The sequence below is a fragment of the Mytilus galloprovincialis genome, chromosome 5 (genome assembly GCF_965363235.1).
Source record: "Mytilus galloprovincialis chromosome 5, xbMytGall1.hap1.1, whole genome shotgun sequence".
NCBI classification, from domain to species: domain Eukaryota; kingdom Metazoa; phylum Mollusca; class Bivalvia; order Mytilida; family Mytilidae; genus Mytilus; species Mytilus galloprovincialis.
This window is the reverse complement of record NC_134842.1, coordinates 9,064,893-9,209,071: the sequence shown is the minus strand read 5'-3', so window position 1 is coordinate 9,209,071 and position 144,179 is coordinate 9,064,893. Positions and strand designations below refer to the sequence as shown.

Here is a 144,179-nt window from a genome sequence, read left to right as displayed (position 1 = left end):
AACAAATATAACATCAAAACCAAATACATGAATTTGGGATAGACAAGTACCGTGACACGTCTTATCGCAATGTGAATTTACACTCAAAAATAAGAGAAAACAAACGACACAACGTTATAATGTAATACACACAGAAACGAACTATAATATAACAATGACCATATTCCTGACTTGGTACAGGGCATTTTTTAAGGAAAAAATGGTGGGTTGAACCTGGTTTTGTGGCATGCCAAACCTCGCACTTTTATGGCCATGTGAAATATAACATCAAAATGACAACACAGGACTACAATATAAATAAATTGGAGAACACAATTGACAAAGAATCACACGAACAACAGCCAACAAAAGGCAACAAGTTCAAAATTTTAATACGCCAGAAGTGTATTTTGTCCACACAAGACCTATGTGTGACGCACAGATACAAAAGTTTGAAAGCCGAAACGAGTACAAAGTTGAACAGCATCGAGGACCAAACGATCAAAAAGGTTGTGCCAAAAACGGCAAGGGTTTTCTGTTAAGTTACCCGAAAATCCCTATAATTTAGAGTAATTTATACTTTTGCAAACAGTAAATTTAATAAAATGAATATTCAAAAGATGTACATGATAAAGCTGAAGTATTAACTAATTACAGGAAACAACTGAAATACATTTACATAACCAGACATTTGAAACACAAAAGTAGACACATCCGAATACGTTTAAACCTCTACGCCAGCTTAAGTGACGTCCTATTTGAAACTGAAAAATGACGAAAAAATGACGTCATTTGAATTAGTAAAACAGAGCATCAAAAAATGAAAAATGACGTCACATAAGAATGAATAAGATAGAATTAGGATTAATTTAAGATTATGTATTTGAACTAAATACTGATATTGCATTTAATAACAAAGCACATTTTAATTCTTATTAATATAAAACTGAGGTAGCAATTAACTATATTATAAAACTATGTCAGGTTTGTTATGAATCTAACTTCAAACGTAAAATATCGTACTGATTACTTTGAACGAAATCAAATCTGATAAATGAAGGCGGTGATTAATTTTCTTTACCATAACACATAAATATAATAGAAAAGACGTCAACACATTTGACAAAATCCGATGAGAATTACAAATATAACATTAAACATTTAAACTAAATACATGAATTTGGGATGTATAAGTACCGTACCACGTCTTATAGTAATGCGAGTTCACACTCGGCAAAACAGTCACAATCGGGAATAAGTCACGTTTGGTAATTAAAAGATTAGACGACATTATGACAAAACACAATCTACCATGTGGTAAAAATGTCCTTAGCTAGTTTGGTCAACGAAACATCGTATGGATCCACCAAATCGTGATGGTGTCCATAAAATTTACGGAGTGTCAATTTTAATCTGTCCTCCTCATAACTTTGTTGGAGCAGTTTCTGCGTAAGGAGCACACTCCTGTATATGAAGTCCGTATAGTGTGAACAAGCACGTGAATAACGTATCAATTGTGATATGTAAACACCATACGAAGGGGCAGAGGGTATGTTACTGCTGAGAAATGGGAAATTGATAATTGGGAAGTTGAAATCGTCCCGTTTATCATAGATTTTCGTGTGAAGTCGTCCATCTACGTCAATATTGAGGAAAAGATCAAGGTATGAAGCAGTCCTTCTAGTATCAGTGGTATCCTTAATTTCAAGTTCACTTGGATATATGAGATGTAAGTATTGGCTGAAATATGGGTAGTAAAAGCTGATTTTGTCTTTTCAGAAACCTAAAACAGGGGTTATGCCCCTTATTAAAAGGTCAAATCTCTTTGGTCAAAATGTAACAAAGTTGCGCCGTAATGACCCAAACATTTTCCACTATTTAAAACTTCTGTAAGTATAATGGTTTCTGAGATTATCCCATAACAAGGTGTTAGGTCAAAGGTCAAGGTCAACATACAAATTTGACCTTGAGGTATTTTTCAAAGATACATGAATTGATGATGATTGGTGAAGATCCTAGGTGTCTACGACTTACGGTTTCTGAGTTTTGGTGGCCAACCGACACCGGTTAATTTTCATAGGGGCATAACCCTACCAATGAGTCGTTGAATCTTTTCGATCCAAATGTAATGAAGAACCGGGGTCTGGTCCTGAACAAATTTCACCCTTTGTTTTTTGTCTACCTATTACGGTTACGGTGTTGGAACGATAACAAGGTTTTTGGGTTTCGGAGGGATTACTCCGAACCGACAAAATATTTCGACTCACAGGGTGAGTTCCAGAAAGGTATTCATGACACCTATACAAAGTGTGAATATGAAAGCGACACGTCTTACGGTTAACGCGGCTAAATTTGTCAAAGTTTAACGGAAGAATAATAATAATAATAATAAACAAAAGAAATACAGTAAGGTCTTTCCCTTTAGTAAAAGGAAAGACCTTAATTAAAAACCAATTGTTCAGAGAACCATTGATGGTCTTTCCACTAGTAATGATTTTTTTTATATGAAAATATTAAAATTTGGTTTTAGATGTCAATTTCAGCGTCAAATGACAACTTATTGTACGCTGATTCCAAAAATATAAGGTTTATATACAAAAAGATATAAATAAGGGAGATAATTTTCTACTTCCGGTTCAAAATATGTTACTTCCGGTACTGTCTTATAGATTACTTGACGCTGATTCCAAAAATATATGGTTTTACATACTTTTACAATACTTTATTACAAAAATTAGCTACTTCCGGTTTGCAAAAGGTCACTTCCGGTTAGCTTTTCAACGTCATATTGCTTGCAACCTAATGCAAAAAGTCTAATAGCTTTAACATGAATACATATGAGATAAAAGCCAAGGTCAAAATCTTGAATGTTAAATTAACATATGACCTTGACCTCAATTTCAAAGTCATAAACCAAGGACCTCAAATCAAAAGACTCTAGGTCTTTACTTTATATTGTTAATGAGTTATATCACCATACGACTGATATTAGATATAAAAGGGGGAAAACTAACATCAAATGTTTACGTACCCTTTTGACTAAAATGTATGTGTAACTACATGTCGCGACTAACAATTGTGTAAAAATATTTTGTCGATATCTTGTAAGATTTCTGAAAATGAGCGATAACAAGCCAAAGTCAAAATTTTGAACATGACCTTGACCTTTGACCTTGACCTCATTTTCATTTTTTTGAACCAAGGACCTCAAATCAAAAGACCCTAGGCCTATGTCATTTACCGTTTACCAGTTAGAAATGCAAATCAGTTATATCATATACAAAAGGTGGGATAACTCTCATATGGAGTCTCCGGATAGCTTCGACTAAAATTAATCATTTCATCCTGAGGATATAACGAGCAATTTGGTAAAATAAATTTGTCGGTTTCTTATACGGTTGCGACATATAAGTGATAACAAGAAAAACAGTGTTCGGGGAGATAACTCTTACATGGAAAAGATTTTTGTTACGCGGTGTCAGTTTCAAAAGCGTATTAACTCTTCGATATCATATACAAAATATCTAAGTGACATCTTGTGAAACAAAAAGTCAGCAAAGGAAAGAAAATTAGGCGGAAGAAAAAAAATAATAATTAAACTGTCAATTGTTCTTGAACAATTGAGAGGTCTTTCCTTTTGTAATGTAAAATACATGTTCCAACAGACGTAGAATGTATTGAAAAGGTCAAGGTCAACCATAAAAAGCTCGAAAACACACTAAAAATCCTTTATATAAGGTTAAAAACACTAAATTCGCACTCTGGGACATGACCTTGACCTTTGACCTTTTGACCTTTGGCAAGGTCATTAATCCCCAATGCCATTACTGAAGACCCCAAGGGTCTAGGACCTTTGGTTATATAATAAAAGATGATTTTGTGTTTTCAGAAACCTAAAACAGGCTTTATGCCCCTTAAAAAAAGGTCAAATCTCTTCGGTCAAAATGTAACAAAAATGCACGGTAATGACCCAAACATTTTCCACTATTTAAAACTTCTGTAAGTATAATGGTTGCTGAGATTATTCCATAACAAGGTGTAAGGTCAAAGGTCAAGGTCAACATACAAATTTGACCTTGAGATATTTTTCGAAGATACATGAATTGATGATGAATGGTGAAGATCCTAGGTCTCTACGACTTACGGTTTCTGAGTTTTGGTGGTCCACCGACACCGGTTAATTTTCATAGGGGCATAACCCTACCAATGAGTCGTTGAATCTTTTCGATCCAAATGTAACGAAGAACCGGGGTCTGGTCCTGAACAAATTTCACCCTTTGTTTTTTTTCTACCTATTACGGTTACGGTGTTGGAACGATAACAAGGTTTTTTGGTTTCGGAGGGATTACTCCGAACCGACAAAATATTTCGACTAACAGGGTGAGTTCCAGATAGGTATTCATGACACCGATACAAAGTGTGAACATGAAAGCGACACGTCTTACGGTTAACGCGGCTAAATTTGTCAAAGTTTAACGGAAGAATAATAATAATAATAATAATAATAATAATAATAATAAACAAAAGAAATACAGTAAGGTCTTTCCCTTTTGTAAAAGGAAAGACCTTAATTAAACTGTCAATTGTTCTTGAACAATTGAGAGGTCTTTCCTTTTATAATATAAAATACATGTTTCTATAGACGTAAAATGTATTGAAAAGCTTTAAAACACACTGAAAATCCTTTAAATAAGGTCAAAAACACATAATTTGCTATATGGGACATGACCTTGACCTTTGACCTTTTGACCTTTGTCAAGGTCATTATTCCCCAATGTCATTGCTGAAGACCCCATGGGTCTAGGACCTTTGGTTATATAGTAAAAGATGATTTTGTCTTTCCAGAAACCTAAAACAGAGGTTATGCCCCTTAAAAAAAGGTCAAATCTTTTTGGTCAAAATGTAATAAAGTTGCGCCATACTGACCCAAACATTTTCCACTATTCAAAACTTCTGTAAGTATAATGGTTTCTGAGATTATCCCATAACAAGGTGTTAGGTCAAAGGTCAAGGTCAACATACAAATTTGACCTTGAGGTATTTTACAAAGATACATGAATTGATGATGAATAGTGAAGATCCTAGGTGTCTACGACTTACGGTTTCTGAGTTTTGGTGGTCAACCGACACCGGTTAATTTTCATAGGGGCATAACCCTACCAATGAGTCGTTGAATCTTTTCGATCCAAATGTAACGAAGAACCGGGTTCTGGTCCTGAACAAATTTCACCCTTTGTTTTTTTTCTACCTATTACGGTTACGGTATTGGAACGATAACAAGGTTTTTGGGTTTCGGAGGGATAACTCCGAACCGACAAAATATTTCGACTAACAGGGTGAGTTCCAGATAGGTATTCATGACACCGATACAAAGTGTGAACATGAAAGCGACACATCTTACGGTTAACGCGGCTAAATTTGTCAAAGTTTGGCGGAAAAAGAATAATAATAATAATAATAATAATTAAACTGTCAATTGTTCTTGAACAATTGAGAGGTCTTTCCTTTCGTAATGTAAAATACATGATCCAACAGACGTAGAATGTATTGAAAAGGTCAAGGTCAACCTTAAAAACCTCAAAAACACACTGAAAATCCTTTATATAAGGTTAAAAACACTAATTTCGCTATCTGGGACATGACCTTGACCTTTGACCTTTTGACCGTTGTCAAGGTCATTAGTCTCCAATGCCATTACTGAAGACCCCAAGGGTCTAGGACCTTTGGTTATATAGTAAAAGCTGATTTTGTCTTTTCAGAAACCTAAAACATGGGTTATGCCCCTTATAGAAAGGTCAAATCTCTTTGGTCAAAATGTAACAAAGTTGCGCCATAATGACCCAAACATTTTCCACTATTTAAAACTACTGTAAGTATAATGGTTTCTGAGATTATCCCATAACAAGGTGTTAGGTCAAAGGTCAAGGTCAACATACAAATTTGACCTTGAGGTATTTTACAAAGATACATGAATTGATGATGAATGGTGAAGATCCTAGGTGTCTACGACTTACGGTTTCTGAGTTTTGGTGGTCAACCGACACCGGTTAATTTTCATAGGGGCATAACCCTACCAATGAGTCGTTGAATCTTTTCGATCCAAATGTAACGAAGAACCGGGGTCTGGTCCTGAACAAATTTTACCCTTTGTTTTTTTTCTACCTATTACGGTTACGGTGTTGGAACGATAACAAGGTTTTTGGGTTACGGAGGGATTACTCCGAACCGACAAAATATTTCGACTAACAGGGTAAGCTCCAGATAGGTATTCATGACACCGATACAAAGTGTGAACATGAAAGCGACACGTCTTACGGTTAACGCGGCTAAATTTGTCAAAGTTTGGCGGAAAAAGAATAATAATAATAATAATAATAATAATAATAATAATAAACAGAAGAAATACAGTAAGGTCTTTCCCTTTTGTAAAAGGAAAGACCTTAATAATAATAATAATAAACAGAAGAAATACAGTAAGGTCTTTCCCTTTTGTAAAAGGAAAGACCTTAATAATAATAATAATAATAAACAGAAGAAATACAGTAAGGTCTTTCCCTTTTGTAAAAGGAAAGACCTTAATTAAAATGTCAATTGTTCTTGAACAATTGAGAGGTCTTTCCTTTTATAATGTAAAATATATGTTCAAATAGACGTAGAATGTATCGAAAAGCTTTAAAACACACTGAAAATCCTTTAAATAAGGTCAAAAACACATAATTCGCTATATGGGACATGACCTTGACCTTTGACCTTTTGACCTTTGTCAAGGTCATTAGTCCCCAATGTCATTGCTGAAGACCCCATGGGTCTAGGACCTTTGGTTATATAGTAAAAGCTGATTTTGTCTTTTCAGAAACCTAAATCAGGGGTTATGCCCCTTACAGAAAGGTCAAACCTCTTTGGTCAAAATGTAACAAAGTTGCGCCTAAATAACCCAAACATTTTCCACTATTCAAAACTTCTGTAAGTATAATGGTTTCTGAGATTATCCCATAACAAGGTGTTAGGTCAAAGGTCAAGGTCAACATACACATTTGACCTTGAGGTGTTTTTCAAAGATACATGAATTCATGATGAATGGTGAAGATCCTAGGTGTCTACGACTTGCGGTTTCTGAGTTTTGGTGGTCAACCGACACGGGTTAATTTTCATAGGGGCATAACCCTACCAATGAGTCGTTGAATCTTTTCGATCCAAATGTAACGAAGAACCGGGGTCTGGTCCTGAACAAATTTCACCCTTTGTTTTTTTTCTACCTATTACGGTTATGATGTTGGAACGATAACAAGGTTTTTGGGTTTCGGAGGGATTACTCCGAACCGACAAAATATTTCGACTCACAGGGTGAGTTCCAGATAGGTATTCATGACATCTATACAAAGTGTGAATATGAAAGCGACACGTCTTACGGTTAACGCGGCTAAATTTGTCAAATTAACGGAAGAATAATAATAATAATAATAATAAACAAAAGAAATACAGTAAGGTCTTTCCCTTTTGTAAAAGGAAAGACCTTAATAATAAACAGAAGAAATACAGTAAGGTCTTTCCCTTTTGTAAAAGGAAAGACCTTAATAATAATAATAATAATAATAATAATAATAATAATAATAATAATCAGAAGAAATACAGTAAGGTCTTTCCTTATAGAAAAAGGAAAGACCTTAATAATAATTAAAAACCAATTCTTCAGAGAACAATTGAAGGTCTTTCCACCTCGATAATAAGAATGAATTCAAAAAACGATGTTAGAAAATGTCACTCCTTGTTGATGTTATTTGGTTCTTCAAATTGATATAAAAATAAGACTAATAGGTATATGCAGAAGACTTGAAATTATTTTTAGCAAAGGTCAAAATCTAGAATGTCAAATTGACCTTTGACCTTGACCTCAATTTCAAGGTCATAGGTCAGGGATCTCAAATCAAAAGACCCCAGGTCAATCATTTGTATGGTTGTGGAGAAATACTGATTTCAAATACATAAGGGGAGAAAACTCCTATAAGGGTTAACCAAAACACTTCGACTGAAATAGATTGAAGTTGCGCCTTTTTGTAAACAGCAATTTGGCAAACAAATCATATCATTTACTGTAACAGTTTCTTTTGAATAACGATAACAAGCAAAATTCAAAATTTATAACATGACCTTGACCTTTGACCTTGATCTCAATTTCAAGGTCATAGGTCAGTGAACACAAAACGGAAGACCGGAGGTCAATCACTTGTATGGTTGTGGAGAAAAACTGATTTGAAATACATAAGGGGAGAAAACTCCTATAAGGGTTAACCAAAACACTTTGACTGAAATAGGTTGAAGTTGCGCCTTATTGTAAACAGTTATTTAGCAAACACATCATATCATTTACTGTCACAGTTTCTGTGGTATAACGATAACAAGCAAAATTCAAAATTTAGAACATGACCTTGACCTTTGACCTTGACCTCGTTTTCCTTCAAATGGACCAAGGACTTCATATCAAAAGACTGTAGGCCTCTACGACTTATAACGTATGAATTGATCCAACAAATCGCCTATCTTAAATTTCAAAGGGAAATAACTCCCTTAAGATGTCTTCCGATCACTAAAGTCAAAATAATTCAAATCATTCTCAAGAGTAGACGACCAATTTGTTGAAAACAGTTTGCTAAAATCTTTTACGGTTTTAGAGATATAGCGATAACAAGAAAAAGGGGACGCAGGGAGATAACTCCTATAAGAATAAGTGTTCGGTCACACAGGGTGAGTTTCGAAACCCCCATTACTGTACAACATCATTGGCCAAAAAATCCATTCTATATGTTGTAAGACAAAAAAAGCATCTCAGACGGCAGTAGAAAAACAAAAATAATCAGAAGAAAAACAAAAGGTCTTTCCACGAAAAGTGGAAAGACCTAATTATAATAATCAGAAGAAATACAGTAAGGTCTTTCCTTATAGAAAAAGGAAAGACCTTAATTAAATAATGAGCAACACGAACCCATAGATCATAAGTGCTCCGAAAACAGACCCTGCTGGACATGTGGCACACGTCGTGCATGTTACTCATGTAGGTATAAAATCGGGACCTACCGAATAGACTTAGCAACGCGTTTGTACCTACAAGAGCAACACGTATTCATTTTTGACTTTTCTGTTGTGGTTTCAGTTGTGTTATGTGTTATGTGTTATATTTTAAAGTCCGATTAATTCTAAAATTGCCTGTCAATGCCATCATTGTCATAAAAATTGTTTGGACTGGTATTGTGAAAATTTATGTAAAAATTTCGAGATTGCATGTTCGTTACGTAAGTGCGTCACTGTTTGTGATGTCCTGTGGTGTCTATCGTTGATGAGAGATGTTCTTTGTTGTTCTGTGGTTTGCATGTTGTGTCGACTATTATGTATACTTTTTGTGTGTGCGTGTATCTGTGATTAGCATTCTTGCGTGTGTTTGTGCTGTTAAGAAGTGTTGTTATTTTAGAGATGTTTTTAAACATTGTCATATAAGTAGCAGGTTAGGTGAGCCTTAAAACCAGATAAAAAGCAATATTTCTTCTTTAAATGTCCCGTACCATGTCAGACATACTAGTATGGCAGTTGTAATGAAATATATCGTTCGGAACTCAGATTTGTTTTTGTCTCAATCGGTTTATGACTTTTGAACAACGATATACTACTGTTGCTTTTACCCGTACAATGCTAAGGTATCCATTAAAAGTACAACAACAAGTATCAAATAATAAAAGTATAGTTAAAATTATATCTCTGGTAGCCTTCTTTTTTGATGTAAGATATTAATAGTAATTCAATGTAATAAAAGTACAAGGAAACGAGTTTTGAAACAATACGAGCAAACTTGATGCATAGAAAAAAAAATCTAAGTTATATTCTAACATATTAAAGATTCATATCATTGATTAATGATTTACAGTTAATAAACTTTTGCTTTTATTTCGCACACAAAGCTAAAATGAGAAGCACAGTCATTGTCATTCCAACCTCCACCACTCAGATCCATACAGTCCTCGGTATGGCTACCGTGATGTCCGTTATTTGGACCTGGTCCTCTCCAGTTGGTAAACACACCGACTGGTTTACCTGTTACCCACAACCAATTACCTTCTTCTGCCAAATCGGAGGCTCCTGCCCACGTATAGGAACTTGACCAGTCGTTTGCATAAGTTTTCGATACATTCAGAAAACTCTGGATAAAACTGTCTTCATCGTTGTCCTCAATAATTACGAGGTGACCACCAAACTGTCCACATGTATTTTCTGCGGTCGTCCATGTTTTCCTGGATACACTATAATAATAACAATGAAGTGAATATTTTGCCCATCCAAAAGGACATCCATTCTGTTGAAAAACTGTTCCTGGAGCAGTTCCATTTTGAAGCAAAAAGCCTTCGGCGAAAACTAATAAAACCATCAGGTTTAGAGTAATACACAGATGCATTTCACAAGTTATCCTGTACTTTGAAATGCAAATTTACTTACGGAGATAGCAGTATAATATGTATGTTAGTTCTCTACTATAGGGACACTCATAAACTAGTTTACCTTATCTACAAATGAATACCAATGTGCATGTTAACATCGGAATCTGGCTAGGTAAACGAGTCTCTTCGACTATATATTGTTTATTTACAGTTCATTAACTTATAACACAGTTTTTGGAGGGGTTAGTGTTATTTAGTCTATTTTTCTATGTTGTGTCTTGTGTATTATTATTTGTCTGTGCATTTTTTTTTCTTTTTTAGCCATGGCATTGTCAGTTTATTTCAATCAATGAGTTTGAATGTCCCTCTGTTATCTTTCGTCCCTCTTTTTGAGCGTGTAACCGAAACCTTCCCGCTTGTTTTATACATATGCAGTTGTGATTTGCAACAACATATAACAATACAATTTACTTTTTCCATCTCATACCAAAGAGTGAATTAAGTACAAAGTTTGACTCAGCCACTTGTTTGGAGCATTTTTAATGTCAAAATACTAAAAGTACTGTAACACTATTATCCCTTTTGGTCAAATAGCTCTACAATTGTTTCTGTTCTTATATGTCGTTGGCTCTTAAATATAAGTTTTTGAGTGTTCCAACTTCCAATTGAAGGTTAACTCTAGAAAAGTGAATCGAACGCATACAATTCATAACGTGTTGTTTTTGTTGTTATAAGCCTCATATGCTCACGAGAAAGATTATACAGCTTTAGGTAAACATACAATAGAATTGTGCTTTACTAATTTGCCGAGAGCCATTCTCAGCAAGTAATTATGTAGTAAATTGTTTCAGATAACGGTCCATTTACACTACCAATGAATGGTTCTTTATAGAAATGTTTATATGAATTTCATAATTTCACACTTTGAAATGAATTTGTGTCTTTCATGATAATTCGTAATACCAAGTTAACATATAGTTTTTCCGGACCAGGTATGGACATGCTTAAAAATGTGGATTACTTTGTGAGGAAACAAATATGATAGTGAGGCCACACATTCATACTACTCATGAATAGTTTTAGATTCAACAGTCATTATATAGAACCAGGCATTGTAAACTATACAATACGTTATAATAAATCTGAAAAATAGTCTATATTGCATGTATTGATAAAAAAAACAATCAGCCGAAAATAAGTCAATACCATGGCTAAAAGATGGTCACTAACACACACCACGAATCACTACACAAAGAAACGATTGAGCAACACTAACATAACCTTCAACCGTGCTGAAATAATATGGCAACTTAGTGTATGCATTTTCATTGGTTAGTGTTATTGCAAATAAAAAAGGATGTATGTACGCAAACAAACTAGTTTAAAGAACATGAATATCCTTGATATATATAAACAATTAAACTTATCATCAATAAGGAAAGACTTGGTGAAATTCGGATGCTGTTGAATTAAAACGTTAACTTGGTGTATGCATTTTTATTGCTTAAGTGTTATTGTAAAATAAAAAAAAGTACGTATGTACACAAACAAAATAGTTTAAAGAACATGAATATCCTTGATATATATAGAACCAATTAAACTTATCATCAATAAAGAAAAACTGTATACGTTGAATACTTTATACATACATTTGTAATCATCTGAATTGACATCTCATAGAATAAATATCTACACGGTCACCGATAGGTGCGAAAACATTAAATAAAACATGTATTATATATGAATAACAAGGGTTTATAAAACATATAAGAAATGTCAATGTAATGTCCAAACCTGATTGAAGTGAAGTTTAAGAATCGGCTATGATATTTTACGATTGGCCAATAGTATGATATACCTATTGATATCGCATGGGTGGTATTCATTATTAATGATTTTGTGATCCTCTCTACAGAAGTTCATTTTAAGACTTAGGAATCAACAATGCTATCATTGCAACAACAGATTTATACATTTTTTTTTATCTAGAATTAAACAGTAATAAATTCTTCCAGTAGAAATTATATTCCACTTGGAATTGACATAATAAAGACAGTTATATTCCTTAAAAACATGACACTTTCCCTGAACTATCTGATCAACAAGTTTCTATTTCTGTCATAATTCGTTTAAGGACTATGTATTTGTGTTATTGTACTATTATTTGTTTTGAATTCGTGTCTTTCTAGTTTGCTAATTTGCCTTGTTGCATTTCTGTAAATATCTACAATGCAATTTCCCTTAGAAACTCGTTTTACAGCTAAAATTGTACCACATTAACTATAAAGCTTTGGGAAAAAAAAATTTCTAGAATGGAAAGTTCATAAACTTCTATTTTTTTCAAAGGTCAAAAATAGGGCTGTGTGGCCTATTTTCAACGTTTATATGCCCCGAACTTCTAAGAGTGTAAACTTACACTAAAATTCTCTATCGCACGCAGGTAAATTATCACGTTGTAATTGGTTTAACACTGTCACGTGGTGACTCCCTATGGATCCGTAGGGGGTTAGTAAATTTCATACGGGGTTCATGACGTCATGTCTACTGTTAATGGTGACGTCGTCCATGAATGTGATTGTGTTTTATTGTTTATTTCTCTACAAAACGCAGCAGAAAAGTTCAGCGTGCGATATATTCGATATACGGTTCACTACTGAGCCCCGAAAGACCATAGAGGGTGAATAAAATCCATGTCACATCAGGTTGCATACAAAAATAGGTCGAAAAAAGTATTCCCTTGAAAAGGCAGTTGTAGGTAATAAATCTTTTCATTGCATTAAAACGTTTCTGGGTCATTATTTCTTTTTTATTTATGTTTCTATAGAATATTTTCTAAACTTGAGATCCCTTGGTAACTAAACCTTGTACATAGATGAAAAAGAGGTAAATATTTGATTGGTCAACTTCCAATTCATTTTTATCTTATATGCAATGAAATGTTATGTGAACTTTTGTCTATGGTACTGGACAGGATAAACTTTACTCAAATCAAGTGATTCTTTTTTTGAAATAAAGACAAATTCTGCATAATTGTTTTAAAAAATACAAATTTAACAAAGACTTTAAATTGTTGAAAATCAATGTAGGTATTACACCTAATATGGGAAGCTGTACATGCACCTTTGACCTTTTAAGTACTCTCATGTGTTAAAAGTTTTTGGTATTTAAGGAAAATATTAAAAAAAAATGATATATTTTGAGTGGATTGAGTCTTCAAAACGAATTTTATAAGAACATGTCTTTGAAATAGGGATATACCATGCATATTAATAAACAGAACAAGCCAAACTAAGCGTTTTGGTGAGCTTTTTCTTCTGCTATAATAGAAACTTTTTCCTGAGGAATATTTTAGTAAATATATTGTTATAAATAAATGATTTGTTTTTTAAGCAGTAACAACAAATGTTTCATTACAATCGATGCTTTTTATGTTCACCTCTAAAACGCGGCATAAATTAAGAAATAAGTCATGAAAACCATATATTTGTTGTAAATTTACAATCGACCTTGGCCGTGGTTATCGAAATTTATCCTGAGCGTTTGGATATTTCAAAGAAATTTTGCTCAAATCGCTGTCGATTTCGTGTAACATTATACTAGATTTTTCTCAAACTATTGAATTGATTATGAAAAAAGCTGACAGGAATGCTCGAAATAACCAGTTTTACAAAGAAAAAATTTCACTTTCAGTTTATACCACCAAATCATAGTACGTCACATCCGGTTGCATACGAGAATAAATCGAAAAAGTATTTCTTGAATTTGACTAAATCCTGTTTCCATCAGATCCGTAACATAGGACGGATTCGATCATATATAACGGAGGACGCTCGCAAAACTCATGTGTGCTCTTCTGTTACGTCGCGACTTGATTATGGTAATGCTTTAATGTATAGTGTGAATGTTTCGAGTCTATCCAAACTTCAGCGTGTTCAGAACACAGCTGCCAGGCTAGTAAACCACAAAAAGGAGTCTGAACATATAACTCCAACACTTATGACTCTTCATTGGCTATCATTTTAATTCCGATGCCAATACAAACTGTTGCTTTACGCAATAAAATATTCATATTCTTGCTGACAAATTCAGTATAAATAAGTGAAATGCCTTACTGACAACTAAACCACATCTAACTTGTTAATTCTAAGTGATCCTAAAGTCGTGTAATGTATTGTGAATATGAAATACATGGCGTTATTAAATACGGCGGGTCTGAGTATGTTTTTACATTAATGTACGTGTTAACAAGCAAAAAGCAAGTAGTATGGTGAATTGAACTAGAGGCTCTAAAGAGTGTCGCTTACCTTGGTCTATGTGCATATTTAACAAAAGACACACATGAATTCATGACAAATTGTGTTTTGGTGATGGTGATGTGTTTGTATATTTATATTTACTGAACATTCTGGCTGCTTACAATTATCTCAATCTATTATGAACTTAGCCCACTAGTTTCAGAGGAAAATATTTTGTAAACATTTACAAAAATTTAGAAAATTGTTAAAAATTGACTATAAAGGACAATAACTGCTTAAGGGGTCAATTGGCCATTTTGCTTATGTTCGACTTATTTGCATTGTAGATCTTACTTGGCTGTTGATTATTGCTGTTTACAGTTAACCTCTTTCTATAACATAATAATATTGAAGAAAATAACCAAAAACTGCAAAATTTTCATAAAATTACCACTTCAGGAGTAGCAACTAAACAACAGGTTGCCTGATTTCTCTTAAAATTTCAGTGCAGATACTTGACTTAATGAACAATTGTACCTCATGTCTGATTTGTTTTAAATACTTTGGTTTCAGAGTTATGAGCCAAAAACTGCATTTAACCCTTATGTACTATTTTTATACATGTCAACCATATTGGTTAGTAGGTGGGGTCAGCAGACCCATTTTTAAACAAGATATATTAAGGATGATTGTGGTCAAGTTTGGTTTAATTTGTCTCGATGTTTCAGAGAAGATTTTTGTAAAAGATTATAAAAATTAACGAAAATTTGTTGAAATATTGACTATAAAGGGCAATTACTCTCGAAGGAGTCAACTGACAATTTTGGTCATGGTGACTTGTTTGTAGATCCGACTCTGCAGGGCTGAAATATCTTAACCTAATGAACATATTTACCCCTTGTCAGATTAACGCTTTGGTTTCAGAGATATAAGCCAAAAACTGAATTTTACCCCTATGTTCTATTTCCAGCCATGTCGGCCATCTTGTTTTGCAAGTAGGGTCATCGGACACAGTTTTTAAATAAGTTACACTAAGGATGATTCAGGCCAAGTTTGGTTAAATTCGGCATAGTAGTTTCGGAGGAGAAGATTTTTGTAAAAGTGAACGACAACTTACAATGACTGACGACGACGACGGACGCCAATTTTGATGAGAAAAGCTCACTTGAGTCAGGTGAGCTAGCAATAAAGGTATAAAAGCGAAACTACGTACCTCGTGAAATTTATTATATCTTTACTAAAAAGTGATAAATCCAATATTTCTTAATTTCTAAATGAAATAAATTTATATGTTCATTTACAGGTAAATCGTCATTTCAAATACTTTCATCATATTTGTTATCTTTAATCAAAATAAAGCCTATATTTGGTTAAATTTACTGCTTTAATTGGGTCAATGTCTACCATTGCTCTCTTTTTCGCAAACAAAATTCAAGCGAGAAGCACAGTTGAAGTCGTTCCAACCTCCAAAACTCCAGTCCATACAATCCTCCTCAAAATATCCATCTCCATTATTAGGATAAGGTGCTCTCCAGTTGGTGTACAACCCGAGTGTTTTGCCCGTTATCCACAACCAATTACCCTCTTTTGCCAAATCGGAGGCACCGATCCAGGTATAATTAAATGTCCAGTCATGTGCATAATTTCTTGACAATGTAAGAAAACTTTTGATAAATCTTTCGATAAAACTGTCTTCATCGTTGTCTTCTATAACCACGAGGTGACCACCGAACTGTTTGCATGTAGCTTCTGCAGTTGTCCACGTTTGTCTGGATAAACTATAATGATAACAGTGTAAATCATATCTTGTCCAACCATCAGGACATCCGTTTTGCTTAACAATAGTTCCTAAACCAGTTTCATTTTTAAGCAGGAATCCATTGACAAAGGTGAACAAAATCGACAGATGTAAAGCCATATAAAGATGCATTTTGCTATTTGTCATAAACGTCAATCTTCTCACTGAAAAAAGGTTGATGTAACTCTCTGCTATAGGGACAATGATAAACTATATATTAACCTTACTACAAATAAATAACAGATTATATGTGAACATAGGAATCTGTATAGGGAAAACGGGTCATTTAAACCAAGTACTGTGTATTGACAGTGTCCTACCTTATTTACCATATTGAGCATATAACCACATTTAAGATGCTCAGAAGACAGATTTTCCAGGTTTAAGTAAACATTTAATTGAATTGTGGTTCACATAATTGCTCAGTGCCTTTCTCAGCAAGTTATTTACAGAACATTGTCTTAGACGACGGTACATTCACTCTCCATATGAACAGTTGATTGTTTGAAAACTATTGTATATCTCCACATGCTCCAGGTGTTATAAATTATTGCATACGTTATAATAAATCGTCAACACAGTCTATATTACATGTAATGTTTTTATTCCAATGGGTGTTATAAAAAAAAACAGTCTAATAGTATATAATAAGATTTACACTAGTTATGTACCAGAAAAAATCATTCCAATGTTCAGAAGCCAGTAAACTGTACATGTTTTCATATTTTGTCCAGCAAAAGCCATAAGACTTAACACTTCGTTCATTTAGAAATAAAATAATCCAAAGTAGACCCGGACTGTTATTTATGTTTAGACAAGAACAACTAAACCGTATCCAGCACACTATTTTCAACAAGATGTACTAAATGAAAGTATCAAGGAATACACAATATTTAGTAGGGTAAGACATTGGCTCTTATCTTTTGGGCTAATGCCTTGACTGCTATTTTATGTACATCAGGAGGGATCAGGGAACTACACATTACAATAATATTTGTATGTGAACAAGAAGTACCATGTGTTGCGTTTTCATCGTTCATCAACTTTCCTTTAACCGAACTTTTAAAGTGGGGAGTTTTACTTGTTGCAACTTCCTACAGAAAAGCCTATCTTAGACCGATTTTAGCCGTTATTTTGATAGATTTATTATCATTTCTATTTCTTGCAAGTTTCAAACTTTTCAATTTTTTCCTAATGATCAGGAGATTGCCTAAAGAAAATTATAGCAGGAATATACATTGTGCTCATGAAAGCAAAATCACAATTTATAAGATGTAACCTTGTTGTATTCAATAAAGCTTTTAATTCATTCACTTTATGAATCGAAATAAATATAATCCTTTTAACATTTTGGAAAAATTACTTTAAAGTTAAAGAACGAGAGTCAAATCTACCAAAGGACATTCAGACTCGTAAGTCAAAAATTAACTTAACATCGCCATGGCAACAAAAAAACACACCAAAAAACCGACATTATACAAAACACAACATACAAAAGTAAAGATTGAGCAACAAGAACCCCACCAAAAGTCGGGGAATAGAAAATAATAATAAGAAGTCGTTGATAATTTAACAATTTTTCTTGCAGTACAAATTTGTATATACGCCAGACGCTCGTTTCGTCTACAAAAGACTCATCATTGACGCTCGAATCCAAAAATGTTAAAAAGGCCAAATAAAGTACGAAGTTGAAGAGCATTGAGGACCAAAATTCCTAAAAGTTTTGCCAAATACAGCTACGGTAATAAGCATCGCAAAATATCCGGATTAGTTTTCTCTCATTGATTTATGACATTTGAACAGCGGTATACTACTGTTGCAATTATGTGTTAAGAAGATGAATTACTTTTATATACCGGACCCAATTAAACGTGAAATTAAGAAAGAAAAACTATATACGTTGAATACATTATACATACATTGGTTATAAGCTAAACTGACAACTAATGCTAAAAATATTTACACGGTCACCGATAGGCGAACATTAAATAAAACAGTTTTTATAACAAAGATAACAAGGGTTTATAACATATATAAGAAATGTCAATTTAATGTTCAAACCTGATTGATATGGAGTACGAGAATCGGCTATAACATTTGACGATAGGTCAATAATATCCTTTACCTATTGATATTACATGGGTGGTATTTATAATCGTAGATGTGTCCCCTCTAACAGAAGTTCCTGTGGAAACGTATTAATTAAAAATGCTATCATTGTCATAAAAGATTTACACCATTTATTCCATTTAGAACTAATACATATACAATACCTGATTGTGGAGAAAGTGTTCCGTGGTGAAATTAACATTGCACAAAATATAGCTGTGTTACTATATTTAGGAAATAAAAACAACAAGTTGCAGTATAATGTAATATTTCTTTCAGTAGAAGGCAATTATAGAAATATCTTTCAAACATTGGAACTGATATAATAAAGATAGTTATATTCCACAAAAGTATGACACATGCCCTGACATATCCGATCAACAAGGTTTTATTTCCATCAAAATTCGTTTAAATATTTGGTTAATGATGTAACAAACATCTCCAATATCATGATCATCATGAAAACGAATGTATCAAAATTATTGTCGAAATTGTGCTAATAAAATATCATTACGTAACATGCTCTGATTTGTTAGTTATGCAATGTGTTGTTATGTAATACAAAGTATCAAACATGTTAATAATTGTATTAAAAAGATTGTACAATGATTTGCCTTTAAATATAAAAAAAAAGATGTGGTATCATTGCCAATGAGACAACTCTCCACAAGAGACCAAAATAATAACTATAGGTCACCGTACGGCCTTCAAAATTGAGCAAAGCCCATACCGCATAGTCAGCTATAAAAGACTCCGAAATGACAATGTAAAACAATTCAAACGAGAAAACTAACGGCCTAACTTATGTACAGAAAACTAACAAAAAACTAATATGTAACACATAATCAACCACTGAATTACAGGCTCTTGACTTGGGACAGGCACAAAAATAAAGAATGTGGCGGGGGTAAACATGTTAACGGGATCCCAACTCTCCCCTAACCTGGGACCGTGGTATAACAGTACAAGATAAGAACGATTTATAAAAGTCAGTTGAAAAAGGCTTAACACTCACCAGATGGATGAAAATAAGCTTGTTTAATTCCCATTTACATTACCAAAGTGCATGAGATGAGTCATATGTCAAATGCCTTAAAAGGGTTACTGCAAATACTGAATAATGATAATGAAAATTTATAGAGCGCCCTATATTAAAAAAAATAAAAATTACTCCAAGGTGCTGTACATTCAACATGGTAATTAAAACAAACCAAAGACAAAAACATAAAACATACACTGTGTTAGATTCAAGTATTAACATAAAATATAAAACAAAAATGCCTACCATAATATAAACACTCTAAGCATTGTTGTAAACTGTTCGGGAGATTATTCCAAAGAGATGCCGCTGCCCAATCGAATTTTCTTTTACCGTACATCTTCGTCCGCACTTTTGGAATGGTAAGTAGTTTAGTTGAGCATGAACGCAGAGATCGGTTTGTTGCATGCAAATTGACCAGTTCCCGAATGTAAGCAGGACCAATGCCATTCAAAGCGCAGTACACATAAATAAGTATTTTGAACTGTGGTCTGTATTGGACGGGTAGCTGATGTAAATCGGCAAGTATCGGCGTAATATGTCCATGCTTTCATGTCCTGGTGATAAGACGAGCTGCTGTATTTTGTACTTTTTGTAATCTTTTCATCGAAGTCTTATTAATACCGTTCAGCAGAATATTCCCATAATAAAGTCTAGAATAATACTAGAATGTTCACTAGCGTCTTGCAAGCGGATATTGTTATAAAGCTGCGAATACACATAGGTTTTTCACGCAGGATACACTACTTATCTCTCTATTGCCGACTTTGAGTTGGAGATTTGGTACATTTGCCTACAGATGTTTCGGTGTGAATGTGATAAGTTCGGGTTTATCTTGTTTAAGTTTTAGCATATGTGTTGACATCCATGAACTAATGTCGGAAAGACACAATTCAAGTTTTGAAAAAAAATTCTCCAAGTTGTCTAGCGGCTTGATAACCATGTACACTTGTGTATCGTCCGCATAACAGTGATATATCATGCCATGACTACCACGGCATATTTCACCTACTGTCTTCGAGAAAAGACAGTACAATTTCGGGCTTAGCACGCACACTTGTGGAACACCGAATGTAAGATGACATTTCTTCGATGTAGTTGTTCCAATCACAACACGCTGATGTCTATCTGTCAAATACGACTTAATCCAACCAGAGAGGGCAACCAGTTATTCCATACGCAAACGACAGACATTCCAGGAGAATTCTGTGATCTGTAACATCGAATGCAGCGGATAGATACGAAAGCACATTTACCACTGATGAATGTGTGTCTAAAGCTGCATTTATATCCTGATGTAATCTAGCTAATGCTGTTTCGTTTGAATGGCATGGTCTATAAGCTGACTGAAGTGGATCACACAATGAGTAACAGTCCAAATGAACATGTAGTCTCTTATCAACTAACTTTTCTAGAGTTTTTGAAGTAAAAGGTAAATTGGACACCGGTCTGTAGTTTTTGTAAATTTCCGAATCAAGTCCCCGTTTTTTCAGTAGAGGTATCACAAGATAAAATTGAGAAAGGAAATGGGGAATGGGTCAAAGCGACAACAACTCGACCACAGAGCAGACAACAGCCGAAGCCTACCAATGGGTCTTCAATGTAGCAAGAAACATCCGCACCCGTAGGCGACCTTCAGCTGGCCCCTTAAAAATATGTATACTTGTACAGTGATAATGGACGTCATACTAAACTCCGAATTATACACAAACAAATTAAAATAAAAAATCATACAAGACTAACAAAGGCCAGAGGCTCCTGACTTGAGACAGGCGCAAAATTGCGGCGGGGTTAAACATGTAAATGAGATCTCAACCCTCCCCCTATACCTCTAGCCAATGTAGAAAAGTAAACGCATAACAATACGCACATTAAAATTCAATCCAAGAGAATCCGAGTCCGATGTCAGAAAAATGGGAGGAAATATACCAAAGGGACAGTCAAACTCATAAATCTAAAACAAACTGACAACGCCATGGCTAAAAATGAAAAAGACAAACAAACAACAGCACACATGACACAACATAGAAAACTAAAGAATAAACAACACGAACCCCACCAAAAACTAGGGGTGATCTCAGGTGCTCCGGAAGGGTAAGCAGATCCTGCTCCACATGTGGCACCCGTCGTGTTGCTTATGTGATGACAAATCCGGTAAATAGTCTAATTCGGTAAGTCACATTCATGAAAGGGAAGGGGATTGTAGTTACGACGAAAGAAACATATCCGATATCATTTGTGAAACGGTTATTCCATAACGGTCAACCAACTCGTGATCAAGAAAATCATGATAGGAAATGCAAGCACGGGAATATCGTATCAATTGGGAGATATATACCCCGTATGCAGGTGCTGCTGGAATGTTGCTACTTAGAAAAGGAAAGTTCACAATTGGAAAACTGAAATCATCAGAAGATGTAACTAAAGAAAATAAATGAAATGACAATTATACATAAATAACAACAGACTACTAGCAGTTAACTGACATGCCAGCTCCAGACCTCAATTAAACTGATTGAAAGATCATGTCTTCATCATATGAATATCAGACACAATCCCTCCCGTAAGGGTTTTAGTATCAAACTATGATAAAATATATGAGAAGAACATAACCCGTCTTATGCCAAGAACTGTTTTTGAAATAAATGTGTTTTGTTCAGATGCAAAGACCCTATAAGTGAATCAATATTTAAGCCAAAATATGCAATCTTTAATGACCTGACCACAGTATCGTAGCTATATCCCTTCTTAATATGTCACAAGAGCCTGTTTGAAGTCTGACGGCACGATTTTCCGTCAAATGCTGCATTCACGATATCTGAAATTAGTGGCACGACAACTTTGGAACACTGTTTCAAGAGATTCGAAGAAATAGGATCAAGCTCGCTGGACTTGTAAGGTGACTTTTGTATGATAATTCAAATCTCATCATTGGTTGTGTGTTTAAATGACAACAAAGGTGTACCAGTGAATTCAACATCAGCCTGTAGAAATGCAATGCTATCACCCTTCACTACGTTTTGGTTCCTTATTCCATCTGTTATTGTGACGACCTTATTGACGAAAAAATCAGCAAATGAGTTTGACAGTTCTAAATCCGAAGACGAACTTGGCAACGGGGTTTGTTGTTGTTTACCCATTATATGTTTTGTTAGTTTAAATAACTGTTTGAGGTCATTTCCACAATTCTCAATTTTAGAAGAGTAATATGTTACTCTTAACAGACGTATAACCAACCTGATTAACAGAGCAACCGCCCAAATAGCCGCATACTCAATGAAGATTATCCGACCAATCTCTCGATTAGCCGAGTGTCGGCCGTGTACAAGTAATGCAGAAATAAGATCATCGACTCAGGTTTAAACTTATGTTACGAGACATTATGTAAATATTCAGCAGTATCCTAAACAGGAGTGTCTGTTTTCAACATAATGCGATAATAAACTTCAAAAGAGCTCCATCGATGAACATTTATAGCACCTCCGTCTTGTAACAACTGACCAACTTGCGATGATTATAGTATACTCATACATGAAGTACTCGTTTGTTAACTTTATTACTCTATCCTTGTCGTCAGTGTGTTGTTACTGTTTAGTTTATATCCATTTGATTTAGTTCTGATACCCAAGTGTTTGGTCTTGATCGAACCTGGTGAAAGTTATTTTTAAAACATGTGTACTGTTAACACTTCCGTATCGTATGCTGATTTGGTCACATTGACTAGACCAATCATTATACTCATAGGACATATCAACAAGTAATTATTCGTCTCAATAATACAGCAATAAAGTAAGTTGTTTTGTTCTTATGAGCAAGTGAAGTGGTAAGAATTGTTATTTTATCTATAGTTGTAATAATCATTAAGGAAATTTTTTATTGTTTCTTTTTTTTTTAATTTTTTTTAGAAATATCAAATTTCAGTTTTTTTTACCAGACTTATATAGAAATATGTTACTGTATCCTTATAGCATGTAATACTTAGTATATTGAAAATCCACAAATATCATAATTGATAAGATAACGTTTTGTATACTTATTTCTGCATTACTTGTAGCATTTATTGTAATAATTCATCTATTGTATATCATTATTTAATATTCATAATATAATATGATTAGTCAATAAATGTAAACAACTGGTTTTAATCATTCAGCGAGAAAAAAAGGAAAAGCATGCAATGTCACACAACTATGGTGTCTCTTTGGGAGGTTTAGCTTAAATGAAAAAAAGTGTGTGCTCTTTGACACTTTTGTGTGTGTTTTTCTGTCCTATATGTTCTCCCTTTTATTGTATTGTAGTCCTGTCATGTAATGTGGACAATTTAATGTTATATTTAACCTTGCCATAAACGCCGGAGGTTTGACATGCCACAAAACCAGGTTTAACCCACCATTTTTTTCTTTAAATGACATGTAGGAAAATGGCCATTGTTATATTAAAGTTGTGTGTTACATTTAAATATTGTGTTTCTGTTGTGTCGTAGTTCTCCTCATATATTATATTTGATGTTTTTCCCTCAGTTTTAGTGTTTAACCCGAATTTGTTATTTTATCGATTTATGAATTTCGAACAGCGGTATACTACTGTTGCCTTTATTTGGCAAAATTTAGTGTTTGAAGACCGTTTTTTTTCTGTGATTGTTTTACCAAATGCTTTTCTATGGTTTTCAACTTTTGAATATTGATAGTCCTTTTCAAATTTACCGCCTCTTTCCTGCAAGAATAAACAAGAAAGGAAAAATCAAATGATCACCTTGATATGGATACATTTTGATTTTGACACAGCATTTTGAGGCGTTAATGACTCTAAATTTTAAATATACGAGCCGGTTCCTTGTACATGACTTATGTTATTACATTATAAATTAATAATTATCACCGACAGAATAACCGAATCATATGATTTTGCTGGAATGAATGGTAGCAGAGGATGTTTTATGGCAGAAGTAAGACGGTCAATAGCTTTAATAATATCGTGTTAATAACCTCCATATTTTAACAAATTTAAATTATCTTTCATAAAATATTAATATTCTCACATAAATATTCGCCAGTGTCAATGAACGTTCATTTTTAGAGTTCTAGACTTCTGCCTAAAGTCAGTGACATGATATACAATGAATTATGCAATACATAACAACAAGATTTGAACCTGTACTTTATGATGGGTATAAAATAAAACAATGCACCGGCAATGATATCAACTAAGACGTAATATGAAATTTTAAAGAAATTTGTTCTTTTAAATAGTGCTGGAATTAAATTGTTTTCCACATATAGATTCCATCACTACTAAAAGTGTGTTAAGATATGTTTCCACTCGAGACAGTTAAATTTTGGTATTTAAAGTGGGAGGCTTGCTGAGTTTTTTAATAATTAGAATTTGACTGTTGAAAGTGGAGAAACATCGTAATACAAGAGTTTTAGTGGTGGAATCTGTATCTCTTATGATTTTTATCTATCCTTTTCAAAGATTTGTAGGAAGATGTGTTCTTTATAGGTGACGTCACAATAAGAAATTCAAAAAAAATCAAGAAAATTTAACGTCGCAATTGAATTTCGAACAATCATTTGCTGAGAAAAGATATTTAACTAGTGATAAGAAATATGAGAAATCTGAAATCAGCACAAAAATTGGAGAAATTAAAATATAAAACTAGAAGTTCAATAAAACCAAATATAACATCAAAATGTAGCTAAATTATAAATAAGACACATAACACTTGCAAATTGTGTTTCTGGAAGAGATATCCCTGGTTACTTACAATAAAATAAAGCACACAGGACATGAGTCTGGATAAGTGTTCTTAGACATTTCTAATGTGTTAACATTGTTAACCATACAATCCGTTCAACCTCCTTAAAAGGAAGTCCGCAACTACTTTACCAATGCACTACAATAAAACACTCGACACTCGATAAAACTGAGACGACACACTTTTTTCTACATCATTGTTCTATATGACTGATTGAAGAGTTTAGTTTTCTTTCAAATCTTATATTCTAAAACAAAAAATGTGTTATGTTATCGTTTTTGAAATAAAAAAAAATCATATTTTTCCAGGAATAATATTAAGCGGTCATTAATTACAACATGCAACGCATTAAAAAAAGAATACATAACTCAGTTTTTCGTGACGAGGATATTACAGTGAACAACTAATTAATGTTTGTTATGACAATAATAATCAATGTAATGCTGTTATTAAACATGTTTTTATTTTGACAATTATACACTGGTTATAAACCGTGAAACATGAACTTTGCCAAAAACTTGTATAAATAACTTAGATATTAAAATAGTCCAATGCCCTTTCAAGACGTCATAATTATATGGACTTAGACAATGCGTTATATGATGAAAGTGATATATAGATATTTTGATAAATTTTGAATGAAAAACTACAACTGATATTAACAGTGCTTATCTCAACCAAAGTATTACTGTCAGTGAATTAAAAAGAACTTCATTTGTCATTTTGGGGCCTTGTATATCTGACTATGCGATATGGGCTTTGCTCATTGTTGAAGGATGTACTGTGACATATAGTTGTTAATTTCTGTCTCCTTTGGTCTCTTGTAGAGAGTTGTCTCATTGCCAATCATACCACATCTTCTTTTTTATATTCAAAGTAACACAAATAACATCTGCTTCGATCATCTGGTAGCTCCTAATAAAAAGGTGATGATGGAAAGAAATCGTACATAAGATTTATATACAGTTAGAATATTACCTTTGGTTATCTTTTTATGTATGCAGTATCATAAAATATTCATGGAAAAAAAATCTTCATAGATACCAGGATTAAATTTTGTATTTACGCCAGACGCGCGTTTTACAAAAAAACTAATCAGTGCCGCTTGAATCCAAAAAGTCTAAAAAGGTCAAATAAAGTGCGAAGTTGTTCAAACTAACTTCAGTTAAAAAAAATATCGCCACTTAAAATAATATCTTATAAATTTCGTTCGTCCGAAGGAACACAAAAAGAAAAACAAATCATAAAAAGAAATCTTTGCCTGAGAATTTCTTATTCCATAGCCGGAGTTATTTTGAAATTTTCTAAAGAACTGACACAGGGTGAATGATACCTTTATTGTTGTATATATTTCGTATGTAAGCATTTGCTTCAAAGGAGTATTTTAACCATCCTAACTAAAATTCCGTTTTATACCATATCTAAATAACCATTTTGCAGTTTGATTATGAACAGTCTCCATATTAACTAGAATTAAGGGCGTACGATACAGTTACAGGGTAGGTAATGACGTTGCTAACGTAAATTGTTTTTTTTTTTCGCGACGTCAAACTACGACTTATCGGGAAAACATTTAGTTTTCGACTGATTTTTATCATTCAAACTCATTTAACATAAAAACGAGTTCATGGACCTCTCTTTTTTAAAATGCTATTTGGTTTGATTACGCGAGAAGATTATGTGTGCCAATTTTCATGAAAACAAAATAGTGCAAGTTTTATTAATCCGATAAATGTATAGCAAAAATGATGTTTTTTTCTATATTCATGAACATTTGATAAAAATAACTTATTTCTGAATTTAAAATGTATAAATTTTTAAGATACGTATAAAAAACAGAAGTTACAAATTATTGAACAAAAAACAATTTGTGTTTATCTTTAAAAACAAAAAAGTTATGTTTTTTTTTCGAAAGCGAAAATACGGCCACAAATCCGAATTTTGAGCAAATATACAAAATTTTGACATCATTTTACTCAAAAAGTAGAACATGAAGGTATATTTTTTATTGCATATTTGATTTAATCAGGTAAAAAATAGTCTGTATGGAAATTTGTATCAAACTGTAAATACGGGATCAAAACTGTATCGTATTCCCTTAAATAAGGCATATTTACACTGATAACATATCGAAAGCATTCATAGGGGCTGTACATGATATTTGATATATACCATGTATTGTGTTCAGTGACTATCTTGCTAATGTCGTTCGATCTATTACATATATTGTGCCAACAGACAATTTCACTAATGTCAATCTATAACATATATTGTGCAATTGAACGATTTTGCTAATGTTATTGTATCATTTACATATATTGTGCCCATAGATTCTCCTTTGATTTTTCTATAAAAATGTAATTTTCTTTTCAGGTGTAAACTATGTTTCTTGTGATAATTTTCCTGGTGAACTGCTTATTATCTCTAAAGGATGTAGCAGCAATGGATTGTCAGTGCACGTGCACCTCTCCTGAACACCCAAACGAAAAGTTTACTGCCACTATAAGAAAGGATATTTTTACTTTCAATGCTATGAAAATAGATAAAGAGATCGCGCCACGTCGAAGTGAAATGGTTAATACTAAACCTGACATAAAGAGTCGAAGTGAGGCCATACAAAAGAACAAAGCAAAGCAACCAATAAGAATCAAAGAAAAGAACAGACTTAACAACGTATGGGATACATTAGGTATAAAACACAAACAGAAGACCAACACAAAGAAATTGGATAATTCTGTAACTAATAAACAGGACAATTACAATGTTTGGCAAGGTTTTAAGAGACCAACGAAGAACAGTAAAGCTTCAAACACTAACGTATGGGGACTTATCAAAGGGGTAGGGAAAAGGCACAATAATGCAAACAATTCCCCACAAATTATGAATCAATTGGATCATACAATTATAAGCAACGAATTTAACAGCATCACTCAACCAACCGGAAATACTAATCATAGAAATAGTAATAATTGGATGCAGCAGAAATACAGAAATAACCATCAGTACCACATAGTTCAAAATTTCAGAGATCATAGAAACAATAATCATTTGAATACCATGAACAGTAATCATGGTAGCAACATGCGTCATGGTTCAAACATAAATCACGGAACAAACGTTAATTACGGAACACATACTGGGCATGGAACAAACATGAATCACGGAACACATACTGGGCATGGAACAAACATGAATCATGGAACAAACGTAAATTACGGAACAAATACTCGGCATGGAACAAACATAAATCACGGAACAAACATTGGTCACGGAACAAACATTGATCACGGAACAAATACTGGGCATGGAACAAACATAAATCACGAAACACATATTGGTCACGGAACAAACATTGGTCACGAAACAAACATTGGTCATGTTTCCAACAAATATCATGGCACCAAAATAAATCATGGAAACAACAATTATCATGGCACTAACAATAATCATGACGGCAATCACATTAACCATGGGAATTCATTGACCAGTCAGAATAATAATGACTACGGGCACAATAATAAACATCGGGTTCAAGAAAATGACATTAACACTGCAAGATATGATCACCATCAAAAACAACAAAGCAGAAACCGCACAACCAAAAGTAATTGGAGTGACCAGGCTCATAATAATTATCCAAGAGTGCATCAAACCAATCAGGGTCATGCTAACAGCCATAACTTCTATGATCACAAAAACCATCAATGGCGTACGGAACAAGGCATCAACAAGGAATTGGTTTTGATAAATTCATTGGGAAAGCCAGAAAAAAGTAGCAAAACGCATCCTATGCTAGGACCAAAACCTCAAAGCGTCACCAATTTTGCGGCTTGGATACCATGGCAACCAGTTCAAACAAACAATAAAAATCGCCATAGCCAAACAGCACATGTAAATGGTTACGATCCAGGACACACACAGTGGACCACAACAATGGATCCACTTAATAGCAATAATACTGACATTGAGCCAATAGAACGTGAATTAGTGCACTAATTGGATTTCAGATTATAAATATATTTGTCATTCAGTTGCAGAATTCTATGACAGAATTTTATATTTTAAACATTGCAACTTTATATGCTGCAAATTGTTTTAAATAATGTATGTACAATTTATATGTTTGCGATAATATTTTATAAATACTGATCTGTAGTTAACTGTTATAGCAATTGGTAAAGCCGTTTTGATTAATTCTTGATGAGATCATCAATTGAAATATACAACACTTCCAGAAAGTACCCAATTTAAATATCTACACAAATCCCCCGTGTAGACTGCATTTGAACAACAAATCAATTCCTAAAAAATATATGGTTTATAATTATAATCTATCTTAAATAGTCAATTTTTCGGGATTAATCTTCTTCTCAAGAAACGATCAAAACCAAAGGTATCAAACTATAAATAAGTGTATACAACGAAATATGAAAACCACCATTTTTAATTTCAAAATGTATCATAAATGATTTTGTTACAGTTTTACTAAGGATTTTCATATACCAGGAATAGATTAACTTAGCTGTATTTGGCACAACCTTTTTGGAATTTTGGGTCCTCAATGCTCTTCAACTTTGTACTTGTTTGGCTTTATAACTATTATGATCTGAGCGTCACTAATGAGTCTTATGTAGACGAAACGCGCGCCTGGCGTATTAAATTATAATCCTGGAACCTTTGATAACTATTCAAAGATTACCTTTAAAAGCTGCACCTTAGCTGCTAGGTATACTTATAAAGCGAACCAAACATTTTTTTAAACCGTCACATTATTGTGATATATTTGACCAAAGACAGGACCCTATTATCAAGTGTTTAAAATTTAATACTGTTTGACACGATTCTTTTTCTTTGAATGTTATTAACTTAAATCGTCGTACTCTGTCACTTCTTTTACTGTATGCTATTAATTTTCTTGCTGCACGGTATTGAAGTTTGCTCATTACTGAAGCACATTTTGTGAACTTTTGTTCATACCCTTGTCTCTGATATATAGCTATCTCATTGACATTCATTCTTATACCCACTTATTATAAGATTTATAGTTCCTTAAGTCTACGTCATTTGGTCTCTGGTATATAAGAGTCTCACTGGCAATCATAGCATATATAAATTTATGTTGCTACATATTTATCCCTACTGCTCAACACAGAAAAAAAATGAAAAACGCATGCCCATATAGAATTACTCAATTAATATACTCCAGTTGATTAAAGCCCCCATCAAAGTATCAATTAAGTTTTGCATCCCAAAAGGAATTTCTTAGATATAAATATTCATCTAGAACATATTGGAAAGCTCTTAACAGATCTTTAAGGAAATATTAAATGCTAAACGTTATGCTTTTATCGCGTTCATTTGATTTTCTGGGTTAAACCTTCGTCAAGAATCAAGAACAATTAGAACAAAATATTCAAAACCTGTATTTTAAAAGAGAGGTGAATGATACCAAAAAGATTCAAAAGAAAACAAATTGAAAGTTCCAAGGCAAAATACGAAAAACTACGAAAAGATAACATCAGTACACAAAACGCAAAATAGAAAACTAAACGCTAAGCAACACGAACCCCACCAATCGGGAGTCATTCCATGGGCTACATAATGGTTTAAGTGAATCCTCCAAAAATTTTGGCATCCATTCTGTTGCTTGTGTAAGTGCAAACGCGGTTATTTGTAGGTCACACTCTACTCGTGATGGTGTCCAGGAATATTTCAAAGGGATAATTTCTACTACACCAACTGTAAACATTGGGTAAATAGCTCACTTGTAAGCATTAACCAACACTCTATCAAGGAAAATCATCATAGGAAATGCAAACTCAGTTGGAAGATGTACAGTCCTTATGCATGCGCTTTTGAAATGTTGCTTCATAGAAATGGAAAGTTCACAATGGTGAAGCTGAAATCTTCCTTTTTGTCGTAAAGATTTGTTTTTGTTTCGTATGATTTAAAAAGGTCCCCAATTTAAATATCTACACAAATCCCCCGTGTAGACTGCATTTGAACAACAAATCAATTCCTAAAAAATATATGGTTTATAATTATAGTCTATCTTAAATAGTCGATTTTTCGGGATTAATCTTCTTCTCAAGAAACGATCAAAACCAAAGGTATCAAACTATAAATAAGTGTAAACAACGAAATATGTTGCTTCATAGAAATGGAAAGTTCACAATGGTGAAGCTGAAATCTTCCTTTTTGTCGTAAAGATTTGTTTTTGTTTCGTATGATTTAAAAAGGTCCTGAAGTATGATATCGCATGTCAGCATAGAAGTTCTGATTCTTGAGTTAGTGGTATCATCAGAGAGTAAACATCAACTAGCATTTGACAATATGCCGTGCTTAAATATTTGGTACACCAGACGCTCTTTTGTCATTACAAGACTTACCAGGATTATAAAACTGCTTCTTGGACAAGTTACAAAAAACAATGGAACTTTACGAAAATATTTCAAAAAACCTATTGCAACAGTATATTTTAGTTTATTAGCTGACAATCAAAATTTAAAATTAAGCATGATAATCAATCTTACGTGACCACTGTTTTCGTGTATATATTTGAATTATAATTATTATGATAACAAAAATACGAGTAAAATCTTTTGGCGCAAAGTTTTTATTTTTATTTGACAGATGCAGGATCCGATAGTTTAACACGAATGTCAAGTTGGATAAATTTTCAACATACAACATTCATCATTCGATTTTCAACATTCAACATCCGATTTTCAACATTCGTTCTCAACATTCAAAATATGATTTTAGCATTCAACATCATAGTTAAGCTTGAAATAAAAAAAAGGTCCAAAATAAATAAAAATAAAGCAAGAAAATCAGTTTGACATTGCCTTTTTTTTCCAATTAAAACGGTGTTGATTCCTATGGTGATAAAAAGAAATTATTAAAATTAATTATAATCTCCTTTTTTCCCCTTTTTATTATATCAATAAATATCAAGGTTGTTTGTCTTAATTCTAACTGTAAATAAGTGTTACACAATACTTACATTGATTTTTTTCGTGTTTATATGAAGTATAATTTTCACCTAATGGTGGCACCCGTATGTAATAGGATTCGGAACTGAAGAGATTTCAGAATGATACACGATGACAAATCCGAAGGCTGAGTTTATTTCTGTGGTAAGATTTTGTTTTTACTATAGATACCATTTTGAATAATAATAAAGCTGAATTCATATTAAGATTTCGTGATATTTTTATTGAAAACTTATGAAGCTTTATTTTGAAAATAAGAAATAGACATTACAAACGTGTGACAACATGCATGATCATTGTTATGCTCAAGAAAACGCACATTTTATAAGTTGAGGATTCAAAGTTTAAGTTCAGATATTTTTTTTGTTTTTAATTTTAGCTTCGATCCAGAATGTCCGATGTACTAAAACCAGAATTTGATGATTTTGAACTTCAAAAATGGCTACAGGGTGAGGCCTTTATATCTTTTGTAGGAAAAATATCTTGTTTGCACGACTATAAGGCTATACAATAGAGAAATTCCATTGCAAAGAAAAAAGTTGTAATTGTTTAAACATTGCTCTAATTACTGAACTAGGTTTAGGTGTTAATGTTCGTGACTTTTATTATAAAAGTCTGAAATACTTTTTTTAGCTTCGGTTATACAAGGACATATTTTTTTGTATCGAACTTCAATGAACGTGTAATATTTCTCGCAATAACTGCAACATATTGGTATTGTTCGATGTAGGTTTGTCAATGTAGCAAGGCATTTACAGAAAAGTGATAGTTGAATATCTTATAAGCTTTTAATATAAAATTTCCTTTAACTTTCTAAGTCAGCAACTACTCTATATAGTGATTGTCTGTCATATTTCAATTGTATGCGTTTTTTCTCGCTCGTTATTGTTATTATTGTTTTAACTTTCGTGTTGACGAACAACTTTTGAAAGTTTCTATTTTCTATTCAATAAAAACGACATATTATATTGACATATGTCTATAGATAATAACTGTATATCAACCTGTACGTGTCTGTCTTTTCTGTTTAGTTGTTGGGTTGCTGTCCCATGAAATTAACCTATATTTCATGGTATTTCTATGTTCCTTACAAGAAAATGGCTATATGTTAAGCCATATATTGTGTTTTACTAAGAAGAAATGGCTTTGAATATTTTTGAAAGGTGGTGTCGGTAATTTAGACGAAAAAAAAGATAGTTTGCGAACAACCTAACAAAATCATAACAAGTCTCTTTATGTCGATCTTTAACAACAGACATCTTATGTCAACCTATACTGTCTTTATTATTTCCACTGAAATCTAAGACGTCTCATTAAATATGCGTATATCGAACTAGCTGAAATTAACAATCCATAACAAGGAGACAACAATGTCCTTAAAGAATAAGTTATACTGGCAATAGGAAAGGAAACATCTCACTTCTGTCGTAAATTTTGGTATAAAGATTAACATAAACAATTTTACTATCAATTCATAAGTTAAAAATTAGGTCTGTTCTTGGTTTTCTATGTTGCGATACTTATCTGGTCAAATGTTATTATCCGAAACAATGTACACATGAAATTCCAGTGGCTTTGTTTTTTATTTTTGTTTTTTTGCTTTCCTGTTATAGTGAGTATGCAAACAAAACTCAAATAGCACAAGTTGCATCAGATTAGAGGTCCAGTCGTCCATTTCTCGAGTAGGTCTAATTAATGACTTGATATTTGACCTTAAATGAGTTCATCGAACCTGGGACTATTATAATAGTCCCAGATCAAACATATCCGATAAAAGACGAGATGTTTTACACTGGGATGTCGTAAGTTTCACGGTCTTGTACTTTGTGACGTATTAAATTCAGAATTTTTTCTTTTGTTTGTATCAATTAAACAACAAACACATGGCTGAAAAGAACGCACTAAAATTTAAACAGCTAAAAGTGAGCCCTTTGTGTACTTAGAATTGCTTTTTTTCATATAATTACTCAGAATACAATACCTGTAAGGTGTGTCTTTTATCTCTAGCGTGATTGTAGATATGTAATTATCAAGATGAAAGATACTGACAATAATGTGTCAAGGAAAAAATTAATAGTAATTGATTAAGTGTCTGATTTATTGATGATAATCATACTACTACAACGTCTACAAGTAGTGTGATTTTCCTGCAATTTACCTGATAGTTTTCATTCATCATCAAAGCCATGCTATACTTCTTTATAATTCAGTAACAAGATTTATGGAGTATACCTCTTCCATTCTAAACGACATTAAAGGGCTTGTGTTGCATCCGTCTATTTTCTCTACACATATTTGTACGAAAGCTGTGGAACCAATTGTTTTTATTGTTACATTGCAAGTAGATAAACTCATCACAGATACCAGGACTAAATTTAATATATACGCCAGACGCGCGTTTCGTCTACAAAAGACTCATCAGTGACGCTCGAATAAAAAAAAGTTAAAAAAAAAAGTAAAATAAAGTACGAAGGTGAAGAGCATTGAGTAGAAGTCACCTCTTTGAAAGTTTAACGGGTTAGCCCATAATTTGTTTAACCATTAATTTGGAATTTCTTTGAAATAGACGGCAATTTTCTTCTTTTCTTCGTCACAGAATACAAATCGTCACCGGATATTTACTTTGCAAGAACAACAGGACGAGCACCATTCTTCCGGGACGTACACATCACTTCATCACATGGTTTTGGTGTAAAGTTAGGGACGAAACTATATTTCATTTAATTTTCTGAGTAGTGTTATTTTAAAACTATGTTTGTCTTTCCATTTATTTTTTTATTTTTTTTGCTTTTAATATAGTTTCTTTTTTTTTTGCTAGTGTTTTCGTTGCTCTTTTTTTGGTATCTTTTCACCATTATCATAACTGATCAAAAATCATTTCAATATTTCATCACACCAATATGCAGTTTCGAGGCCTGTATGCAATACTTAATGCGAAAAGAACAATTGTTTTGCTTTTATTTGTTTTATTTAGCTAGGTGTTATAACATAGACGAGGCTGAGAAAATGCTTCGAAATGTAAGTTAACATTACGTTTTTTTTTCTGGAATCCTATCAAAAAGGAGACAAAGATACAGTTTTATGTGTTTTCTTACCATGCCTCATTTATATTCTCAAAATACATTATATTCATAAAAATAACAGGCTATTTATGTTATTGAAATATAAAACTTTCACCAATTCTGACTTATATCATCTAATAAATGTCGCAAAAGGCATGACTACTTCATGATAAGAACAAGTCTTTACTTTCACAGAGTTTGACCGTTAACCATAACTGCGGAGAGATTTCAGGTCATCCTTTATTGAACCCTGTATATACGAGGGTATGTGTGGGGTTTACAATATGGGGATTAATGGCAAACAAAATAATAAATAGAGAAAAATAAGCAAACAAATTAATACCGAACAATGAGGTACAAAAGTATCAAGAATAGCTATGGAAAAGAAAAAAAGTATCATTGACCAAATAAAGGACTAACGTAATAAAGAAATCATATAATGATAGTTAAATTTAAAAGTGTTCAGAAGTAATTTGTTTGGGAATTTAACAAAATGCATAATTTATAAATTAAAAAAAAAAAATACACCCAAAAATTTAAATATTATGAAACGAAGGACCAACTCTCATCCAGAACCTCTGATCACACTATCTATGTCAGATACCAAAACTTGGAATATTATATATTGTTGATATTGTTGAAGTCAAGTTTTGCTTTGTTCCTTTGAGATTTTATTGTAACATGTTGATTTTTGTTTTCGAATGGAAAATTATATTAGATGTATAATTGTATCATATATGTTTATTTGATATTTTGGCCACATGTTCACCCTACTATTGTTTTTGGATATCAAAATACAGAAAATTTAATATTTGTCACTACGATATTTGTCACTTTGTACCTTTATTTTACAGTGACTGAAAGTCTAAACGATGTATATGATTATATAAGAAATGATTTGTTTCACTTAATGCTTCTAAATCAACTGGTTTCCAAGGTGATAATTTCATAATTTCCTTAAAAGATCAATATTTCCATTTCTACAGAGCATGGCGTACAAGGAAAATAATCATGTTAAGGATCTTATTAGAGACTACAAGCCACCTGAGGTAAATAGACATATTTTATGATATTTTTAAGTGTACCCAGATTACAATATATATTTTTTGGTGTTTGGTATACGTATTATCTAGACCATTTACATGTAGTTGGTGCATTGTACAAAAAATCAGTGTATGATCTAGAAGTATTTGATTCGTGTGGCGACCGATACGTAAACTCGAAACTAATCCTCTATAAACACATTTATATACATAGACAATGAACGAGGTTGGGGAGAGAAGCTAAATAACACATGCATCTTTCACTAAAGGGTTAAAAAACAAAACCATAAAAAAAATTTGAAAATTCGCACGGGTAAAATTCAAACTGGATTTTATGACATACATGTGTAATTGTTTAAAATAAAGTGTCAAAACACATTTTCTAACATATTTTATTCTGATACATAAATAACTATCAATAAAAATATTGGGGATAATGATTTTAACCTCAATCATTGGATATTTATTTTGTTTTTGTGAATCTGTCAAATGATTTATTAAGTTGTCATCATTGTATTATTGTATTGTCACCCGCCTGTCCAGAAGACCTATGATTATGTTATAGATAGTGCATTTTGTAAAGGTTTTCTTATTCGACAAGACAAACATTAAAATAAGTCTGACTTATGTACCATTAAAATATAATTGTCTGCACAGATTTCAAGGAAACTGCACTTATTTTACAGATACAGCCCTACAGATATCGCTATGCTGTATCTGTATACTATACATGCCGGACTGAGTAAAAAATGAACCTGCGTGACCTCAGAATGTGTATAGCAGTCGCATTCCAATGACGTATTAATTGCGAATTAACGATTACTTTCTGTTTGTTTTCAAACATTTCGTTAGAGAAATTAGAATCACATCAATTTTCTGATAACATACACACATGAATAGCAGTCTTTTCTTCGATGATAAATATCGATTTCAAAACTTACAGTGTGTATGATGGTGTAACAAAACAACCATGTCAATTTCAGCATGCATGTTTAGTGAATGTCAAGTCTGAAGCGTAGGACAACTCGTACACTCCTGTTTCAAATTGGACAATGTTTGTTATTTGTTTTTACTGTTGAAATTATTTGTTATTTTAAAATAGATAATTATTCACCTACAGCGATGTATTATTGTTGACCATTCTTTTTTTGCGAACCCGTCTTCAGCTGAATGTGTGATAACTGTATCGTATTACTACACGGGCCTCGCTAAAAGCTCGCATGCACCTTGTTTCCTAGCCTCGTACAAATACAGATGATATTTAAAGACATTAAAAGTTATTGTCTGTATAACCAAACACATCGGCTCAATGTTTAGGTGAAATAAATCTCACTCATCATCAAGTTAAAAATAATATACAATGATAGATATTTTTTTATTTATTCAAGAAAGTTTTTCTATTTCCATAATATAGATATAAAATTAAGTGCTATTATGTAAATTTATTTTTCATAAGGTCCTTGATAAATATTTGGCTGGTGGACTCGTTGGTCAAGCTAAAGATGGATCTACACTACGAGTAGAACTATATGGAAGACTTGACATGAGAGGCATAATGAACTCTGTAAAGAAATCTGACCTTGAAAAAACAAAAATTCTTCATTGTGAGGCTAATATAGAAGACTGGAAGAAACGGACAGAGCAGGTATATATTCGTTATTTATAAGGACGTACACATCTCAATAAATGGTCATTCATAAACAATTATTATTATCAATAAGGTAATGAGGTGTGATTGAAAACTAAAATGACACAACTTTTCAAAAATTAGTTCAAATGACACAACTATCCACTATAGAGTGCAAACGACGACCGGAAGGAAAATAATGATGACAAAAAACTAAGATCGTAAAGTCATTCATAGAAGACATGATATGAGAAATGTGACACAATTGAAATGAGAAAAAGAACTGCACAATTTATACAATGCAATTGCTTAAAACAAATATTACAAATAATCCAACGGCAACCACTAAATTACATAATCCTGCCTTTGGATAGGCATATAAAAAATGTGGCGGACTCAAACATGTATGTGAGCGCTTACTCCCCATATAAACCTATGACTGGTGTTCATCACAACATGCGAACAGTGGCCGTGTATATAGCTCCGGTACCATGGGATATAAGCCAATCCAGTTAAACGGTTAGAACTGTAGTATACGCAACCAATTCTGAAATTTATAGCCTTAAATCACAATTGAAATCTCATTAGTTAAATTTTCTTCTTGAAAGTTCCTGTCAAACAAACACGAGATGTTGAACAAGCAGTAATGAGGATACACAACCTTTTATGCATTGTTTATGCTATCTTTTATATCGTACATGTACAAGATGTACACATGATAGGATGACATTGTGGTTACGTGTAATATTCGTTGTTATAGTCAGCACTTCTGTGTTGACTTGAGTTATCATTGATATGTTCATAATTATAAATTATCTGTTAATAAAACTTTGAATTTTTGAAAAACTAAGGCTTTTTCTAACTCAGGAATAGATTACATTTTTGATTCGAGCGTCATTGATGAGTCTTTTGTAGACGAAGCGCGTGCGCGTCTGGTGTAAATATAGAATTTAATCCTGGTATCTATGATGAGTTTATTTGTTGTTGTTTTTTCAGACTGGTACCAGAATTGATGGACTTACTGTTATATTTGATATGGAGGGAGTTGGAAGGCACATGCTATGGACTCCAGGTATACAATTGATTGCTAACAATGCATAAAATCATTTAACAAAATTTGTCTTATGCGCAGAAAGATCATACAAAATTCTTTAAAATGAGCATGCATTGCTTTTCTGTGATTTATGAAGTATTTAGCAGTTTCAGTGAAGAAGGAAAGAATTAGAAAAATATGTGTCACAGGTGACAAGTTTATCTGTACTATATTTTTTGTATGTCTATCATGTTACAATCGCCGCTATCAATTACTTCGTGAGCTTGTGAAGTGTAAAGCTGTTAACCGTGAATTAACAAATCTGGATTTTGATAACGCCAATCATCTTTGATTCAAATCATGCTATTACCAAACTTCCTAAAAAACTTCTTTATGACGAAGGGTTTATTTCAACCTACAGGCGTTCTAAGTTAACAAAAGCAATGTCGTTCGTCAATGAAATTTTTGGCCTTTCCAAAACGAGATTTCAAAGGTAGTATTACCTAAAGCCCTTCTAATTCTATAAAACATCAAAAACAAAAAAGGACATTTGTCAACGATCCCTTTAAAGTAGATAATCTCACCATAGACATTTGGTGGTTTTAATATAAGACAGTAGTAAAGTCTTTTCACATTTTCACGTTACAATATTTTACCTTGTCTCGAACGTTACAATTTTTACTGAGTCTCGATTCGCATGGCGGGTATAAATATGCATGCATAGGAGATGTCAATCATCCGTCGACACACCCGGATTTTACTTCTGTGCGTTGCTCGTTTGTTATGATTCCCAAAACGATGAACGATTTTGAACCTCGGTTAACTAATATAGCCTAATATTATAAAAAAGATATTCATTTCAGATTGTACTTGTTATTATATTTGTAAATGATTCGCCTGCTTTGTTAGACGAGTACGATATGAGGTAGATAAAAGAAAGCTTGATGGGTACGAGGAGATGCTATTAACATGCACATTATGAGCCGTTCGGGCTTTATTATTGTAAATTATTATTGTTATTTATGTATGTGCGAATTTCATTGTGTTCTTCCTACGCGAGGAATTGGACGGATTGCGTATTTCATACCCTACACTGCTAAACGGATAATCCTTCACTGTGGAGATAAGCACCATCTTCCGGATGATATCAGGTAAGAATTTTTCTCAGGTAACCTTTTGAGTTTTTTAGTTGAAATGATCAAGAGTTGAGCAGTCTAATGAAATCAGAATGTTCTTGTATTGTAGGTATACAGATGTACCTACACATGGTGAAGATTTTAGAAGACAATTATCCGGAAATGCTCAAACGACTGCTTGTCATCAATGGTAAATGTGCACGATTAAATAGATCAAAATAAATATATCAGGATATTAAAATCCAAACATCATTTACAGATACAAATGTAGCATGCTTAAGACTAATGAATAGATAAACTCTCAAAGTTACCAGGATTGACATTTTGTATTTGAACCAGACGCGCGTTTCGTATACAAAAGACTCGTCAGTGACGCTCGAATAAAAAAAATTAACAACGCCAGACAAATTACAAAGTTGTAGAGCATCGAGGACCAAAAATTCCTAATACAGCTAAGGTAATCTATTCCTGAGGTAGTAAAATCTTAGTATTTCATTTTTTTAAACAGTTATAATTGATAATTATCATAATACCAATGACAATTCATTTCAACACAGAAGTGCTGATTACTGGGATGGTGATATCCTCGCATAAAAAAATTCACCAGCAGTTGTATCAACCCAGTGGTTGTAAATAAACTCATCATAGATACCAGGATTGAAATTTTCTAAAAAAGCTGTATGAGTGGCTCAATTCAAAAAAGCATTGCCTTTTCCGGAACGATTTCGGCAAATACTGTCTCCCTCAACAAGATGCAATCTGGACTCAATCTATAAATAAAATGGCAATGAAAATTTGCTTCAACAGGATATCGTCTAGAAAACACAGACATTGTAACAATATTGATTCGACGCAGCAGAAACTGTCACAACATATTCATGATTGTAATCTGACCAGACAACATCGATTGAGTTTCCCCTAATATTAAGGAACGCACCTTCTCGGGACCATTCTATATATACAGGGATCTGTTGCAAACTATTCTACTGCGTTCAGACAATGATAGGACATTGCAGACACTAAGGATAGTCATCCGACTTTATTACTTTTCGTGTCTTAGCGCTGTCTGATCTCAAACAGTAGCCATGATTGGTATTGTGTAAATGCCACATTATTTAACGAACGAACCTATTCATATTCATAACTGAAATATATTTTCAAAAATTCTTTTAAAAATCTAGCTTATTGGTTAAATATTATATTAACTTCTGTCCGATTTAAAGACAATCGTTGTCAACCTCACAGACAGAAAAGCTTGTATAAAAGTCATTGTCATGTGTGAAAGGTGTCATGTCTTACATGTTAATGATTCGTGTAATGGAATAGATTAATAAATCATCATACAAAACTTGTCTATAAGTTATCAATAGGAACATTAATTTATCTTAAATACACTAAATGCGATACTTTAAATAAGTACATTAAAATAAAACTACAAATACACTCCACTTGTATACAAGACTTACTATTTTGTACGTAAAATACACAAGTCGTCTACAAAAGAATAATCAATGACGTTCGTTAGAAAATAAAAATTCAAAAAAGCAAAATAAAGTATAAAATTGAAGGACCCAAAATTCAGAAAATTTTGTCAAATACAGTTAAAATACATGTTGTTTATTCCTGTTGTAGAAAATCCTTAATATTTTGAAAAATTCAAAGTTTTTGAACAGATTAAAAGTCATAAATAGAACCATATTGAGGATAACACATAACAACACTGACAACTGGGCCCCTTATAATGTGCTTGAATTCTGAAAGGAAGTTTTATTTTGCAATGTAAATATTTAGAAATAGAAATAGGGGTGCATGTGATTGACGTCACTATTAATATGTCGACGTCAGTTGTATTTACGACAACGCTGGAGATCATTTGTGGCAAATAAAGTCCTTCTCAAAATAAGTCAACTGGATGTAGATATTTCAGCTCCAATGATATTTTCTATCCTATTTCTGAGCCATTAACAAATTTAAAACATTTGTTATACCTTAAAATTTCGGATCCGGATTCTTCCCTATCCTATCACTGATCCATTCACCGTATCACACATTAATTTAACTTAATACTTAAGCTCCACCAGGGGTCCTTTACATCTTATTATTGAGTCTATCACAGTACCAATCATAAGTTGTTGGTGAATATTTCATCACCAGGATTATTGCCTTATCCTATTATATAATGTGTTTGTAGATAGATGTTTTTGTGTTCTGTTAAATTGTTCCTTTTAAAATTGTTATACGATGATGACAAATGTATCCATATTTTGACTATTTCATTTATTGTGTCTGTTTAGTTAACGCATCAATGTAAATATAACGGAATTTGATGAGACTGTCATCAAAGTGAGACGGTTAGCGCTAAAAAACCAGGTTTAATCCACCATTTTCTACATTTGAAAATGCCTGTACCAAGTCAGGAATATGACAGTTCTTGTCCATTCGTTTTTGATACGTTTTGTTATTTGATTTTGCCATGTTATTATGGACTTTCCGAATTGATTTTCTTCTAAGTTCAGTATTTTTGTGATTTTATTTTTTATTGTACTGAGCCAGTCACAGTATCAGAAAAGTGATATTTCCTATCATATAACTAAGCCAGTCACTGTTTCAACATTAATTGTATGTTTGTATTTCAGCTCCAGGGATCTTTCCTATCTTATACAAGCTATGTAAGCCGTTGATTAGCAAAGATACTAAAAACAAAATTGAAATTATTGGTGGTAAGTACAAAAATGTATACATTAAATATGGTTTTTGATTTAAATTTTATTAAAAGAAATATGAAATTGCTATATTCAGAAGAAAACACAATTTAATATATGCCATGCATATTTCAAGGTTGTTAAGGTGTATGAGCAAGTTGACTTATTATGTTGATGGTGTGTCTCTGAATTCAATAATCTAGGTTTAGTCTTTATCAAGATTACATCTCAGTACAAACAGATCTATCATATCATAATTGAACAAAAGTTAAAAAAAAAAGAGATAGCAGTGTCAGTTTTCGAGTGCTTTTCAGTACACACACCGGAGATTATGTTTGAATTATTACGATCGTGCTCTATTTAATGTACATGCGGAAACACGTCGCGTTGAAAACTGTATTTGGGATATCACTTTTCCAGGAAACTACCAGGAAACACTGAAGAAGTACATTGACGACGAGTACCTTCCGATGTGTTATGGTGGAACCTTAACAGATCCTGATGGTAACCCGAGGTGTGCATCAAAGGTTAGTACCTTTTTACATGTTACGATTGAACATTAACAAAGCCTGGTGATAATTGATGGAGATGTGCATGAAATGTAATTACATTCCACCATTTTCTACATTTGAAAATGCCTGTACCAAGTCAGGAATATGACAGTTCTTGTTCAGTTGTTTTTGGTGCGTTTTGTTATTTGATTTTGTCATGTGATTATGGACTTTCCGATTAGATTTTCCTCTAAGTTCAGTATTTTTGTGATTCTACTTTGTCCTATGTGTTACGTGTAACATTATGTGATTTTTCTTGCCAAATCCGAAATGTTATTAAAATAGTTATCAAAAGTACCAGGATTATAATTTTATACGCCAGACGCGCGTTTCGTATACATAAGACTCATCAGTGACGCTCAGATCAAAATAGTTAAAAAGCCAAATCAATACAAAGTTGAAGAGCATTGAGGATCCAAAATTCCAAAAAGTTGTGCCAAATACGGCTAAGGTAATCTACTCCTGGGGTAAGAAAATCCTTAGTTTTTCGAAAAATTCAAGGTTTTGTAAACAGAAAATTTATAAAAATGACCATATAATTGATATTCATGTCAACACCGAAGTGCTGACTACTGGGCTGGTGATACCCTCGGGGACGAAACGTCCACCAGCAGTGGCATCGACCCAGTGGTGTAAATAGTTATCAAAAGTACCAGGATTATAATTTTATACGCCAGTTTAAAACTAGGCCATAAATCTAAATAATCGTCAATCAATAACATCTCAGGATATAGAAAATAAAGAAGACATTTGCTGTTTATCCTTTTTCTTCTTTTAAAAAGCACTTTTAAATATTTAACCGGAATAAGCGTAAAGGTATATTCATTAAGGGAAACAACAAACGGTAGTCGAAGTTAGGTGCAATGAATATCAAATATAAAAGGTATTCGGTTTCTTCTTATGTTAAATTTGATGTATGCCTTTTTGTGCTTCTTCGTTACATTTGTTGTTTTTATAGTGATTAAGATGATATCACAATGTTGACTGCTGTACCCCTATTCTTTTGACATTTTTACCTATTGTGTCTGTTTGTTTTGTTCACGCATCGGTGACAATATAATGGAATTTGATGCGACTGTTATACAAGTGAGAGGTTTAGTTAGCTATAAAACCAGGTTCAATCCTCCATTTTCTACATTTGAAAATGCCTGTACCAAGTCAGGAATATGACAGCTCTTGTCCATTCGTTTTTGATGCGTTTTGTTATTTGATTTTGCCATGTGATTATGGACTTTCCGAATTGAATTTCCTCTGAGTTCAGTATTTTTGTGATTTTACTTTATTTCTTTAAATAATATCAGGTTAACACTGGTACCGTCTTTTTGAAATGTTCCTAATTCTAAACCTTAATTTAACATGCCTTTCCTCCAAAAACATGGATCTCTACTTGACCAAATCAGAAATATATGTAGCAAAGATCTTCTTGAAATCATCTTCTCTGAATAATGTTGTTATATGCATTTATTGATAGTAAATTTTAATTTGTGTCTTAAAAAGGCAATAGTAGTACACCGCTATTCAATGTCTACTTAACCAACTACCACCCTCCCCCTATTTCATAACGTATGTCTTTTAGCATTAATCGACATTTGATAAAAACAGTAACGAATATTTTGATCGTTATTCAATATCCGTTGACAGGGGACGACAAAAAAGATTGTATTGACATGTCTCATTTGTAGAATGCACAAACTATTGGCCGTTGATGATGTTTCTACCAAATGTGTTTGTATAAATTTGCTACAGTTTTTAAAAGTATACTGTTCAAAATTCTCATATATGAAGTGACTGAGAAGTTTTAATGAACTCTGAATTAAAGATTTACCAAATAAACATGATAATAATGAAATAATAAAATTATTCTACTCGCATGAAACCCATAAAACTTATTGCTAAATACTCTTTAAAAAAATCTCAGTAGACAAGAGACCAAAAAAAACTGCAGTCTACAAAAAAATACTATATAGAGAACGAAAGACTGCGCAACACGAAACCAACTAAATACCGTATTGTTAAAGTGATTTGAATTCCGTGCCTTATCGAATGAAAAATGTAAAAAGTACTGTTTATCTATAATTCATACAGATATGTCAAGGAGGAACAGTTCCAGAGGAATATTACACATTAAACACAGATTACATTGATCGTATGGAAAAGGCTAATATTCCAAAGGGAGACAAATTGTCAAAAGAATATATCGTTGATATTCCAGGTAGTGCGCTCAGGTAATTTACAAGATCTATACAAAAGAAGGACAGGTTGTCAAAATTATATTTCAGTAATCTCTTATGTAATGTCTAGGATAGAGATAACGGAAAAATGTACCACTTGCCAAGCATCTATGCTTTTTATATCTTTTTGGTTTTTAGAAATGACTTCTTTATGAAAAATATACAATGCCTAATTATGCTATTGATTTGTGTTTAATATTAAAAAGAAGATGTAAAATGACTGCCAAATGAAACAACTCTGCTAAAAGACCAAATTATAAAGAAATTAAAAACTATAGGTCACCTTAGCGCCTTCAACAATGAGCAAAACCCATAACGCATAGTCAGATATAAAAGGACCCGATACAACTTTTTTCTTGTTTGCTATTGTGAGTAAATGCTTGCCTATTTTGTTGTTTCGTTGATCATATTGTACAATACATATTTGGTTGACAATACAAAATTTGCGATATTGGCAGATAATGTTTCAAATACATTGAATGTCCTGGATGTATTTTCATAAGCATGGTATTATGAATGTAGTTAGGATAGTAATATAACTGTTCTTCATAATGTCGTAGTAATAATTTGTATTTCATATTGTACAATACATATTTTGTTGACAATACGAAATTTGCGATATTGGCAGATAATGTTTCAAATACATTGAATGTCTTGGATGTATTTTCATAAGCATGGTATTATGAATGTAGTTAGGATAGTAATATAACTGTTCTTCATAATGTCGTAGTAATAATTTGTATTTCATATTGTACAATACATATTTTGTTGACAATACGAAATTTGCGATATTGGCAGATAATGTTTCAAATACATTGAATGTCTTGGATGTATTTTCATAAGCATGGTATTATGAATGTAGTTAGGATAGTAATATAACTGTTCTTCATAATGTCGTAGTAATAATTTGTATTTCATATTGTACAATACATATTTTGTTGACAATACGAAATTTGCGATATTGGCAGATAATGTTTCAAATACATTGAATGTCTTGGATGTATTTTCATAAGCATGGTATTATGAATGTAGTTAGGATAGTAATATAACTGTTCTTCATAATGTCGTAGTAATAATTTGTATCTCATATTGTACAATACATATTTTGTTGACAATACGAAATTTGCGATATTGGCAGATAATGTTTCAAATACATTGAATGTCTTGGATGTATTTTCATAAGCATGGTATTATGAATGTAGTTAGGATAGTAATATAACTGTTCTTCATAATGTCGTAGTAATAATTTGTATTTCATATTGTACAATACATATTTTGTTGACAATACGAAATTTGCGATATTGGCAGATAATGTTTCAAATACATTGAATGTCTTGGATGTATTTTCATAAGCATGGTATTATGAATGTAGTTAGGATAGTAATATAACTGTTCTTCATAATGTCGTAGTAATAATTTGTATTTCATATTGTACAATACATATTTTGTTGACAATACGAAATTTGCGATATTGGCAGATAATGTTTCAAATACATTGAATGTCTTGGATGTATTTTCATAAGCATGGTATTATGAATGTAGTTAGGATAGTAATATAACTGTTCTTCATAATGTCGTAGTAATAATTTGTATTTCATATTGTACAATACATATTTTGTTGACAATACGAAATTTGCGATATTGGCAGATAATGTTTCAAATACATTGAATGTCTTGGATGTATTTTCATAAGCATGGTATTATGAATGTAGTTAGGATAGTAATATAACTGTTCTTCATAATGTCGTAGTAATAATTTGTATTTCATATTGTACAATACATATTTTGTTGACAATACGAAATTTGCGATATTGGCAGATAATGTTTCAAATACATTGAATGTCTTGGATGTATTTTCATAAGCATGGTATTATGAATGTAGTTAGGATAGTAATATAACTGTTCTTCATAATGTCGTAGTAATAATTTGTATTTCATATTGTACAATACATATTTTGTTGACAATACGAAATTTGCGATATTGGCAGATAATGTTTCAAATACATTGAATGTCTTGGATGTATTTTCATAAGCATGGTATTATGAATGTAGTTAGGATAGTAATATAACTGTTCTTCATAATGTCGTAGTAATAATTTGTATTTCATATTGTACAATACATATTTTGTTGACAATACGAAATTTGCGATATTGGCAGATAATGTTTCAAATACATTGAATGTCTTGGATGTATTTTCATAAGCATGGTATTATGAATGTAGTTAGGATAGTAATATAACTGTTCTTCATAATGTCGTAGTAATAATTTGTATCTCATATTGTACAATACATATTTTGTTGACAATACGAAATTTGCGATATTGGCAGATAATGTTTCAAATACATTGAATGTCTTGGATGTATTTTCATAAGCATGGTATTATGAATGTAGTTAGGATAGTAATATAACTGTTCTTCATAATGTCGTAGTAATAATTTGTATTTCATATTGTACAATACATATTTTGTTGACAATACGAAATTTGCGATATTGGCAGATAATGTTTCAAATACATTGAATGTCTTGGATGTATTTTCATAAGCATGGTATTATGAATGTAGTTAGGATAGTAATATAACTGTTCTTCATAATGTCGTAGTAATAATTTGTATTTCATATTGTACAATACATATTTTGTTGACAATACGAAATTTGCGATATTGGCAGATAATGTTTCAAATACATTGAATGTCTTGGATGTATTTTCATAAGCATGGTATTATGAATGTAGTTAGGATAGTAATATAACTGTTCTTCATAATGTCGTAGTAATAATTTGTATTTCATATTGTACAATACATATTTTGTTGACAATACGAAATTTGCGATATTGGCAGATAATGTTTCAAATACATTGAATGTCTTGGATGTATTTTCATAAGCATGGTATTATGAATGTAGTTAGGATAGTAATATAACTGTTCAACATAATGTCGTAGTAATAATTTGTATTTCATTTTGCACGAAAGTTTTGCAATAGATATTAAGTTGATGCATCCAGGTCAAACCACTGAATAGAAAATAGATGTTAAAGTTATTGTTGGTTCTTTTAGTTTTTGTCCTAGACTTAATGATGTAATAAAAAAAAAGATAAAACCAATCATTTACATTTCGATTATAATTTTTCATCGTTATTTATAATTATGACCAACACGTCGATTACCTCTTCTGATTACCAATAATGATGGCATACTTTTTTACAGATGGGAGTTTATGACTCAAAATCATGACATTGAGTTTGGAGTTTTCTACAAACAAGATTGTAAAAAAGAAGCAGTTAAATCCTTGTCAAAAGTCAACAGTCATACGATAACAGAAGATGGCTTCCTAACCTGTGACAAAACCGGTGTTTGTAAGTCAACTATTAAGACTTTATTCATTATACTTCATAAAAGTAAAACAATATATATGTTAAAATTTCACTGAAAAAAACTCTTTTGTCTGACGTATAAACAAAATGTAATCCTGGTATCTATGATGACTTTATTTACAACCACTGGGTCGATGCCACTGCTGGAGGAGTTTCAATTCCCCGAGGGTATCACCAGCCCAGTAGTCAACACTTTTGTGCTGACATTAATTATTATTGATATGGTAATGTTATAAATTAACTGTTTACAAAACGTTTGAATTTTTTAAATACTGAGGCTTTTCTACCTCAGGAATAGATAACCTTAGCTGTATTTGGCAAAACTTTTAGGATTTATGGTACTCCTGCTCTTTAACTTCGTAGTTTATTTTGCCTTTTTAACTTATCTTTAATTCAAGCGTCGCTGATGAGCCTTTTGTAGACGAAACGCGCGTCTGTTGTATATATACAAAATTTAACCCTGGTATCTATGATGAGTTTATTTGTATCATGATTTTAATTGAACTCACTAATTATTAATCTTTTACTTTGCGAACTAAACATACAAAAAATATTTTTAAAAAATGTATAGTAGTATGTACACAATCATATTAAGTTGATACAGAACACCTACGAGAGTTAATCAGCTGAGTGTTTTAATCACATACTATTAGTTTGTAGAAATCAAGCTTTTCAACGATCAAAATTAGTGTTTGACAAACTGCTATATAGCCAACCAAATTATTCCTGTAAATAGAGCGGTTCAAATGTCTAGAAATGTTCATATTTTTGTAAACAGGTCAATGTAAATATTTTGTCAAAACTTTATGAAAATTAAAGGAGCAAAATCTATTTTAGTTTAAGTGTTGAGAACCCCCTTAATCTGTTAATTGTCCCAAAAAGAATGTATGGGTTTTAAATAAACAATATCCCCAAAACATAAAATGACGTAACAGTGACAACAAGCGTTTGTTTGACACGCATCGTTGTCAGTATAACGGAATTTGATGCGAATTTAGTACAAGTGAGAGGTTACGCAAGCTATAAAACCAGGTTTAATTCACTATTTTCTACATAATACAATGCCTGTCCCAAGTGAGGAATATGACAGTTGTTATCCATTCGTTTGATGTGTATCAGCTTTTGATTTTAGCATTCGATTAAGGACTTTTCGTTTAGAATTTTCTTACGAGTTCAGTAATTTTGTTATTTTACTTTTTGTTATTCATTGGGTACAATTGCAAAAATTTCTTCACGCATCGATAATCATTGCTTTTAATTTTCACTGAGATATTATTCTCTAATTCAAAAATTTTTTCAATTGTTTGCAGATGAAATTGTATTTAGTAATGTCAGCTGGTTCAGTGACAAAATCATATATTATACAATTGAAGTACTAACCCCTTAGTAGATTGACATCTTCAAGGTAGGTACATCGCATTAATTTTTCTGAAACGTGTTCTTGCAACTGAATTCAGTATTGAAAGTCTTATTAATCAAATTCTAATAGATATGAAAATATCAGACACCATTGTTTTGTGCACTTATATTTTCTTCAGTTTTGTTTAGTTGTTTCTATATTATGTAAAAAGTTAATACAGGCGTATGTTTTTATATTATTCTCTGCCAATAGTAGAGCAGGATCTTCAAACCATCACTGAACACCTGGTCAATACTTGTTTTGATAGGATTTCAGTCTACAGTTTTATATGTAGTGTTTTGTGGACTAGTTTATTTTTGATCATATTTCGGGGTTTTTTTGGTTTTTTTTGCAAAAGCTGAGAAAGTTTTTTCTTCGTTTTATGATGTTTGTATACCTCATTCGATCTCTTATCTGTATTTTTGTACACACATATTCACTTAATTAATGTGTCAGTTTTTTATTTTAGATTAAAGACTTCTTTGTCAAAGAAGATACATTCAAATGAATGACTACGAACTAGTGATAGAGACTACTTAAATGTATACAAATTGTATATACAAGAAGGAAATACAGCTCTAAAAGTGTGGTTTGATCTTAATATTTTATATTTATAAACATATTTATATAAAGCTTCTAAAGAATATGATTTAAAGGTACATTTAAGTTTTGTATATTCTTATGATGGTTGCACAATTACAATATTATGTGGGAAAACGATATAACTAATCACTGATGTTTTATTTCAACATACATCATACAACTTATTAAAATTATTCTTTCATTTGTGTTTTTATTGTGTTTTCCATTACTAAAAATTCGAGAGAAGGTTAAATAACATTCATTCATTCGCATCTTCCTCCATGACTCAAAGTCTTGCAATTTGTAAAACAGAAAACAACAAGGTGGAATGCATTCCTTCACTGAACTAGTGTATTTATATGCAAAATAAAACGTCTTTTCCATTTGAGGTAGATTCCTAACCCAGACTCCGATAAAGATGGGAAATGTTGTTTTTCTCTATTTTTCCTTCATGATCCCGTGAAAATCTTTCTTTGTAGGACGAGGTTTAATAAAAAAAAAAACTCGACATATTTCGAAATGACAGCTTTACCACTGGTTTACTGTTAAATATTTAGCAACAACGTATGTTTATTTTTAAAAACAGACATTTGATTTCATTCATAATCAACGTAAATTAACTGAATCCTTTATACAAAAGTAGATGCGTTTTGGATTCCAAGAGTTGTATTGAGAACAATGATGTTCTATGATATATACGTAATATCAGGTAAGATATTAAAAAACAAAAACAAAAAATCGAAAAGGTTTTTCAAATGCTATTCTTGATCTTAAAGAAGTTTAGAAGCAAGTCAAAACATTCGTTGACGCATATCTGAAGATAAAAGATTTAGGCCAGGATTGGACAATAACTTTTACTTGGTATATCACAAGATATTTTTTTCGTTGTTCCCACTAATATTTAGAGGGTCGTGAACGGCACTAAGCAGACATGTAAGATATGATTCTTGGAACAATATAAGTCGTATTATATGCACATCTAAAAAAACTTATACATAAGTATTAACTGTATCTGAGGAGCATGAAGCTAGTAAAATAAAACATATGCAAACAGCAAAACATAAGTGTACAAACTTATTTCTTAAAGAAACATTTATGTTCTTTTACTTTTATGTCATAAGTCAGCAAGCTTCACCTACCGTTATAAGGGTCTGTACTTGTGATTTTGGGGGCGCAGTTTGATTTTGGTTGTTTTCATGTGATTCAGGACTTCCTTTATCTGGATACTTCGAGTCTTGCGCAGATTTCGGTCTAGTAATCTCGGAATCAGTATTTTTCATTTCTATTTTTCTGATAGCAGCGTCACGCGAATACCTGGCAGTGTGAATCCTGATGTTTCTTATGGCATTACTTTTGTCATCAGGAGTGGCTTCACATTTTTCAGATGAGTATTCCTTGTTACAAAAGAGCTCAGTTTGTTTTTGATTATCCTTATAAGAAGGGTTTTCCTTTCTTTCGTTCACTGTTCCACATTTGTCCATGTTATTACCTTTTTTGTCAGTTTGTTTTTGTTTTTTATCATGTGAATGGTTTTCCTTTCTTTCGTTCTCCGTTCCACATTTGTGGATATGACCACCGTTTTCGTCTCTTTTATTGTGTTTTTCATTATATGAATGATTCTCATTTATCTCGTTCACTGTATCACATTTGTCCATGCGATTAGCTTTTTCGTTTTTTTCTTTTTTGTTTCTTTTTTTGCGTCGTTTTTCTTTTTGTCTTCTCATCCTCATTTGTTTCAAATTCATCATCTGTTTTACGGCGTTTATTTCTATTAGTTTTTCTTGACGTGTTGGCTTTTTCACTTTGAATTTTATTATTCTCAGCATTTGGTTCTTTGGGGTTTCCAACGATTTTACCTGTTTGCTTATTTGAACTGGGTTTAGATGAAACAACTTCATTATTTCCTAAATCCGAATTCTCTTTATATTCACGTTCTTTTTTCTCATCATTATATAGTTTGTTTGTTTGTTTTCGTTCATTATTTTCTGTCGATTCTTTATCTATGGTCGAACTTATTTTATGATCGTCGACTTTGTTTTTTCCATTCCACCTATAAGAATTTTAAAACCCTTTATCATTTTCTCTAATACACCAAATAGTATAAAAAACACAGAATATAAGTATCTATAAACTTCATTTACTACGATGAAGAAATAGTTGACCTTAGATGCATTGGACTATATTTTATATCATTTTTGCCTATATAGCTCTTCAATTATTTTGGTTCTTATACAGCTCTGTCTTTCAAATATTCGATGTTGTGTGGTCCTGATAACGTTAAATCCAGAAAAGCGCTTTGGACCCACGAAATGTAACGTGTTGCTTTATTTATTTTTTTTATCTTTCGCGTTTACATTTTTTCTAACTAAGATGCCACAACATCAGGTGTGTATGCTTTACATTTTAAACTGCATATACAAACCACAGAAGATAAATTGCTTTATGGCAAAAGAGGTGACTTCATTATTCCCGTTGTAAAATTTTGAATTTTAGAAAAATGTGTCATCAGCATATTCTTATATCTGCCATATGGTGATTGGAATATTTGATATATTTTTTCCTTGAAACAGTGTTGCTGCATAGAAAAAGGCTTTTTTGTTTTATGTATAAATAGTTATTTAAGGGTATGTCAAATGACGGCTCTTCCTTTTCTAAAATAGTTCATCAGAAGGTACCAAGACATTTTTGATAAATATACCGTATCAACTTCACAAATAGTAGATGATGGTCTTGGTGTATATATTCTGAGAAATGACGCTGTTTATCATCTTAATAACGTGTTATATTGTTCTTTTATTTGTCTTTGTTCTATTATTAATATTACTTTTACTGTTTAGTTTGTTTTTGGTGATATCCATTTGACGTGTCTCGGTACTTATGCATCTTGTCTATCAGTTGTATGTATTATCTTTCATGTTTGCTGGTGAACTTTGTACGTGTGACTTTTTGTGTTTCTTTTGACGTGGTTCTGAAATTTTAAAAATGCCACCATTGTGGTATTGTTCTATTATAACTTTGAAAATACTTTGAACGACAAAAAACGTCAAACGTCAAACATGCGATTCTACACCAGATTTGATGTGAACCTAGCCACTCAGTCTCAGGACTTCAAATATTTCAATCCTTTATGGGTTGATTTAAAATACAAAAATAAGTAAGCAAATAATTTGGTTGTTAAATTTGATAAATGCTTTTTGTGCTTCTTTGTTAAATATTTGTTTGTTTTTGTTCTGATTGAGATTGTGACACGGTGATGACTACTGTACCCCGATTTTGACAATTTTACCTATTATGTCTATTTTGTGCACGCATCGATGTTAATATAATGGTTTGATGCGACTGTCATACAAGTGATAGGTAAAGCGCTATAAAACCAGGTTCAATCCACCATTTTTTACATTTTTTATACATTGTTTAAAATGGATATTATAATGCAAATTAAATTTTAATTTAACTCATATAGATATAGGAAGATGTGGAGTGAGTACCAATGAGCCAACTCTCCATCCAAATAACAGTTTATAAAAGTAAACCATTATAGGTCAATGTACGGCCTTCAACACGGAGCCTTGGCTCACACCGAACAAAAAGCTATAAAGGGCCCCAAAATAACTAGTGTAAAACCATTCAAACGGGAAAACCAATTTTGACCATACTGAGAGGTCGAAATATGTTTAAATTTGATAGACATGTTATTGACAAGTCTTAAATTTTGCTCAATTATTCAATCACATGTTTCATTCATTTTCACGGAAAAGTCATTGTAATCAAATAATCATATTATTCAAATTCTCAATATTTATACTGCATTTTGTAGGATTGTATGCCTGTAAAGTACATGTTAATAAATGAGACATTAACTCATGATTTCTTTAGATCAGACGGAAAAGTAGCAAAACTTCTGAGCATGAAACACGATGAACGACGTTAATAGTGCTTTTAGTAGCCCGATTAGCTGAAAACAAAAACATTGTATTGGATTTCAGCTCATCAGCTACTAAAATCATACCATAACGTCGTATGCTTTTACATAAGTGAGTTACCCGTGTAAATGACGTAGTTGATCTATCAATTTTAACTTTCGCTAAATAACAGAACATTGTGTAACGGGAAAATTTATAAATATGAAAGTCTTCAAAATATGAAAACATTCAGAAAAGAATGCACATTTTTTTAATGTCCACTTTCTTAAGTTTTCATAGTATCTTCACTTACTTACATAATTTAGTACTAACGCTAAACTTTTCCCACTAGCAAAGAATATACCACTTTCGAGTTCATCCGTCACCGGAAAAAACTCGTTAATTATACGCGCCTTTATGACGTCATTTACCAGATAGAGGTGGTCGCCTGTATCCCTGTACTATTTACGTTCATCAAGCGTCTTAGTGATCGTCATTGTGCAGGATAAACTAGAAATAATGGTTGTTCTGAAGGTACTTAATGACAATTCCCTAATGACAGCAATGCTGATTGTCAATTTTAAGAATTCAATTTGCTGAATAATTCGTACAATATAGAATTATAGATGTCCAACCACTTGCTCAACATTGGAATGGAAGTGACGACGCCCCTAAACGCGCAAATGACAGTCACTAAAACCAGAGTTTTTGACGGAAATGCATCGAACTCGAAAGTTGTCTATTCACGGGTCATGAATTTATACTGATTTTAGCAAGGGTAATGTACTCACTTTTGTTTGAGGTGAGATATTTAGCACAAAGGGCCAATTCATGGCTAAATCACGAAAAACAAAAACCCCAATGAATTATTTCTTAATAAGCTTTGACTTATATACTGAGGATGAAGCCCCGATACAAGATCGCTAATAAACACTTTACTTTCAAACATCTTCAAAACGTAACAGAAAACTTACCATTTGTATAAAAATAATAGTATCACTAATAGCAGAGCTATTATCACAGCTATCAATGCGATATTTGCAGTCGTGATGTTTTTATCTTCTTCCTAAACATAAACAATATATTAAAGCCTTTTAATTTTTGATTATTAACGTTGGTTCAGTTGAAATAAAAGAAGCAAGTCAACCGATTTTTCCCAAACTGCACATTGATGAAATATCTCCAACAAACGCAATAATATTGATAAAAAACTATAACAAGTAGTAGTAAATCATCAACCAAACTAATTATGCATAACTAATCAACTGATAGGAAGTTCAGTTCACATGCCTAGAACAGAAGAACCAAAGTACTGTAAAGGGATTTATTGCAGGAACCAACACATTACACGTTGTATTTCTGTAATTCTAATCTATTTAATCAGCTTTGATAAAACCTTATACCTACAAAATAAACTTATTATCACTGAACTAGTATATATTTGTTTAGGGGCCAGCTGAAGGACGCCTCCGGGTGCGGGAATTTCTCGCTACATTGAAGACCTGTTGGTGACCTTCTGCTGTTGTTTTTTTTCTACGGTCGGGTTGTTGTCTCTTTGACACATTCCCCATTTCCATTCTCAATTTTATTTGCTGTCAGCTTCTTATCAACTCATCATACGTTTCGGGATAAGATTTTTTTTTGTATGCCAGTTTCGTCTACATTAGACACGTCAGGGCAGCTCATTAGTGACGCTCGAATGAAACATACTTACCCCCCCCCCCCCCTAAAAAAAACTGAATGGCGTTGGTGGTCCAAAAGTCTGTAATCATTCGTCAAATTTAGTTATGGTAATCAATTACTTTGGTTACTATTCTTATTATTTACAACTATGATCATACGAATGATACTTCCTGTCAAAACATCAGTCCTGACTACGGGGTTCAGAGTACCCTCGTAGAGGTAACCTCTATCGGGAGTAAATTGAACCTGTGTTTGTAATTAAACTCATCATAAATAATGCAAGTTATTTTCAAATTAAAACGACAAAAATGAAAATAATGTTGAAGAGCGTTGATGACCTAAAACTCAGTAACATTTTGCTAAATACAGCTAAGGTAATATATTAATGGGGTAGAAATCATTGTTTTTTCCAAAAATGTTAAATTTCGTGTCAAAATTGTGCAACTACTGATCTACTGAAACCCTCGACGAGGAAACCTACATCGATCGTTTCATCGACCAAGTGGTTGTAAACAAACGTATCGTAGAAACCATAAATAAATTTTGTACTGCATACTAGAGTTAAGTCTTCAAAAGACTCATATAAGTGACAGGAATATAAAAACAAGTAAAAAAAGGCCAAATTAAGTAAGTAAGTTGAAGTGCATTGATTACACAGAATTCCAAATGGTTGTGTAAAAAGTTAAACAAACGATATACCGAACTCCAAGGAAAATATAAAACGCAAAGTTCCTTGTTAGATGGCAAAATCAAAAGCTCAGTTTTAATCTATTCCTGCGGAAAAAAACCTTTTCCTTTGGGAGAAAAAACCTTAGTATATCAAACAATGAAAATTGTGTAAACAGTCTATTTAAAATTTTGACAATAATAATGATAATTCTTGTCAACACAGAAGTGCTATTGGACTGGTGATAACACTGGGAAGAAACCTATCAATCGACCCTGTGGTTGTAAATAAACTTTCCATAGACAATGTGAATAAAACAAACTCCAAGGTAAATTCAAAACGAAAAGTTTCCTATCAAATGGCAAAATCAAAAGCTAAGGTAATGTATTGCTGCAGAAAGAAATCCTTGTTATATTATTTTTTATTGTAAACAGTCAATTTATGGGTTTTACCATAATAATGATAATGCATGTCAACACAGAAGAGTTGACTATTGGGCTGGTGATACCCCTAGGAAGAAACATGCGCTATCAATGGCATCGAACTTGTGGTTGTAAATTAAGTCGCCATAGAAACTAGGAATACATTTTTGCAAGCCGAACACGTGTTTCATCAACAAAAGAATGTGGTTGAAGAGTATTTAGGACCAATTAAATAAGATTTCAAAACAACGAACAAAATTAAAGTAATAAATCATTACCAATAGATTGACTCAAAATATATACTAAATTTCTTCCCTTTTCTTTTATCGTAAAATTAAAATTGAGAATGGAAATGAGAAATGTGTCAAAGAGACAACAACCCGACCATAGAAAAAACAACAGCAGAAGGTCACCAACAGGTCTTCAATGTAGCGAGAAATTCCCGCACCCGGAGGCGTCCTTCAGCTGGCCCCTAAACAAATATATACTAGTTCAGTGATAATGAACGCCATTAATTTCCAAATTGTACACAAGAAACTAAAATTAAAATAATACAAGACTAACAAAGGCCAGAGGCTTCTGACTTGGGACAGGCGCAAAAATGCGGCGGGGTTAAACATGTTTGTGAGATCTCAACCCTCCCCCTATACCTCTAGCCAATGTAGAAAAGTAAACGCATAACAATACGCACATTAAAATTCAGTTCAAGAGAAGTCCGAGTCTGATGTCAGGAGATGTAACCAAAGAAAATAAACAAAATGACAATAATACATAAATAACAACAGACTACTAGCAGTTAACTGACATGTCAGCTCCAGACTTCAATTAAACTGACTGAAAGATTATGATTTCATCATATGAACATCAGGCACTATTATAAGATAAATTTATATAAAACAAGTTAAGCATAAATTTCATTCAGAATCATTTGTTTGAATATATCTTTATTCAGTAAAGCGACCGTCAATTATGACCTATAGACCACAAATCAATTTATATCCCCGTCATTCACATTTACACAGGAAATATCTGTACAAAGTCCTGAAAATGACAGTTGTTTTCCATTTGTTTGATGTGCTTTAGCTTTTTAATCTAACCATTTGATAAGTGACCTCCCGATTTGAGTTTGCCTCTGTTTCCTGTATTTTTGTTATTTTGATTTTATCAAAAGTTGATAGTTTGCCATATTTGTGTATTTCTATGGTTCTATATGTCACTTCACCTGAAAGTTTTGACGGTTCAACAACGGTTACATATAACGATATGAATAGTAGACAGTGCAACAACTGACCGACTTAGCAGTAAAAGGCGTTCCTATTGGAAATTGCATTGTCAATATTTACAGAAATGCAACCTATAACCAAACATACACCTCCCAAATGCCTTACAAAATCGCAAATGCGAGTAACTTAGAAACAAATCAACAAAATCAATAAAAACAAAATTTGTATATAATCATAGTTAACATTCGTCTCATTAAAATATATCGAAATCGCTCTACTTTCTGTACTTCATGCTGTGGCTTATTTGTTTATCTTTTTAAAAATACATACTGGTGATGTGTTTGTGGTTTCAATTATAGTTGTCGTGGATATCGTTTTCACATGTATTTTTTGTTTCGTCGTCGACTGTGTTAATGTCATCGACGTTGTTGAAAGATTTGGTAGGGAAGTTTGCGTAGTTGTTGTTACTGTAAGTACAATTAAAAATTACCTTTGGCATCTTAAATTCATTTATGTTACAAACATCTAATAATAACTGTGAATCCAAATTAGAAATTTGTTTTGCATTCTTTTCGTGATAGATTGGGTTGATACAACAACTTTTGAACCATCAGAGATACGTGAAGATTTTTTAGATTTTCAACTTAAGTTTTAACAGATAATATGATATTTATATAATAAGAGATATGAGTTGATGACAACATCACATCATGTGTGTGCCTTAATGGTTTTTCGAACATTTGATTGTATCTATAAATCGTATAATTCTATATTGACATTGGTATAGTGTTGCCATTGAAGTGAAGAATGTTACATTTTATCTCAGCAATACGATTTGTATTAACCTACATTTTCAAAACAGATACTTGTTGGATTACTGACTTGAATTACTTACAAGTCTTTTCGATATTTTCTCCAGACTTGAATGTTGTTTTTGTAATTCGCACTAGAATTGTTTATATATCAAGTGCCACAAATTGTTATTGACCATTGTATATTCTTATATTTCGATAAAACTGGCAACAATTGATTTTGAACTATCCTTAATCAAATATACGATTATCAATTAGAATAACTATAAGTGTTCCATTTAATAGACAAATGAACAATAATATTTCATAGTATACTGGCACAAGAAAACGATTATTAATAACATGCTGGATATATCTATGGACTTTTTTTATAGAATAATTAATCCCAACTCCTGATTTTTATTACGCTTTTTTAATCCTTTTTGATATATCAAAATGGTAGCAAAATATGAAACAAACACTTTTCTGTTACCTCTTTCGTTCAAACTTTTTTCTCTCACTTTCAATTTTGTAATGTTTTGCAAAATGATTTTCGAACGTGAAAACTAAAAAGTATTACAGCATTGTTGTTTCATGTCCAATTATCTTACATCTTTATGCATAATTTTATTATGAATTGTGTTGCTAAAAATGTTGTGAATATTTGAAAATATTCCCCTTAAATGAAACTAATTAGTTTTGAAGTGTTTTTAACTTACCACAATGATTGCATCTGAGCCCAGTGCAGAGCATAGAGGAACAAACTGTTATTATTTCGATATCAAAACTGAAATTTTTACAGAAATAATGATTAGATTAGTTTCATTGTAATTTGAAATTATTGCGAGTCAAGACAGAGAAGCAATCCATAGAATAAAAGGTAACATGTATATGCCTCCCACTTTTTTGTCTTTATCCCAAACAAACAAAAACTCAATCGATAGATCGAATTGAGACGAATGTCCGTTATAAATATAAAGATATTGAAGCATTGTTTGTATTTTTCTATTATGAAATTTTATTGATACGTTAATTTGATGAAAATTTGAGTTATTTGAAAGTTTACCTAGGACATAGAAAACTTTTCGAGCACCACGGATGACAAGTATGTAGACTAAACGTGCGTTTGGCGTATATATAATCATCTACCTGGTATCGTTGCAAGTTTTTACCTTCCTTGGTGACTTATAATTTTTACTTAGATAAGTTTCAAAAAATTGGTGGTCTTTCACTCTCGTGGCCTACTTTGTGTAATTACTTTTGATTATTTAAGTTGCCTTTTGAAAAAAATGAGATTAACAGAGAGATGTGCTTCTAAATAAAAAAAAACGTTCAAGAAGGGCTGTGTGGATATTTTACTGAAATCGAAGTTACTTACGTGTGATAGTCAGCATTGCCCACTTTCGCTACGTTTAGAGTTCATGCGAATAACTCTTGTATGGTGTTTAGACTTATTATGTTTTAACACTTAATAAATCATGCATAACTACTTCCAATGTCAGTCGGAAACCCGGTTGAAATAGAACAAAAGAATCGAAGCTCTTTGTTAGAGAAGGTGATAAATGTGTACTGTATTGTTTATTATAGTGACAAATATTTTAAAAGTTAATAGAAACAAACAAAATTACAATTTTCTTCTCAATTACGAGGTGTTTTATTTTAAAAACACCATTTGCATAAGTTTTCAATTTATCTAGTACATAGTTAAGCAGAACCATTAGATTTCAAGTCGACGACATGGGTACCTTTCAAGTTGGATGAAGAAAATGCATAACCTCCGATTTTTTTTACCAAGGACGGAAAACATATCAATCTATTAGTTCAAAAATTTTTGTGTCTGCCCTTCCATTATGTGACTCAAGAAAAAATTCCAAAAAATGGATAACAATTATATCGAAAAGAGAAAATCGAGTGCACCTTTTTATGTTAGGGTGTGTTTGAGTTGAATATTTTGTCTTGATATCGTACAAAGTAAGATTACTTCATACATCGTCTCGCTTCAGATTCTATTATTTTTATATATCAAAGCTACAGATTGACTTTATAACACAAAAAAATAACAGTACTAAAAGATGAAATATATGGGCCAAGTGAAATACCTATCTAATGAGTCACAAAAACAGAGAAGGTGTGTTCGAATAGCTATTTTTTTTACTGAAAGTACTTGACGACGGTCTTTCAAGTTGGATGATGAAAATGCATATCTTTGAAAAAATATATTTTTTGTGTGGGAAAACTAGGGTTTATAGTCTTTATACACAAAAAAAATCTAGTCTGCCCTAATTTTTTATTAGAATTTTTTTAAATGTTTATCAATTTTCGAAAAAAAACACCTGACAACCGATCAGACAATAGTTTTAAGTTGAATCAATGCAGACAAGATCATTAACTGATGCTCATTAGCTAGTTGGTACATTTTTCTTTTAAAATACAATTGACATATAAGGATCGTAATGGTGCAATGTGGATAAATTTATCGGTTTCAATGAGCAAAATTGGTAGCGCATCATCCCTACAATGGCTTCCATTTCTACGATTGTGAAAATGAACTGGCGTAATGGGGAGATAATTCTGACGAAGTAGAGTCGTGACTGATGTATCTTTAGTTTAACATACCTGTATATAGCCGAACCAACATTATATGCATCCGTATGAATAGTAGTCATGTTTCCTTGTACGTGTCGTCGCTTAAGGTTTTCACACGATGTTGCTTTCAACTGGTTTAAATTGTCTAATACAACAACAATTAAACGTTCATTTAAAGTCTACAAAATATCAAGAAACGTTTTATCGCACACCTATCAGAGACAGGAAAATAATGTGTTTAAAACTAACATCGTGCATACAGAATAAATGGGATAAAGTGTGTTTCTTGTTTTATAAATTGATTAGCTTTTAGAATTATGTTCTATGCATACTTGTCATGTATTGCAATTGACCTGTTTGTACGTCTTCCGGTCAAGACAATATGTTTAAAAAAGAAGTAACCACCTTTAGTTGATGTAATAGCTATTGATGTGGCATGATTAAAGAGAAATAAACAAGATCATTACATCTTTTAAATAGGCTAACCAATTTTACGAATTTCCAGATAGAATCATCATTGACCAGAAAAAAAACCAGATTTCTTATCAGTGTGGGAAAATATATTGCAAAAAGAATTCAATAAGTTCAAAATTAATGTCACTTGTATTTCATTAACCAGTTTATAATTGACACAGTTTAAAATGGTCATCACATATTAGAACTTTATTGTAGTGTGTTATGAGATAACTTTACAGCTCATTTTATTTATCAGCTGCGATATCATCGGGAAAATTCAAACGAAAATTAAAAACAATTGAGTTTCTGGTAAAAATAATAAATTCATGCTTAAGTATATGTCGTCGTTTCTGTCGACAGCTTATGACTATGGCAAAATGTTACCCAGGTTACAAAGTCAACAATTTATTCATCACGTTTTCTAAGCTATTTGGAAAGTGTTCTTTTGTAGAGCATATAATATATATACAATAGTATATATGTAATAAATAAAAAAAAATGCGTCATTACATACATTTGTAGGAATGGTAGTAAAGGTTGTGGTATTCTTTGAAGACAACCAGAATTTCTCTTCGTTATTATTTTGTGCAAATGCAAATATTGAGCCTGTTAAAATGGCACATCCTTTCACCCTAACAAAATAAAAATGAATAGTACTTTAAGAAAAGTCCTAGGTTGCTGTTAAAACATTTTGTTATATAACACACCAATTGATTTCAATAGAATGACAAAAATTAACAACATCAGAAAAAAAAACCTCAAATATAGTAGTTCCTGTACAGTGAGATTATTCTGCTAAAAGAAACGCACATCAAATACTTGCAATTGTCAGTGTCGCTCTGAAGAAACAGCTCCTAGTTATGAAGATATATAGTAAGATAGAAGCACGTTTATTGAGTTTTTACCTTTTATGAAAGCTATAATTTCCTATTTTCTGTTGCTGTACATAATTAACAAAAATTAATAAAATAAAGACTTTTTAGAGATTGCTTTTTAATTGCATGTGATACGAAAGTAAGAGGTCTGCTTGCTTGCTTGGTGGCAATCTGGGTTTTTGTTTTTGGGTGATTACACATACATTGTTATCCAGATTGGCCTCATAAAAACTGGGGAAACTATAGTTGAAGATAAAGGGGATTATTTTACAGTGAAATAATGTTTCTTAATTCATAAATGAATATAAAGAAAAAAGTAAAATTCCAAAAATACTGAACTCAGAGGAAAATCAAGTCGGAAAGTCTCTAATCATGGCAAAATTCAAATGACAAAACACATCAATTGAGAATGACAACAACTGTCATATTCATGTCTTGGTACAGAAAATACATAGTTATGATGAAAGTGATGATGTAGTAATTTGAAAAAGATTTTTTTCTACTTAACCCCTCCTATTTTGACATTCATTTATTCCATTTAGGTACCTTTAATTGGTAGAACATTATCAAGATGACTAAGGTTTGTTTAAAGTGTATTATTATGCAGTGGTTATCGGATGGTATGTGTTGGAAAAAGATAGGGCAAAGATACCAGAGGAACATTCATATGTATAAGTCGAACGTAAACTACCTTCGATACAAAATGTTTTTTCATAAGTATTGGCTTTGAAGTAGCTGTCAATAACTGCATTTACTCTCTGAACTATACTTATTGTCTTTGTTTTGGGGATTTTTAGGTACCCGTCCACGTCAACTTTGTATTTTTGTTAGATGTATTTCTATTTGTTCATCTGGCGAGTTAAGCTTATTTCAATTGATTTTTATAGTTTGTTCTTATGTTGTACTGTTACACCACTGTCTATGGTTAGATGTAGGGATTTATGCTCACAGACATGCTAACCTCGCATGTTCTTAAGACAGGAAACTGTAGTTCAGTGGTTGCTGCTGGTTCATGTCTGTCATACTTTTTTTTCGTAAATAGTGTTGTTATAATAAGACAGTTGGGGCTTTTTTTTCCATTGAATTGTTTCATAATTATCATGTTTGGTCCTTTTATAGTCGACCGTATGGTTTTTCATTGTTGAAATACGTACCGTTGCGTACATCCACTTCATTTGGTTGGCGGTTGTCTTATCGGCAATCATACCATATCTCCTTATTCTTCAATTGACAACGCCATGGTTAAAATAAAACCACACAAACATAGGTACACCAAACACAACATAGAAAACTAAAGACTGAGCAACACGAACCCCACCAAAAACTCGTGATAATAAACAACCGTCCCACATCTCTACATTTTTATATTTTATGTAAACAAATTAATAAAAAAAAGGATGTTAAAAGTTTCATTTACCATCTTGCCATGTGATTATCTTGTTTTTATTTTCCTTATTTAGTTGTAGATGAACTTTGATGACCTTTAATGCAAACTAACATTGATAATTACGTACTAATATTAATCCTCTGACAATGTTTGACCGCCTTTATATATGTTTTTCTTTTTCATTAAGATAATTTGATGAAAATTTCTTTATGTAAACGAATACAATGCATTTGGGAAAATGCAATCAAAAAGTTCAGTTTAATTATGTTTCTAAAACATATGGTACACATTTGAAATTTTGTATCACTGCCTCTAATATTTACCTCGTGTATCCTATTTTTAGTTTATAACCCGCACAACTGGCTGTCCCTGAGTTTACACAAGTCCAATTAGTTATTCTAACATGAGCTGCTATTGTATGTGCAGTTGACGTTGTTATATTCTAATAAATACGAAGATTCCATTCAAATTATGTACATTGTTCGACATAAAGCTGACATTGTAATGGCCACAAAACACTACATAGACAAGCAAAGATTGATCAAAACGGAGGCAATACAAACTATGGGTGAATTAAGGTGTTCAGTGAAGATAAGCAGGTAAATTTGTTATACTAAAAAAACAAATAACGGAAACCTCGTTAAAAGGCTATAAAAGTGATTATCATTCAGAAACATCCAAATATTCGGGTTATAATGTCGCAAATTTCAACGGTACTTGTAATGGAGTATATATAAGTTTAACGGGTGCCATTACAAACTGGTAATCCGAAATGAAATATCTATGTCACAGATGAACGCGGATACATTCTAATTATCTTTACATCGATCATGTCATCTTTTCCATACATATGACGCTATAGCTTCATTTGTACTTGAATAAACATTGAAGCGGGGTCACTCGAACTCGTGCGTGAAGCCGGTGCTACTTACCATTTCTGAGGAGCTAGATTTTAGCCAGTGTTGCGATGGAATTAGTATTACTTGGTACTCGACTTTTATGTAATATTTTGTGGACCTGTTCTTTTCATTTTGTCATTACGTTGACAGTTTGTTTTCAGAGTGTCCCCTTATAATATTCGTCTATTTGTATTACTAACTCTGTGTTGGTATAGAATTTACGTTTTGGAAAGGAGGGTTGATGATTTTAGTCAAACATCCCTTCAAGATATACAAGTTTCATTTTGATACATACACATTAATAATCAAACTTTTGATGCCGTTCCCATTCAAATAAAATTCCGAGTATTTTTTTTTTCTAGTCACAATACGAAATTTTTTATTAGATAGTGTTTCTCGATAAAGTAATTCCCAAATCGGTGTATAGTATTATATAACCTCTGATTTGAACCTTTTCGGCGTCCTCATCACACTGCGCAGCTCAAGATGATTTAAAATTGTTCGAAAGGATCAAAGACGAGTTCTTCAGTTCTGAATTTTGATTATTATTCTAATGTCGAAGAGCCATTAATCGGCTAAACAACATTATTGATGGGTCAGCCTTAGGTTCACAAAGTGCTGGGTTATCTTCGACTGCGTTGACGATAAGCCAATGCCAACACATTCATGCGATCTCGTTTGATTAAAATGAACTTTGATACTTGGTTTAATTTAGTGTTTTGTAAAACCTATGCTACGTTTTACTTTTGAATAGATGTACCCGCTATCGATATCAAAATTTGTATAATTTTGGACTTGATCGGCAAGAATCTATAATAGATTTTGGAAACTGAGCAAACCTGCAGTAAATTAACTTGCGTAGTTTTATTGAGGAGTCTGCTTTTTTCTTCTTTTGGGTGTTTAGGTGTCTGTTAATGTGATCTTTCTTCCATTTACACTATTCAATTTCTTAATACATTTGATTAAATTACATACCAGCATCCACATCAGTATAATGGATTCTATTAAGGTGAACTGCATCCCTGCACAGTACAAAAGGAACCGTTGAAATAACATCGTAAAACATCTGTTTATGCAGTGAACATAGCTGTACAGACAATTATCTAAAAGTAAAATAGAATAATGAAGCTTTATAAATGTGGTGCCTCATCATGCTCTTCTTGATATTCAAAAATGTTAAATGTATACGTGCTTTTTTTCACTGTTTTGTTAAATATTTTAAATGGAGAACACTTCATAATATAGCTACAAGAAGAAATGGTATGAGTGCCAATGAGAGGACTGTCGTCTGTTTGACTTGCGACTCGTCCAAAATGTGTTTAAACTAGATTACTAGTATCTCACTTGGAATGCGGAGGTTCTGTGCATGAAACCTGTACTTATCTGATTATACCACAGTTTGGTTACTTCAAAAGAGAGGCCAAAGATGCCTAAGGGGAAATCAAACTCATAATTTGACATTGCACGAACATGCCATAATAAAAACGGAAAACAACAGTCTAGAAAACATAACATAGAAAACTAGAGACTGAGCAGCATATCAAATTACGGTCTAAAACAATATTAACGAAAGTTGTTTCAGTGTTGTCAGCTTCTAAGTTTGTTTTATTAGTAACATAATCATTGTCTCCTTTGGTCGATTAACCATTTCAATTAGTATATCGTTAGAATACAAGTCATATATGCATGATAACCAAGTATCAAATTTAATATCGTTTGCTTATACAACCAAAAATACCTTACACACGTTCCTTTTAAATTATTGGTCTACTTTTTTTGTTTCTGTAATCCAAATGAAAAAAACTGCACATGGATCATATGGATATACAGAGATTATCTTTTCAATTATTTGCAGAACATTTTTCGAAATACAAAATTATTTAGTTAGAGGACTTATCTATATAACGGAAAGTGATGGTAAAGGATATAGATAGCTTTTGCATTCTTCATAAGAAGCTTCATTATGTAACGAATTGTTTTATTTCTACATAAGAATATGCCGAAACAAAAAATAAGATAAATAATTATCTCATTCTTTGTATCCTTTTTTTACTATACTAAAAAGGAAGATAGTACAGACACTTAACATATAGTCCACAAAACAGTTCACAACTCCATAAGCCTCAGTTGAACTTTATGTCCTTTTGGTATAAGTTGTTATCCATTCGTTTGATGTGTTTGAGTTTTTGAATTTACAATTTAATTAGGATTTATATCTAGAAATTGACTATGAGGGTCGGTTGAAAACAAAACTTTATGACAAAAGATGATGAAGTTGTTATCATCACTTCGTAAATATTACGAACGCCATCACGAGTTGGTTGACCGTTTTGGAATATTCGTTATACAGATGATATCGGATATTTTCCTAATGTCGTAACTACAATCCCCTTCTCTTTTCACGAATGTAACCTACCGAATAAGACTATTTACCGGCTTTGTAACAACATAAGCAACACTGCGAGTGCCACATGTGGAGCAGGATCTGCTTAACCTTCCGAAGCACCTGCAATCAACCCTAGTTTATGGTGGGGTCAGTGTTGTTTTTGTACCCCTATTAGTGATATTTTGTTTACGCATCATTGTCAATATAATGGCAATTTGTGCAACTGTCGTACAAGTGAAAGGTTTAGCGCTATAAAACAGGTTCATTTCACATTTTTCTACATTTAAAATGCTTGTACCAGGTCAGGAATATGAAAGTTGTTGTCCATTTGTTTGGTGTGTTTTGTCATTTGATTTTGCCATACATTCACTTTTTACAGGACATTACGAATTTGGATATGTACACAACATTGACTTTCATATGTTGTCATTCCTGATGAACGAGGCACGAAAATCGACAGTGTTACTTATAATCAAAAAGTACCTAAGATTAGACAACAAGCCTCCTAATGAGTTCTTGACCCTGCATCAGCGCAATTGAGATATATGGATTCAAAATGGAGCAAAACCGGGCGCGTGTATAGGGTTAAACTCCTTTTGATTTAAACATCATGAACGTAAGATTTACCAAATGCGTTGCCAGATTAAATAGGTATCATGCTTACAATTTAATACGCGCGTTTTGTCTACATAAGACTCATCAGTGACGCTCAGATCAAAAAGGTTATAAAGCCAAACAAGTACAAAGTTAAAGAGCATTGAGGACACAAAATTTCAAAAGGTTGTGCAAAATACGGCTAAGGCATCCTTTGCATGGGATAAGAAAATCCTTAGTATTTCGAAAATTCATATTTTTGTAAACAGGAAATTTATTTAAAAAATGACCAAATAATTGATATTCGTGTCAACACCGAAGTACTTACTACTGGGCTGGTAATAACCTCGGGTACGAAACGCCAACAAGCATTTGCATCGACCAAGTGGTGTAAATAGTTATCAAAGGTACCATGCTTACAATTTAAAACGCCAGACGCGTGTTTAGTCTACATAAGACTCATCAGTGACGAACCAAGCCAGAATACTAAATTTACATCGAAAATGATTTCACATGTGTTTACATGTTGGATGAAATTTAGAGTAACTAAATACCGAACTCTGAGGAAAATTCTGATGGAAAGCCCATAAGAAAATAGTAAAAAACAAAAGCTCAAACGAATGCATTACAGCTGTCATATTCCTGACTTACATGTAACCAGTATTTTGTTATGCATAAAATAGTGGGTTTAACCTGGTTTAATAGCTCACTAAACCTCTCACTTGCATGACAGGCGTATAAAATCCCGTTAGATTGACAACGATGTGTGAATAAATGAGTAATTCGAGTTATAACCATATACTTTGTTACAAACGTTTGTTTGGTATTACCTATTTTTTCATAATTAGGTATAGACTTGTGTGCATTACATGAACGAGTAAATTATTTTGAGAACAGTTTTTTTAATACTTAAAATTGTAGCACAAAATTATCAACTTTATTGGTTATCTTTCAATAAACACTAATCAAAATTCCATAGTGATTATGACTTGATTTTAAACAAAATTATGTGTCAAATACCCCTTCCTGTATGACACGTTTTAAGTGCAATGTATTGATTTAATACTGGTTATCCAACATTTAATTCAAACACTTAAACGTCTTTTTTTCTTCGATTGTCTAAACCTCAAACGGATAATGAATAGATTTACCTGAACAGATTATTTCGTTGCTAAGCTGTTATTTCTGCGTGCGTGTAAACCGCCATAAACTTACTGAAACCAATAGTTACTCTGATTTTGTTTTTGTTTCTAAGTTTGAAATTAAAGAGAAACTAAGGTTTCAAATTCCTCTGGCAAAGTTAGACTTAGATCCATGAATTTTGGCTGTATTCTATGTCAATTTTAGTTTTTAGCTCTTCAACTGCATGTTTGTTTACATCCTTGGTTTTCATTTTTTTTTTTTTTTTTTGGTTTTGAGCGTTCCTAATGAAGCTTAATCTAGAGTAGCTATTTGAACGCATGAAATTGTTACCGTGTTGGTATTTTATTACAGCAATAGAAACATTCAACGATACCTCTAATGGTGGGATATAAATCCTTTTTTTTCTTAATCAGATCAGTAGTCAATATACGGTCTTGACATGATTCATAACAAATCTATCTTGAATTGTACGTTTAAAAGGTTGACATTTTAAAGTAACCATAAAAACTAACAGTATTATTTATTTACTCACATGAAACAAACCGGGGTGTGGTATTCAGTACGTAGGAGAAACCGGACGTTATTTATCTAAACGCACTCAAGAACATCTGTATCGTTTTAAAAGACCCAATAAATTCAAAAGTATCATTTACCAACACCTTAAGAAGCACAACCATCCTTTTAAATATTTAGCAGTTCAACCTTTAGAAGTAGTAAATAAGCAGCCTGGTGAATCGCATTCAAAGTTTGTACGATCACGGAAAATAATTGAATTAAATTGGATTAAAAAATTACAGACAGTTTACCCTCTCGGTCTAAATGATAATATCATGGGAATTGGTAATATATCTAGAACCAATTCCGTTAACATTTTGGATATAGTTTCTAAAACTGTTCGTAAAAAACGTTCTCACGGTCGTAGAACAAATCGCAATCAAAGAAAATGTCGGACCAATCATACCAATATTTCGGACCTAATTTCTATTTCAAAAAACAACGGCAGACATTATCTGTTAACAAAACTCTGTTCGTTACCGGTTAATAAGTTAAATAAAATTTTGGAGGATTGCAACACAATTTCATATAGCAGTCCTAAGTATGAAATTGTTCAAATTATTATGGCATATTGTTATTCTAAATTATTTCCCAAAATTGATCGCCCTGAAGATCATAAAAAACATTTTATTAAAATTAAGTATGTCAATAAAGGCTTTGATTTTGTAAATATCGCCGGTATATTTAACGACCATTCTGTTAAAGAACAAATTCCTGGATATTTTGACAATACTGAGCTACCTCTCATTTGTTATATTTACAAGAAATCTACCCGGAAATTTGTGTTTAATTATAGTCAATTGTGTAAAGATGTTAATATCAGTGAAAATACACCTACTTCATGTAATTGCAGTAATTCCGAATATATTTATGGACCCATTTCCCATGTTATAACAGGAGATCTTAGCATCGTTCAAGACCGAGAGTTAAAATCATTCCTCAGTAAAGGACCTAAATATCGTCCCCCGTCAATTATTAATTGGAATGAGTGTCGTAATATCATCCACGACTCACTCCATACTTACTGTATGAAATGGATAAAACGGGAAAAAACTGACAAAAAATCTTTGGACTCTTTTTTTAATTCAGTAATGAAGATAGTTGATATACGTATTCAACATTTTAAGAACATTTTACTATAAACAATAACCACAATAAACATATTTCTCGTATCAAACATAAACTAAAAGAACTAGCCAAGGAATTTGTTTTTGTCCCGGCAGATAAAGCTGCTAATAATATTATTATTGTTTGACGTAAATTTTACATTGAGGTTCTGAAAAAGGAAATCACCAATTCACCAACATTCCAACTGACTCCATTTTCAGAAAACGAAATCTGTAACAAACATAAACTTTTAGCCACCGCTTTACAAGCAGAGCCAAATACAATGAAAGTCCCAACTATGTATTGGCTTCCGAAGCTACACAAAACCCCTTACAAATATAGATTTATTTCGTCTTCAAGCCATTGTTCAACTACTAAATTGTCTATTCTTCTTACCAGCACACTTGGTACAATTAAAACCCTGGTAATAAATTGTTCAAAGAAGGCCTTCGAAAATAGTGGAATAAATGACTTTTGGAGTGTCAAGAACTCGTTGGAAGTACTTGATAAATTGCATGATTATATTGGTGATTTTGAATCTGTTCAAAGTTTTGATTTTTCTACCCTGTATACCACATTGCCTCACATTCTCATTAAGAAAAAATTCACACACCTAATAAAATGGGCATTCAAAAAATCAGAATGTGAATATATATGTTCAAACTCTTTTACGTCATTTTTTAGTAGCAATAAACAAAAAAACTATGTTAATTGGACATGCTTTGATACTATATATGCCCTTGAATTTTTACTAGATAACATTTTTCTTCGCTTTTAGGATTCCGTATATCGTCAGATTATCGGAATTCCAATGGGGACTAACTGTGCACCACTTATTGCGGACCTGTTTTTGTATTGTTATGAGTTACAATTTATGACAAAAATAAGCAAAGACCCATCGAAACAACATCTGATAAACAAATTTAATAATACTTTTAGATATTTGGATGATATTTTGGCTCTCAATAATGACGACTTCAGTATGTATATTAATGAAATTTATCCTGTTGAACTTACTTTAAATAAAGCTAATACTAACAATGACCACTGCCCTTTTCTCGATCTTGATATCTGTCACTAATGGAAAGCTGAATACTAAAATTTATGATAAAAGGGATGATTTTTCATTTCCTATCGTTAATTATCCGTTTTTAGATGGTGACGTTCCCTTGTCACCATCTTACGGTGTTTATATATCTCAACTTGTACGATTCGCTCGTGTATGTAACAATGTTTTAGATTTTAACGAGAGAAATTTATGTATTACTGAAAAATTATTACACCAGGGTTTTCGATATCACAAACTAGTCAAAACATTTACTAAATTTTATCATCGGTATAAAGACATCATTCGTAAATATAGCTCAATATGCAGACTTCTAATACGTTCAGGTATTTCACATCCAATTTTTTATGGTAATATTCTTTATAAAGCACAAAGGTGTCAGTATTCACCTCAGAAACTTACAAAACCTTTGAATAGACTTATTAAGAAGGGATATAATTACGATACTGTTGTCAAGTCATTAAAGATTGCATATTTTGGCGTTAATATTGAGTCACTGATAAGGTCTTTGCATCGGAACTAAACACATTTATTCTAAAAACAGTCGTTGGCATGACACGGGTTATGTTCTTCTCATATATGTTATGAAGGTATGATACTAAACCCCTAACGGGAAGGATTGTGCCTGATGTTCATATGATGAAATCATAATCTTTCAGTCAGTTTAATTGAAGTCTGGAGCTGGCATGTCAGTTAACTGCTAGTAGTCTTAGTCTGTTGTTATTTATGTATTATTGTCATTTTGTTTATTTTCTTTGGTTACATCTTCTGACATCAGACTCGGATTACTCTTGAACTGAATTTTAATGTGCGTATTGTTATGCGTTTACTTTACTACATTGGTTAGAGGTATAGGGGGAGGGTTGAGATCTCACAAACATGTTTAACCCCGCCGCATTTTTGCGCCTGTCCCAAGTCAGGAGCCTCTGGCCTTTGTTAGTCTTGTATTATTTTAATTTTAGTTTCTTGTGTACAATTTGGAAATTAGTATGGCGTTCATTATCACTGGACTAGTATATATTTGTTTAGGGGCCAGCTGAAGGACGCCTCCGGGTGCGGGAATTTCTCGCTACATTGAAGACCTGTTGGTGACCCTCTGCTGTTGTTTTTTATTTGGTCGGGTTGTTGTCTCTTTGACATATTCCCCATTTCCATTCTCAATTTTATGGTTGCAAATCCACCAGGTTTGCCTTAGCTGGATTTGACTATTTTTTTATGTCATTTTTTATTAAACTGCACTTCAACTGTTTCTTTTCTTAACTTTACATTCTTAGCTTTTAAATATTCGAATTTGTGTATTCCTGAAGAAAGTGCATCCAGAAAAAGGCTTCAGACGCATGACATTTATAACGTTATGTTTTCATTTTCTTTATTTTTAATACAAAATAGTTTTAAATTTCAAAATAATTATATTAAAGTTTTGATAAGTGTCCTACCTGTGTGTATCCATGTTTGATGAGATTAATGATCAATATAGGTAACTACTTGCAAACTTTAAATATATATGAGGTCTTGATATCTTTGAATATACTTGCAAAGATATGATATTGACGACCATTGATGGGTTTTTTAACTGCCTTTTTCAAATACTTTTGATTTTTTAATATTTGTGATATAAACTTACCGTAGATAAAAGGACTAAATTTTGTATGTAGTCATATTTTTCTTGAAAACACAATTCAAGTCGAAATTCATTATTTTGTGTTACGTTTCATTTCTATATAAATGTGGCAAATACCAATATGATAGAATAATTTTTACCGTGTCAGTTTATAAAACAGTGTCGACGATTGGTCATTTGTAAACATGTATTTCTCCGATTATTCATTATGACATAACGTTATATCCTTTGAATGTGTATTTTGTTAGTGGATAATACTACTTCAGTCTGGGAGAATTATTTTTTTTTAAGTTGGTATTGTCTTTCAACGGGATTTCATTATTGCGAATACTACTGCATTTACTCTCATATCAATATTCTATGTCTAATGTCTTTGGTGTTTGTGGTATCTTCGAATTCTCTTCGTGGCATTCGAACGAGTCAAGTAGTTTCCAACTGTTTCTCACCTTGTGTTCGTATGTTATGCTGACTTGCAATTGTCCAATATAAGGGGACCACTGATGCAGTTAATTTTTCTTTATATCTTGACTTACATTTAGAAATTGAAAAATAAATGAGGGTCAGTTGAGAGTAGCACAAAGAGATGCTTTTAACTGTTCAATTATGAACTTTGTGTTTCTGTGTGACCCATTTCAATATCAACTGCTATGGAGTACTAGTATATATTTCCATTTAAAATACGATATTCTAGATTGTGTGCTTCCAAACATGATTGTGTTGATAGATGCTTGCTGATTATAGGAATTTATTGCTCACAGGGCTCCAATGGGTAAAGTTTAACGGCCACCATTACGAATTGGATTTCGTGTATCAGACGAATGAAGTGAATTCAATATGAATACCGAAGCGAAATTTTAAAAACGTTCTTATGTTTTGTATTTGTTAACACGTGCTTCAAGGAGGGAAATAGATCCTGTCGTGAGTGTTATATTTCTTCTTTATTAGTAAGGTCTGGTCTAACTAGTGACACCAACAAAAGTGTTTCCGCTCTTAGTTACATTAATAACAATCATTCCAGTCTTGAAAAGGAAAGTTGTTTTCCGTTCGTTTGATGTGTCTGAGCTTTTGATTTTGCCATTTGATAAGGGAATTTACGTTTTGAATTTCCCTTGGATTTCAGTATTTTTGTGATTTTTCCTTTTTGATACAAAGAACACGAACGGAAAACAACTTTTATTTTTAGGACTTGGTACAGGCATTTTCTTAGGTAGAAAATGGTGATTTAACCTGGTTTTAAAGCTAACTTAACCTCTCACTTGTATGACAGTTGCATAAAATTCTATTAATTGAGAACGGGGTGTGAAGAAAACAAACAGAAATAATAGGTAAAAATGTCAAAAATAGGAGTACAGCTGTCAACATTGTGTTATTATCTTAATCAAATTATAAGCCTTGTACCTTTGATAACTATTTACACCACTGATTCGATACCACTGATGTGGACGTTTTGTCCCTGAGGGTATCACCAGCCCTTGGCCAGTAGTCAGCACTTCGGTGTTGACACGAATATCATTTATTTGGTCATTTTGATAAATTTACTGTTTGTAAAAGTGTAAGTTAGACACAGATTACCTAAGTCGTACTTGGGACATTTTTTTTGGAATTTTGAATCTTGAATCAATGCTCTTTAACTTTGTACTTTGGCTTTGTCACTATTCTAATTAATCTGAACATTACTGATTAGTCTTAAATTATGTTCACGGAACGCGCATTTGGCGTACCAAATTATAAGCCTGGTACACATGAGGTTCACAATTCAAAGTTGAAAACATTTCCTTTATCTTAACGTCTAGTTCTCTACAGAATGTTATGTCAATTTATAGGTGTAAGTCAAGAAAGCAGAAAGCAGGCATACTTTACTGTATCTGTGGTTTCATATTTTGGTTTCTCAATTCCAAGTTCTGGAGATATATGCTATCAACTAAATGTTTTTATTTTCAGTTCAATGACAGAATCTTTATAGCGGAAAGTTGGTCGTAGAACATATTTTTGTCCTAACTGATGTTTTTTTACAGTATTTCAATATGGATATGTTTTGAAATATATAATTAAGTAAGGGCGTTGAAATACGTGTCGTAAGATAGCCTTTATATATACTAAAATATTGCTGTCACTTTTATCGGAATTATACCAGGTGTCTGTTAACCAGCCCTTTTAATGTTAATTTTGTCATCTAAAGAATAATAGACAAGATTTTAAAAAGTATACTTTTATTTTTGTCAATTTATTACAGGTTACGTAGATATAAGAAGATGTGGTATAGGTGCCAATAAGACAACTCTCCATCCAAATTACAATTTGTAAAATTAAACCATTATAGGTAGATATACGGCAGTGAAGTGTCCGCATTTGTACATGTTGTATGTTTCAGATAAAATTCACTTTTGTCCTATTCCTGTTTTAACTTGATTCAATGTGAGCATTTGTAATAAACATAATGTTTTTTCGGGACTAAATATAGACAATTATGTCATCAGTCTATCGGTAGGAAGTATTTCCAGTGCATGATGTTTTGTCGATATTGTCAACATCGCAATGTCAATTTATAGTGTCAGTATTGTGTTTTCATTGCATCCTTTCTATATGTTATGTTCCTTTGTGTTTACATCGTGCACATCCTGATGTTAACAATGTCGTGTCGACGTCGTGTTAATGTTGTATATATAGAGTCTTCACCTCTCTGTTTACAGCGTTAACATCGTTTACATCGTAATGTTGACAATATCGTGTCGACATCGTGTTTATATTGATAATCTGGTCTTTACCTTTCTGTTTACATCGTTTAGATCGTCGACATCGTGTTTATACTGTATATCTAGTCTATCCCATTCTGTTTACATCGTTATAATCGTATCCATATTTATTCATTAATATTATATAATAAAGTCCGTAGATTACATGTATACAATTTGCATTTTTTGGGGTTTTTTTAAACAACAAATCTTTAAAAAAAATATTTGATGTTATAACTCTAAATCGACATAAAATAGTGTTAACATTGTTAATATGGCAATTTAAACAATGTAAACACGACACTTTTTTTATAAAGTTTTATACACCACGATGTTAACGATGTCAACGATGTGAATCCTATATAAGTGTTCAAACAATGTAAATGAATTTGACACGACATCGTGCTAACATTGTAAACATCGCGATGTTAACGATGTAAACGATGTAAACAATATATAAGAGTTCAAACGATGTAAACGATGTTGACACAATATAGTGTTAACGTTGTATACATCGCGATGTTAACGATGTCAACGATGTAAACAATACATAAGGGTTAAAACAATGTAAACGATGTTGGCACAATATTTTGTTAACTTTGAAGTTATCGATGTTTACAATATTGAATAATCATTGTGCACTGGACATGAATGATCGGTAAAAGCAAAATAGAAATCTGATGCTAACGAACAGTAAACAGTGTCATGTCCTACTTGTCTGTGAAGTCGCTACAGAGCAATGGTAAATAAACAAACAACATGATATATGTAAAATATAATTTTAATTATGAAATGTATCTCATTCGTCCATGTCTCTAACTCCTTGTTAGATTTGGTCTTGGCTTTTGTTTCCGAAATCTGCACTTGGTGCAGGAAAAAAATGGTACCGTTATTCAAGATTAAAGTCAAGACATAAAGTAGAACTAACTGAACTTTACTAGAACATCATTATTGTCGCTTTACTTTAACTAAATATGGGGTCCTGGATTTTAATTTCAACAGGATAAACAGGATAAATGCGAGCAAAACAGCTTACTGCTCGATACTATAATAAATATCATTGATTACATTTGAATACGGGTTATTAACATTCCACTTGCGATTTACATATCTTAGTTATCAAAATACTTTTTGCAATTTCGCTTTGGGTATGTTAACATGATATAATTTGTTGACGGACATTATCTTTAAATAGCCCATCTGTATGATATAGATATCTTTTCTTCTTTTTTTTTTTTTAAATGTTTCCAATCAATAAGATAGTAGATATAAATGATGTTTTACAAAGTATTTTTATTTGGGATTCTTTCAGTATTCAAGTAAAACATCCAGTTTGAAACATTACTGTATAATATAAACAACTTATTCTTTTTCTCCCTATTGTTTCTCCAATTTTTTTTTATATTTGTAGTATGCATAAATGTTAATGAAGCATTGTCAATTTAAAAAAAGGGATAATTTTAATACACCCTGGTGTGATTTGTGCTGATATATGTTAATAAATTGATTAGTATTTTTAAAATTTTACGTTTTGTAACAAACGAATTCTTTGATATATTCAACGGCTAAAAATATCTATTGTCTTGATCTTTTGGATTTTTCTATCAAAGTACAATCTATAAGTGTCTTACCTTGTAGAACGCATAGTATTAGTGAAGTTTTCTGTTGAAATCAATAGTCTATATAGTTATAGTAAAGACCGTTTAAATAGATAAGAGCTTCTGGTATGACTTCACATTTCTTTCCATACTGTAGCAATAACCGTATTTGATATAGGTATATATTATTGTATACCTAGGGAAACGGATTATACAAAATCATTTGAAGACCTGCAAATTTAAGTTAAAAATTTTAATGTTTTTTATCATCCTTCCGATTTGAAATTCACGATTTTCAAATTTATTTCACCTTGATTTTGACTTGCAATATTTGCATTATAAATGCATCTCTTCAATCGAACAATATAAAAATTTTGCTTTCCAACATTTAGTCTGTGTATGTTCACTGTATATATGTGTTTCTCGTGCACCCCTCTTAAACAAGTAGGTATGATAATCGACATTATTTGGCCCTAATATATCAAATAAGAATCTTCATCCTTTCAATTTTGTCAATTCAATGGAGGCGCAAACAAGTCACTTGACTCCTTAATAAAAAATTGACCTTACATGGACTTTGCTATTATTTTCAGGTCTCTAACGTCACATATAGTTCTTTGATTGATTCGGTTCTTATTCATTCTTGGCTATGAGTGTTCCTATTTCAATGTAAATCCTAAAAAGGGCTGAAGTCGCATGAAAATTAGAAAGTGTTGTTTGCAATTTTTTTCAATGTCACATTGACGTCATTATAGTGCATTATTGAAAAATTTGATCAAGTGGCTATTGTATATGGGAATTCAATAAAATCAAGGTGAGAAAAACAAAATTTGAATTACATATCTTTTTTTAAGACTTGTAATAAAATCTTAGTAAATCATACATGAGAAAGAAAGTTTTTTTTCTGATGAGTACCATCACTGAGACACAAATCAAATTACAAAACAGCACGAAATTATTTCAATTATCAAATGAATTTTCAAATCAGAATAATAATAGATTGTTTTTCTCTATCTAAACTGTATTTTGCACGAATTTAGTGAAATTGGTGAACCAGTGTTAGGATCAATATTATCTTTCCACCTTTTCATTGATATTTCATGTAAAGTATCCTTTTGTATCTCGTTATATCCATTTGCTGATGAAAAATAATGAAATGCCTTTTTTGATGCCAAAACTATCAATACAGCCAAAGTCTTAGTTAAACCATATTTCTCAGCTTCTAGTATTCCTTCTATAATAAGATGACTGTTACATTTTAGAATTCCTTTTGATATATATTGGTCAGCTAAAAATTTGTCAGCCTTCACCAGGGTTTCTTTAACTTGATATTCATGAGCAAGTGGAATTATGAAGTGAACATTGTCATCTACAGATAAAAATAATAAATTAAATCAAAGGGCCATGTGCACATTATTATCATGGTGAATCATTATAAAAAATATAAATAAAACACACACACATGCAAGCATGTCCATTTAAAACTTATACATTAATTTGCAAACAAACAAAATCGAATAAATGATGACTTACCCGACACAGAAAAGTGTTTTTTTTTTTTATTAAACGTATTTCCTATCTTATTACCAAAGACTAAAATTGTTCGGAATTAATTTTGTTTTCACTCCTTTTATGGCCGTTTTTCAATAAAAACGTATTTTCTTGTCCTAGCCACGTTATTTTTACTTAATATAAGTTCTTTAATAATTCAAAAGTATGTTTAGAGCCAACATATTATAATAAACAGCTTTTAACATAGGATTTTTAATTTCAGAAGGTGTGTCCCTAACAAAATGTCCACCACGAAACGAAGTCATTAAAATTTGCTAATAAACCGTTTTATAAAATCAATGTAATTTTTGTTTGCAAGAGATATAAACATTAGGGTCTTACAAAAGAAGTGATGCTTTTATAACGGCAATAAATTGTTGGTAAAAAAATTGAGCACATCAAATGGACCAGAGTGATACCGTATTTTTGTAAATGTCCACTACGAAACGGGTCAAATCTCCATCAGTATCTGGTTTTAAAATTATGAAAAAAATATCAGTGTACAGCTTAATACATGCTTTGATGAATACAATCAGTCTTGTTACTTTTGCAATAAGGGATTGTGGGAAAAAAATAAAACATGTGAATACGTCCCCTACGAAACGATCACCTACGAAACAAGTATGGGAGAAAAACGTTTCGTAGGGGACATTACCACTACCATGCAGTCTTTTTTTACTCTTTTTTCAATTATATTCGTGCAAAGCAAATACCAAGGGTTAGTTTCATGTAATTTTTATTATGTTTTTATTAACATAGAATAGGGTTGATGTCAACTACGAAACTTTTTGTCCACTACGAAACGGATTTGTCACCTACGAAACGCATCAAAATGTCCACTACGTAACACGAGTTGTACCTTCATATGTGAAGTACTGTCTAATCTTTATCGATAAAAAATGGTTCTCCAATTCAGAAAAAAAAATAGATTTTCCTAGTATATAAAGTAAACAAACTTAAATGTCTATAGGAAACATTTAAAATTGCAAACATATGTGTGTTTAGAAGCAGTTTCGTAGGGGACAAAAGTCCCCTACGAAACAGTACTCAAATTATGAAAAAAATATCATTTTAATGAGTATTTAAGATTGCACTTTTTGTTTACAAACAGGTCTATGATAGAGGTATTCAAAACAACTCTTGAAATTAAATTTTAGACAAGTTGATTTTCCATTTTTTTTAGGTCTGAAATATACGCTTTTATTGAAAAACGCCCTTATATGAAGTGATATTATTTTTAATAACATTTGGCTCCGTTTATTACAACTTCCGCGACTAATTTCATCATAGCTGACGCGTTGAGAGAGAACCAGAAAAAAAAACTTGCTGATTTCTTAAATAGGTCTCATCGTGAATAAAATGGAATGTGTAGCCCACGTCAGTTAGACAGTAATTAGGAAAGAAATGTCTAAAGACATCTAGATATCCACATACAAGGTTCCCGCTACAAAAATTCTTGACAATATGTTTAAAAGTTCTAAATGTTTCGAGTTCTTAAACACTGTTGGTCAATGAAACAGAAACTATCTAAGTTCGTTCAGCATCACCTAATTCTAAAATAAACAGTACAATTAGTGATAAAAAAACGTGTCGGGGTTTGATTTGTTTTAGGTTCACAAACCTTCTTTTCTTTTTACATTTATCTCGATCATTTGTACAGTCATGATGTCTCACCCATAATATACTTTAAGCTATTTTCTAACTCCATAGACATAATAAAAACGTTTCAAACTAACAATATCGGAATAATGGATTACAAAACCATAGATAAAGACAATTGATGATAGAAAAATTTATATAAGAATTAAATCACGGCTGTGAGCTAGAACAAAATGTGGTACCTGCTGAACTGAATCGTATTGTCTGAAATATAATATCAGTGATTGTAAATAAACGAGAATTCATTCAGTAATGTTCTAAACAGTACCGACAGGGTTATTGTGTGATGCTCTAGCCGCGCTGAACATAATTTCAATTCTGAGAGAAAAAAACATTTACTCTGAATTGAATAAATACTAAAGTATATTTCACAGTTTTCCTTTAGACGTTGTAAATGAATACAACTAGTTCATTATCATCATATCCATAATCAAAATTTGAATCAATCAACCGTGAAAATATAATATGACATTGGAAATTTTGTCACTTGTTTGCTTTTATAAAGTGTAAAAAGCTGGATGCATACCCCTACATTTGATTTAATTCTTGATGCCAAAAACAAGATTTCCTCATGAATCTGTAATGTGCTTTACAATTATGGTAATGGTTATAGCTTTATATCTTTTGTTAAGAGTATTGATGTAAGTGCTGTACATAAATTTACCTTTGAAGCCATCTTCATAACCATCTATAGTACATCTTAAAAACATCAAGAAATGATGCAAATTTTTGTTCGGCAAGTTTACTTCAAATTGATCTTTTTCCTTAAAATCAGAGGTAAACAACGCACTAAAGACGGGCGATTTCTTGCTTAATACAGTTTTATGTGTAAACAGTTTTTCTCCTTCAACTATTAGCGCCACATCAGGTTTTTCAAAACTTGATTTCATTCTATACACTTCATTGTTAAATTCTTTGGTTTCTCTAACTTCATTCTCCCGTTTGCCTAAAAGACAAATAAGAAATATAAGCAATATTACTTTTATCTTTATAGGAGTTTTTCATACAGTGACATTCTCACAACATTTTACTTTAAGGAGACTGTATTTAGTTCAATTTCAAGAACGAAAGTCTAAATTCTTGAACAAAAGGAAAGTGCATAATGATGACGGATAATTCCGAGATGATAACAAACCCGCCCTCTTCTCCTAGAATTTTAAATTACCACAAAAGATTTCCCCTCGAATTCAAAAATTAGTATCAAGAGACGACTATCACAATAAGAGCAGGATCTGTAGCATACGAAATCACCCTTGGGTTGTATTGGGGTTCGTTTTGTTAAGCCTTTATGTTTTCGTAATTTGTTTGATTATAGTTCTTTGCTGTTCAAATACGTGTAGTTTGTCTAGCTAGTTATGTAAAATATTCATGTTCAAATATTGGTATAATTGGAGTATATGACAATGTATCTTTTAATGAAACTGGCCAAATAGAAAACGTGAGTATTGTTTAATTCATATATATTCACTTACTGTTTTGATTATAGTTGACAAAATAGCAGTTGTAAATCATTTATATTTTATTTTTTTGTTTTCAGTTGTAAATAAATCTTTGAATAATTCATTGATAAAGACAAATTTCACAATCGTTTTTTACAATTAAATATTTACTCCTTCACTTGAATTTGTCGAGAGAACTTTGCTATAACATCTATATAAACTTTTTTTCTAAATCTACTTTACCTTCTATCTTTCCTGCCTCATTCATGGTAAGAAGCTGAATTGTTGATCAAGAATAATTTTATAGTATATATAAACCAAAAGGAATGTAGGCGTGTATGAACCTTGCATTACAGATTCATGTATTCATAGATTAATTAGATAATTTAAACAACGATCAACCCTCAATAAAAACAAAATCAATATTAAAGATAACTTTGGTATTCAATTTTAGTTTGTTATAATTATATAATAATATAGGTGTATATCTAAGTGCATTCGAAGCGATAAAAGGTATAAGTTATCAAAACAAAAAGTAAAACAAATAATTTTATCTAAAATCTCAAATAAAGCAAAACAATAAACCCAAATATTGTTCTTCTCATATTGTAACATGAATGTGTCCATAGTACACGGATGCCTCAGTCGCACTATCATTTTCTATGTTCAGTGGACCTTGACATTTGGGTCAAGACTCTAATTTGATATTTAAATTAGAAAGATCATATCATAAGGAACATGTGTACTAAGTTTCAAGTTGATAGGACTTCAATTTCATCAAAAACAACTTTGACCAAAAACTTTAACCTGAAGCGGGACAGACGGACGGACAGATAAACGGACGTGCAGACCAGAAAACATAATGCCCATAAATGGGGCATAATAAATGGGCCATAAAAATATCAATCCAAAACAATTGACACTAAATCTTTGAAGTGATTCCAAAGACAACAGTACTTGGCCTAATATTGATATACTGTTCCTAGTCCAGCAAGAAACTCAATGACATCACCTTGAGACCAAGAAATTGCACAATAAGTAATACCTTATCGTTTCTAGAAAGATGCCACTGTAAAATGAAACTTATTGAATGGCATTTATGAACAGAATTGTTTTCTTGTATGTTGTTTTATTGACCAAACAATTAAAAGGTTTCTTTATCTTTCCTATACATCGTCCATCTGTATAAGTTGCATTCAAACAAGAAAGGGAAGCTCGAGCAACTGTCAGGAATTTTTGCAGTTTATTCATTTAAATAAGTTTCCTTGACCTTTGATCCCAATCTTGGGGCTTTGCAAGATCTTTTACGGCACAAATTTCATTCCATTCAAACATTCTTAACATCTTAAGATACCATTAAGAAATAATATTTTTTTAAAACAGTAACCCTAACTCTTGATACTTGAATCAATAAGCTTCCTTTCCTCTCCTTTACTTTCCAGCTGTATGCTTTTCATTCCAATGAAGACAGGAATACTCAATTTATCAACTATAGACCATTTGTTCTGATTGTCAGTTTATTTTCGATTTATGAGTTTGACTGTCCCCCCTGGTATCTTTTATCCCTCTTCTGGACACATGGACAGACAGACAAATATTTCAGGAGCTTTAGAAAACAGTGTAAGTATACAAGTTTGTTTGGTCAATTACATTGGGATATTCAAAACAATTCTATAATCAACTTCACAAGCTGAATTATATAACAGTAATTATTCAGATATAAATGTTCTATGCTGACATTGTCAAGGTGTAACTTTGCACTGTCCAGCTATATCTAGTCAATAATTTGTTTACAGTGTCTAATTAAGGGTACAGTAGAAAACCGCTGTTCAAATCTTACTATTCAGTTAAACATAATAATTTTGGAAACCAAGCATAGCATTACTTCACAAAAAAAAGACTAGGTATCAACATCCTATTTTACCCCACATTTATAGATACAGCCTTGATGGTTGGTTCAAAGAAACAAAATATAAAATTACGAAATTCTTAACCCTTAAAAGAACTTGGTTAAGATTGTCTCAGCTTATATTTGGTGTCAGGATGTAAGATCACATGATAAATACTGAGTTATTGAAACCATTTACCACAAAATCGTCAAGAGGGGAGGGGAAACTAGCAAAACCATAAAACAATTACCCAACCTGACCTCCAACAATATCTAAAGCAACAGCATTACACAAGACGAGGATCTTTTGGATACGTTGTAAGATTTAAATGACAATGAAAATAGGAATTTCTGTCTATAGACTCACACTTTTATGTGAATTAACTGAAACATCTGCATTTAAGCCCAACATGCATTTATTCTAAAATTACAAAGAAAATCTGTAAGAAGTTTCAAGTTGATGTATCCATGATGTCATGATCAATGACCTTTAACCATAATTTTAAATCGAAGGATTGAATAATGAACAGATGCAGGTACTGGTAAAAAATAATGCCCCTACTTTCATAGGTCTGATACTGTTGGAGCATAGATGAAAACAAATAAATTATATTATTAAATGCAAAATTAATCAATTTTATATAATTTTATTAAAAAAAAGTACACATAACCAACACAACAGATTATGCATTGTATAGTTAGTAACTACACTAAATCTTTAATGTAACAGTTCTACTGAAGAAGATAAACAATGTTCTCTTTCATAAGCATTGATAAAAGAGGAATACATTAACGCAGTGAAGCATTCTAACATAAACATTTCATGTTTGTTCAGTCTTGTCAGGATTTTAATGAAAATAAACACATAAACAAATACATTTTGATAGCTATGTACTTGAACACATCTGGTATATAGTCCAACTTGGTAAATAATCCAACATCGTAAATAATCCAAAATCATAAATAATTCACAGTGGTAAAGAATCCAACGGTGGTAAATAATCCAATGTATTACTATTGTGTGTCTATCACTAAATCTGAATCCTCGTCATCTCTGTCATTTCCTTCACTAAAAAAAATATGATTCATTTATAATTATTACTTTGAGGTTTTCTAACCCCAATAGTCGTAGTTCGTCATAATAAAATCCCTAATGATACAGCTGGGTTATGTCACATTTATAACAGTCCCAATATGGAAATTATCTTTATCAAAATTTCCCTTCACTTGATTATAGTACTGGGTTCATTTAATACAGAGAATAACAACGCCTAAAATGCTAAACTAATTACTTTGATGGAAAGATAACTACTAGAATTTAATAATTGTAAATAGAAGTAAAGAATGTAAAAATGCAATGGTTCACATAAAAGAAGTTTGTCCTGAGAATAAATATGCCCTTGTGGTGAAGATTTTTATATTTCATTGTCTCTCAATTCTTCCTCACTCAAGAGCTTTTATATTTTATTAGAATGTCTAGCTTAGAATTCATTATAACAAATGGGATAATCTGTGATGATACAAGAGCATGCACTTAAAAAGTATTGGGAAGTGTTGTGCCACAACACAGACCAAGAGACGCACTATTTAAATATGGATCAAGGTGAGAAAGCTACCAAAAGATCAAAGACGTGTTCATAAAAGAAATGAACCTTGTTTATAGAAATTATCATATAATAAATAATGACCCAAAAAACTTTAATAAATATGCAATATCTCTTCTCCAAGTACTGATGTTACCTCGAGCTCTCTTTTGAAGCATTTACATTTGATTTGATGAATATTTCAGATTTTTTTTGCATGATGTTGCTGGTTAATGAATGGCTGATTAAACACAAATGGCAAATTAAAATGCATAATTAGTGTGAATATGATAATGTGATTTTAATTTGAACCCTGTTTTGGACTAGACTGGCATGTTGAGTCTGATTTTTAATGTATGAGTTAAAAAAAATCAGAAACAAATACAAATGTTCATGTCTTTGGTTTAATCTGTTTTAAACAAACCCATGACCTACAGAAACTTGAGACGAGCAGGCTTCAATTTAACAACTCAAGGCAGTGTTTTTGCATGAATGTTGACAAGACTTTAAAGCATAAATACCTGTCTTGATTTGAGTTATCATGGCTGAATATCTCCATGGGTAACATCATTGGTGCCTTCTCAATACCAAACGATATCTGACGAGATTCTAGTCGCTTTTCTACTTCTTCCCTTGTTAACTGTGGCTCTTGATGTGATAATTTACCTATAAACAAAACATTATAAAATACTTAAGAGTTAATATTTCCAATCAATGTCACAGAAGCATAAATTGCCTACAATTTTAGATGGTGATTATAGCTTTTAAGTGCATATTCTTAATTCCTTTTTATTTCTATTCATCCTAAAATTGGTGATTCATTTACAAGTCACTTCTGGAAATGGAATTTTTAATGGAATTAAAGTAGAAAATAAAATAATCTCTTTTTCCTTAATCTCAGATTGTTTTTGTACATCAGAAGAGACAATTTATCGGTTTTAGTACACATAAAACATTGTTTTACTGTGAGTTATACTTTTAAAGTACACAAACCTCCTTTCCCTTTCTTTGCACTTGGTTTTGATCTTTTCTTCACAGGTTCTGATGAAGTCTAAAATTAATCAAAACTAATGATATTATATTTCTTTGATTACTAATATTGAACCACAATTTTTTTTTCATATATAAAGATTCCTTTTTCTTATACAGACCATCCTCAAATAACTAAAGGCAAATATTTCTTTTTTTTATATTTTTTAAAATTTAGATACATCATTGAGCTGTACTTTTACAATGAGCAAAGCATTATTACTCTGATATCTGTTTGTTGTAAAATGCAAAAATTTAACTTGTACAATATGTAGGACTAATTTCAATATCATTCTGCTAGAATGATATTTAGATCTATTGTGTTGAAACATATTACAAACTATTACAAGTTCCAGAATCATTAAGACCCTTACACTTTGACAGTCCAGCTAAAGGACACAATAAACCATGAACGTTATCTGTTCAATGAAAAAATATTGAAATACATAATGGAGATTGATTTCATTCAAATTCTATCAAAATCAAGAAAAGTCCAGCTAATATTGTGTCAATTTCATAAAAATTCAATTAAAAAAAAATATGACCATCTTTATACATGTACAACATGGCAACATCCCCCCTCCCAAATGTTCATTTTCATTCCCACTTTAAATTTATTCTAAACAAACTTACTGGTATGTTTGCTCTACTTTGTGCACTAGCTGCCATGTATAATGTGGGATCTGTACCAAACTCAAATCCTAAACTCTCGAGGGCTTTTCTCCTGTAACAAGGCATAAACATGCAGCTAAATCTTCATAATTATACATAATTCTTTATCTATATATAGAAAAGACACAAATTAACATTTTATTTACAGAAAAGCTTCATAAATATTCATAACTTTATATTTATAGAAAAACTTAGTAAATGTACCTAACTTTTTATTACAGCAGCAAAAATATGAAAAGTCAGTAGCATGATACAAGATAGGTTCAATAGGACATAGATACAAAACGTTATCAAAGCTTTTAATAAATGAAATATAGGTCACATCAAATGACATTTGCTCTGTAATACCAGCTTTATCTTAAAGTAGAACACTGCAGAGCTAAACTTAAAGCACCATACTTAGAAATGGATCCCCTTGCAGAACTTTATAAAAATCTTTAAGTGAATTAAGTCATATCATGCAAGTTATAAGAGACCAAAAACGTGTTAACAGATGTTACAATAATATACATGTACAAAAATAACTGTTGTGGTCAAAATTAAATTATTGCTAATTTTTCAGAATTGGGACATAATAAAAAAGAATCCAAACTGGACACAGGTACATACATGATACAAGCATGAATCTAAATGTCCCTTGCATGATGCAGGGGTGCATAAAGTCAAGATATAATGTGAGGTACCTTTAGTTTACTTTTACTTTTGCCCTAGCCTTTGATTGAGATAAAATACAGGTAGTGTGTAACACAATGATTTTAATTTTCATTAGTGCCAAATATCATGTAGCTCTGATTGGTAGTCAGTAATGATAATGAAAAATGAGATACATTGAGTTTTTATTCCTTATCAATACTTATGTACTCAGTTCTTATATTTGCTATTTAAATAACAGCAAATATAATAAAGACAGAATACATCATTTATAACTTTAACCTAAAATGTGTCAATCCTTTTCTGCTACAGTGTATTTAGATAACAACAAATATGATGGTGAAGGCATAAAACACTTACTTTTTACCTGCACTGTGCCCATCATTTTCGCTATCACTGGATGCTGTAGCATCTGAATCATCTGATGAATCGTCTAATTTTTCATACTGTAACAATCTGTCTAGCAAGAAACTGAAAAACAAAAATCACATTGTAACAATCTGTCTAGGAAGAAACTGGAAAACAAAGTCCGTACTGTATTAATCTGTCTAGCAAAAACTGAAGAAAAAAGATCATACTGTAAAACCTGTCTAGTAAGAAACTGAAAAGTTTATACTGTAAAACCTGTCTAGTAAGAAACTAAAAACAAAGTTTAAACTGTAAAACCTGTCTAGTAAGAAACTAAAAACAAAGTTTATACTGTAAAACCTGTCTAGTAAGAAACTAAAAACAAAGTTTATACTGTAAAACCTGTCCAGTAAGAAACTGAAAAGCAAAGTTTATACTGTAAAACCTGTCTAGTAAGAAACTAAAAACAAAGTTTATACTGTAAAACCTGTCCAGTAAGAAACTAAAAACAAAGTTTATACTGTAAAACCTGTCTAGTAAGAAACTAAAAACAAAGTTTATACTGTAAAACCTGTCTAGTAAGAAACTAAAAACAAAGTTTATACTGTAAAACCTGTCTAGTAAGAAACTAAAAACAAAGTTTATACTGTAAAACCTGTCTAGTAAGAAACTAAAAACAAAGTTTATACTGTAAAACCTGTCTAGCAAGATAATGTAATTTTAAAGTTCATAAATTAAAAAAAAAAAAAAAAAAAAAAACATGCATTGGCCTATAAATTATATTTATGTATATATTTAAAAGATAAGTAGACTGGTTGTATTTGATTACCTTCTATCTCTGGTGATTTTTAGAAGTTTTCTCTGTGATTTCCTTAACTCTTCTAAGAAGCACTCTTGTTCCTAAATAGAATTCAATTATCATAAGACTCCATATCACAAAAAAAGTATACAAAAATATATCCACAAAATGACAATATTTTGTTGCAAACAGTTCACATTCATTTCTTTTGACAACTTGGTTTCATAGCTCTAGATAATTGTCTAGATAATATATATATATATATTGTTGGCATTGTGTATTATTTGTTTTAAAGTTTCCTGCATGTTATTTTTTGTTGGTTTTCCTTCTTCCATTGTTTTATATGTACCACAGACATGATTTTTGTTCCACAGAATTTGGTAACTGTAAGCAGACGGCTGACCTTGTTATACTGAGGCAATCAATATGTTTTAATTTTTTGTTGGGAGTCATTTTATCAATAAAAGTATAATATATGGAATTAATTGTACATTTTTTTTGTACTTGCACAATTAAATTTATTGAACCAAAATAAATTACATGTTTCAATTCATATTAAGAATTTTACTTTATCTTTATTGTGTAAGACAAACATAAATTTACTAACAAAGATTTGCTAGTATAGTATATGTATATATAAAATTGAGAAAGGAAATGGGGAATGTGTCAAAGCGACAACAACCCGACCATAGAGCAGACAACAGCTGAAGGCCACCAATGGGTCTTCAATGTAGCGAGAAATACATGTATGATGTGCAAAATCTCTTTTTCATACTCACATATACCAAAAACTTTAATTTCTTTTTCAGTGCTTTGTATTTTTCTCTATATTCAACCTGGTGTTCTTGGTGGTGAATTTGTCCTTCTGAAGAAAAAATTTTGCTTTACAATCAAAAATACAGTTTGCACAGGAATATCAATAAACTTTAAAAAGCTCCTAAAGTGAATATGATTATTTGATTATATCTATGGAACTACCAACAAAAAAATGAAGATTGACCCACATAGAAGGCTGCAACAAATAATTTCTGACAGAAATAAGAGTGTCATACATCATTTTGCGAATAATTTAATGAAGATTAACGACATGTATCTAAGTTTCAGTGGGAGAAACATATAACAAAAGTTCATGACTGAGTGCCATTTTTCTAAATGTTAGTTGGGTACAAAAAATGTACATGTACACTTTTGTATCTTGTGTTATATAATTAAGTATGTATGTAGGTATTTTTTCAGAGTAAGAGTTTAGACTGTGAGTGACTGTGTAGGATGCAAGATAACTTGTACAGTCCACAAAAATGTCAACTCAGACCATTTCTAATGCTACATTAACTCAAACAAAATATAAAATAGAGTTAAATTTAATATTTAATGATACAGACATTGTCTTCAGAGAAGTCATACATTGTGTATTGTCTATAGTGTAATGGAAAGAAAAATGGGAAATTTTGGACTCCCCTTTACAAATTATGTAAAAGAGACAGTCACAGTTCTGGATCACAACTTAAAAGACTTGGGATAAGTTGTATTATAAAAAAGAAGATGTGGTATGATTACAAATGAGACAACTCTCCACAAAGAGACCAAAATGAATTAACATGCTTCTGTCTATTGTATAAGATTGAACAACACTCCATAGCTTTTTTTTTATTTCTGTAGTTTGAACATGTTGAAAGCTGCAGGACATGAATGAGTAAAAAACATTTGTAATGTTTTGGCAGATACTTCTTCGTATACATATATATATTAAATCCTTGATTATTAACCAACCATGCGCTGCCACGAAGTTAAGTGAGAATAGTCAAAAATCACACCGCTTTCAAGCTCAGATATGTTATAACCTCAATAGAATTAATACATGTTGTACATGGGACGATACAGTACATGTATATAATAATCCTCCATACCTTGTAAAGATGTATCTTCCATATTCTAAGTATTTATTCTATTGAGGTTAAAACATAACTTTTAATAATACAACACTACCCAATGTATGTTTGGATCCCCTTAACTTGTATATGTTGTAGTGGGTCTCATTGGGGTCTAAGCGTGATGGGGATTGGCAGATTTTTTTAGGCGTGACACTAGTCCAAATAATTATGACGGCTGGCAAGGCTATTTTATTTTTTTCTGGGACGCCTTCCGTAGACGTCATAATTATTTGGACTAGCGTGACACGTGAAAGCCAAATAATTAAGCAGGAAAACGGTAAACGGAAGTAAAATTACATACACTATTTATATGGTAACGAGAAACAGTATACCGGATTTTCTATAAACAATAAGCGGGATCTGGAATCAGACCCCCCGTTGTAGTCATAAATAATTCGTGGGTGCTAAAACACTTTTATGACTATGTTTTTATAATGATCTCAATTTGTACTTCTTTTACTATTTATTGACAAAAGCCTATAAATTAATACTTATGTTCATCAAAGAACAAACAGTAAGTAATTAACAGTTTTCTTTAATTTTAAAATTAATAATTTTCTAAAACTACAACTACTTGAACAAAGACTACCAGCTACAAGAACCAAAGGCAAAGCCTCAAAGAAGATGATGGTGTGCAGAAAATAAGTCTCTCTCTTCGCATGTTGTAAAAAAATCCCTTGGAATTAATGAATCTTATTGTCAACTAATAACTTATATACTGCTTGTTTTAAAAGGCGAAAGAATTAAGAAAATACCTGGAATTGGCATCATGATGTGATGGTAAACATTAAAAATTCGATTTTCTCCCTTTGAAACTTCCTGTCATCCTTTTACTTCCGGTTAACCAAAGTAAGCTAACGAAATAAACGTGAATGGAAAATAAATCGAAAAACATCTCAATAAATACCCATCATCAATCCAAATTTAATAGACGATCATATACTTTGTAACCTTTTCTCAGTAAAAAAGATCTTTTATTCTCCAAATCAATCTGACTTGCGTGAAAATATATTTACGTTGCTGACCTGTCCAACATAAACATACATTCGGTACAACTGAACTGTGTGTGTATCTTCATTGTGAAATTTCAACCTTATTTATGATATATCATAGTATAAGCAATTAGTTTCTGTACGTGTTTTCTATCTTGGGTTTCTGGGATTACCATTTCTCACTCCAAAGCTTATTTACAAACCATTTGTTGATATACCAGGTCCATGATCATGGTGTGCATGACTATTTCATTTGACTTTTTGCACAAATGTTTAAATTGAAGAAGGTGCAACTTATGAGATCTGATCGTTAAGGTTCTTGGACGACTTTTGAATTGATGCACTTTCCTGTTAATTTTCTACATCACATGAGAGGGTGGTAAAAGTTTGTTTTTGTGCAACGTTTTTGACCTTTTTATTTCAGGTGTTTGTGTTTAGAAGTTTTATTTCTCATTTTCTCGTGTTTGGATTGATGTACGTTCTTTGTGTTTCCCCTTATCTATTTTCCGTGTTACATATTTGGTACTTGTGGACCCTTTGGCTAAAATGGCCGTATTTTCACGTCAAAATTGCCTTTGAGTACAGACAAACCTGTGCCTCTGGAAAAGTTTTAAGGCATAGCATGCCCTAGATAAGTAGAATTGAAATGCAGTGTCTGATTTAGAAAATTCATAACTTAACTGGATTTTGCTGTTCACTTTTTTTCGTCCTTGCAGAAGATGATAAAATTAACAAACAGTTGAGTTTCCCTTGATATGTTCCACTCATGCACTCAGTTTAAATCACTAATTATTGTCAGGTATCTATTGTCCATGTCAATCAATACAGCTCACTTCAATTATTACCTGTGCCACAGTGGGGAAGTTCTCAAACCTGTTTCCCAACTTAGTTTATTTTGGCACCTTCTGGAGGAATGAAAAAAAGTGCACTGCAAAATCCTAGTAAGTTTAATTTTTCTAAATGATCATAAACCATATTTGAAATTTATTTATCTAGGGCATGCTATGCGTTAAATTTTTTACAGATGTGCAGGTTTGTCTGTACTCAGAGTAACATTTCTCGTGCTTGTCCCATAATTGATTAAAAAGTAAACCAGGATTAAGTCGGTCAGTCCTGAGATTGTTTTGATTATAACTATATATGAATACTATAAAAAAAAAAAAAAATCAAATCAGATGCAACTTGCAGACGCTAAGAGTTGACCACAGGATCTTCATGTCAATTAAGACTGCATGATCCCAAAGAACGTCTGAATAATACCTTCTAGTAAATTTTTCCTAAATATTTACAATTTAATTTCTCGTGCTTCGTTTATCGCGATTTATATTTTCCGAGACGACCGTTTTTGCAATATTTATTTCACATATTTCCGTGTTCATAGCCCCCTTTACCACCCTCCGCATGAGGTTATTATAACTTATAAACTGAAATTATTGTTTATTGACGTGATGCTGATTGACACTGTGTCAACTGGGCGGTGTATTTGTGTAATTTTGTTTTAACTTGGTTGCTAATCAGAAACACAAACATTGTAAATTTGTATGCTCCATCTGGAAGACAATGGTGCCTAGTAGATATTCATATAAATGACGTCTTCCTATACATGAATAAGTGGTCCATATATAGTAAAGAAAAAAAATTCAGCAAATCATAAGTTACGAATTAAGATTAAATGATGAAGACATACTACATATATATTTAAATTCTTGTTTACCTTGTATGTTTTATTCTTTCAGATGGCACCAAAAGCGAAGAAGCCGGCCCGTATGGTCACCAAAGAAGTTGGTGGGGATAAAAATGGAAAAAAACGTTTAGTTAGGATTAACAGATTGGTAAACAATTTTTGAATTTTAGATATATAAATGCATACCAGACATAACACAGTTAAATTTTCAGGATTGTAATTGATAAGGAGTCTGAAAAGATTGATTGCAATTGAGATTTTTTTTTTTTTTTTCCCCCTAGCAGGATGAAAATGTAATTTATCAATTTTGGTTGAAAATTCAACTTCAAGTATTTTGGCCCTCAATCAATTAATATATTTCTTATTTTCACTATAAAATTATTTCCAAAGTGTTTCATACATGTAGTTTCCAAAGTTTTAAAAAATAGTTTTGTAAACCATGCATGAAAACTTCAGAGTGAATTGACAATTTTACATGTTGGATGGAAAATATAATTTTTACAGTCCAATCTCCTGTATGTCGAATACTCTGATAAAATGAGGTAGAAATGTATTTTGTATGTCATCCCTTTTCTACACTTGTCTACCCTAAAGATCTGTTACCATATCTGTAAATTCAATTCTGGTTTAATTTGTAAGGTTCGTCTACTATTTCTTTCGTCTTGTAAATGTATAAATGCATTCACTCAAACAAGACCTTTTAAAGGATTTCATATGAACATAGATATAGGAAGATGTGTTGTGAGTGCCAATGAGAACTCTCCATCCAAATAACAATTGAAAAAAGTAAACCATTATAGGTCAATGTACGGCCTTCAACACGGAGCCTTGGCTCACACCGAACAACAAGCTATAAAGGGCCCCAAAATTACTAGTGTAAAACCATTCAAACGGGAAAACCAACGGTCCAATCTATATAAAAAACGAGAAACACGTATAAATTACATAACCAAACGACAACTACTGTACATTAGATTTATTATGATTTTACATGATATCATTTTATTTTCAGCCAAGGTTTTATCCAACAGAAGATAAACCAAGAAAACTGAGATCCCGTAGGAAGCCATTCAGTCAACACAAACACAAGATTAGGTCCAGTATCACCCCTGGCACTGTTCTCATCATTGTGGCTGGACGTCATAAGGGAAAGGTCAGTTGTATTAAACTTAAAATGCTGCATTTATACACACTAAAATAATTCAGTAGTTTTACAGTTGAATAATGGATTCAATTATTGGTTTAGTAGATAATTTTACTGTCAACAACAGTTTAGCTATGATGCATTAAAAATGGCCTTATACTGTAGTAATTTTTATAAGGAATATTCAGGTGTTTGTCTTCTCTGACTAAAAAGAAACCATTGCATGTAATATCTGTGTAATTTAATTTGAGGCCATAGAATTATTGAATGTCATAAGGAGACATTATTTAGCCCTTGAAATTGAAAAGATATATTCATTACTCCAGTATAGATTTTGGTCATATTTCAATATGAACATGATTAATGACAATATATCAAAATGGGTCTATTTCTGCAGTTGTTGGTGTAAAGCACTAAGATACAACAAAAAAAGTTCCAATTCTTAAAACCAATATTTAAGACAAAATTCAAATAATAATTCTGATGATTTTCTGAATGAACTTGGGGCCGAAATAGTGTTTCATAATATACCTTTTAGTTTAACAATAAAACTTAAAATTGAAATGGGGAATGTGTCAAAGAGACAACAACCTGACCATAGAACAGACGAACAGCAGAAGGTCACCAACAGGTGTTAATGCATTCTTAAAATATTTTTTTTCAAAATTACTAAATTTTAAGGTTAAATAAAGTAAAAGTGGCAAATTTAGATTTCTTGAACCTCACTCTATAATTTCTTTTTCAGAGAGTAGTATATCTAAAGGACCTACCATCTGGTCTTCTCCTTGTCACTGGTATGTATATATAGTAAAATATCTTTCTTCTGATAACAAAAATCACAGATTGATTTAAAGATCTAGAATGTTAGTTCAAGTAATATTTATTTACTGAAATTATCAACCCTTTTTTTTCCCATCACTTTGCGTCCGGCGTCGTCCGTCGTCGTCGTCCGTCGTCGTTAACTTTTACAAAAATCTTCTCCTCTGAAACTACTGGGCTAAATTAAACCAAACTTGGCCACAATCATCATTGGGGTATCTAGTTTAAAAAATGTGTGGCGTGACCCGGCCAACCAACCAAGATGGCCGCCATGGCTAAAAATAGAACATAGGGGTAAAATGCAGTTTTTGGGTTATAACTCAAAAACCAAAGCATTTAGAGCAAATCTGACATGGGGTAAAATTGTTTATCAGGTGAAGATCTATCTGCCCTGAAATTTTCAGATGAATCGGACAACCCGTTGTTGGGTTGCTGCCCCTGAATTTATAATTTTAAGGAAATTTTGCTGTTTTTGGTTATTATCTTGAATATTATTATAGATAGAGATAAACTGTTAACAGCAATAATGTTCAGCAAAGTAAGATTTACAAATAAGTCAACGGGACCGAAATGGTCAGTTTACCCCTTTAGGAGTTATTGCCCTTTTTAGTCCATTTTTAACCATTTTTCGTAAATCTTAGTTATCTTTTACAAAAATCTTCTCCTCTGAAACTACTGGGACAAATTAATCCAAACTTGGCCACAATCATCATTGGGGTATCTAGTTTAAAAAATGTGTGGCGTGACCCGTCCAACCAACCAAGATGGCCACCATGGCTAAAAATAGAACATAGGGGTAAAATGCAGTTTTTGGCTTATAACTCAAAAACCAAAGCATTTAGAGCAAATCTGGCATGGGGTAAAATTGTTTATCAGGTCAAGATGTATCTGCCCTGAAATTTTCAGATGAATCGGACAACCCGTTGTTGGGTTACTGCCCCTGAAATGGTAATTTTAAGGAAATTTTGCTATTTTTGGTTATTATCTTGAATATTATTATAGATAGAGATAAACTGTAAACAGCAATAATGTACAGCAAAGTAAGAACTAAAAATAAGTCACTATGACCAAAATAGTCAATTGACCCCCTAAGGAGTTATTGCCCTTCAAAGTCAATTTTTAACAATTTTCTTAAAATTTGAAGATTTTCAATAACATTTTCTACAGAAAGTACTGTTATAGATAGAGATAATTGTAAGCAGCAAGAATGTTTAGTAAAGTAAGATCTACAAACACATCACCATCACCAAAACACAATTTTGTCATGAATCCATCTGTGTCCATTGTTTAATATTCACATTGACCAAGGTGAGCGACACAGGCTCTTTAGAGCCTCTAGTTTGTTTAAGGTTCTTCCTCAAGTCCAATTTTATTGACAAATATTTGTGTAGATGGACTAGTTACAAAAAGTACTTAAAAGTTAAATCCAAATCAGAAATTTTATGCATTCTTACAAAAAAGAATTTGTGAATCATCTTGTAACTTAGCAGAAAGGCTATATTTGTTTTAACCTGTAAATATCAACTGTATTCACTATTTGTATATGACTTGAAACAATTAAAGAATCAAGCAGATTTAGAGACTAGTCTAATGCCCAAGACTAGTAAAATTTATTAAGACTGGTAAGTTTGCTAAACTTTGTTCAGCAAAATAAGAAAAATGTTGGAATTTTATACTTAGAAGTAAAAGTCACAAGATTTTATTCATTTAAAAGAGAGCTGATGTCTATGTGAATTTCTTATAATTATTCTATCTTTGGGCCAGCTGTTTACAAAGAATATTGCAGAGCTCAAAATAATCATAAGTGTAAAGACTGCATTAAAGAGCTTGAATTTTCACAAACTTGCAGCTTATTTTTTGTCCTTACTCACATTTATATGTAGCCAAATGATTAAATCACATTATATAACATTTTAGGACCATTCCATTTGAATGGTTGTCCTTTGAGGAGAATTAACCAACAGTATGTCATTGCCACTAAGACAAAGATTGACATTGGTTCCATCAAGCTGCCTGAGAGAGTAAATGATAAATACTTTGCAAGACAGAAGTTGAGGAAACCAAGACACACTGAAGGAGAAATATTTGACACCAAGAAAGAGGTTTGTACAGTACAGTTTATTAATCACAGTTTATAGCTAATCATAGAAAAATTCAATCTGTTTCAAGTCATCAAAGCGCCTAACGGGTTCCAATTTTGTCCATGTCGCTGGGCTTCCAAAATGTCATCTATGACTTTTTTGGCTAAAACTACTTTTTGACACAAATTGTCTTGGCGGGAGCGAATCTTTGATATTCCAAAATAGCTTACAGTTAGACCAATCAAAACGTTTGAAATAAGACATGTTACAAAATATGCAAATCTCGGATGTTTGTAAAGTTTGCTTCCAAAATGTTGTATGTAAACTTGGAAATTGTTGTATAATGGCTCTGGGAAGCAAATACTTTGTCATTTCTTTATTTCCGTGAAAATCAATAAAGTTTTTTGGTAATCCCGAGATGTCAAAGTTTTATATTTCACTGCCATTTACAAAAATGTTCAAGTTCACATACATCATTTTGGAAGCATTCATTTCGACCAAATTTTCAAAGCCTGTTTGTGAGATTATTTTTTTTTTGAAAAAGTGGTAAATTACAACATTTTGGAAGCCCAACGGTGATAGGGTAAACACGATGACAAATAAAATGTCAGTCTATTTTAATTTCTGAAACTTGTACACAATGCTTATTACATGTACCACAAAACAGATAAAAGTTTGAATACTGTTGTTGCCACTACATCAGATCTAGAGTTACATCCCTTTACAAATGAAAAAATGCTGAATGTTTTGTTTGCATTCTTAAATTTAGCATGCCTTAACCAAATGTTATGAAACTTCTACACATACATTTGTACTTAAGCTTATTACCACAAAAAACAGATCAAGTACAAATTTGGGTAGCATCACTTTTACCGTTCTTCAGTTATGTCCCTTTATAAATTTATATAATATGCAAGTGGGGGCATCATCTGTAAGTCTGAAACTGATGAACCTGTTTGTTGTCTATAACAGATAAAATTTAGATGGGAAATACGGAATGTGTGGGACAGACACAAATATGTGATGGGGTTAAACATACTGTGTCAGATCTCAAGCCTCCCCTATACCTCTTGCCAATGTAGAATAAACAAACACACAGCAATATGAACAATAAAACTCAGCTTAAATGAAGTCTGAGTCTAATGTCAGAATAGTAAATAAGTATGTTTTATGTGTATTGTAGGTGTACCAAGTAATTTAATAAGTATGTTTTATGTGTATTGTAGGTGTACCAAGTAATTTAATAAGTATGTTTTATGTGTATTACAGTCAGATTAGTTTATAAGTATGTTTTATGTTTATTACATGTTTTCTGTGTATTACAGGTGTACCAAGTAAGTGATGAGCGTAAGGAGGATCAAGTTTCTGTAGACAAACAAGTCCTGGATGCTATCAGGAAGAACAAGGACAAGAAGTACCTGTTTGGTTATCTGGGAGCCATGTTTTCATTACAGAACAGACAATTCCCACATCAAATGGTCTTCTAAAGAGCTTTCATTAAATTATCTTGAAGAGATTTCTAGTTTTATGTTTATTGTAAAAAGAAAAAAGGGAAGGATGTAAAGTGAAGTGAATGTACACAAAACAAAACATTTATTTTATACCGAGAAATATTTAAAAGGAGGAATCAATTATATATTTGGAAACAAAGATAAGAGCTTATTACTGGCAGTTAATTTAAGGAAATTGCCATTGAGACAAGTATACACACCAGTTTTAAATTTCTTGATATAAGCAACTATAGGTCACTGTTCAGTGTTTTATTTACAAAGAGTAAAAATTATTCCTTATTAAAGGCCGAAAATGTGAAAACATTTAAACAAGAAAACCAACTACCTGATTTTTATCAAGAAAACAAATCTCAAACAAATATGATAAAACAGCAACCAATAAAACTCAATTACAGACACCAGACTTTGAACTCAGACATCAAGTATATATAACACATTTACCAGAATTTCAATGAACCCTGCGAAAGTCAATTTTGTTACTTCCCACAATTATTTTCTGCTGCCATATTGATTCCAAAAACTTCAATTTTTACAATATCATTGAGAGAAATACAGCAACAGCCCACCTCTAAAAAAGTTTGTGTCCAAACTTGCCCCAATAGTTCAAGGTTTCGACCTCAGGCTGTGCTGGATGGGGCATTTTATTCCAATTTTAATTGCAATAGGTCAATTATATTTGGTGTATGTAATGATTGTAAGGTATATACATGTATGTCTGTCAATTATCATCTAACCATGACCTCATTTTCATGCTTCATTGGTCAATTTTAAGTTTTCCTTGTCTAGTTTGTTTATTGGATACTAGATACAAAAGGTCATCTATTTAAAGTATGTAATGATTGTAAGGTGCACATGTCTTGTCTGGCAAGGTTCATCTAACCTTGTCCTCATTTTCATGGTTGATTGATCAATGTTAAGTTTGTTTCTTTGATGTGCAATAGGTCAACTATATTTTAAAGCATATTTGGTGTATGGAATGATTTTCAAGTGTACATGTATTTCCAGTTTGGTTTATCTGATCTCCATCATATTTAGGACTACCAACATAAGTACAGAAGGCGAAATATTTCAGCGTGTGCACTCTTATTGCCTATTGCAATGTATTTTGAAAACTAATAGATCAAAAGAATTTTTAAACAGTTAAGATTGCTGAAATCATCAGGAATTATTGACCTCTAATGGAAAGTCGCTTATTTTCATTTCATGAGTTATCTCCACTTGTCATGAAAAATAGAAATCACTAAATCTTCCAAAGTGGTAGGTGGTGATCCTTTTGGGAGTTGAGAATTTGTTAGTGCTGGCTTTAAATATACCATTAATAATGAGAATTGTAATATGGAATACATGGGCATTTATTTGGCTGATGAATGGACGGTCTAGGTATTGCCTGATGATTAAACTAGACTGGTACCGATTGAAGCTGTAAATGAGTGATATAGTGGTTTGGATTTTTTCTTCTTCTGGACCTGCAGATTCACATATGGTATATAATTAGTATTATCAAAATGCCCGAATGAAAACTTTTTTTGAATGTCCTTATTTGGCATTGGAAATCAGTGTTCCAGCTAGGCTGTTTTCAGAGGGCGCGGCGCCCGCCCTTTTCCGAGTGGCGCCCTGTGCCCTTTTTACAGTTTCCAGGGCGCCCTGCCTTTTTTGAAGATCGATTGCATATTAATTTGTTCGTATATAATTGATATGATACGCTAATTACTAAATTTTACCTGGGGAAAAGTTTGACTTTGTTTATGACCCCAAGCTAATCAACTGGTGTCATAATCTGTTGTTATAGGTAATCCGTTTATCGGATGGGCCATTAGTGATCATCAACATTAATTCATTCAAATAGAATCGGTCAGTCGGCAATTATCTTTGAAGAAATGTGCGTACAACAACTTGGGCACAATTTGCGATGTTTGCCGTAGTTTCATGGAGGAAACGTAATGACAGAAAGTTGAAAACCATAATAAACTCGTTGAAGACATTGTTTCACTTGTTTTCCATGAAAAAACAAAAAATTCAGACGTATTAGTCATTGACTGCCTTCATTTTTGATACGAAAATAACAAAATCGGCCGCCATATTGTGATCATATTTACATCATATTTACGTGCTGTTTATAATCCTCCAAAGAAGGAGCACACCCGAATAAAGAAAGATAACTCAATCTGATTTTTTTCCTAGCATTGAGTAACCCATTTACATATTCTAAAATATGTCTACATACTTCTTGCTTAAGAATATATATGTTTAGGTATTTATTTTGAGTTATGGGAAAAGTTAAAGAGGGTCTTAGTAGCAGTGTTGGTAGGGTGCCTTGGTCATCTTTTTCTGTATTCTTTATTTTTGATGCAATTTTTCACTGTTGCTATATATCTTAAAGTTGTGCAATTTACTGAGCACAGCTGTTTTGTGCTGTATTGCCATTAAGCACAATAGGGGTAGAAAGGTGAAACTGGTAAAATGTGGCAGACCATAGAAACAGTATGAAACAGGTCACCTTTCAAAACATACTGCATATAAAGTTCAACTGTGCCAACAATGATAAAAAAAACTTGTGTGACAAGCTGCTTGACAAGTTTTTCAGCCTTAAAAGTAGAAAGATAGAGTTCTATATGGGCTAATGATGTTGTTCTTGTATAACCCGTGATTCAAAGAATAAACACAATGTTTGATTAACATCTTTTATTAAAATATGCCCTTTTCATATTATCATAACGCGCATTAAATGCCCTTTTCAGGATTGGCACCCTGCCCTATTGAAATCCTAGCTGGAACACTGGAAATGTATTTCCATAATTACAAGGAGTCAACATTTTGTCCATCTGAATTAATCAATGAATTATGGGATTTTCCAATTGGAATTTAAAGTTCCACAGAGAACAATAGCTTTTGTATCTATTTTATGTCTGAAGCAGACCAACTGATTTTGGGGAAGATTTTATATCTTTCACGATACATGTTCCTTAAAAAAAAATTAGATAAATTCTTGTTAATGATACCAATATAAAACTTTAAGAAAAAATAAAATCCCAACTTCACAATACCATACTCAAAAAGAATATGAGATCTCCCGAGTGAAAATGTGCCATATGTGTGTACATGCATTGATCATCTATAAAAGGACCTGCATTATAGCATTATGCTGTGTAAATTAAAACATGGCAAAAGTCTCATAGACTCCTTTAATTTTTAAGTGGAATTGGCATCTAGATTATTTTATTTTAGTAAGTTTATATACTGTTCACCTTGGTCTCATTCTGGGGCTCTTTTCACGAAACATTGTATGACATTAAAAGTTGTATTGAACATGTTGAAATGATCACTTGTTTTTATTGTGAAATGAATCGCTGAAATGGCTAGATCATTGTCAGTAAAGTTTGAACTTTAAAATCAACAACACAAATAAAATTTTATAATATAACATTTTATTTAACTAATTGATTGTATTTATACATGATTGTTTGCAAATAACATATGAAATAAAAATGTATACATATGTTTAAAATAATTTAAAGTTTAATACTTTTCATAACCATTAAACATTATCAACTTTATTACAGCATAATAAATCATAATAAAATCCAATAGTACTAGCAAGCTTGAATTTTTATAAAAATGATTGTATAAAACATAAATTTGGAAAGACAAAAACGCGCGGGTAAACCTAACAGAATTGGAAATGGGTCTGGAAAAGTTTATACATGTAGAATAGTAAAATTAAGGCTACATCTGACAATCAAGTATATGATATAACAAACAACACATTTGACAATGCAAACAAAATCTAGGATAACAACCATAGAAATCATGTACTAAATATAACAAAATACATGTAACTTTACATCAACTTACATGCAGATTCAGGGATACATGACAATAGACCTGTGGTTTCATACACTTTAAAAGAACTTACTACAAGTGAACAGGGCATAGTATGAATGATAAATATAAAATCATCATATGACAAAATACTGATTACAGATATAAAAGTTTTATTAAAAAAACCATCTTCAATAAAATTACAATAAATTACTAGCATAAAAAATCAAATGTCATTTTACTTGTAATACATCTTAAAATTTAAAACAAAATTACATATAAAACAGCTTCTGTATGACTAAAAGTAATGCCCTTTTAAAAGAAAAATGCACCATTATAAGTTATTTGGTTTCGCTACTGAACCCTTATGGATCTATAGAGGGTTAGTAAAATTCATAGGGGATTTATCTTTGGGTTCTTTCTTTGAAATTGACCATGATTCCATTCTTTGCTCTCATGACAACCTCCATGAAATGTTCAACCTTGTGATCAGGATCTAAGGAAATCTCAAATCTGAAAATTAAAGCACATGTTATATTATTAAAATATGGCGGAACTCCATTGATCACAGCATATCATCCTTCTGTATGTATAAGTCATTGGATTATATCAAAAGGGCATTGAACAATAATTTGAATACATATATTGATCTGTATAATAGATATTTACGTAAAGGAGTGTACTATACATCACCCCATCAACACAATTCTGCCTTCAACTTCAAATTCCCCAAAATAGCAAAAAAAATAAAAAATAGAAGAGGGAATAAATACAACCACTGCAGGTTTTCTGACTTGAGATAAGCACCTGAACATGTGACAGTTTGGAAAAAGAATTTTTATAACCCTAACCCATAAGATTTACGCATACCATTAAATTATATTTAAAACATACCTGTTAACTATTCTTGCGATCAGAACTTTTTCTTCATGCTGGGCAAATGCTTGTCCAATACAATTTCTAAAGAAGTAACAAATAAATATGAGTAAAAGGTGATGATGGGTATACTGTATTTCTAAAATACTTTGGATTAGTTTATTTTCATGGGTACCAATTTTCGTTGATTGAGAAAAACTTGCATGTTCCGAACTTCATGATATTAAATTTTGTGGTTTTGTCAAAGTCAGTATACAAGCTTACATAAAAAGTTGTTATTCATTGAACATTTAATGTCATGGTTCACCTGTACCCACGAACTTCACAAAAGTTGGTATCCAACGAATAATAATGAATCCACAGTATTCAAATTTTCTTAAAGGTCTTTTATGCTTTACAATATATAAGAGATCAGTCATACACTGAGCACATGCTGGAATGTCTTGTCAACTTTACAAATAATTTTATTTAAAGTCAATAAATTTTCAAATAATCTACTATAATGTCTATATCAATAATCCATGTTAAAAACAATATTTTCTTGGTTCAGCTAAGACATGAGTATCTGTTTAAAAATAGAATTATTTGTTTAAAAATAGAATAATAGGGAGATTACTCAAATTTACCATGGTCAAGCTGGAATAGGTATATCACCCTTTGTTTTTTTCCATCTACAATGTGATTGATTCATCATATTTATCATGGTACAGCCCAGAAAGCTTCATGACTAGATACCATTAAGGTTAATGTGGACCCTAAGTCTAAAATGGTTGCAGTCTTTGAGTATCTGGAAATGTTTTAAGACAAAGCATAACCTAGCAGATAAATAAAATTCAAATATATATGTTGTTTTAAAAAATCAAAAGCTTTACTGGATTTTACAGTGCACTTTTTTAGCTCACCTGGCCCGCAGGGCCAAGTGAGCTTTTCCCATCACTTTGTGTCCGTCGTCCGTCGTCTGTCGTCCGTCGTCGTTAACTTTTACAAAAATCTTCTCCTCTGAAACTACTGGGCCAAATTAAACCAAACTTGGCCACAATCATCATTGGGGTATCTAGTTTACAAAATGTGTCCGGTGACCCGGCCAACTAACCAAGATGGTCACCATGGCTAAAAATAGAAAATAGGGGTAAAATGCAGTTTTTGGCTTATAACTCAAAAACCAAAGCATTTAGAGCAAATATGACGGGGTAAAATTGTTTATCAGGTCAAGATCTATCTGCCCTGAAATTTTCAGATGAATTGGACAACCCGTTGTTGGGTTGTTGCCCCTGAATTGGTAATTTTAAGGAAATTTTGCTGTTTTTGGTTATTATCTTGAATATTATTATAGACAGAGATAAACTGTAAACAGCAATAATGTTCAGCAAAGTAAGATTTACAAATAAGTCAACGTGACCCAAATGGTCAGTTGACCCCTTTAGGAGTTATTGCCTTTTATAGTCAATTTTTAACCATTTTTCGTAAATCGTCGTTATCTTTTACAAAAATCTTCTCCTCTGAAACTACTGGGCCAAATTAATCCAAACTTGGCCACAATCATCTTTGGGGTATCTAGTTTAAAAAATGTGTCCGGTGACCCAGCCAACTAACCAAGATGGCCGCCATGGCTAAAAATAGAACATAGGGGTGAAATGCAGTTTTTGGCTTATAACTCAAAAACCAAAGCATTTAGAGCAAATCTGACAGGGGTAAAATTGTTTATCAGGTCAACATCTATCTGCCCTGAATCGGTAATTTTAAGGAAATTTTGCTGTTTTTGGTTATTATCTTGAATATTATTATAGATAGAGATAAACCGTAAACAGCAATAATGTTCAGCAAAGTAAGATTTACAAATAAGTAAAACATGACCGAAATGGTCAATTGACCCCCTAAGGAGTTATTGTCCTTTATAGTCAATTTTTAACAATTTTCATAAAATTTGTAACTGAAACTACTGGGCCAAGTTCATTATAGATAGAGATAATTGTAAGCAGAAAGACTGTTTAGTAAAGTAAGATGTACAAACACATCACAATCACCAAAACACAATTTTGTCATGAATCCATCTGCTTCCTTTGTTTAATATTCACATAGACCAAGGTGAGCGACACAGGCTCTTTAGAGCCTCTAGTTTCATTCCTCCAGAAGTAACAAAATAAACTAAGAGGTTTAAGAACTCCCCCACTGGTAATGATTGAAGTGAACTTAATGATTGACATTTACAATAGAGAGACAATAGATACCTGACAATAATTGGAGATTTAAACTGTGTACCTGAGTGGACCATATCAAGTGAAACTCAACTGTCTGTTTATTTTATCATTTCCTAAAAGGATGAAAAAAGTGCACTGCAAAATCCAGTGAAGTTTTAAATTTTCTAAAAGATCAAATGCATTAGAAACTTATTTATCTAGGATATGCTATTGCCTTAAAAATTTTCTAGATGTACAGGTTTGTCTGTACTGAGAGTAAATTTTGAGGAAAAAATGCCAATGGGTCCACATAAACTTTTAATATATGTTTGAAATCAGAATCATGAGGAAATAACTCATGTTTACCTTGGCCCAGCTGAAAAAGGTACAAAACTGTATGGGTCCATTTCATGATGTTTGTCCTCTTCAAATCTTTCAGGTTTAAATTCCTGTAGAAACAGTAACGTTTTAAAATATGACATGACATTTGTACAATACTTAATTTAAACTAAACTCTTAAAGATTTTAAACATATGCAGTCTATATTTATATGCTAGAACTGTAGCTTACTGTAAATTCAGAAATTATTGCAATTCTTTTATTAAGTCTCCCAAACAAAGTTTGGAGAATTATTGTTTTTGGTCAGTTCTTATTATTTTTATTATTCTTCTTCCTCTTCCTCTTCTTAAGATTTTACAATATGTTAGACTAACATGTCTAGGTGAGCCATCAATGTTTCGTTTGTGCATTGGGGTCTATTAAGGGGTATTTTGGGGGGTAGAAAGGAGGGAGGGGTTTACTATAGATAGATAGATTAGATAGATAGATAGATAGATAGATAGATAGATAGATAGATAGATAGATAGATAGATAGATAGATAGATAGATAGATAGATAGATAGATAGATAGATAGATAGATAGATAGATAGATAGATAGATAGATAGATAGATAGATAGATAGATAGATAGATAGATAGATAGATAGATAGATAGATAGATAGATAGATAGATAGATAGATAGATAGATAGATAGATAGATAGATAGATAGATAGATAGATAGATAGATAGATAGATAGATAGATAGATAGATAGATAGATAGATAGATAGATAGATAGATAGATAGATAGATAGATAGATAGATAGATAGATAGATAGATAGATAGATAGATAGATAGATAGATAGATAGATAGATAGATAGATAGATAGATAGATAGATAGATAGATAGATAGATAGATAGATAGATAGATAGATAGATAGATAGATAGATAGATAGATAGATAGATAGATAGATAGATAGATAGATAGATAGATAGATAGATAGATAGATAGATAGATAGATAGATAGATAGATAGATAGATAGATAGATAGATAGATAGATAGATAGATAGATAGATAGATAGATAGATAGATAGATAGATAGATAGATAGATAGATAGATAGATAGATAGATAGATAGATAGATAGATAGATAGATAGATAGATAGATAGATAGATAGATAGATAGATAGATAGATAGATAGATAGATAGATAGATAGATAGATAGATAGATAGATAGATAGATAGATAGATAGATAGATAGATAGATAGATAGATAGATAGATAGATAGATAGATAGATAGATAGATAGATAGATAGATAGATAGATAGATAGATAGATAGATAGATAGATAGATAGATAGATAGATAGATAGATAGATAGATAGATAGATAGATAGATAGATAGATAGATAGATAGATAGATAGATAGATAGATAGATAGATAGATAGATAGATAGATAGATAGATAGATAGATAGATAGATAGATAGATAGATAGATAGATAGATAGATAGATAGATAGATAGATAGATAGATAGATAGATAGATAGATAGATAGATAGATAGATAGATAGATAGATAGATAGATAGATAGATAGATAGATAGATAGATAGATAGATAGATAGATAGATAGATAGATAGATAGATAGATAGATAGATAGATAGATAGATTTTATTTTCCAAATTAGGTCCCCAGGGGGGCATATACACATAACATATATATTTGATGCAACATACAGTATTTTACATAACATTGTAAAATAAACTATTGAAATAGTCATACAGGTATTGTTTGTTAAATAAAAATGTATTTAAGAGTTGCTACTCCAGAGATGTGGCAAACCCCATTTATTTATTTACTTTTTTTTTTCTCACTTGATTTTATAATATTTTGCTGAAAATGTATAAATATAAAATATAAAAAAAAAAAAAAAAAAAATGATTGTTTAGCTGCAACAGACACCAAGGGACGATGCTCTAGGATTGTGATCTTAAAAGCTCTAACAATCCTCCTCGTATCTGATGCAGAAAAACAAACACAAATGAAAACAGTTTATGTATAGTCACAGCAAATAACATATACTGCAGTAAACAGGTATTGAGAATAGTGTAGCTTTCCCTACTGCAACAGACACCAAGGGGCGGTACTCAAGAAACTGTAGTATTTACACAGTCCTCCTCGTGTCTGAAGCAGACAAGAAAGCCACATAATTAACAATTTTTCGAAATAAATTTACATGCAGCAGTGAGAATAGACTTATCTTTTGCATTCATAAGCCATATCAGTTTATCTCTTGCGTTAAGAGTTAAAAAGTTGGGGCAACTTTTAGTTATCTCTTGAAATAGATGATTGCGGTCATCATTAAATTTAACACATCAATTGGAATAAAAAATTATATTCATCCTCCACATCTCCGGAGTTACAACGAGTACAAGTTCTGTCATTTAGGAGAGTACCCTGATACCTTCCGGACTCAATTCTTAAGTGGTGTGATGAAATTCTGAGCTTTGTTAAGCTTCGTCTCTGTTCAAAATTCCCAATAATGGAAAGATATTTTTCTCTTCCAAAAACTGATTTAAATGTAACATAAGTTCTAAGTTTACCATCTGAATGCTTTACCAATTCAGTGTTCCACAAGTCTATAAAATATGATTTTAATATTTTTTTCATATTAGTTTTGAAGCTATTAATTTTTGGTAATGGTGAAGATAGATGATTGATGTCTGGGATCATTTCAAGAATTGACTTCATAGAGCCATACCAAGATGGTTTTTTTTGAATGAGAAAGATTCTGTGATGTTACATAAGCATCTTTAAGAAGAGAAAATTGGGAATCAAGATTTTCCAAGCGATACCAGTAATTTAACATGGATTTAATCACATCATAAAATAGTGGGAATCGTCCTAGCTCGGATAAAATTCCAAAATTCATGGATTTTTTATGAACACCTAAAACCAGTTTACAAAATTTTATATGTAGTCGCTCACATTTTAAACTGGAATAGATTTTTTCAAATGGTAAAGGTCCATTTCTGAATCTTGCTGAGAATGGATTAAAAGTTCCCCATATTTCAGACCCATATAGGAGTATTGGTTTTATGGTATGATCAAATACATGTAAGCTGGTATTTATGCTTGGATTAAGTGATAATAAATTCTTGTACAGTATATAATAAGCCTTCAAGGACTTTTTATACAGTTCATTCTGAGCATATGAAAATGACCCTGATGCACTAAAGTGCAAACCAAGATATTTATAATTATTAACACTCTCAATCAACATATTTTCATAAGTAAATTTTTCACAAATGTGTCTGCCTGCTTTGTTGAATATCAGAACCTTTGTTTTGGTGTGATTTACACTTAAACACCAATCTTTACAATATTTTTCTAGGATGTTTAGTCTTGTTTGCAATCCTTTAGCAGATGTTGATAAAAGGACCAAATCATCTGCATATAATAAGCAATTAACTGGTTTCTCATTAAGTATAACAGGGTCTTCACTTTCTTTTAAATACTCTGGCAAGTCATTTATAAATAACTTAAATAGATTGGGACTTAAATTGTCCCCTTGTTTAACTCCAAGTTTTATTTGGAAAAAATCTGTTACTCTGGATTGAATTTTAACACAAGATTTACTTGATTCATACATGTGTTTAATAACATTATAAAATGAAGTACCCACGCCCGCAGATAGTAACTTCAACTTAATACCAGTATGAATAAAATTGAGAATGGAAATGGGGAATGTGTCAAAGAGACAACAACCCGACCAAATAAAAAACAACAGCAGAGGTCACCAACAGGTCTTCAATGTAGCGAGAAATTCCCGCACCCGGAGGCATCCTTCAGCTGGCCCCTAAACAAATATATACTAGTCCAGTGATAATGAACGCCATACTAATTTCCAAATTGTACACAAGAAACTAAAATTAAAATAATACAAGACTAACAAAGGCCAGAGGCTCCTGACTTGGGACAGGCGCAAAAATGCGGCGGGGTTAAACAATGAATGACTGTGTCGAAAGCTTTCTGAAAATCCACAAAGCAGGCATAAACCCTTCCATCCTTTGAATTACAATATTTATCAAAAATACATTTAATAATAAACATGTGATCTGAAGTTCTAGCTTTTTTTGTAAAACCTAATTGACATTCATGAATTAATTTATGTTTCAATAAAAAATCATCAAACCTACTACTATAGAACCCTATGGGATTTTATTTTCTAAAATTTTCAAATGAATATAACTTGAAAACTGTAAGTGATAGATACATGCAGTCTTCAGAAATGATTATAGGACAATAAAAAGAAATGATTATAGGACAATAAAACAAATCACATGAAATATAGGGGGAGTCCCTGGGGGGTCATCCCCACCCCCTTCAATTTGAGAATATGCTTTTATCATGTAAACGGTCCAGATCCCCACCCCTAAACCATATATATTCTTGAATGGGACGATAAAACAAATCAAATGAAATTAAAGGGAAGTCCCCGGGGGTCATCCCCACCCCGTTCAATTTGAGAATGTGCTATTATCTTGTAAACAGTCCAGATCCCCACCCCTAAACCATATATATTCTTGTAGGGGACAATAAAACAAATGAAATGAAATAAAAGTGATGTCCCTAGGGGCTCACCCCACCCCCTCTTGTTTGAAAACTTGTAAACGGTCAACATCCCCACCCCTAAACCATATCTATTCTTGTATGGGACAATAAAACTAATCAAATGAAGTTAAATGGAAGTTCCTGGGGGTCACCCCCACTCCGTTCAATTTGAGAATGTACTATTATCTTGTAAACGGTCCAGATCCCCACCCCTAAACCATATATATTCTTGTAGGGGACAATAAAACAAATGAAATGAAATAAAAGGGAAGTCCCGAGGGAGTCACCCCACCCCCACTTGTTTGAAAACTTGTAAACGGTCAACATCCCCACCCCTAAACCATATATATACTTGTATGGGACAATAAAGCTAATCAAATGAAATTCAAGGGAAGTTCCTGGGGGTTGCCCCCACCCGTTCAATTTGAGAATGTGCTATTATTTTGTAAACAGTCCAGATCCCCACCCCTAAACCATATATATTCTTGTAGGGGACAATAAAACAAATGAAATGAAATAAAAGTGATGTCCCTAGGGGCTCACACCACCCCCTCTTGTTTGAAAACTTGTAAACGGTCAACATCCCCACCCCTAAACCATATCTATTCTTGTATGGGACAATAAAACTAATCAAATGAAGTTAAATGGAAGTTCCTGGGGGTCACCCCACCCCGTTCAATTTGAGAATGTACTATTATCTTGTAAATGGTCCAGATCCCCACCCCTAAACCATATATATTCTTGTAGGGGACAATAAAACAAATGAAATGAAATAAAAGGGAAGTCCCGAGGGAGTCACCCCACCCCCACTTGTTTGAAAACTTGTAAACGGTCAACATCCCCACCCCTAAACCATATATATTCTTGAATGGGACGATAAAACAAATCAAATGAAATTAAAGGGAAGTCCCCGGGGGTTGCCCCCACCCCGTTCAATTTGAGAATGTGCTATTATCTTGTAAATGGTCCAGATCCCCACCCCTAAACCATATTTATTCTTGTAGGGGACAATAAAACAAATGAAATGAAATAAAAGGGAAGTCCCGAGGGGGTCACCCCACCCCCTCTTGTTTGAAAACTTGTAAACGGTCAACATCCCAACCCCTAAACCACATATATTCTTGTATGGGACAATAAAACAAATCAAATGAAATGTAGGAAAAGTCTCTGGGGGTTACCACCACCCCCTCCTGTTTGAATACTTGTAAATGGTGGAGATCCCCACCCGTAAGCCATATATATTCTTGTATTGGACAAAAAATCAAATCAAATGAACATGGGACCATATAAATGGCGAGTTATGGGAGCTTTGTTTGGGAGACTTCGTAACAGCATCCTGTAACAATTACTTCTTGTTATTGTAATGTTTTTATTATTGTGAAATATGTGACAGGGTTGAAATTGCAATAATTTAAAAGTGCATTTGAGAATTTTTTTATATGAATTAAATAGGATTTTTCTCAATATCGCAAAAATCAAAAACGTATTTTAGTCTGAAATGACAAAATCGCAATAATAAATGCATCCAATAATTTCTGAATTTACAGTAACTATTACTGCCTGCTTTCTGGATTGATAAATAAGTATACAAACGACTGGAAAATGAAGGACACCTCCGGGTGCAGGAGTCTCTTGCTACATTAAAGACCCATTGGTGGCCTTCGGCGGTTGTCTGCTCTATGGTCGGGTTGTTGTCGCTTTGACACATTTCCCATTTCTATTCTCAATTTTATTAGCAAAGAAGTTGATAATATAAATTTGGTAATTTTTCTAGTGTTTTAGTTGTTGTCTCAGATAGATATAAGGAAGATGTGGTATGATGTATGAACATCCTACATGTTTGATGGTAATTGAGTCGTCCATACAAATTATCTTCTATCAAACTACAGTCCTTTATAAAAGGGATAAACATTGTCTTATTAATATGACTTATAAGACAATTGGTTAACTAATGTATTAAAAACATGTGACTGAAAACAGGTCATTAATACAGATATAATGCAGAAGTCATTGGTTAATAAATGTGTTATAAAATAGTTGTATTCATAATATCCTGTATTATGTCCTGGTACAGTCGTATTTGGTGTTGAACAACTGAATAGGGGGTGCTTATTGCTATTTTCTAATGGACAATACACAACATCTTGTTTCCAATGAATAAATTATAAATTCCTCATACTGATATGTAATAAGTTACAGGTTTTTATCATTATTTTTGTGTGTAAGATCATAAAAGTACTGTATTTTGTAGACTTGTTTTCCAAATAGTTTTCTTTACTCACTAAAAGGTGGTTCATTTTCAAGGAATTTCCAATTTTTCTGTAGCCTTATGTTACAACTTTACCCAAATTATGGTAATTTGGATCCTTGGATCCCATTATGTACTAATTCAACTCATCATTGATACCAGGATTAGATTTAAATTTTGTATTAACTCCAGACACGTGTTTTGTCTACAAAAAATTCATCAGTAACGCTCAAATCTAAAAAAGTTAAAAAGGCCAAATAAAGTACGAAGTTGAAAATCATTGAGAACCGAAATTCCAAAAAGTTTTGTCATATACAGCTATGGTAAGCTATTCCTGAGGTAGATATACAAATACTTACCCATGGTTCTGGCCAAATGTGTGAATTATGGTGAACATCAAACATACTAAGACCAAAAAGACTGCCTTCTGGGAATTCTACCCCCTCCACGACACAAGGTTCCTTTATCATTCTACTAACTGAAGGGACTGGGGAATGGCATCGTAATACTTCCTTTACAAACATACTTAAGTACTTCATTTTGGAAATATCGTCACTGAAAAAAGATGGGTTAAATGAAAAGAAACGTACTAATATATACAAACTACTAACCCATGGTTCTGGCCATACATGTGAATTATGGTGAACATCAAACATACTCAGATCAAAAATGCTGCCTTCTGGGAATTCTATTCCCTCCACGACACAAGGTTCCTTTATCATCCTACTTACTGTCGGGACTGGGGAATGGCATCGTAATACTTCCTTTACAAACATACTTAAGTATTTCATTTTGGAAATATCATCACTGAAAAACATGGATTTAATGAAAAGAAACAACATAAATTATGACCAAATCCACAGTTTTAATGTTTAAAAAAAAAGAAAAAAAGAAAAAACTTGAATAAAACAATTAAGCAAATATGTGTGTGATGCCTAAGAATTTCTTTCAAAAATTTGTGAAGTATTTCATTTCTGAAATATGATAAATGGAAAGAAACAACATGCACTGTTACCTTATCCAAATTGGATAACAGTTTTCATGTTATTGAAATATAATATCCACGAAACTAGAGGCCCTTAAGAGCCTGTGTCGCTCACCTTGGTCTATGTGCATATTAAACAAAGGACACATGGATTCATGACAAAATTGTATTTTGGTCATGGTGATGTGTTTGAAGTTCTTACTTTACTGAATGTTCTTGCTACTTACAATTTTCTTTATCTATAATGAACTTTGTTCATTAGTAACAGAGGAAATTATTTTGTAAAAACTTACAAAAATTGACCAAATTAATGAAAATTTACAAAAATTGACTATAAAGGGCAATAACTCCTTAAGGGGTCAACTGACCATTTTGGTCATGTTGACTTATTTGTAGATCTTACTTTGCTGAACATTATTGCTGTTTACAGTTTATCTTTATCTATAATAGTATTCAAGATAATAACCAAAAAAGGCAAAATTTCTTTAAAAATTACCAATTGGGGGATAACAACCCAACAACCGGTTGTCCAATTCATCTGAAAATTTCGGGGCAGATAGATATTGTCTTAATAATCAATTCAACCGTGTCAGATTTGCTCTAAATGCTTTGGTTTCAGAGTTATAAGCCAAAATCTACATTTTACCCCTATGTTCTATTTTTAGCCATGACGGCCATCTTGGTTGGTTGGCAGGGTCACCAAACATATTTTTTAAACTACATACCTCAATGATGATTATGGCCAAGTATGGTTAAATTAGGACCAGTAGTTTTAGAGGAGAAGATTTTTGTAAAAGATTAGAAAATATACGAAAAATTCGAAAAAATTACTATAAAGGGCAATAACTCCTTAAGGGGTCAACTGACCATTTTAGTCTTATTAACTTATTTGTAGATCTTACTTTGCTGAACATTATTGCTGTTTACAGTTTATCTCTATCTATAATAATATTCAAGATAATAGCCAAAAAATGGTATAATTTCCTTAAAATTGCCAATTCAGGGGCAGCAACCCAACAACCAGTTGTCCGAATTACCTGAAAATTTCAGGGCAGATAGATCTTTACCTAATAAACAATTTTACTCCTCTCAGATTTGCTCTAAATGCTTTGGTTTCAGAGTTATAAGCCAAAATCGACATTTTCCCCCTATGTTCTATTTTTAGCCATGGCGGCCATCTTGGTTGGTTGGCCGGGTCACGCCACACATTTTTCAAACTAGATACCCCAATGGTGATTGTGGCCAAGTTTGGTTTAATTTGGCCCAGTAGTTTCAGAGGAGAAGATTTTTGTAAAAGCTAACGCCGGACGACGACGACACCGGACGACGACGACGAGGACGCAAAGTGATGAGAAAAGCTCACTTGGCCCTTCGGGCCAGGTGAGCTAAAAAGGGTGTTACTGTGACATTATTGACCAAAGAGAGCATTCTTTAACAAATTGTTTTGTTTTTACTTTTGAGGCTTTTTTTAAAAAGATATCTACTAGTACACACCTATATAACACTGTGGGTTCATTTATTTTTGTGAGTATCAAAATTACATTTTCATGGATATTTGATTTTCATGGTTTTACCGATCTCTGTATACAAAGACCATTGCAAATATGCTATTTTTTGAACATTTGAATTTGTGGTTCACCTGTCCCCATGAAGCCGACGAAAATTGAAATCCAACGAATAACAGTAATTGTGAGCTTTTCCTGTTATAATTTTTTATATGTTTTTTTCTTATTTGCTAGTCCTTATGATTTTTTGTTCTTCCTTCACACTGTTTTCTAACTCATGCTACTGAGATATCATGGCACCAAATTACATTGCACTATGCCCTATGTGCTATACCACTTGACCACCTAGGCTCTTAAAAATAGAGGTGGCGGGGTGTTACCTTTGTTTTTCAGTTTTAATCTAGCATCGAAACACAGCTAGATGATATATAAAGCATAAAGATGGAATTGTTACAGATCAGCTGAATCATCTATTGTTGAGGATCCTACAAATTAATGTAAGATGCAGTCACAGAAATTATTATATTATAAGTAAGTCTGAGCCAGTTATGACTCTAAAACAGATTTTATCCATTGGATCACTAGGAGTGATGGTGATACTAGGTTGAAAATACATTCTGTATATATAATTTGTCTAAACATCAGCAAAACAATGTTAGCATGGTTAGATCTGTAAATTTGTGTTATATATGTAGGACTCAGAGGTGCCGTGGGGACCATGAATTGCGATGGTCACGGTAAAGTGGGCTAATTTACACCCAAGTGCAATGATCATTTAATTGATGTGGGATTGTCTATTAGACGTATGATGGCTAGTTTAAATCTTTAGATGTGCAATCATTATTAGAAGTAGATTTTTAGCAGCCAGTATATATGTTTATTATTGTCTATGTATGTTCTTAGTTTCAGTTGCATTCTAAATGAGACTCTTTGATGTCCTGCATCAGGACCAAATTTTATGTTAACATTTTATCTTTACTTTGTTCCTCTCGTTTACTGTTATTTTACTATAAAGAGTCTGCAGACCTGTATATATGTAGAAAAGGCCACACTTCATCTTACTTAAAAGGAACATTCTGTTGATTTAAAAAAAATTATCACAACAGATGGTTAACTTTCCCATATTCACAAATTCTCCCTGTTTCTTGTACTATTATAAGTTTATTATCCGTTAATTAACTTTAAAACGTGAAAACTGCTGTAAACATACAAATTGACTTCTACATCAACATGACAAGCTTTGAAAATTAATGCACTTCAACGTTACTGCACCATCGCACTTCAGTGTAGCTTTCAACAAGATAACATTACAATGCAACCATCACACCTCAGCCTGACCATTGCAGTTCAGAGTACCATCGTGGTTCAGAGTCCTCCATATATATTTATTAATATCAAAACAATATATTTCAATAAGTACCTGTCAATATATTGTTTATCTCCAATGACCTCTCTGACCTCTTTATAAACTTTATCCTGTATATCTTTATGTTTACCTAAACTGTATATACTCCAACTGAGGGCACTTGCTGTTGTGTCATGACCTTTAAAAAAATTAATCAACAATAAAAATAAAATAAGAATGTGTCCGAACTGAAATGTCCACTCTCACGCTTTAAAACTTTATAAGTTATGGACAGATACTGTGGATTTTTATTTTCGTATGTATCAATTTTCGTGGGTTTCAATTTTTATACGCCCCCAAAAATTGAAAATCACGTTGGTGTTGTCGTCGATGTCCGGCGGCGGCAGCGGCGTCCGAAGACTTTTGGTTTTCGCACTATAACTTTAGTATAAGTGAATAGAAATCTATGAAATTTAAACACAATATGTATGTTTACACAATAGCATAAACTGTTCTATATAATAAGGATGTTCTTATCACAAGTAAAAAACCCTAGCCGTATTTGGCACAACCTTATTCAACTTTTTATCCTCAGAGCTGTACTACTTTGTACCTTTTTTTGACTTTCGAACTTTTATATCTGGGCGTCACTGGTAAGTCTTGTTTGGACGAGGCACGTTTTTGACGTAATGAATTTTAAACCAGATGCCTTTTGTTATCTATTATTCATGTGTTTCTTTGCCAAATACGTTCTGCTATTTATTTATATTGTAGTCCTGTATTATTATGTTGTCATTTTAATGTTATATTTAGCAATGCCATCAAAGTGCGAGGTTTGGCATGCCATAAAACCAGGTTCAACCCACCATTATTTTCTTTAAAAATGTCCTGTACCAAGTCAGGAAAATGGCCATTGTTATATCATAGTTCGTTTCTGTGTGTGTAACATTTTTACGTTGTGTTTCCGTTGTGTCGTTTGTTTTCTCCTATTTTTGAGTGTTAATTCACATTACTATAAGACGTGTCACGGTACTTTTCTATCCCAAATTCATGTATTTGGTTTTGATGTTATATCGGTTATTCTAATCGGATTTTGTCTAATGCTTAGTCCGTTGCTGTGTGTGTTACATTTTAATGTTGTGTCGTTGTTCTCCTCTAATATTTAATGCGTTTCCCTCAGTTTTAGTTTGTTACCCCGATTTTGTTTTTTGTCCATAGATTTATGAGTTTTGAACAGCGGTATACTACTGTTGCCTTTATTTATAACCATAAAAGGAAGGTTGGGATTGATTTTGGAAGTTTTGGTCCCAACAGTTTGGAAATAAGGGGCCAAAAAGCATTCTTGGTTTTTCGCACTATAACTTTAGTTTAAGTAAATAGAAATCTATGAAATTTTGACACAAGGTTTATGACCACTACAGGAAGGTTGAGATTGGTTTTGGGAGTTTTGGTCCCAACAGTTTAGGAATTAGGGGCCAAAAAAGGGCCCTAATAAGCATTATTCTTGGTTTTCGCACAATAACTTTAGTATAAGTAAATAGAAATCAATGATATTTAAACACAAGGTTTATGAACACAAAAGGAAGGATAGGATTGATTTTGGGAGTTGAGGTCCCAACAGTTTAGGAATTAGGGGCCAAAAAGGGCCCAAATAAGCATTTTTCTTGGTTTTCGCACCATAACTTAAGTATAAGTAAATAGAAATCAATGAAATTTAAACACAAGGTTTATGACCATAAAAGGAAGGTTGGGATTGATTTTGGGAGTTTTAGTCCCAACAGTTTAGGAATAAGGGGCCCAAAGGGTCCAAATTTAAACTTTGTGTAATTCATCAAAAATTGAATAATTGGGGTTCTTTGATATGCCGAATCTAACTGTGTATGTAGATTCTTAATTTTTGGTCCCATTTTCAAATTGGTCTACATTAAGGTCCAAAGGGTGCAAAATTAAACTTTGTTTGATTTCAACAAAAATTGAATTCTTGAGTTTTTTTGATATGCTGAATCTAAACATGTACTTCCGATTTTTTATTATGGGCCCAGTTTTCAAGTTGGTCCAAATTGTGGTCCAAAATTGAACTTTGTTTGAATCAACAAAAATTGAATCCTTGTGGTTCTTTGATATGCTGAATCTAAACATGTACTTATAATTTTTATAATGGGCCCAGTTTTCAAGTTGGTCCAAATCATGGTCCAAAATTAAACTTTGTTTGATATCAACAAAAATTGAATCATTGGGGTTCTTTGATATGCTGAATCTAAACATGTACTTATAATTTTTATAATGGGCCCAGTTTTCAAGTTGGTCCAAATTGCGGTCCAAAATTAAACTTTGCTTGATTTCAACAAAAATTGTATATATGGGGTTCCTTGATATATGCTTAATCTAACAATGTATTTAGATTTTTTATGTTTGGGCCCGGTTATCAGATTGGTCCACATTGAGGTCTAAAGGGTCCAAAATTGAACTTTATTTGATTTCATCAAAAATTGAATTCTTGGGGTTCTTTGATATGCTGAATCTAACCATGTATTTAAATTTTGGATATTGGACCATAATAGGTAATGTCCAATTTAAAATTTAAAGTTTTTAAGTTTAAGTTCTTAGACCACATTCATTATGTGTCAGAAACCTGTGTTGTGTCAACTATTAAATCACAATCCAAATTCAGAGCTGTATTAAGCTTGAATGTTGTGTCCATACTTGCCCCAATGTTCAGGGTTCGAACTCTGCGGTCGTATAAAGCTGTGCATCTGGGTGTGGATTGAGGAAAACTTGCATTTTTGTGGGTTTTTGATTTTCTGGTTTTTCAAATCTCTGTATATAAAGCCTTCAGAAAATGTGTATTTCATTGAACATTTGAGTTCATGGTTCACCTGTTCCCATGAAAACCATGAAAATTGGTATCCAACAAATAATAATGAATATACAGTAAACAGACATACTGAAGAACAGGTTATAGAAATGTACACCTACCTTAAAGTATTGGGTATAACTAGACAAGGTAAACAACTTTGTTTTCAATGAAAGAGAGTGATATCCTGGACTCTTCAAGACTCATTTATAAATCCTACATTAAAATATGATACAACAAGAATGTGTCCAAAGTACACGGATGCCCCATCCGCAATATCATTTTCTATGTTCAGTGGACTGTGAAATAAGGGTATAATCTCTATTTTGGCATTAAAATTAGAACAATCATATCATAGGGAACATGTTTACTAAGTTTCAAGTTGATTAAACTTCAATTTCATCAAAACTACCTGGACCAAAAACATTAACCTGAAGCGGGACAGACAGACGGATGGATGGATGAACGGACAGACCGACCAGAAGACATAATGCCTATAAATGGGGCATCAAAATATACCTGCAAACATAAATGTGTCAACTTCATTTCTGATCTCCTCATCTGTCAGTCTGTTACCATTATCATCTGTAGCTGTTAATAAAATGTCTAAAAAATCTAACTGTTTTTTCTTCTCAGAATCTTGATTATTAGCCTGTAAATGAAAAGAATGACTATATTTAATGATTTTATCACTTTCTCATTTACCAAATGAATTATCTTCATTACAAATGAATGATCTAAACATATCTTTATGGAACTTTTATAAAAAATGTCACCTCTAAAAATAGATTGATATGAAATTAACAAAATACCAAAGTGAAGAAAATAAAAATAGGGTAATATAGAATGTCTCTCACTAGCAATGTTTATAAAAGTCCGAATTGAAGGAGCTAAAAAAAATTTAGAAACAGAGACTATATTACCCGATAAGTTTATAATCATATTAATAATAGTTGATTGTTCACCTACCAATTCTTTCCTTCTCTTTGCTATTATATCTTCAGAAAACTGATGAACAAAGTCACAAAGTTTGTAGAATTCTCTTCCACTAGAAGACAACCTGAACAATATTGGATTGTACAGAAAAATATTCCTAAAAACAAAATAATGGTTTAAAATGAAACCTAATGTTATACAATGCTTAAATCACTCAGTAAATTTAAAAAAAAATGGTTTGTTTTTTCATGCCATATTTTTTTAATGGCCTGTTTTTTTTTTCACTTTCTTAACGAAGATATACTAAAATTAATAAAAAAAAATATATGAATCACACATGTATATTTCCTGAAAAAGTAAATATTCAAATGCCATTGTTTTAAACAGTGTGAAAGGAGATATGTCAATGTGAAAAACAAGAACTATATATGGCTACTGAATATAAAAATATCCTATGATTGATTGATGGTTGGTTAATGTCCAGTGCCAATCATTACAAGAATATTCAGTTATAAAATATAAATTAATTATATAATTTATTAAACCCTACTTTGTACCCAACAGACCATTCTTACAGCTCGTTTACTGTTGTTCCTTCTTCTTTCTATCAAAATCAAATTAAATATAACAGCCACAAAACATTGTGTTGTCTGTAACTTACAGTGCTCTAGCTAAAACCAGTGTCACCAATCTTTTCACAGCTTTTACATAAGGATGATTTTCACTGAAAATACAAATGTAAACTTATAAAATGATTTTGCTTCAGTTGATTTCCTAAATCTCTTTAAAATTGATTCAAAGTTAAAAAAGATTTACCACTCTATCCTGATTTAAGGTCAATCGGTGCACTTTTTTCTGTATGCACATTGTATAGAATAAGATAAGATAAAATAATTTTATTAACCAATCATGGTGCCCAAAATTTGAGCTATACAATCAAATGAATTACAAAATAAAGCACAGAAAATGATTAGAATGATTAAAGTACATTTAAACTAAAAAAAAACATGAATACACATTCATACTAAGTAATGTGATTGAACCAAGTTATTTGCATTTGTTGTATATATTCAAGTGAAGGGAAGTCACAATCCTGTAAATAATCTTACCCAACAAGTTGTACATTCCCTTTGTATGACAAAGAACATTGCAGTAGGGTATCCAGTGTAGCCAGGCTTGCTAGTTGGAAAATTTCTATGTATTTACCATCTTTGCAGGAACTGGCAAATTTTTCCTAATGAATATAATTTTTAAAAATAAATATTTGCAGAAGAAAAGTAAATTCATAATAAAACATAGAATTTCTATTTGTCAAGCCTTCGACTTTAGTCGAAAAAGCGAGACTAAGTGATCCTACATTCCGTCAGTGTTGGCGGAGGCGGCAGCGGCGTCCACAAATATTCACTCTGTGGCTAAAGTTTTTGAAATTTTAATAACTTTCTTAAACTATCCTGGATTTCTACCAAACTTGGACAGAAGTTGTTGATGATCATAAGATAGTATCCAGAAGTAAATTTTGTAAAAGTGAAAAATCCATTTTTTCTGTATTTTACTTATAATTGGACTTAGTTTCTTTGCTTGGAAATATAACATTCACTCTGTGGTTAAAGTTTTTAAAATTTTAATAACTTTTTTAAACTATCCTGGATTTGTACCAATTTGGCTAGGATCTAGAAGGAAATTTTGTAAAAAAATAAATCCATTTTTTCCATATTTTACTTTTAAATGGACTTAGATTTTCTGCCAGGAAACAACACATTCACTCTGGTTTAACTTTTTAAAATTTTGATAACATTCTTATACTATTTTGGATTTGTACCAAACATGGAATGAAGCTAGTTATGATCAAATGCTAGTATCTGGAAGGAAATTTTGTTTTCTTTAAGATAACATTACATTTAGTCTGCAGTTAAAGTTTTTAAACATTTATTAGATTAATAAACTGTCTTGGATTTTTACCAAACTTGGACAGAAGCGTCTTACATTCAAAAGATAGTATCAATAGGAATATTTTATTGATGTATTTCCTCATTTTTGTTGAGCCTGTGATTAAAAGAAAGAATAGGGGAGACACTGGGTTCCATGGAACACTTACAAATCTTTTTTCATGAACTTCCAGTTTTTGATGTCAGACTTTGTATGGCTAAATTGACAACACTTAAAGTACAATGGACCAATAAAAGCATTTTACTTTAGCATTGTAATCAATTTAGTTTATTTGACGACCCTGCAAACCATCAATATCTACTTGAAGGAACTCCACCATAATGAAATTAAAGGAGAGATGGCTCACCAATACTCTTGTGTTAGTTTTTGATAAAAAAAATAAGAATGAAAAGATTAATCATTCAAGTGTTTCAAGTGGGAGAATATGATAAATAAATGAACAATTACTTACCAATAATGTATCCGCTACATCATTATAAACCTCGAAGTAACCATTCAATACACTAAAGTGAAAACCAGGTGTCAGGAGACGTCTATTTCTTTCCCATTTTGGGCCATCTGACACCAGTAAACTGTCGCCTGTAAAATTAGTATATAAGGATTCTAATAATATATATCTTTTTACACCATTCTATAACTAATTTAGTTCGTTCTTCAAAATCTAAGTATTTTATGGAAGCCATTAATAATGATAAAAACTGTAAAACTCTACGGAGACATTTAAAAGATCTTAACTCTATAACGGGTCATGATATTGATATGATAACATATGAAGATAAGGATAAAATTGACATTGTAAACTGCTTAAATGATCACTTTAGTTCAGTGGGAGAAAAATTTATTCCACATCCCCATTCTAATTTTGAATCAGAGAAAATAAACAATTATGTTAAATCCAAAATTAATGTTAACACATTGTTTTCACTATACACTGTCACAAATGCTGATGTCTTTAAATATCTCTCAAATCTAGATATTAATAAATCAACCGGGACCGATGGAGTTGGCCCAAGAATATTAAAAGTATCAAAATCAATAATAGTAGATTCTCTCACTCATATTATAAACCTTAGTTTATGTACAGGTATATTTCCTGATATTTTAAAGTATGCAAAAGTAATTCCAATTTTCAAAGCCGGTAATAAGGATGATCCTAACAATTATCGTCCTATTTCGATTTTACCTACAGTGTCCAAGATTTTTGAGAGGACTGTGTTTAAACAATTGTATTCATTTTTAACTAAATACAAACTATTAGTACAACAACAATCTGGATTTAGAGAAAACATTCATGCCACACAGCACTTATCAAAATAATTGATAAATGGTTAGAAGAATTTGACAAAGGCAATTTTATGCTGTTTTATTTCTAGATTTTAAAAAAGCATTTGACACTGTTAATCATAACATCTTATTATCGAAACTTAATTTATATAAATGTGATGATCACTCTGTTAAGTGGTTTTCATCCTATCTTTCAAATAGATTGCAAAAGGTTAAAATTGGAACAACTGAATCAGGATACAATAATGTAACATTTGGGGTCCCACAAGGTTCCATATTAGGACCTTTATTATTCTTAATCTATATAAATAATCTCCCGTTTAAATTAGAACACACAGAGTCTGAATTATATGCAGATGACACAACTTTGCATATATCGTCCAAATCTATTTAAAACTTAAACTCGTATTTAAATAAAGACTTTGAAAACGTAATTGAATGGTGTGCTAAAAACAATATGATAATAAATAACAAGAAGTCCAAGTGTATGCTTATGGGATCTGAAAGAGAACTTGAGATTTGTAACAATGTCTTGTGTGTATTATCGCAAAATCAAACTGCATTTGACAATGTAGAAGTGGAAAAACTTCTTGGTATCCATATTGATAAAAATCTATCATGGTCAATTCACATAGATAAAGTATGTGAAATATTTTCAAGCAGATTATACCTGCTAAAAAGATTAAAATGATACTTACCTCGCAAAGGTCTTATCCTTTTTTATAATAGTCATATATTACCAATAATTGATTATTGTTGCACCATCTGGGGTTTTACCGCAAATTGCAACATTGAGCGGATTCATAAACTATAAAAGCGCACAGCAAGATTAATTTGGAATAAGCCTTTTGATTATCCATCAATATCAATGTTTAAAGAACTTAATTGGATGACCATTTTTACTCGGATAAAATATTTTCAAGCCATTTTAATGTTTAAATGTATGAATGGACTAGCGCCAGATTATCTTACAAGTAAATTTACTACATGCAGTGATCTATATAGTTATTCTCTTAGGTCAACAACATCTGGACATCTTCATCTACCAAGGCCAAAGTCTGAATACTTCAAAAAGACTTTTCAATATTCTGGTCTAATCATTTGGAATAATTTGCCAAATGATATAAAGGATTTAAGACATAAAGAAAGCTTTAAGATGAAATGTGCTAATCTCTTTATCATAAAACAAAATGAATAGACAAACTTTTTTAGGACATTCTTGCCATGCTAGTTCTACAGTCTGTTTTCATGCTTGTGTATATATATATTTGTAATTGTGTACATATCTATTGATTATTGTTCTATATGCATTGATTGTTATATGAATTTATTCATTTAAATGTGTGAAGGCCTTGTGTGAGATTAACAATTGTATGTTAAATGAGTTACCTTCGTTAAATAAAGAATTTATTATTATTATTATTATAATGATTTTTTTAACCTTTAGTCATACACCAGATTCTTAAATTTCTCACTGATTAATGATAGCACAAACAAAAGTTTGTTGCCAAACATAACTTCACACTAAGAAGAGATAATTTAAACAAAATACCTCATAGTAATTTTACTCCTCTAAGCCATGATAAAATAAACAAGAGTCCTTCACAAGATTTAGCTATACTCACTAAGCCATGGTTACATAAACTAGAGTCCTTCACAACATTAAGGTATACTCATCAAGCTATGAGTACATAAACAAGAGTCTAACACAAGATAAAGATATACTCAGTATACATTGGTTACATAAACAAGATTCCTTCACAAGATTTAGCTTTACTCTCCAAGCCTTGGTTACACAAACAAGATTCCTTGACAAGATTAAGCTATTCTCACCAAGCCATGGTTACACAAACAAGAGTCCTTCACAAGATTTAGCTTTACTCACCAAGCCTTGGTTACACAAACAAGATTCCTTGACAAGATTAAGCTATACTCTCCAAGCCATGGTTACACAAACAAGATTCCTTCACAAGATTTAGCTTTACTCACCAAGCCTTGGTTACACAAACAAGATTCCTTGACAAGATTAAGCTATTCTCACCAAGCCATTGTTACATAAACATAAACAACCCTTTATTATACATTTCATTTGGGCATCTGTAAATTTGCCATTAATACTAAATTTGACACCCAAGTAGGTATAATTTTTTGTGTTCGTTAGGGGGGTATTATTTAAATGAAATTGAGTAGAAAGAAGTCTACCAGAATTGCTAAAAATCATGACTTTGGATTTAGTAATGTTAACTTCCAGTCCCCAATTATTGCGTTCCGTAAACGAGCGTATAAAAAATATTATAATATATTGAGTAGTTATTTAAACACATTCTAGATACATAAATTAATACTAAAAACATAGTCATAAAAAATGGAATGCATTACAAAGGATTATATCCGTAATAAGAAATACTGATTTGTCAAAGACCGAATTATTTTAATATTTCATTTACTGTTATCTGTTTTTGTCCATTTTAATTCCTTGTTATCTGTTATGAGCCAAATCAATTTGCTGTTTTGCTGTTATTGGGACCCCCTTGCCCCCCTCTTAAAACAAATTGCAGGACGTTTTCAGTTTCCATCCTAGCGCCTAAAAAATAAAATGGTAGCTCCATGAAGAACAAACGTTACAATTCTTGTATATTATTTTATCTTTGCCAATCTCTCTTTTACCTATTGAATAGATGATTTATGAACACTTAATATACTCATTTACTAGTGTTTTCTAGTTTCAACATTCTTTATAAAATTTTTACAAGTTTGTCTTTTGAAAATATCCTTAACTGCTTAAAGGTGCGTACTAGCTGTTCATCGGTAAAAACATGATCTCCGCTTTGACTCAAATTCTCAGATTTGATTTACAACATACTAAAATACAAACATCCAAATTGCAAAAAGTCTATAATTAACAATTAACAATACAGTGGCGGATCCAGAAGGGGGGCGTAGAGGGCGTGCAGGTGGAAGTTAGGTCCGCTGCTGTATGCCCTGAGGTAATCGGTGCCCTGAGGTAATCGTGGTAATGCGTCATTGATGAAATACGCACGAAAATATAGTTCTTATTTAGATAGATCTTAATACCAAATTTTAATGTGACCAAATACCAAAGATGTCAACAAACTTCCTAAATGATTTTATTATTTTATTCACCGATCATTCATTTTGTATGTACGTGTAGGGTGGGGATGGCTGGTAAAATGATCAACTTTTTTTTTATAAAAGTTCAATTAATGATCTGAAGTATTCATTCATTACAGGGTTACCTGAGGTAACCCCAATTATAAAAACAAATATAACCATTAAACTCAAGTCAACTGAGGTAACTTTATATATACATCACATAAACAATACGAATCTATGAAGTTCTACATTTTAAATTAAGAAATTGTGTAATTAAAATATAAATGTATACACTAGCAAAGTATGTACTAAAAATTCTTTCATAACAATGTAACCTGCGGTTACCCAAACAATAACAGCAAATACAACCTATTTAACTCAAGTTAATTCAGATCACCTTTACATATTCTTCACATAAACAATATAATGTCAACGAATTCCTACATAACAAAAGAAGAAAGTGGTTTATTACAGCATAAATGCATATACTAGCAAAGTATCTACTAAGTATTTTGTTATGACAGGGTTACCTCAGGTAACCCATAAAATAGCAACAAGTATTATCCATTGATTTCAAGTTAACTAAAGTCGCTTTTCCGATATATCACATAAACAATACACATCTATGAGGCCTACATTTAAAATAAAGAAATTGTTTGATTACAACATAAATGTTTTCACTAGCAAACCATCTAATAAGGTTTCTTTATAACATGGGTACCTGAGGTAACCCCAGACATAAATACAAATATAACCCACTTAACTTAACTGAAGTAAACTGAGATCACCTTTACATGTACATCAAATAAACAATACAACTTTCATGAAGTCCTACATTTAAAATAAAGACGTTTGTTTATTACAATAAATGTAAACACTACCAAAGTATCTACGAAGTATTCATTCATGACAGGATTACATGAGGTAACCCCAATAATTACAATCAATACAACCCATTCAACTCAAGTTAACTCAGGTTACATTTATATATACCTCGCATACACAACACAAATCTATGAAGTCCTACATTTTAGATTAAGAAATTGTGTCATTACAGCATAAATGCATATACTAACAAATTATCTACGAAGTATTCTTTCATAACAGAGATACCTCATGTTATTCCAAAAATAACAACAAATATAATCCATTCAAATTGAGTTAACTAAAGTCGCCTTTCCTGAATATCATATAAACAATACTTATCTATGAAGTCCAAAATGAAAAAGTAAATGGTTTATTAGAAGTTAAATGTATACTCTGGAAAACTATCTACGACGTATTCTTACGTGACAGGGTTACCTCAGATAACCAAAACAATCACAACAAAGATAACCCATCTAACTCAAGTTCACTCAGGTTACCTTTAAATATATATACATCACATAAACAATACAAATCTATGAAGTCCTACATTTCAAATTAAAAAATTGTGGAATTACAATATGAATGTATACACTAGCAAAGTATCAACTCAGAATTCTTTCATAGCAGGGTTACCTGAGGTAACCAAAACAATAACAGCAAATACAACCTATTTAACTCAAGTTAATACAGATCACCTTTACATATACATTACATAAAAAATATAACTTCAAAGAATTCCTACATTAAAAATTAAGAGGTTGGTTTATTACACCATAAATGCATATACTAGCAAAGTATCTACTAAATATTCTGTCATGACAGGTTACCTCAGGTAACCCATGAAATAGAAACAAGTATTATCCATTTATATCAAGTTAACCTAAATCGCCTTTCAGATATATCACATAAACAATACACATCCATGAAGTCCTACATTTAAAATAAAGAAATTGTGCGATTACAACATAAATGTTTACACTGGCAAACTATCTCAAAAGCATTCTTCATAACATGGGTACCTGAGGTAACCCAAGACATAATTACAAATATAACCCACCTAACTGAAGTTAACTGAGGTCACCTTAACATGTGCATCACATAACAATACAACTTTCATGAAGTCCTACATTTGAAATAAAGAAGTTTGTTTATTACAATTAATGTAAACAATAGCAAAGTATCTACAAAGAATTCATTCATTACAGGGTTACCTCAGGTAACCCAATAATAACAACAAATGCAACCCATATAACTCAAGTTAACTCAGGTATCACCTTTAAATATATATGCATCACATAAACAATACAAATCTATGAAGTCCTACATTTTTAAATTAAGAAATTGTGTAATTAGAATATAAATGTATACACTTACAAAGTATATACTAAGAATTCTTTCATAGCAGGGTTACCTGAGGTAACCAATACAAAAACAACAAAAACAACCTATTTAACTCAAGTTAATTCAGATCACCTTTACATATACATCACATAAACAATATCACTTTAATGAATTCCTACATTAAAAATGAAGAAGTTGATTTATTACACCATAAATGGATATACTAGCAAAGTATCTACTAAATATTCTGTCATGACAGGTTACCTCAGGTAACCCATGAAATAGAAACAAGTAGTATCCATTCATATCAAGTAAACTTAAGTCGCCTTTCAGAAATATCACATAAACAATACACATCTATGAAGTCCTACATTTAAAATAAAGAAATTGTCCGATTACAACATAAATGTTTACACTAGCAAACTATCTCAAAAGCATTCTTTCATAACAGGGGTACCTGAGGTAACCCCAGACATAATTACAAATATAACCCACTTAACTGAAGTTAACTGAGGTCACCTTTACATGTGCATCACATAAACAATACAACTTTCATGAAGTCCTATATTTAAAATAAAGAAGTTTGTTTATTACAATTAATGTAAACACTAGCAAAGTGTATACGAAGGATTCATTCATTACAGGGTTACCTCAGGTAACCATAACAATAACAACAAAGATAACCCATCTAACTCAAGTTAACTGAGGTCACCTTTTAATATAAATACATCACATAAACAATAAAAATCTATGAAGTACTACATTTCAAATTAAAAAATTGTGGAATTACAATACAAACGTATACACTAGCAAAGTATCTACTTAGAATTCTTTCATAGCAGGGTTACCTGAGGTAACCAATACAATAACAACAATACAACCTATTTAACTTAAGTTAATTCAAATCACCTTTACATATACATCACATAAACAATATAACTTTAATGAATTCCTACATTTAAAAAGAAGAAGTTGGTTTATTACACAATAAATGCATATACTAGCAAAGTATCTACTAAATATTCTGTCATGACAGGGTTACCTCAGGTAACCCATGAAATAGAAACAAGTATTATCCATTCATATCAAGTTAACTTAAGTCGCCTTTCAGAAATATCACATAAACAATACACATATAGGAAGTCCTACATTTAAAATAAAGAAATTGTGCGATTACAACATGTTTACACTAGCAAACTATCTAAAAAGCATTCTTCATAACATGGGTACCTGAGGTAACCCCAGACATAATTACAAATATAACCCACTTAACTGAAGTTATTTGAGGTCACCTTTACATTTGCATCACATAAACAATACAACTTTCATGAAGTCCTACATTTGAAATAAAGAAGTTTGTTTATTACAATTAATGTACACAATAGCAAAGTATCTACGAAGAATTCATTCATTACAGGGTTACCAAAGGTAACCCAATAATAACAACAAATACAACCCATTTAACTCACGTTAACTCAGGTATCACCTTTAAATATATATGCATCACATAAACAATACAAATCTATGAAGTCCTACATGTTTAAATTAAGAAATTGTGTAATTAAAATATAAATGTATACATTTACAAAGTATATACTAAGAATTCTTTCATAGCAGGGTTACCTGAGGTAACCAATACAATAATAACAAATAAAACTTATTTAACTCAAGTTAATTCAGATCACTTTTATATATACATCACATAAACATTATAACTTCAATGAATTTCTACATTAAAAATGAAGAAGTTGGTTTATTACACCATAAATGCATATATTAGCAAAGTATCTACTAAATATTCTATCATGACAGGATTACCTCAGGTAACCCATAAAATAGCAACAAGTATTATCCATTCATATCAAGTTAACTTAAGTCGCCTTTCCGGTATATCACATAAACAATACACATCTATGAAGTCCTACATTTAAAACAAAGAAATATAAATGTTTACAATAGCAAACTATCTAAAAAGCATTCTTCATGTCATGGGTACCTGAGGTAACCCCAGACATAATTACAAATATAACCCACTTAACTGAAGTTAACTGAGTTCACCTTTACATGTACATCACATAAGCAATACAACTTTCATGAAGTCCTACATTTGAAATAAAGAAGTTTGTTTATTACAATTAATGTAAACACTAGAAAAAGTATCTACGAAGAATTCATTCATTACAGGGTTACCTGAGACAGGGTTACCTCAGGTAACCTAAAATTAACAACAAATACAACCCATTTAACTCAAGTTAACTCAGGTAACATATATCTATACATCGCATAAACAATACAAAGGAGTAAGTTCGGTAAGGGCCATATTTGGCCCCAATTATAAAGTTCATTGTTACATAAACAATACAAATTTATGAAGTCCTACATTTTAAATTAAGAAATTGTGTAATTACAACATCAACGCATATACCAGTAAAGTATCTACGAAGTATTCTTTCATAACAGGGTTACCTCAGGTAACCCCAAAAATAACAGTCAATATAATCAATTCAAATAAAGTTAACTTAAGTTGCCTTTCTTAATATCATATAAACAATACATATCTATGAAGTTCAAATTTATAAAAAAGTAAATCGTTTATTACAACTTAAATGTATATTCTGGAAAATTATCTACAAAGTATTCTTACATGAAAGGATAACCTCGGGTTACCATAACAATAACATCAAATAAAAAATACAAATCTATGAAGTCCTACATTTTTAAATTTAGAAATTGTGTGATTAAAATACAAATGTATACACTAGCATAGTATCTTCTTATATTTTTTTCATAACAGGGTTACCTGAGGTAACCCAAACAATAACAGCAATTACAACCAATTTAACTCAAGTTAATTCAGATCACCTTTACATTTACATCACATAAACAATATAACTTCAAGGAACTCCTACATTGAAAATGAAGAAGTTGGTTTATTACACCATAAATAAATATACAAGCAAAGTATCTACTAAGTATTCTGTCATGGCAGGGTTGCCTCGGGTAACCCATAAAATAGCTAAAAGTATAATCCATTTAAATCAATTTAAGACAGATCGCATTTTCTAAATATCGCGTAAGCAATTTACATCTGTGAAGTCCTACATGTAAAATAAAGAAATTGTTTGATTACAACATAAATGTTTACACTAGCAAACTATCTAATAAGCATTCTTTCATAACAGGGGTACCTGAGATAACCCCAATAATAATTGCAAATATAACCCACTTAACTGAAGTTATTTGAGATCACCTTTACATATATATCCCATAAACAATATAACTTCAATGAAGTCCTACATTCAAAATGAATAAGTTGGTTTATTACAGTTAATGTAAAGACTAGCAAAGTATCTACGAAGTATTCATTCATGACAGGGTTACCTGAGGTAACCCCAATTATAACACCAAATACAACCCTTTTAACTCAAGTGAACTCAGGTAACATTTACATATAATCGCATAAACAATACAAATTTATGAAGTCCTACATTTTAAATTAAGAAATTGAGTAATTACAGCATAAATGCATATACCAGCAAAGTATCTACGAAGTATTCTTTCATAACAGGATTACCTCAGGTAACCCATAAAATAACAACAAATATAATCGATTCAAATCAAATTAACATAAGGTTGCAGTCTTGTTATTGACTGCTCCATAGGCTTACATGCAAAACAGCTGATCTTAGAAAAAATATCATGTTCATATCATATATGTACCAAAGTGAAATTGTAATTTAATTGAAAAAAGGGGGTCTTGCCACGAAGAATAAAAAGTTACGCAATCCTGAAGTCAACTCATTTTTTTCTACTTTCTGTTTGCTATTTTTACTAGACCTCACCACTTCAAGTAAACATGATATCCTTCCACTTTCCTGGAATGATATCCCCAAAAGATGCAAGATTTTTTTAAAAGTCTATATTTATGTTTCCACTCACCATAAATAAACCTATAAACAAACAGAAAAAAATGAGTTCAAAAAAAAATTCAGTCTACTAAATTATCTGTAAATCTCATTCTTGTCTATCTTGATGAATAACCTGACCATGCACAGTTGTACAGTGGTTCACTGAGGTAACCTGACCCTGCAAAAGAGTACAATGGTTTCCTGAGGTAACCTGACCATGCACAGTTGTACAGTGGTTCCCTGAGGTAACCTGACCATGCACATTAGTACAATGGTTCCTTGAGGAAACCTACCATGCACAGTAGTACAATGGTTCCTGCAGTAATCTGACCAGGCATAATAGTGCAATTGTTCCCTGAGGTAACCTGACCATGCACAGTAGTACAATGGTTCCCTGAGGAAACTTGAACATGCACAGAAGTACAATGGTTCCCTGAAGTAATCTGATCATGTACAGTTGTACAATGGTTCCCTGGGGAAACCTGACCATCCACAGTAGTACAATGGTTCCCTGAGGTAACATGACAATGCACAGTATTACAATGGTTCCCTGAGGTAACCTGGCCATGCACAGTAGTACAGTGGTTCCCTGAGGTAACATGACCATGTACAGTAGTGCAATGGTTCCCTGAGGAAACCTGACAATTCACAGTAGTACAATGGTTCCCTGAGGTAACCTGACCATGCACAGTAGTACAATGGTTCCCTGAGATAAACTTACCATGCACAGTAGTACAATGGTTCCCTAAAGGTAACCTGGCAATGCACAGAAGTACAATGGTTTCCTGCAGTAACCTGACCATGTACAGTAGTACAATGATTCCCTTGGGAAACCTGACCATGCACAGTAGTACAATGGTCACCTGAGGTAACATGACAATGCACAGTAGTACAATGGTTCCCTGAGGTAACCTGACAATGCACAGTAGTATTGTGGTTCTCTGAGGTAACATGACCATGTACAGTAGTACAATGGTTCTCTGAGGAAACCTGACCATGCACAGTAGTACAATGGTTCCCTGAGGTAACCTGACCATGCACAGTAGTACAATGGTTCCCTGAGATAAACTTACCATGCACAGTAGTACAATGGTTCCCTAAAGGTAACCTGGCAATGCACAGAAGTACAATGGTTTCCTGCAGTAACCTGACCATGTACAGTAGTACAATGATTCCCTTGGGAAACCTGACCATGCACAGTAGTACAATGGTCACCTGAGGTAACATGACAATGCACAGTAGTACAATGGTTCCCTGAGGTAACCTGACAATGCACAGTAGTATTGTGGTTCTCTGAGGTAACATGACCATGTACAGTAGTGCAATGGTTCCCTGAGGAAACCTGACAATGCACAGTAGTACAATGGTTCCCTGAGGTAACCTGGCAATGCACAGAAGTACAATGGTTCCTGCAGTAACCTGATCATGAACAGTAGTACAATGATTCCCTTAGGAAACCTGACCATGCACAGTAGAACAATGGTCACCTGAGGTAACATGACAATGCATAGTAGTACAATGGTTCCCTGAGGTAACCTGACCATGCACAGTAGTATTGTGGTTCCCTGAGGTAACATGACCATGTACAGTAGTACAATGGTTCCCTGAGGAAACCTGACCATGCACAGTAGTACAATGGTTCCCTGAGATAAACTGACCTTGCACAGTAGTACAATGGTTCCCTGAGGTAACATGACCATGAAAAGTAGTTCAATGGTTCCCTGAAGTAACCTGATCATGCACAGTAGTGCAATGGTTCTCTGAAGTAACCTGACCATGTACGGTAGTGCAATGATTCCCTGAGGTTACCTACCCTGCACAGTAGTACAATGGTTCCCTGAAGAAACCTGACCATGCACAGTAGTGCAATGGTTCCCTAAGGTAACCTGACCATGCAGAGTAGTACAATCATTCCTTGAGGTAAACTCACAATACACAACAGTACAATGGTTTCCTGAGGTACATGACCATGCACAGTAGAACAACGTTTCCCTGAGGAGATTTGAACATGCACAATAGTACAATGGTTCCCTGAGGTTACCTGACAATGCCCAGTTGTATAGTGGTTACCTGGTGTAACATGACCATGCACAGTAGTACAATGGTTCACTTAAGTAACCTGACCATACACAGTAGTGCAATATTTCCCTGAGGTAACCTGACCCTGCACAGTAGTTCAATGGTTCCCTGAGGTAACATCAAAATACACAGCAGTACAATGGTTCCCTGAGGTACCATGACCATGCACAGTAGAACAATGGTTCACTGAGGTAACCTGACCATGCACAGTAGTTAAATGGTTCCCTGCAGATTAGTATAATGGTTTCCTGGGGTTACCTGATCATGCCCAGTTGTACAGTGGTTCCCTTAGGTAACATGACCATGCACAGTAGTTCAATGGTTCACTTAAGTAACCTGACCATACACAGTAGTGCAATATTTCCCTGAGGTAACCTGACCCTGCACAGTAGTTCAATGGTTCCCTGAGGTAACATCAAAATACACAGCAGTACAATGGTTCCCAGAGGGACCATGACCATGCACAGTAGACCAATGATTCCCTGAGGAGACTTGACCATGCACAATAGTACAAAGGTTCCCTGCACAGTAGTACAATGCTTTCCTGAGGTTATCTGACCATGCCCAGTTGTACAGTGGTTCCCTGAGGTGACATGACCAAGCACAGTAGTACAGTGGTTCCTTGTAGTAACATGACCATGCACAGTAGTACAATGATTTCCTAGGGTAACATGGCCATACACAGAAGTACAATGGTTCCCTCAGGTAACCTGACCATGCACAGTAGTACAATGGTTCCCTGAAGAAACCTGACCATGCACAGTAGTGCAATGGTTCCCTCAGGTAACCTGACCATGCACAGTAGTACAATGGTTCCCTGAAGAAACCTGACCATGCACAGTAGTGCAATGGTTCCCTGAGGTAACCTGACCATGCAGAGTAGTACAATCATTCCTTGAGGTAAACTCACAATACACAACAGTACAATGGTTTCCTGAGGTACATGACCATGCACAGTAGAACAACGTTTCCCTGAGGAGATTTGAACATGCACAATAGTACAATGGTTCCCTGAGGTTACCTGACAATGCCCAGTTGTATAGTGGTTACCTGGTGTAACATGACCATGCACAGTAGTACAATGGTTCACTTAAGTAACCTGACCATACACAGTAGTGCAATATTTCCCTGAGGTAACCTGACCCTGCACAGTAGTTCAATGGTTCCCTGAGGTAACATCAAAATACACAGCAGTACAATGGTTCCCTGAGGTACCATGACCATGCACAGTAGAACAATGGTTCACTGAGGTAACCTGACCATGCACAGTAGTTAAATGGTTCCCTGCAGATTAGTATAATGGTTCCCTGGGGTTACCTGATCATGCCCAGTTGTACAGTGGTTCCCTTAGGTAACATGACCATGCACAGTAGTACAATGGTTCCCTGAGGTAACCTGACCATGCACAGAAGTACAATGGTTCCCTGAGGTAACCTGACCATGCACAGTAGTTCAATGGTTCCCTGAGGTAACCTTAAAATACACAGCAGTACAATGATTCCCAGAGGGACCATGACCATGCACAGTAGACCAATGATTCCCTGAGGAGACTTGACCATGCACAATAGTACAAAGGTTCCATGCACAGTAGTACCATGCTTTCCTGAGGTTATCTGACCATGCCCAGTTGTACAGTGGTTCCCTGAGGTGACATGACCAAGCACAGTAGTACAGTGGTTCCTTGTAGTAACATGACCATGCACAGTAGTACAATGATTTCCTAAGGTAACATGGCCATACACAGAAGTACAATGGTTCCCTCAGGTAACCTGACCATGCACAGTAGTACAATGGTTCCCTGAAGAAACCTGACCATGCACAGTAGTGCAATGGTTCCCTGAGGTAACCTGACCATGCAGAGTAGTACAATCATTCCTTGAGGTAAACTCACAATACACAACAGTACAATGGTTTCCTGAGGTACATGACCATGCACAGTAGAACAACGTTTCCCTGAGGAGATTTGAACATGCACAATAGTACAATGGTTCCCTGAGGTTACCTGACAATGCCCAGTTGTATAGTGGTTACCTGGTGTAACATGACCATGCACAGTAGTACAATGGTTCACTTAAGTAACCTGACCATACACAGTAGTGCAATATTTCCCTGAGGTAACCTGACCCTGCACAGTAGTTCAATGGTTCCCTGAGGTAACATCAAAATACACAGCAGTACAATGGTTCCCTGAGGTACCATGACCATGCACAGTAGAACAATGGTTCACTGAGGTAACCTGACCATGCACAGTAGTTAAATGGTTCCCTGCAGATTAGTATAATGGTTCCCTGGGGTTACCTGATCATGCCCAGTTGTACAGTGGTTCCCTTAGGTAACATGACCATGCACAGTAGTACAATGGTTCCCTGAGGTAACCTGACCATGCACAGAAGTACAATGGTTCCCTGACGTAACCTGACCATGCACAGTAGTTCAATGGTTCCCTGAGGTAACCTTAAAATACACAGCAGTACAATGGTTCCCAGAGGGACCATGACCATGCACAGTAGACCAATGATTCCCTGAGGAGACTTGACCATGCACAATAGTACAAAGGTTCCCTGCACAGTAGTACAATGCTTTCCTGAGGTTATCTGACCATGCCCAGTTGTACAGTGGTTCCCTGAGGTGACATGACCAAGCACAGTAGTACAGTGGTTCCTTGTAGTAACATGACCATGCACAGTAGTACAATGATTTCCTAAGGTAACATGGCCATACACAGAAGTACAATGGCTCCCTCAGGTAACCTGACCATGCACAGTAGTAAAATGGTTCCCTGAGTAACCTGACAATGCATAATATTACAATGGTTTCCTGAGGTAACCTGACCATGCACAGTAGTACAATGGTTCCCTGAGATTACATGACAATGCACAGTAGTACAATAGTTCCCTGAGGTTAAATAACCATGCACAGTCGAACAATGGTTTCCTGAGAAAACCTGACAATGCACAGTAGTACAATGATTCACTGAGGTACCTTACCATGCACAGTAGTACAATGGTTCCCTGAGGAAACCTGACCATGCACAGTAGTAGAGTGGTTCCCTGAGGAGGCATGACAATGCACAGAAGTACAATGATTTCCTGAGGTAACCTGGCAATACACAGTAGTACAATGCTTTCCTGAGGTTACCTGACCATGCATAGTTGTACAGTGGTTCCCTGAGTAACCTGACAATGCACAGTATTACAATGGTTTCCTGAGGTAACTTTAACATGTACAGTAGTACAATTGTTCCCTAAGGTAACCTGACTATGCACAGTAGTACAATTGTTCCCTGAGGTAAACTGACTATGCAAAGTAGTACAATGGTTATGGTTCCCTGAGGTAAACTCACAATACACAACAGTACAATGGTTCCCTGAGGTACCTTGACCATGTACAGTATAATAATGAGTCCCTAAGGTAACATAGCTATACACAGAACTACCATGGTTCCCTGAGGTAACCTGAACATCACAGTAGAAAATGTTTCCCTGAGGTAACCTGACCATGCACAGTTGTACAGTGGTTCCCTGAGTAACCTGACCATGCACAGTAGTACAATGGTTTCCTGAGGTAACCTGAACATGCACAGTAATACAATGATTCCCTGAGGTAACTTACCATGCACAGTAGTACAATGGTTCCCTGAGGTAACCTGACCATGCACAGTAGTACAATGGTTCCCTGAGGTAACCTGACCATGCACAATAGTACAATGGTTCCCTGAAGTAACCTGACCATGTATATAGTACAATGGTTCCCTTGAGAAACCTGACCATGCACAGTAGTACAATGGTTCCCTGAGGTAACATGACAATGCACAGTAGTACAAGGGTTCCCTGAGGTAACCTGACCATACACAGTAGTACAGTGGTTCCCTGAGGTAACCTGACCATGCACAGTTGAACAGTGGTTCACTGAGTAACCTGATAATGCACAGTAGTACAATGGTTTCCTGAGGTAACCTGACCATGCACAGTAGTACAATGATTCCCTGAGGTAACTTACCATGCACAGTGGTACAATGGTTCCCTGAGGTAACCTGACCATGCACAGTAGTACAATGGTTCCCTGAGGTAACCTGATCATGCACAGTAGTACAATGGTTCCCTGAGATAAACTGACCATGCACAGTAGTACAATGGTTCCCTGAGGTAACCTGACCATGTACAGTAGTACAATGGTTCCCTGGGGAAACCTGACCATGCACAGTAGTACAAAGGGTCCCTGAGGTTACATGACAATGCACAGTAGTACAATGGTTCCCTGAGGTAACCTGACAATACACAGTAGTACAGTGGTTCCCTGAGGTAACATGACCATTTACAGTAGTAAAATGGTTCCCTGAGGTAACCTGATCATGTATAGTAATTTACAGATGACCTGAGAAAACCTGGTCATGAACAGTAATTTACAGTTGACCTGAGGTAACCTGTCCGTGCACAAAATCACATAGATGTGATCTGGATTAAGCTGACGAAGGGAGTTATGACCATGTAAATCAATTGTGATTACCTGAGGTTTTCAGAAAATATGCGTTTTGGCAAGCTTATTGATGGTAACATGCAGCTGGTACGAGGACCATGTACAGTGGTGATCTTAGATAAACTGACAATGCACCGGGTACAATGGTTATCTGAGGTAACCAAACCATGCACAGCAGTACAATGGTTCACTGAGGAAACCTGACCATGCACAGTAGTGCAATGGTTCCCTCGGTAACATTACCATGCACAGTAGTACAATAGATCCCTGAGGTAACCAGACCATGCACAGTAGAACAATGGTTCCTTGAAGTAACCCGACCATGCACAGTAGTACCATGGTTCCCTGAGGTAACCTTACCATGCACAGTAGTACAGTGTTTCCCTGAGGTAACCTGGTCATGTACAGTAATTTACAGTTGACCTGAGGTAACCTGTCCGTGCACAAAATCACATAGATGTGATCTGGATTAAGTTGACGAAGGGAGTTATGGCCATGTAAATCAATTGTGATTACCTGAGGTTTTCAGAAAATATGCGTTTTGGCAAGCTTATTTATGGTAACATGCAGCTGGTACGAGGACCATGTACAGTGGTGATCTTAGATAAACTGACAATGCACCGCGGGTACAATGGTTATCTGAGGTAACCTGACCATGCACAGCAGTACAATGGTTCACTGAGGAAACCTGAACATGCACAGTAGTGCAATGGTTCCCTCGGTAACATGACCATGCACAGTAGTACAATGGATCCCTGAGGTAACCAGACCATGCACAGTAGAACAATGGTTCCTTGAAGTAACCCGACCATGCACAGTAGTACCATGGTTCCCTGAGGTAACCTTACCATGCACAGTAGTACAGTGGTTCCCTGAGGTAACCTGGTCATGTATAGTAATTTACATATGACCTGAGGTAACCTTGTCATGTACAATAATTTACAGATGACCTGAGGTAACCTGGTCATGTACAGTAATTTACAGATGACCTGAGGTAGCCTGTCCGTGAAAAAAAAGAACATAGATGTAATCTGGACTAAGCTGACGAAGGGAGTTATGAACATGCAATTGTGGTAACCTGAGGTTTGTAGAAAATTAGCGTTTTGCAAAGTTTATCTGTGGTAACATGCAGCTGGTACAATGACCATGAAGTTGTGACCTTAGGTAACCTCACCATATTCTAACATACAGAGGTATTCTGAGGTTACATATTTATATACAGTAGTTAAGAAATGACGTTAGTTAACATGTGCACTTGGCCATGTATAGAAATGCAGAAGTGCCCGGAGGAAAACTAAAAAAATAGTGTTTTGTAAAGTTTATACAAAGTGTGGTAATACGAGTATGTGCAGTAATACAGAGTAACCTCACCATGTACAGCAATACAGAGGTAATATTAGGTAACCTCACAATGTTCAATCATACAGAGGTGACCTGAGGTTACCTCACCATGTGCGCAATCATAGATATGATCTGAGATACAGGAAATACGATGACCTAAGGTTATCTGATCATGTACAAAGTCCACTGGAGATGTGAGGTTTTTCATTGAAAATATCCAACATCTCTCAAATAAGATTGATTAAGACAATCAACATTTTAAAAAAGCAGTTATATACTATATAACCTGTGCTTGTAACTACGTTACTTTCAAAGTAATGTCAAATGAAAAACAAATAGATTACTGTTCGTACTGCAATGTTTCTCTTTTTTAATACTGGTGAATAAAATCCTTACAGTGTACTGGCTGGTCATCATCGCGAATGATACGATTTTGATACTCATACACAGTTAATGAATATTATGCATGAATATAGATAAGATCAGCACGTGTAGCCATATACTGAGAGTTGTAGATTTGTAGTGTAAATATATAGATGCCGTTTATAGAATACAAAATTAGATCAGAAACATAGTTATTAAAATTGAGAAAGGAAATGGTGAATATGTCAAAGGGACAACCACCCGACCATAGAGCAGACAACAGCCGAAGGCAACCAATGGGTCTCCAATGTAGCGAGAATTCCCGCAGCTGTAGGTGTCCTTCAGCTGGCCCCTAAAAATATGCATAATAGTTCAGTGATAATGGACGTCATACTAAACTCCGAATTATACACAAGAAACTAAAATTTAAAATCATACAAGCCTAACAAAGGCCAGAGGCTCCTGACTTGGGACATGCACAAAATTGCGGCGGGGTTAAACATGTTTATGAGATCTCAACCCCCCCCCTATACATCTAGCCAGTGTAGAAAAGTAAAAGCATAATAATACGCACATTATAATTCAGTTCAAGAGAAGTCCGAGTCCGATGTCAAAAGATGTAACAAAAGAAAATAATTAAAATGACAATAGTACATAAATAACAACAGACTACTAGCAGTTAACTTACATGCCAGCTCCAGACCTCAATTAAACTGATTGAAAGATTATGTGTTCATCATATGAATATCAGGCACAATCCCTCCCGTTAGGGGTTTAGTATCATACTATCATAAAATATATGAGAAGAACATAACCCGTGTCATGCCAACAACTGTTTTTTAGAAATAGATGTGTTTAGTTCCGATTCAAAGACTCTATCAGTGAATCAATATTAAAGCCAAAATATGCACTCTTTAATGACCTGACAACAGTATCGTAACTATATCCCTTTTTAATAAGTCTATTTAAAGGTTTTGTTAGTTTCTGAGGAGAATACTGACATTTTTGTTCTTTATATAGAATATTTCCATAAAAAATTGGATGTGAAATACCTGAACGTATAAGATGTCTGCATGTTGAGTTATATTTACGAATTATTTCCTTATACCGATGATAAAATTTAGTAAATGTTTTGACCAGTTTGTGATATCGAAAACCCTGGTGTAATAATTTTTTAGTAATACATAAATTTCTCTCGCTAAAATCTAATACGTTGTTACATACACGAGAGA

The 144,179-nt window shown here is 32.6% G+C and overlaps 5 protein-coding genes and 1 long non-coding RNA gene across 6 annotated transcripts; 2 read left to right on the top strand and 4 right to left on the bottom strand.

Annotated features, from left to right (window-relative positions):
* Window positions 1-32,393: 32,393 nt before the first annotated feature.
* LOC143075091 (retinal-binding protein-like) lies at window positions 32,394-51,272 on the top strand. The gene is made up of 13 exons (XM_076250382.1): window positions 32,394-32,475; window positions 32,711-32,780; window positions 35,306-35,349; window positions 36,380-36,442; window positions 37,893-38,081; window positions 39,060-39,135; window positions 40,342-40,422; window positions 42,869-42,952; window positions 43,355-43,461; window positions 45,571-45,710; window positions 48,921-49,069; window positions 50,398-50,492; window positions 50,956-51,272. Exons 1-12 carry the CDS (start codon window positions 32,443-32,445, stop codon window positions 50,472-50,474), a joined length of 1,113 nt encoding a protein of 370 aa, XP_076106497.1. The 5' UTR covers window positions 32,394-32,442; the 3' UTR covers window positions 50,475-50,492; window positions 50,956-51,272.
* Window positions 51,241-67,058, bottom strand: LOC143075090 (uncharacterized). The gene is made up of 8 exons (XM_076250381.1): window positions 66,935-67,058; window positions 65,384-65,502; window positions 63,313-63,430; window positions 62,373-62,521; window positions 60,476-60,543; window positions 59,296-59,432; window positions 55,945-56,036; window positions 51,241-53,118 (listed from the first exon to the last, which is right to left on the bottom strand). The coding sequence occupies exons 1-8, from the start codon at window positions 67,013-67,015 to the stop codon at window positions 52,728-52,730; spliced, it is 1,155 nt and encodes a 384-aa protein (XP_076106496.1). The 5' UTR covers window positions 67,016-67,058; the 3' UTR covers window positions 51,241-52,727.
* Window positions 67,059-79,590: 12,532 nt separating this feature from the next.
* On the bottom strand, window positions 79,591-83,777 carry LOC143075089 (uncharacterized). Its single transcript, XR_012978227.1, has 3 exons — window positions 83,654-83,777; window positions 82,636-82,917; window positions 79,591-80,130 (listed from the first exon to the last, which is right to left on the bottom strand). It is a non-coding gene; the product is annotated as an uncharacterized LOC143075089 (long non-coding RNA).
* Window positions 83,778-85,929: 2,152 nt separating this feature from the next.
* LOC143075088 (uncharacterized) lies at window positions 85,930-93,205 on the bottom strand. Its single transcript, XM_076250380.1, has 8 exons — window positions 93,067-93,205; window positions 91,160-91,245; window positions 90,411-90,481; window positions 89,594-89,704; window positions 88,544-88,634; window positions 87,875-87,932; window positions 87,403-87,547; window positions 85,930-86,367 (listed from the first exon to the last, which is right to left on the bottom strand). The coding sequence occupies exons 1-8, from the start codon at window positions 93,080-93,082 to the stop codon at window positions 86,313-86,315; spliced, it is 633 nt and encodes a 210-aa protein (XP_076106495.1). The 5' UTR covers window positions 93,083-93,205; the 3' UTR covers window positions 85,930-86,312.
* Window positions 93,206-94,989: 1,784 nt separating this feature from the next.
* LOC143075087 (large ribosomal subunit protein eL6-like) lies at window positions 94,990-100,547 on the top strand. The gene is made up of 5 exons (XM_076250379.1): window positions 94,990-95,135; window positions 96,000-96,140; window positions 96,877-96,925; window positions 98,868-99,052; window positions 100,357-100,547. Exons 1-5 carry the CDS (start codon window positions 95,040-95,042, stop codon window positions 100,516-100,518), a joined length of 633 nt encoding a protein of 210 aa, XP_076106494.1. The 5' UTR covers window positions 94,990-95,039; the 3' UTR covers window positions 100,519-100,547.
* Window positions 100,548-103,947: 3,400 nt separating this feature from the next.
* LOC143076990 (cytochrome P450 4F5-like) lies at window positions 103,948-125,233 on the bottom strand. Its single transcript, XM_076252881.1, has 11 exons — window positions 125,230-125,233; window positions 124,626-124,753; window positions 123,337-123,461; window positions 122,889-122,951; window positions 122,261-122,384; window positions 121,811-121,943; window positions 118,513-118,636; window positions 115,214-115,409; window positions 107,781-107,863; window positions 105,256-105,321; window positions 103,948-104,874 (listed from the first exon to the last, which is right to left on the bottom strand). The coding sequence occupies exons 1-11, from the start codon at window positions 125,231-125,233 to the stop codon at window positions 104,766-104,768; spliced, it is 1,155 nt and encodes a 384-aa protein (XP_076108996.1). The 3' UTR covers window positions 103,948-104,765.
* Window positions 125,234-144,179: the final 18,946 nt, after the last annotated feature.

Coding starts and splice junctions, on each gene's coding strand:
- LOC143075091 (XM_076250382.1), top strand. CDS start 32,443: ATGACAAATCCGAAGGCTGAGTTTATTTCTGTG. Junction 32,476..32,710: donor AGGCTGAGTTTATTTCTGTG/GTAAGATTTTGT, acceptor TTTTAATTTTAG/CTTCGATCCAGAATGTCCGA. Junction 32,781..35,305: donor ACTTCAAAAATGGCTACAGG/GTGAGGCCTTTA, acceptor TGTTTTATTTAG/CTAGGTGTTATAACATAGAC.
- LOC143075090 (XM_076250381.1), bottom strand. CDS start 67,015: ATGTTATTTCAACGGTTCCTTTTGTACTGTGCAGGGATGCAGTTCACC. Junction 65,503..66,934: donor TTATACTGATGTGGATGCTG/GTATGTAATTTA, acceptor CGTATTTATTAG/AATATAACAACGTCAACTGC. Junction 53,119..55,944: donor CTATTATTTTTATACAAATG/GTAAGTTTTCTG, acceptor AAATTCTTATAG/GTGGAATGGAAAAAACAAAG.
- LOC143075088 (XM_076250380.1), bottom strand. Junction 89,705..90,410: donor AAAATCACCAGAGATAGAAG/GTAATCAAATAC, acceptor TTTGTTTTTCAG/TTTCTTGCTAGACAGATTGT. Junction 87,548..87,874: donor TGCAAAGAAAGGGAAAGGAG/GTTTGTGTACTT, acceptor TTTTGTTTATAG/GTAAATTATCACATCAAGAG.
- LOC143075087 (XM_076250379.1), top strand. CDS start 95,040: ATGGCACCAAAAGCGAAGAAGCCGGCCCGTATGGTCACCAAAGAAGTT. Junction 96,926..98,867: donor TGGTCTTCTCCTTGTCACTG/GTATGTATATAT, acceptor ATAACATTTTAG/GACCATTCCATTTGAATGGT. Junction 99,053..100,356: donor TATTTGACACCAAGAAAGAG/GTTTGTACAGTA, acceptor TGTGTATTACAG/GTGTACCAAGTAAGTGATGA.
- LOC143076990 (XM_076252881.1), bottom strand. Junction 123,462..124,625: donor ATGTAGCGGATACATTATTG/GTAAGTAATTGT, acceptor TATATTCATTAG/GAAAAATTTGCCAGTTCCTG. Junction 115,410..118,512: donor GATAAACAATATATTGACAG/GTACTTATTGAA, acceptor CATGTTTTTCAG/TGATGATATTTCCAAAATGA.